General features: G+C 43.1%; 12 protein-coding genes and 1 pseudogene across 31 annotated transcripts; 9 read left to right on the forward strand and 4 right to left on the reverse strand.

The window, feature by feature from the left end:
* Positions 1-1,765: 1,765 nt before the first annotated feature.
* On the forward strand, positions 1,766-14,099 carry dusp27 (dual specificity phosphatase 27). Of its 2 annotated transcripts, none has more exons than XM_031792919.1 (6): positions 1,766-1,885; positions 2,848-3,014; positions 6,078-6,196; positions 8,651-8,882; positions 9,465-9,682; positions 10,793-14,099. In XM_031792919.1, the coding sequence occupies exons 2-6, from the start codon at positions 2,902-2,904 to the stop codon at positions 13,540-13,542; spliced, it is 3,432 nt and encodes a 1,143-aa protein (XP_031648779.1). In that variant the 5' UTR covers positions 1,766-1,885; positions 2,848-2,901; the 3' UTR covers positions 13,543-14,099. The 2 variants fall into 2 exon arrangements, with proteins under 2 accessions (XP_031648779.1, XP_031648780.1); XM_031792920.1 differs by having other exon boundaries at positions 1,773-1,885; positions 2,877-3,014.
* Positions 14,100-14,446: 347 nt separating this feature from the next.
* LOC116354028 (POU domain, class 2, transcription factor 1) lies at positions 14,447-26,827 on the forward strand. 8 transcript variants are annotated; one of them, XM_031792928.1, is made up of 13 exons: positions 14,447-14,585; positions 17,904-17,966; positions 18,246-18,328; positions 18,958-19,149; positions 19,236-19,344; positions 19,435-19,523; positions 19,646-19,822; positions 20,123-20,264; positions 20,404-20,558; positions 20,736-20,982; positions 21,993-22,227; positions 22,326-22,384; positions 22,615-24,884. In XM_031792928.1, the coding sequence occupies exons 1-13, from the start codon at positions 14,579-14,581 to the stop codon at positions 22,881-22,883; spliced, it is 1,827 nt and encodes a 608-aa protein (XP_031648788.1). In that variant the 5' UTR covers positions 14,447-14,578; the 3' UTR covers positions 22,884-24,884. The 8 variants fall into 8 exon arrangements, with proteins under 8 accessions (XP_031648788.1, XP_031648786.1, XP_031648781.1 ...); XM_031792926.1 differs by having other exon boundaries at positions 14,531-14,585; positions 19,236-19,362; positions 22,326-22,396; positions 22,615-26,827; XM_031792921.1 differs by lacking the exon at positions 14,447-14,585 and adding an exon at positions 14,728-14,878 and having other exon boundaries at positions 19,236-19,362; positions 22,326-22,396; positions 22,615-26,827.
* A 45-nt stretch (positions 26,828-26,872) lies between these two features.
* On the reverse strand, positions 26,873-40,974 carry LOC109883459 (T-cell surface glycoprotein CD3 zeta chain). Its single transcript, XM_031792929.1, has 7 exons — positions 40,623-40,974; positions 28,479-28,579; positions 28,308-28,355; positions 28,147-28,221; positions 28,013-28,042; positions 27,827-27,916; positions 26,873-27,516 (listed from the first exon to the last, which is right to left on the reverse strand). Exons 1-7 carry the CDS (start codon positions 40,681-40,683, stop codon positions 27,451-27,453), a joined length of 471 nt encoding a protein of 156 aa, XP_031648789.1. The 5' UTR covers positions 40,684-40,974; the 3' UTR covers positions 26,873-27,450.
* Positions 40,975-41,291: 317 nt separating this feature from the next.
* On the reverse strand, positions 41,292-47,076 carry LOC109883456 (protein CREG1). The gene is made up of 4 exons (XM_020475496.2): positions 46,487-47,076; positions 43,060-43,179; positions 42,746-42,946; positions 41,292-42,417 (listed from the first exon to the last, which is right to left on the reverse strand). Exons 1-3 carry the CDS (start codon positions 46,778-46,780, stop codon positions 42,746-42,748), a joined length of 615 nt encoding a protein of 204 aa, XP_020331085.2. The 5' UTR covers positions 46,781-47,076; the 3' UTR covers positions 41,292-42,417.
* Positions 47,077-53,234: 6,158 nt separating this feature from the next.
* On the reverse strand, positions 53,235-58,467 carry LOC109883463 (histone-lysine N-methyltransferase SETDB2). 5 transcript variants are annotated; one of them, XM_031792931.1, is made up of 10 exons: positions 58,389-58,463; positions 58,018-58,094; positions 57,767-57,880; positions 57,542-57,694; positions 56,542-57,391; positions 56,240-56,409; positions 54,279-54,554; positions 53,868-54,067; positions 53,700-53,788; positions 53,235-53,584 (listed from the first exon to the last, which is right to left on the reverse strand). In XM_031792931.1, exons 2-10 carry the CDS (start codon positions 58,043-58,045, stop codon positions 53,467-53,469), a joined length of 1,998 nt encoding a protein of 665 aa, XP_031648791.1. In that variant the 5' UTR covers positions 58,046-58,094; positions 58,389-58,463; the 3' UTR covers positions 53,235-53,466. The 5 variants fall into 5 exon arrangements, with proteins under 5 accessions (XP_031648791.1, XP_031648790.1, XP_031648794.1 ...); XM_031792930.1 differs by having other exon boundaries at positions 58,018-58,467; XM_031792934.1 differs by having other exon boundaries at positions 53,240-53,584; positions 53,700-53,783; positions 58,018-58,467.
* A 470-nt stretch (positions 58,468-58,937) lies between these two features.
* On the forward strand, positions 58,938-63,428 carry LOC109883462 (uncharacterized). 3 transcript variants are annotated; one of them, XM_031792938.1, is made up of 9 exons: positions 58,938-59,098; positions 59,302-59,512; positions 59,679-59,801; positions 59,979-60,211; positions 60,878-61,015; positions 61,262-61,535; positions 61,645-61,728; positions 61,813-61,940; positions 62,636-63,428. In XM_031792938.1, exons 2-9 carry the CDS (start codon positions 59,326-59,328, stop codon positions 62,648-62,650), a joined length of 1,182 nt encoding a protein of 393 aa, XP_031648798.1. In that variant the 5' UTR covers positions 58,938-59,098; positions 59,302-59,325; the 3' UTR covers positions 62,651-63,428. The 3 variants fall into 3 exon arrangements, with proteins under 3 accessions (XP_031648798.1, XP_031648796.1, XP_031648797.1); XM_031792936.1 differs by having other exon boundaries at positions 61,813-63,428; XM_031792937.1 differs by having other exon boundaries at positions 58,938-59,065; positions 61,813-63,428.
* A 4,450-nt stretch (positions 63,429-67,878) lies between these two features.
* LOC116354029 (coagulation factor VII-like) lies at positions 67,879-70,858 on the forward strand. 2 transcript variants are annotated; one of them, XM_031792939.1, is made up of 8 exons: positions 67,879-68,061; positions 68,381-68,553; positions 68,661-68,685; positions 69,086-69,199; positions 69,322-69,465; positions 69,643-69,737; positions 69,832-69,952; positions 70,081-70,858. In XM_031792939.1, exons 1-8 carry the CDS (start codon positions 67,965-67,967, stop codon positions 70,623-70,625), a joined length of 1,314 nt encoding a protein of 437 aa, XP_031648799.1. In that variant the 5' UTR covers positions 67,879-67,964; the 3' UTR covers positions 70,626-70,858. The 2 variants fall into 2 exon arrangements, with proteins under 2 accessions (XP_031648799.1, XP_031648800.1); XM_031792940.1 differs by having other exon boundaries at positions 67,886-68,061; positions 68,387-68,553.
* Positions 70,859-71,094: 236 nt separating this feature from the next.
* On the forward strand, positions 71,095-75,902 carry LOC116354030 (coagulation factor VII-like). The gene is made up of 7 exons (XM_031792941.1): positions 71,095-71,174; positions 71,398-71,720; positions 71,852-71,968; positions 72,060-72,200; positions 74,228-74,355; positions 74,440-74,560; positions 74,649-75,902. Exons 5-7 carry the CDS (start codon positions 74,233-74,235, stop codon positions 75,284-75,286), a joined length of 882 nt encoding a protein of 293 aa, XP_031648801.1. The 5' UTR covers positions 71,095-71,174; positions 71,398-71,720; positions 71,852-71,968; positions 72,060-72,200; positions 74,228-74,232; the 3' UTR covers positions 75,287-75,902.
* A 4,318-nt stretch (positions 75,903-80,220) lies between these two features.
* On the forward strand, positions 80,221-84,065 carry LOC109887404 (coagulation factor VII). The gene is made up of 8 exons (XM_031792942.1): positions 80,221-80,457; positions 80,597-80,760; positions 80,919-80,943; positions 81,185-81,298; positions 81,823-81,960; positions 82,131-82,237; positions 82,676-82,796; positions 82,924-84,065. The coding sequence occupies exons 1-8, from the start codon at positions 80,400-80,402 to the stop codon at positions 83,631-83,633; spliced, it is 1,437 nt and encodes a 478-aa protein (XP_031648802.1). The 5' UTR covers positions 80,221-80,399; the 3' UTR covers positions 83,634-84,065.
* A 4,382-nt stretch (positions 84,066-88,447) lies between these two features.
* Positions 88,448-91,902, forward strand: LOC116354031 (coagulation factor VII-like; annotated as a pseudogene).
* A 1,054-nt stretch (positions 91,903-92,956) lies between these two features.
* LOC109887402 (coagulation factor X) lies at positions 92,957-96,978 on the forward strand. The gene is made up of 10 exons (XM_020478788.2): positions 92,957-93,065; positions 93,252-93,403; positions 93,842-94,002; positions 94,240-94,264; positions 94,523-94,636; positions 94,815-94,946; positions 95,106-95,383; positions 95,616-95,733; positions 96,004-96,191; positions 96,358-96,978. The coding sequence occupies exons 2-10, from the start codon at positions 93,343-93,345 to the stop codon at positions 96,778-96,780; spliced, it is 1,500 nt and encodes a 499-aa protein (XP_020334377.1). The 5' UTR covers positions 92,957-93,065; positions 93,252-93,342; the 3' UTR covers positions 96,781-96,978.
* Positions 96,979-97,086: 108 nt separating this feature from the next.
* LOC109887405 (vitamin K-dependent protein Z) lies at positions 97,087-100,619 on the forward strand. Its single transcript, XM_020478789.2, has 8 exons — positions 97,087-97,716; positions 98,365-98,528; positions 98,710-98,734; positions 98,827-98,940; positions 99,047-99,178; positions 99,266-99,351; positions 99,496-99,616; positions 99,727-100,619. Exons 1-8 carry the CDS (start codon positions 97,626-97,628, stop codon positions 100,350-100,352), a joined length of 1,359 nt encoding a protein of 452 aa, XP_020334378.1. The 5' UTR covers positions 97,087-97,625; the 3' UTR covers positions 100,353-100,619.
* LOC109887406 (PCI domain-containing protein 2) lies at positions 100,549-115,895 on the reverse strand. Of its 5 annotated transcripts, none has more exons than XM_031792943.1 (13): positions 115,799-115,895; positions 115,179-115,233; positions 114,927-115,016; positions 114,658-114,797; positions 114,436-114,477; positions 114,277-114,331; positions 113,293-113,396; positions 102,140-102,215; positions 101,808-102,050; positions 101,602-101,675; positions 101,366-101,491; positions 100,867-100,990; positions 100,549-100,759 (listed from the first exon to the last, which is right to left on the reverse strand). In XM_031792943.1, exons 2-13 carry the CDS (start codon positions 115,212-115,214, stop codon positions 100,670-100,672), a joined length of 1,200 nt encoding a protein of 399 aa, XP_031648803.1. In that variant the 5' UTR covers positions 115,215-115,233; positions 115,799-115,895; the 3' UTR covers positions 100,549-100,669. The 5 variants fall into 5 exon arrangements, with proteins under 5 accessions (XP_031648803.1, XP_031648804.1, XP_031648805.1 ...); XM_031792944.1 differs by having other exon boundaries at positions 115,762-115,877; XM_031792945.1 differs by having other exon boundaries at positions 115,732-115,855.
* Between the last annotated feature and the right edge of the window lie 23,943 nt (positions 115,896-139,838).

Here is a 139,838-nt window from a genome sequence, read left to right on the forward strand (position 1 = left end):
GACCTAAGTAAAAAACATGGCTCGGATAAACAAGATTTTTACAGATACCTACACGTTCGACACTATTTCTTAAGGGAGATAAAAGTGACTGACCCTCGAGCACTTCCAAAATTAATCCAAGTATTCACTAACGCATACAACTTGGGGAGTAACAAAAAAACTCTAAAATCTCTACTTTGGTATTCAATCCTCAAAGAAACATTCTACAAACTATATTAAAAAGAAATGGGAGGAAATTAACATTGAAATAACTGATGAAACATGGTTGAACATATTAGAGACTCAACAAAGCTCCACCAACTCAAGGCCATGGAGAGAATTCTGTTGGAAGAATGTTATACGTTTCTTCATAACACCTAAACTGAAATCAAAACAGACTGGTTCCCTACATCCTTGTTGGAGAGAATGCGGCCTATCGAGGGTGGATCACTCTCAGATCTTTTGGACTTGCCCCGCAATCGAAGCCTAAACCTACTGGGGAGAAATAAGATCTATCATTGGAAAAAATAATGGGATTTGACATAGAACAAACATTCATTTCTTTGTACATGGGTGAAATACCTGATAATTTACACAATAGAGAAAAGTACCTCTTGAAGGTCCAACTGGCAGCCAGTAAAAAGCCTATCACTAGGAAATGGCTACAAAAAGACCCTCCCACAGTGACACAATGGATAGACATTGTAAAAGAAAGACACCGCATGGAGCATAAGACCTTTGAACACAAGAGGAGAGAGGTCAGGAATACTGGGAAAATGCGTTTCGTACCTGAAAAAGGTCAAAACATTCAAAGATGTAACTAATATGATGAAGGTATGACGTGCACTGTAACTGACAGATCTTTTTTGTTCTTCTTTTATTTTACTTTATTTGTACTTCCGTTGTGTTCCTGCAAGTATACCTGCAAGTATATAAAACATTTTTTAAGACTGTTGGAAAATCATTCCAGGTGAAGCTGGTTGAGAGAATGCCAAGAGTGTGCAAAGCTGTCATCAAGGCAAAGGGTGGCTACTTTGAAGAATCTAAAATATATTCTTATTAGTTTAGTATGCACAGCTGTCATCAAGGCAAAGGGTGGCTATTTTGAAGAATCTCAAATATAGAATATATTTTGGTTCATTTAACACTTGTTTTGGTTACTACATGATTCCATAAGTGTTATTTCATAGTTTTGATGTCTTCACTATCATTCTACAATATAGAAATTAGCAAAAATAAAGAAAAACCCTTGAAAACCCTTGTTAGTGTCTCTGTGTGTGTGTTTCTGTGTGTATCTCTGTGTGTGTGTGTGTGTGTGTGTGTGTGTGTGTGTGTGTGTGTGTGTGTGTGTGTGTGTGTGTGTGCGTGTCCTTGTGTGTCTCAGTGTGTGTGTGTCTATGTGTGTGTCTCAGTGTGTGTCTCTGTGTGTCCTTAGGTAGGTGCATTCTCTCTCTCTATATATATATATTTAGAGCCAGACACATTGTCAGCTGGAGATAACACAGACTGCAGACCCCCTAAATAGAATGACAATCAAACATGCACACACACACACACACAAATAATAACAGATTTATAAGACGAATCAGACGTGCATCCATTGTCCATCTAAATAAACAGATATTTGTGTGTGTTTAACCAATTGCTGCACCTTTGTATCTGGACTTGGCTGGACCCCAGGCTCACAGGATTAATAATGTTCCTCTGAGAGAAGCTGTGGTGATGTCACAGAGGTGTAAGGTGTCAGGGGGAGTGTCCACAAAGGGGTAAGGGTGGGGGAGGGGGCGGCAGATAGGGTTGGGGACTCTCTTATAAGTTTGGTTTAGGTCTCTCTCTCGGCCCCCTACAATCCCACAGTCCCAACGTCCCGACAGTGAAAGGCAGACCACAGCTAAAACCAGCTCAGGTAAGAGACAACGTCTGAGGTTAGGGGTCGAGGTTAGGTTCACCTTTGTGGGGGGAGGGGAGGTTACGGGACAGAACTGTGGTATCTTCACCCTCTTTTCACTGCTCTGTCACACCACTGGGCCTGAAGGCTCTGTGCAGCTGTCCTTGTTGCTAAAAATAAATACTCAGGCTGACATACACACACACACACACACACACACAAAACACATACACATATTCATGCTTTCAGTATAATCTCAGATGATTGCAGTTTTTCAGTTGTGACAGTAAGTGACTGCCTGTTGACTATCAGTAGGGTTAAGAGTGATGAAGCATACGTACCTCATCATGTTTATTGGGTTTATGTGATGAACAGTTGATACAGCCCTTTTCATCTCTCTAGTCTGTCATGATCCACAAATGGAGGCTGTGTGTCTTAGATGTTTATGTGGCTGTGAAGAAATAGCAATATGTTAGAATGATGCACTTCTTATGATGCAAGGTTAGCACTTAATGTTATGGTAATGACAGAGACATTCAGGTTTCCTTAATGTTATGGTAATGATAGAGACATTCAGGCTTTAATGTTATGGTAATGACAGAGACATTCAGGTTTTAATGTTATGGTAATGACAGCGACATTCAGGTTTCCTTAATGTTATGGTAATGATAGAGACATTCAGGCTTTAATGTTATGGTAATGACAGCGACATTCAGGTTTCCTTAATGTTATAGTAATGACAGAGACATTCAGGTTTCCTGGAACATCTTTCCAGGATCAAGAACTAGATTTTTTTTGAAAGAGTAATGTCTGCTTTCATAACACACATAATTGTGTTTGGGAATCCAGTGAAAACACAGTAACTATCAACCATATTCTGTGTGTATTTGTGTCTGCAATAGTTTGTGTTTTGTCCATTAGTACATTCCTTGAATTCTAATCTGAGCTTGTTTCACCAATGAATTTCCTCTGTGAATCAGAGGAATTTCTGTTTCCCACATCCTTGAAGACAAGAAAGGAAGGATTGCGTTGCCATGGCGTCACCGAGCGAGGGCGATCAGACGGTGCCTGATGGAGAGAGAGAAAAGGAGGCGACTAAGGTCAAATCTATTCAGTCCCACTATCTCCGCTGTCCCTCCCCCAGCAGGTAAGCATACGTGGAGACCCACTGTTCTTGTAGTTCTGTAATGGGAAATGACCCACCCAGGGCTGTCACGGCTGTTGAAGGAACTGGACCAAGGTGCAGTGTGGTGGGCGTACATTTTCTCTTTTATTCGAAATGACACCGGAAAAAAAATAAACAATACAAAACAAACCGTGAAGCTTCAGGCTATGTGCCATTAACAAAGTTAACTTCCCACAAACACAGGTGGGTAAAAGAGTACCTAAGTATGGTTCCCAATCAGAGACAACGATAGACAGCTGTCCCTGATTGAAAACCATACCCGGCCAAAACATAGAAATAGAAAATCATAGAAACACAAAACATAGAATGCCTCGACAGTGCGCATCACCCCATAGCACGGGGCCTGACCAGTCACATGCTTTCCACGGTAAGCAAGGGGAGTTGGCTCAGGTCTTCAACCTGACTCAGCCACACTCCCGGTGTGCCCCCTCAAATATTTTTGGGGGGGCTGCCTCTCGGGCTTCCTTGCCAGCCGTGTTCCCTCATAATGTTGCCGCTCCACCTTAGCTGTATCCAGTTCCTCCCGTGGATGGCGATACTCCCCAGCCTGCCTCCAGGGTCCCTTACCATCCAGGAGCTCCTCCCATGTCCAGGAGTCCTCTTTACCACGCTGCTTGGTCCTTTGGTGGTGAGAAGTTCTGTCACGGCTGTTGAAGGAACTGGACCAAGGTGCAGCGTGGTGATCGTACATTTTCTCTTTTATTCGAAATGACGCCAACAAAATAATAAACAATACAAAACAAACCGTGAAGCTTCAGGCTATGTGCCATTAACAAAGTTAACTTCCCACAAACACAGGTGGGAAAAAGGGTACCTAAGTATGGTTCCCAATCAGAGACAAAGATAGACAGTTGTCCCTGATTGAGAACCATACCCGGCCAAAACATAGAAATAGAAAATCATAGAAACACAAAACATAGAATGCCCACTCCAACTCAACTCACGCCCTGACCAAACCAAAATAGAAACATAAAAAGGATCTCTAAGGTCAGGGCGTGACAAGGGCTCTAATAGTGTGTTAAATAAATGTATTGTCCAGCTTCCAAGCACAATTTGGTCAATTTGTAGAGAGTATAGCCATGTCAATTTTATAGCATATAGAACATCTTTCATCAGAAGTGCTCACAAGAACTGATTACTACTGTCACACACTATGATGCACACTAGACCTGGATCAAATACATACAGTTGAAGTCGGAAGTTTACATACACCTTAACCAAAAACATTTAAACTCAGTTTTCCACAATTCCTGACATTTAATCCTAGTAAAATTCCCTGTCTTAGGTCAGTTAGGATCACCACTTTATTTGAAGAATGTGAAATGTCAGAAAAATAGTAGAGAGAATGACTTATATCAGCTTTTATTTCTTTCATCACATTCCCAGTGGGTCAGAAGTTTACATACACTCAATTAGTATTTGGTAGCATTGCCTTTAAATTGTTTAACTTGGGTCAAACATTTTGGGTAGCCTTCCACAAGCGTCCCACAATAAGTTGGGTGAATTTTGGCCCATTCCTCCTGACAGAGCTGGTGTAACAGAGTCAGGTTTGTAGGCCTCCTTGCTCGCACACTCTTTTTCAGTTCTGCCCACAAATTTTCTATAGGATTGAGGTCAGGGCTTTGTGATGGCTACTCCAATACCTTGACTTTGTTGTCCCTAAGCCATTTTGCCACAACTTTGGAAGTATGCTTGGGGTCATTGTCCATTTGGAAGTGTCACGACTTCCGCCAATGTCGGTTCCTCTCCTTGTTCGGGCGGCATTCGGCGGTCAACATCACCGGTCTTCTAGCCATCGCCAATCCACCTTTTATTTTCCATTTGTTTTGTCTTGTTTTCCCACACACCTGGTTCCCCCATGTCTGTGTGTGAAATTGTTTGATGTTTAGTGCTTGTGCACTCTGACTGGTTCAACACAGGATATTTTGTACCCATATTTTGTTGTTCTGGGTACCGTTGGTTTTGCTTATTAAACTGCTCCGGTTATTACCCAGTTCTGCTCTCCTGCGCCTGACTTCCCTGCAGCCAGTCACGCGCCCCTTACAGGAAGACCCATTTGCGACCAAGCTTTAACTTCCTGACTGATGTCTTGAGATGTTGCTTCAATATATCCACAGAAATGTCCTCCCTCATGATGCCATCTATTTTGTGAAGTGCGCCAGGCCCTCCTGCAGCAAAGCACCTCCACAACATGATGCTGCCGCCCCCATGCTTCACGGTTGGGATGGTGTTCTTTGGCTTGCAAGCCTCCCCCTTTTTCTTCCAAACATAACGATGGTCATTATGGCCAAACAGTTCTATTTTTGTTTCATCAGACCAGAGGACATTTCTCCAAAAAGTACGATCTTTGTCCCCATGTGCTGTTGCAAACCGTAGTCTGGCTTTTTTATGATGGTTTTGGCAGGTGGTTTCTTCCTTGCTGAGCGGCCTTTCAGGTTATGTCGATATAGGACTCGTTTTACTGTGGATATAGATTTATGTACCTGTTTCCTCCAGCATCTTCACAAGGTCCTTTGCTGTTGTTCTGGGATTGATTTGCACTTTTCGCACCAAAGTACGTTCATCTCTAGGAGACAGAACGCGTCTCCTTCCTGAGCGGTATGGCGGCTGTGTGGTCCAATGGTGTTTATACTTGCATACTATTGTTTGTAGAGATGAATGTGGTACCTTCAGGCGTTTGGAAATTGCTCTCAAGGGTGAACGAGACATGTGGAGGTCTACAATTTTTTTCTGAGGTCTTGGCTGATTCCTTTTGATTTTCCCATGATGTCAAGCGAAGAGGCACTGAGTTTGAAGGTAGGCCTTGAAATATATCCACAAGTACACCTCCCAATGACTCAAATGAATTTTCAAAGCTGTTTAAATGTCCCAAAAGTGCCAACTCCGCCCACCCTGCATGTCAGGCTAAATCAATCACACCTCCAGTATTTGACATTACATATATTTGCCCCCCCCCCCCCCCCCCCTCGGTCTGCTTAGTAATTATATTTATATGGTTATGACTATGTCTCTATACTTTTGCAGTTTCTCCGTGATCTCGGAGTCCAGATTCTCCATGATATCAGGGTCGGATGCCGAGAGCATCTATATGGAGCCCATTCACCTGTCCTCAGCTATAGCTGCCAAACAAATCATCAACGAGGGTGAGATACAGATTCATTCCACCAACCACACATAACTCACATGCAGTTTTTTTGGTGAGTGGATCTGAACATTATGATTTAAAACATCTAAATGAAAGCTTTCATATTGGCAGAATACAATTTTATAAATGCTGTTCACCTAGAGAAGCATGGCTGTTGACAAAGTGAGTGCTTGTGACTATAAGGTTCTATCTAGAAAAAGATGATTCTGAGATAATTGGCTTTGAAGTTCTGAACCCTCATTGGTTTGAATGAGTAGTTTGAACTACTTTTATCTTGTATTCTTTTGAACTTAACATGAACTGAGGTATTTAGACTACTGTAAAGGTAGAGAACATTGAACAGAACAAGGCTGTCAATAACTACATGTTGACTAAAATACAGATAGAACCTTATAGTCCCAAGCTCTCGAAAGGTTAAAGAAAGTTGAAGGGTGGAACCACAAAGAAAGCCGGGAAAAAACAGCCACCACTAGTCCTGTTTGCAGGTTCACCTTACACAGATCAGCTTGGGGCAGCAGGTAGCCTAGTGGTTAGAGTGTTGGGCCAGTAACCGAAAGGTTGCTGGATCAAATCCCAAAGCTGACAAGGTAAAAATAACCCCCTGTTCCCTGATAGGCTGTCATTGTAAATAAGAATTTGCTCTTAACTGACTTGCCTAGTTAAAAAATACTGTACTGGTGCCAAGCACATTGCGTGTGCCTGGCTCCACATACATATTGTATTTGTCCCATAGAGATAAAGCTGTGGTTTAATTTTGGCCATTCGGTTGGTTACACAATGTCTCGGACAAAGCTACTTCTCTTCGGCCTGACAAAGATACTTATATTACAAACAAGGGTTAATTGTATTTTGCTTAAAAAGCAGTTCAATAATTAATCCAAGACAGTCCAGAGAGACCTTGAATACATACAGCGTGCACTGCAATGCTCTATTATCCAGGACCTATATAATAGGCGGTGTCAGAGGAAAGCCCATACAAAGCCCATCAGACTCCAGTCACCCAAGTCATAGACTTACAGCACGGCAAGCGGTACCGGAGCACCAAGTCTTAACAGCTTCTACCCCCAAGCCATAAGACTGCTGAACAATTAATCAAATGGCCACCGGACTATTTACATTGACACCCCCCACCATCCATTTGTTTTTTACACTGCTGCTACTCACTGTTTATTATCTATGCATAGTCACTTCACCCCTACCTACATGTACAAATTACGTCAACTAACCTGTACCCCTGCACACTGACTCGGTACCCCCTGTATATGGCCTCGTTATTGTTATTTTATTGTGTTACTTTAAAAAACATTTTTACTTTAGTTTATTTGGTAAATATTTTCTTAACTCTTCTTGAACTGCCCTTTTGGATCAGTGGGTCCCACATGGGACGTTTGAGCTAACGTAGGCTAATGCGATTAGCATGAGGTTGGAAGTAACAAGAAAGTTTCTCAGGACATAGACATATCTGATATTGGCAGAAAGCTTAAATTCTTGTTAATCTAACTGCACTGTCCAATTTACAGTAGCAATTACAGTGAAAGAATACCATGCTATTGTTTGAGGAGAGTGCACAGTTTTGAACTTGAAAAGTTATTAATAAACAAATTAGGCACATTTGGGCAGTTTTCATTCAACATTTTGAACAGAAATTCAATGGTTCATTGGATCAGTCTAAAACTTTGCACATACACTGCTGTCATCTAGTGGCCAAAATCTAAATGGAACCTGTGCTGGAATAATACATTATGGCCTTTCTCTTGCATTACCAGATCTAATGTGTTATATTCTCCTACATTCCTTTCACATTTCCACAAACTTCAAAGTGTTTCCTTTCAAATGATATCAAGAATAGCCCTATCCTTGCTTCAGGGCCTCAGCTACAGGCATTTAGATTTGGTTATGTCATTTTAGACAAAAATGTTTTTTTTAAAGGGGCGGATCCTTATGAGGTTTTAAGGGCTTGTAAGTAAGCATTTCATGGTAAAGTCTACACTTGTTGTATTTGGTGCATGTGACAAATAAAGTTTGATTTGATTATACTGTAGCGTTAGAGTAATCACCTCTATCTCTTACCTGAGAATACAATGTGTTCATTATGGCAATATCCAGCTAGAGACGTCCAAGCCATTATCCATAGCTAGACTGTCTGATTGGGGTAATGCGTTCGCCAACACACCACAATTATGCTCCTAACTAACTTTGAATAGGTTACTTTGCTTTCTAACAGTGTGTCCCTGCAGCAGCTGTCTATCCTTAACGGATGCTGTCTGCAAATGTGACATACTCCTGGTATGGTTTGTAAAGACTGACACAGAGGGTGGGGAGTTTTGCAGCCCAGTAATTTCCTTCAATCTAGCCACTGTCTGTAGCCTACTTACACGTTTAGATGCAATGAATTATGTGTGTGTGTGTGTGTGTGTGTGTATCTGAATAGTCTGCTCTTTCCTTTCCTCAGAGCTCCCACAACGGGGTATCAGGGCAGAGAGTACCCCAGACAGCATGTTGGAGACAGCGGAACAGCTGATGGTGGAGGACCTGTACAACCGGGTGAAGGACATGATCGATGACCGCAGCCCCTATAACACCCCCTGTGTGATGGACATCCAGCGGGCCATGGTACAGGACCGCCTGGAGGCCCCCAACAACCCCGTGGACGAGGTGTGGAACAACATATTCATCGCTGAGAAGTGAGTCACTCACTGTGCCGTGGAAGTTACTGTATACATTACATATCCCCATACACCCATCACACACAAGCACACACACACACACACACTCCGCCCTTCAAAATACAGTGTTATATGCATAGCTCATGGAACATCATTAAAGCTAGATTTATCCCCACCTCACTTTCACCATAGACAACTTCACTGAGTGTCAATAGAATGACAGATAGATAGCTGTTCACCTCCTATGGTATAATTAAGCAACAAGGCCCGAGTGGGTGTGGTATATGGTCAATATACCATGGTTAGGGGCTGTTCTTATGCACGACACAACGCAGAGTGCCTGGATACAGCCCTTAGCCGTGGTATATTGGCTATATACCACAAATCCCAGAGGTGCCTTAATGCTATTATAAACTGGTTATCAATGTAATTAGAGCAGTAAAAATACATGTTTTGTCATACCCGTGTTATACGGTCTGATATACCACGGCTGTCAGCCAGCCAGCATTCATCCCTCGAACCACCCAGTTTATAATACTTTGTAAAAGTGCCCTGACCACAACAACAACAGCGTTGCTTGTTCCTTCCTCTGTTTTGCAGATCCGTGGCTGTCAATAAAGCTCGTCTGAAGCGCATGGGTATCACCCACATCCTGAACGCTGCCCACGGTACCGGGGTCTACACAGGGGAGGCCTTCTACGCTGGCATGAACATCGGCTACATGGGTATCGAGGTAGATGACTTTGCAGAGTCTGACATCTCCCCTCACTTCAGAACCTGCGCTGAGTTCCTGGATGAGGCCCTGTTGACACACAAGGGTGAGTCAGTGTTCTTTTGTGTGTTCTTATTGGTGGATCAAGGCCCAATTCTCAATGGACCCACCTCAGACCCTACACCCTATGCATTTGTAGATCTACCTGGATTTGATTGATGAAAGTAATATGGTGAAACTTCCACCTATTCTACCAGACAGCGAGGGAGAGCTATTACCAGGATATTTAATGGATACGATATGAACGTCTTCTTGTGTGATCTCATGTTTTTCTCCCATTTCCATTGACCTTGAGTCTGGGCTGACCTGGACATAGTAGAACCAATCTCTGGATTGTTTGCTTTGGCTTAACTGGACCCAGTGATGATGAGGCTTGGAATTCCATCTCTAGACCAATCCAGAGACTACTTGGAGTTCCATCTAGATTCTAGACTAATCTATAGACTACTCCTAATTACTCATCATAACCAGGGGTGGCCGTCAGTCTTATTTTAGGGGGTTCACTCAGAGCCAATGGACAGGGATAGCCTAGCTATATCTGGACTCTGTTTAGGCGGGTGAATCATCTTCTAAAGCTTTTCAACCCCCCCACCGCCCCAACTCTAATTAAACCCCAAATAGATTAGATCCACTGACCACTTGAGTTAAATAAACACATATTTGTTAAGAATCAGGTTAAATGTCAGGCAGTAGTAACTAGTATTCATGTCATAGGTTTGGGTCTGCGGGGCCTCGCTGTCCTTTCCGCTACAGGGAGGGAGTAGGCAACGTATCACATTTCAAACCTGGCACCTTGGGGGTTATCATATCATGGGTTATGATGTCAGAGTTTATAAATGGGGGGTACAGTGTTTAGGAGTGATACAGTCACAACTGGAAGGGAATACAGCCCTCTGCTGGTTATAGAGTGTCCTTGCAGAGCAGACGTCATGCTGGCTCTACCTGCACATAAAATGTATTAGCCTCCTACAGCTACAGCTGTTATTATCAAACTGGTACCTAATACTTTCAGATTCATGAAATCAGTATTGTCATTTGCTTATCCCTTACGTTGCAAATGTATCTTTAATTAACTACATATAAACCCTGGAAAATAGTTATTTCTTATGTCAAGTGTAACCAATGGGAAGTGTGTTTTTGTCTTCTTCTCCTGCAGGTAAGGTCCTGGTGTCCTCTATGATGGGCGAGAGCCGCTCCGCTGTGCTGGTGGCTGCCTACCTCATGATTTTCCAACACATGACCATCATGGAGGCACTGACCACTCTGAGGAAGAAGCGACCCATCAACCCCAACGAGGGCTTCCTAAAACAGCTGCGTCAGCTCAACGAGACGCTACTAGAGGAGCGTGATGACGATGATGACGACACCCTCAGCCAATGCTCCGTCATCGACGCTCACACTCGCGCCCACCTGTTTGACGACGAAGAGAGCATGATGGGCGTGAAGGCCCACTCCATCATGATGGAGGAGGAGGAGGACAGCCAAAGCGTGATGAGTAGCGTGGCCTCGTCTGCCGCAGCCGCCGCCCTCAGAGACGGTGTTTTTGGAGGGCTGCGGATGGGCCTGGAACGGGCAGAGACGACAGAGGGCCTGGCCCTGCCTGGAAAAGACGCTGGCGACGGTGGGGAGGATACAGAGGATGGGGATGAAGATGGCATGAGCATGATCCGCGAGTGGCAGAGGAGGAACGAGAAGTACCAGAGCGAGGAGTGGTGGGAGCAACAGCTGATGAGTGAGGCTGGGGACGAGGAGTCTCTCCTGGGGGGCATGAGGGGTCCTGGGGCAACAGAAGACCTGGAGAGCGTGACCAGTGAGGACGTCCAGGCCATGAAAGAGCGCCTGAAGCGGCGCCCGCGGCACTCCCCCTCAGAGTCAGTGTCCACGGCCAGTTGTAGCAGCTACTCTGACCTGTGGAAGCAGCGTCTGAAGGAGATCGAGGAGCAGGCGGCAGCGCGCTACCGCAAGAAGGACGACGACAACAACAGTGAGAGCACAGCGATGGAGGGGATACAAAATAAGACAATCAAGGACGACGTGGAGAGCGTGCTCTCGGACACCAGCTCCATGTACAACTTCTGCAAGAGGAACAAGGAGAACCTAACTCCCCTGGAGCGCTGGAGGGTGAAGAGGATCCAGTTTGGCTGGAATAAAAATGACGAAGGGAGGGATGGGGAGAAAAGAGCCGGGGGTGTATGGGGCAGTGGGGAGCAGGGAGATGGCGATGCTGAGGCCCGCACTCCGGCACTGGAGGACATCAACCTGACAGCCTACCAGACCTGGAAGATGAAACAGGCGAAGCGGCTTGGAGAGGACAACAAGGCAACAAAAGATGACATTGTGGAGATGAGCCGTGGCGAGGACTCGGCCACAGCCAAGAGGAGACAGAGGCGGGAGGAGCTCCTGGAGCGCTCGCGGAAGACACTGGAGGAGAGTCAGTCCATGTGTGGCTGGGAGACAGAGAGCTCCATGAGCGGAAGCACCCTGCCGCTCTCTGCCTTCTTCGCCCAGCCTGACGGCTCACAAGCCGGACGTGTTGCCAATGATGACAACATGTCCATGCTGAGTGGCAGGTCTTCTGTATCCCAAGCCCGCAGCACCAGATCTCTGGCCTCTATGGGCTCAGGAATTCCACAGGGCATTCCCCAAGTCCCCATGATCCCTGTGCCCACAATGCAGGGACCTGGTGGGGAGCCCATGGTCGACCTGTCCAGCATTCAGAACTGGATCGCCAATGTGGTGTCCGAGACCCTCATCCAGAAGGAGCGTGAGATGAGCCTCCCCCCGTCCCAGGCTGGATCGGTGCTAAGTTTCGGTGGGTCATCTAGTGTGGTAGGGCCAGCAAGACGTGGCTTGGACGATGACAAGGCTTCTATGCTGAGTGGAGCATCCTATTCGAGCTCGCTGGCTCATCACGGTGTCAGTGCTGGCAGGGCCGAGTCTGTGCTCTCTGGTAGAAGTGCTGCTTCTTCTACCAGTAATCTCTCCAGCATCTCCGGTCTGGGCTCCCGCAGGAGCAAGATCACCACCACCAGCGTGCCCCTCTACAGCCTTTTTGCCGACCAGGTCAACCTACAGAAGCTGGACTCCATGGACAAGCAGATGCAGTCGGAGATGAGGAACAAGATGGCCTGCTACGGGGTGAAGAAGATCGTCGAAGATAACAAGCGCAGCACACTCTACAAGAAGAAGAAGCCCAAGGACGAGGGCGAAGAGGAGGAAGAGAAGGAGGATGACTATTTAACGGGAAAGATAAAGACGTCTCTCCCACCTGCACCAGAGAAAAAGAAAGCACCTACGCGAAGCTATGGCCTTTCGGGCTGCCTAAATCTCTCCACCGCTCTGGAGAAAGAAAAGAACACCAGTGTTGATGATTGGCTAACCAACGTCATGCCTCCTTCAAGGAAACCAGCGTCCTATAGTGCAGAAGACGAGACTGATCCAGGGCCATCTGCCTCCGTGTATAACTTCGGAGGTCGGAGGGACTCGTCTGAGGAGGAAGAAGAAGAGGAGGAGTATGAAGTCGCATCCAGATATCGCTCCAGATTCCAGGCAGACACAGAGTCACGTGTACTTGGCAAATTCTCTTCCAACAGCGTGGATTCCAGCAGCTACAGGACTAGAAGATCCTACACAGCCACTGAGGAAGAGGAGGAAGAAGAGGAGAGTTATACATCGAAGAGGAAGTTTACTCATCACTCACAATATGAGAGTGGAGGGGAGGCGGAGGGGAGGATAGAAAGGAAGGAAGAAAAGGAAGAGGAAGAAGATGTCGACAGATTCCTCAGCGAGCTTAGGCAGAGGTCTCGGGCTCGGGCTGAGGCAGAAATGCAGGACGATGACATCGTTGCAGCTTGGAGGGCACAACAAGAATCAAAGTCAAATGGTTACAGAAGCAGTGACTCTTAACCAATCAAAGACAGTGTCACACTTATAGTATGAAAGAAACTCAATCCAATGTTAATATGTTTCTTCAGCTAATAAATTAAAATTGCACACTTGCCTACACAAGCCACCTTTCTTAGAACATCGCTTGTGGTCTTTTTATTTTCAGAAGTGGGGTGACCTTTATAATTCTATAGGTAGTTGTTATAGATCATTCTGACATGTAAATACTCATCTAAATCAAATATCTAAGCTTTATTATAATGGAAAAGGGAAAATGGGCAATTTGCTTTCTAAACTCAAACGAGTTTATTTCTCATAGTCAATTCTATAATCAAATGGACGCAAAATATGAATATTTAAATATTGCCTCAGCCTAACTGCATTGCTTGTGCAGTGCAAGTAGAGTAACACACGTCTGCTGTTTGTTGCATTGATTGTAAAATGCAACAACTAACCTACAAAACAATCTAAACTAGATTACTGTTCAAGACAAAAAATATTTATGCTGTACAATTTTTGGAGCACAAACGCAATCCATTTCTAAGCATTTATAATTGCAATAAATGTTCAAGCAATTATCTGGTTGTTTTATTTTTTATCTCATTCCTCATGCCTAAGGACACTGACCTGGATTCTTGTTGATCACATCTTTAACGAAAACATGAGACAGAGTAGAAGAATAGAAAACAGAATACAAGGAATTATGATAATCAAATCGCATAGCACTTAACATTGTAAGGGGAACTCAACATATTCATCTCTACTGAACTGGGTGCTTTTTATCACAATATTTTACCTCATACATACTATCTACTTGTTATATTATGGATAGAAGACTACAGCAAGACACACTTTGACAAGGTAGTCAATATCCTATTGAGCGTCTGTCTAGCCCTACAAGTATGGGCATGTACTGTATGCACTCGCACAGTTCAAGCCAGAAGACATACACGCGCGCAAATAACATAGTCAATGCTACTATTCCACTTTGCGAAAGAAAAACGTCATTACTACTCTCTGCCATGGTTTATTTTTAGTGGTGTTATTGTCTCAATTGATGCCAGGTGAGTGTTAGGTTAGTGACTAGATGAACATGCAGAACTGAGCTAGAACAGACGATATCTGTTCTAAAACGAATTGTAGGATTATGTTAGGGTTGGTGGTTAGTCGGGTCTAAGTGTTTAAAATCGTGTTTGAGGTTTTTGAAGCGCTGTAGGCCTACTTCCGTCGGTTCTAGCGTGGTCAAATAGTGACGACCTGGGTGGGAGGGCTTCTATAGTTGACTGAATGCATTTGTTTTAAATATTCAATATGGCTGACGGAGGAGTAATGAGCCAATATGAAAGTTCAGGACCAGGTAATCATTACTACATTTTACATATTCATTTGAAGATTATATTTGATTAGGTCTGACTCCGTGACAAATAAACGAAAAGACCAGCACCATATGGTTGCTCTAGTTTACAATCTTACCCGGCGCGTGTAGGAGGAAAAAATCTGACCAGGATTGTTGTTGTCGTTCGAGGAGAAGACATTCCCTCCTTTGTGTGGTGCGCGTTCCATATTCATAGCCAAAAGTCACAGCGATTTAACATATTTTATCTGTAATCCGCAACGCTGTTGAGTTGTTTGCTCTAGCTATTTAACTCCTTTAAAAAAAATTGTAATGGAACATAGCTACAGAAAAAAAGGCAATAGTTAACGAGCTAGCTTCGCTTGCATGGACACTAGCTAGCAAATAGCTAGTGTTACTTCGTGCTAACTAGCAGCTAGCTACATTTTGCATATTCATTTATCTCAGAAGTATGTTTAGAATTATTTTGAAAGAATCTAGCGAGGATTTGATACAACAATTGCAGTAAATCTAATAATAGTAAATCTATTATTTGCAATGCAGTTGGGGGGGGGGGGTTACCGCTAGGAGGAGATCACTTATTTTCATTATTAGCTGGCTACAGTAACTTGACTGTAGCAATGAACACAGTCAACGTTATGGGTACTGTATCAATGAGATCGCTCCAACGAAAAACTCCATGGAAACGTTGACCTCTTTTATAGCGTAGTTCTCCTAACTTCTCTTCGACATTTGAACGAAAACTTTTTGATAGAATGTTAAAGTGTGGAGTGGCGTTTGCCACCACGTTTGTAACTGGTTACAGGCAAGTACCTGTTCCAGGCCAAGGTCACAGACTAGCTATCAGGTTGAATACGTTTTGTGCAAAGAGGGCTACTGTTCCCAACTGGTTTGCTAGTGAAGGCAGACTGAAATTGAAATGACCAAGTTTGTCATTGTTTGTGTCTTCCCCGCTAGGCCTACAGGCATGCCAGTGGAATAACTTTTATAGTTGTACTAGCTCAGCCTATGTTTTCTGAAGAGTAAATGTGACACCGTTGGGTAAAGAGACCCCTCCCTAGCCACCCCACGGTGTACTAGAGGTTGATGGAAGAACAAGGTCTTCTGTGGATCTCATGTAGACTACTCATCACATAGGCTATCCATCAGTTAGTCTCTTTGAAAACAATCACATTTTTGACTTAGCCTATTCCTTTAACATTTTTCCTTTTGCTACCGTCTAGTCCTGTAGTTGTCTACCTGAAGGTAAATGACTTCTTATAGAATGTTACGGAGTGTCGTAAAGCCCTGCGTCAAGGCCTCCAATGGTCAGGAGGAATCTTATGCAGTGTTTTTCAGCTCCAATTTGACAGAATATGATCGATGTTTTGCATATTTTGGATGTCTGTTATTTGAATACGCTGAATTTTCATTTTCTCTGCCATCTCCTCTCTCTGCCATCTCTTCTCTGCCCCCTCTCTCCTGTGCGCTCTCTCTCCTGTGCGCTCTCTCTCCCTTATCTACTTTGCATTATGCATTTGGGCTTTCAATAACATGAAAGCATAATTCATTGCTAATCTGAAATTCTATTAATTGAATGATTTGCATAATGCATTGTGTGCCAATTAGGTTTATGGAACTCAAGGCTCTTATCCACAACTGTCTGCTGAAGCTCAAACATTTTCAGTGTAGGCCTACAGCCATCAGTCTCGTATACAAATTCAATGTCCTATATGTTTTGTTTTGGAGATTTGCCATTGAAGAGAAGGCCATGATAAGGGTTTGCGTAGTCCTACACTCACTCACGCCTTCATGTCTTGGATTTGGAAACAAAGTTTACTATCAGTTTGCTATCAAATGGCAAAGTGGGGCCTACACCTTGGAAGTAATTTATCCCCCTCGCCCTCAAATTATAAGAGTTGCGAGGGAGAGAGTGCGCACAAGAGTGAACTTATTTGGCACATGCCACGTACTCCTTAAAAGCTATCCAATTAATATGCAAATTAGCTAATAAATATTTATAGAGATTTTTTGAATTATGCAGAAAGCTTTCGGAGCTCTGTGTGAAATGAATTGCTCTCCGCAACTTCAAAGCAGGCGCCTTGGCTTAATGAGAAACGGGGGGCTGGATTTGCATACGGCTCTAATCAGCTGAATACTGATTACGCTGCTTCGTTATGGGCGCTACGCTGCCAGCTGCACTCTTTGTTTCTGTTCCATTCCACCGGGAGGGAGGGAGAGAGCGAGAGAGAAAATGAGGAGAAAAAGACAGGACTGTTTTGCCACACTCTTGTTGATTTGTTTCAGTGAGAGAGGCGGTGTGCTGAGCAGCTAGTTGTTACAGTGAGAGAGGCGGTGTGCTGAGCAGCTAGTTGTTACAGTGAGAGAGGCGGTGTGCTGAGCAGCTAGTTGTTACAGTGAGAGAGGCGGTGTGCTGAGCAGCTAGTTGTTACAGTGAGAGAGGCGGTGTGCCGAGCAGCTAGTTGTTACAGTGAGAGAGGCAGTGTGCTGAGCAGCTAGTTGTTTCAGTGAGAGAGGCGGTGTGCTGAGCGGCTAGTTGTTACAGTGAGCGAGAGAGAACACTAGACGGATCTCCTGTTGTGTTCTGTTTAACACACCTGGCTGTTCCAGTCTTCTGGGTTCTGATTGCTCCTGGTCAGTGGGCCCAACTGAGCGGGGTCAGTGCCAGCTGGCCTGGATGGCACGCCAGTGATGCCACAGACTGTGGACTCTGCAATAGCCGGTGAGCAGAGCAGTGTGAGAGATCTGTTCCAATATCCACACTAACATACCACATACCACTTGAATGAAGCAATGTTTTGGGTTTGGATACAGTGCTATTCAATTGGTATGCTAGTAGTATGGGTATTGGACCGCGTGTCATGACAATAGAGTATTCCAGAACACCTGTGATGGTTTGTGGAATTCTACACTTCTTGATCCTTTGAATTTGCCATTTTCTTTTGTCTTCTGAAGGAATAAATTGAATTGTCATGTGCTGTTTCCGAGCCGTCTGGTTTACAAGCTTCTATTTTCCTCTCTGTTTCAGACTCGATAATCAACCTGTCAGTGTCCAGTAAAAGCACCATGGAGAACGGGGACATAGTCAAAGGTGAGTTTCTACAGCCTTTCTTTGACTACAGCTAGAGCCTTTAGTATGTCATGGAATATGTGTTTCTTGGAATGAGCATAGCCGTCTTTATATATTATGGCCTGTTTCATTTCACAGAAAATGTAGTCCTGAACTGACTTGAGGTTTGATGCTGTTGTCCTCGGTGCTGTACTGTGGTAACAGAGTAGTAACAACTTTGAGTCTGTATATTTGGTCCAATGTAAAGATGTGTGTTGGAGGATTTTGACTGTGTTGTTCTGACTGACCTCCCGTCTCTAGGCGTGCTGACCAATGGCCGGGACTCTCAGAAGCAGACTGTCATGTCCCTCACCAACGCACAGTCACAGGCTCTGCTGCAACAGGTAACACACACACTCCCACGCATTACTCATATTCTTCTTATTATTTTTTAACAAAAGCCAGAAATGCTAATTTGCATACTTTTAGTCTCTAATACTCTACAAGCCATCAGTCAGTTAGCTCCATAGCCAACATGATGCTAACACCAAGGCAAGACGGATAAGATCCCGTCCCCTTGGTCCATTCATTGCGTCCAGCGTTGCCATGGTGACGCCTTTAGCCCGCTACCCTGGCGCCAGCTTGGAACTAGCCGTTAAAATGGAAGTACAGCAGCCTGCTGCCTGGCATGCCTCCTCTCGCTGAAACAAAAAACCAGCGCGCTGTCTGCTGCATGCTAATTAGCCCACTCCAACTGTCGCTTAGAAACAGGTGGGGGTGGATATGCAAATGTATGCCAATTTACATGTGCCTCATAACCAGTCTTTGATTATAATACTCCCACCTTCTCTCTGCAGTCATATCCCCATAGGTTGCACTGGCTTTTTATAATTTAAAAGTAGTAGGGTTTAAGCCACAGATTAAATCTCTGATACACACCTACACGCCCCCTTTTATCTCTCTTAGTCACACACACACTCTCTCCTTCAATCTCTTCTCTTGTCTCTCTCCCTGTTTGTGTTTGTTTGTGTAGTTGACCTTGTCTCCAGCGCAGCAGCAGCTGTTTCTCCAGCAGGCTCAGGCCCAGCTCCTTGCAGCAGCCGTTCAGCAGCACTCCGCCAGCCAGGCCCAGAACAGCAGCACCACGGGGGCTGCCATCTCTGCCTCCGCAGCCACCCCCATCACCACCCAACTACCACTGTCCCAGCCTATACACATCACTCCTGTAAGAGATCTACTGTAGTGTTATATACTCACTCACACACAGTGACTCATACTTGTCTAACACTGGCTCCTCTCTCTCTCTCTCAGCTCCAGCAGCAGGGCCTGCAGCAGTTTGTGTTGGTCCAGCCAGGTCATTCCATGGCCACCCAGCTACAGCCTCAGTTCTTCATCTCCCAGACTCCACAGGGACAGCCCAGTATGTTTCAGTATCATAGTAAGCTATACACCAGCACTGAAGTAGTTTCATGTTTCAGGACCTTTCACTAAACCATCTCTCATTTGACAGATCTTTTGCAAGCCCAAAATCTTCTCACTCAACTACCTCAGAGCCAAGCCAACCTCCTACAGACTCCAACTATCACAATTGCCCCACAGGTCAGGGGAAACACACTTTTTCACAATAGCCTAATTGTTAGTGGCTGTGGGTTGTTTCAGGACAGGAACACAGACCATGCACATCTCTTCCTCCCTCTATCTTTCTCTCCTATCGCACACAGCCGGCCGCTCCCACGCGGACCGTAACTGCCACCCCTGGCCAGCTCCTCATCCACAGCCAGACCCCGCCCCCTAAGGGTCTGGGCACGCCCACTCTGGAGGATGCCAATGATCTGGAGGAGCTGGAGATTTTCTCCAAGGCCTTCAAACAGAGGAGGATCAGACTGGGCTTCACACAGGTATGGCCCAGGGACTCTGGACTGGTTTCCGCTGTAATACGCTCATAATAGATTCAATTTTATTTTTTGTGTTTTTGATAAATGATTTAATCCAAAACTGATTTTCTTCCCTCCATTATTTTGCCATAGAAACAATATATGAAAGAGTTCCAGGGATTGCATTTATATTGTACTTGAGCTTTTTTTCCTAAATAATCATTGCTTCAAACAAAATTTTTAAAGGAAGGGAACTCACCCTATATACTACCAACCTGGTTGATGTCAGTCTTACTTTCCCTGCCCCCTCTCTTCTCCCTCCAGGGTGACGTGGGGCTGGCCATGGGGAAGCTGTATGGTAATGACTTCAGCCAGACCACCATCTCCCGCTTTGAAGCACTCAACCTGAGCTTCAAGAACATGTGTAAGCTGAAACCGCTGCTGGAGAAGTGGCTCAACGACGCAGGTAGGTCCTCATAAGGGAGGTGTGTGTGCTATTTTTTTAAATGCTGTCATTGTGTAAATTTTTATATTTGGGTAGTGTATCTGAGAGTTTTTCTCCCTCTGGGTTTTCTGACCCACTCTCCTTGTCCCCCTGGCTGCAGAGAATGTGAGCTCAGAGTCCAGCCCCAGCCTCAGTCCCCTGGGCTCTGGTCACGGGTCACCCAGCCTGGCGTCTGACCTCAATAGCCGGCGCCGCAAGAAGAGGACCAGCATCGACACCAACATCCGTGTGGCCCTGGAGAAGAGCTTCCTCCAGGTAAGACCTGGTTCTAACAAAGAAGATTGTACCTGTTCAGACGAGATTTAGATGCCTTTTAGAAGAGCTCGACCCAAATAAGGGATGTTTGACTGTAGTCGGGGTGTCTACAGACCACTGCCAGCACTAGGTGTCTACTTTCCCTCACTGAGTCTGGTGCTCTTTGTCCCCTTGCAGCAAAACCAGAAGCCGTCGTCAGACGAGATCTCCCTGATAGCAGACCAGCTGAACATGGAAAAGGAGGTGATCCGGGTGTGGTTCTGTAACCGCCGGCAGAAGGAGAAGAGGATCAACCCTCCCAGCAGCTCAGCTTTCCAGAAGTCCATCTTCTCGTCCCCTACTACTGCCAGCCTGGTGAACACTGTACCCCAGACCACTGTGACTGTCACCCCCTCTCTGCCTGTCACCAGCTTCAGCCTCACAGGTACGTGTGTGTTTTTCTAGTCTTGGGTGTACTCGTCTGATCTTTCCATTGATAGTTTCTGTGATGGCAAAGCCCAAAGAGGGCTTCACCGTCTAGTGGAAGTGTGTCCTCTGCATCTCTATGGGTCCATATACATGCAGGCTATAACCACAACTGATAGCTGATGTTTGGCTTACATTATATATGGCTAATTAAGCAGCCCATATAATGTATAGTGCAGCACTTGTAGACTGACACAGGAAGGCAGCGCCACGGATGAAAGGAGAAACTAGTGATCAAAGCCGAGGTAGTAAGTAGAGCGAGCTGCTCGCCTTCCTCTCTCCCACAGTCAAACTGAGCTTTTGAGATATTTTTCATGAAAGTAATGCAAAGTAATATAAACCGTTAATTTTGTTAAATGTAATGAGTAATATTACTCTTTCAAGTAACTAATCCCAACACTGATGGGTAGTAGCAGTTCCGGATTAGTTTATCCAGACTAAGATCGTGGGAATTGCCAGGGACCTCACGATACCATATTATCACCATACTTAGGTGCCGATAGCATATGTATTGCGTTTCTCAATGCATTGCGATTTGATACTATGATTTGTATTGCGATTTCGATGTTCCAAACATGTTGCTCACCATATGTCTGCTGCAGAGGGACGAGGGAGAACTGCTTTTGATCAGTCAGGGAAATAAAAGTGCTGAAAACAAATTGGCTTCCTATTTAAATAGAAGATGGAGAACAAGCATTTCACAACATCTATTAAACACGTGTATGTGACAAACAAAATTTGATTTGAAGCTATGAAGGAAAAATAGTGCTGGTACAGCAAACTAGCGCAAAAAATATATTATCAAAACGATACAATATGCCGTCAAAAATAATATCCAGACTAACTATTGCTAGTTTTTTCCCCTCATCGCTGAAGGTGAGGCAGACTTGTCTTTTGTCCTGTAGCTATTTATTTGATGCTGATAGTATATTATTTATATGGCGTAATGTTGACCATCCTGTGTTCTAGACAGGACCCTGGTGCCAGCCACCGGCAACACAGCATCCGTCATCTCCAGCACCCCTACAGTCCCCTCTATGTCCCTCACACCCTCCTCCTCCGTGACAACCATGTCACAGCCAGCCGTTACCATGACGCAGGCGGGGCAAATGCTCTACAGCAACGGCGGGGGTCTGGCTGCAATGGCAGCTGCAGCGGCGGGAATCAGCCCGGGTCTCATGCCTTCATCGCAGTTCAACACAGGGTGAGGCTCACACAGACACAAAGTGCTGTTTCCACTCGGTATCTAAGTGAAAAAGATGTGTTGTCCATTATCACATAAGTGACTCATTGCTCCTCCAGGGGGGCCTTACTGAACCTAACTACTGCAGGTTTTGGAGGAGCGCTAGCCACCATCCAAGGTGTGTTGAGTGGCAAGTACACCCTGCTACTATGCACCTTTATATACATACTTAAATATGCATTTAATGTGTTCTTTTCTGGCTTGTTTAAAAGTCACTAGAGCTCTGAAATGCGGTTGTTTTGGTTACAAGAAGGGATGTGGAACCCTTGCTTTCTCTTGTCTTATCAGGGAGAAATGATCCCCAGTCACTATGCTAGTCTAACCTTCCCTCTTCCTCCTTCCTCACAGCTCTGGCCTCCAGCGGGTCCTTCCCCATCACCACCCTGGACGGGAACGGGAACCTGCTATTTGCCAACACCAGCATGTCTGGCTCCGCCCCCAGCATGGTGAACACGCCACTCTTCCTGAACCCCCAGAGCCTGTCCTTATTGGGTAGTAACCCTGTCAGCTTCATCCCTGCCAGTGCCCTCAGCCTGCAACTCACTGCTGGCACCAACACCATCACCACGGCAACCACACCAGTCAACACCATCGTCAGAGCCTCTAAGGCCCAATGAATGAACTCGCGGGGCGGGTCGCTCCCCATTTCTTCCTCTTCATTGGTCGTTATTTAATCTTTGTTCTTTTTGCTACCACCAAAAAGTTGTTGTTGGAAAAATATTCTTAAGATGTTTTCCTCCCTATCTCTGCCACAAGGGGTCCCAACGGTCCTTTCAAAGATTGATTGAGATTTGGCAATAGAATCTCTTTTTCCTCAGAACCGCTTCTAAAACCAAAAATGTGCGTTTGATTTTATTTTGCTGAGTATTGAATGAAACTGACATGGTTTAACTTTCTAGAGAGATTTCATGATGATCTGTGTGTTAGGTTCTCTAATTTTAAGTTTTACTTGAGGGCGTGTTGTACAGGCCTGGACCGTTGACATCAGATTTACAACTAAAGATTAGATTTCTCTGCTTGTTTCTCCATTTTACCTAAAATGTTCTTTGTGCGGTTAGTTGTGTGCTCTGATATTTGCCGTTTGTACATTTTTCAAAACTTTTATTAAAAGTTTTGTTGCTTTAACATGTTTTTCAACATAGTTCCAACTCTTTAAAAAGGATCACTAGGCTGTGAGAGAGCCTGGGTGCAGACTTGCTATGGAAGAGCTTTACTGCAGTCTCTGGGAAGAGTTACAAACAGCGGACTTCATGAGAACTTGGAATGTCCTTTAGCCAACCAACCAAAAAATATTTGTGTACTAGACTTAGCTCTATATTATCATCACCCTAGTGTAATGTAGCATAGGGATTTATCTAATGGACCTCTCCAGAGCGGGAGAGATTAATGCAATATTTTGAAGGGGACTTTCCAAAGACTAACAAAGATGTTTCTCTCTGATATTCTCCTCCCTTATGCCGAGGTCTATAAAAGACAGAGGTAGGATACCAAAAATAGCGTCTGGAGAAGGTAGGGTAAAGTGTCAGTAGTATAGTGGAGTTGCATGGCCCATACTGAATCTGCCTTGGATTACATGAGTTCAAGAAGGTATTTACAAGAGTAATGATCTTTAAGTAATTCTCAGGACAGCCATTTCCCAGTGAGTCACTGCATGTACAAGTTAAAGGAGATTGTCCAGGTCTGGCCTTCTCTTGAGCTTATTCTTTCTCGTAAGACCAATATGCTGCCACTAGAGCCCTGGGTACTGCAATCAGTACTGACTCAACATAATATATTGAAATACCTCAGCAGCAAGAAAACAATTTTATATATAGTCAAGCAAAACTGAAACCATAAATTCTAAGAATGTAGAAATGTTTACCAGTTTTTTTTTGTAGCTTTGCTGTACGTTTGAAACGGTGACGACAGCAGAGAATCATATCTTGATACACAACATGAGCTGACTCCACATGCACTGTAACTGTAGTGTCCAGTACTACTGCTATTATTATGTCATATTCACCCAAATGGTACTTTATTCTTGTCTGATCCTACATACCAAAGCATTAGCGTTTTCATTTTGTAGCTGGTTTGATGGGTAGATTTCTTGGTGTGTGTTTGTTCTGGGGGTTTCCTGCAAAGCCTTATGGGAGATGTAGTTGTATCTCTGCTTGAGTCTTTTTGTTGTGTGTTTGCTCTGCTATATTGAGAAGTTTTTGAAATATGTATCCGAGGGCCATTTTTACTTTACGTCTAGCGCTCGATATTCACATGCAAGTAATATATATACATGAAATATTCCTGTTTTCTATCTGAACTAGTAGGTTCTTGTAATTGAATGTAGTGCATTATCTTTAACATCCTCTGTAGGATAGAAATGTTTAAGTGTGACTCTGGACCAAAGTAAACCACAGGGTGTGGACTGATCTGTTTCTGGCCTGTTGACTTGCAGTTTAATGATTTGATTTGACAATTTAAAATCCATTATTTTTTTGTTTGACCTGGCAACAGATAAAGTCCAAATGCTTGTTTCCATTATGGTCCTCTTGTAACTAAGGAAATGTACTGCGTTCTGTTTTTTACTTTTGTGTTGTGTGCTGTTTTATCAAAAACATGTAAAGCCAGAAGTTTTCACAATGTGTACTTTTCATGCCTGTATGTTTACATCACAAGGGAGAAAATGTTTTATTTTGTGGCCTTAATGGATGGGATATATGGTATCTGCAGACGACTACTTAATGCAGGTTAGAAAACGACCTGTTTGTAAAACTTTACTGACATCCTAACTGATGGTTCCAGTCTTGGGGGGGGGGGGGGGGGGACAGGCTGTCTAGTGCTGGGGACAGGCTGTCTAGTGCTGGGGACAGGCTGTCTAGTGCTGGGTTCATCTGGGACTGTTGGGCCTATTCAACACCAGGAGGCAGCATCTCAAAAGAAACCAAAGACATAACGCTCTACCACACACACACTTAGATCAGTGGTGCTGCTGTCCTTTGTAGTCGCTTTACCTGAATGTTGTGCAGTTAGTCATCACATCTCTTACACATTGTCTTAGTTTTATTTGTACGCCAAGTAATGCAGGGGTCGGCAACATATGGTCAGAGGAAAAACACTCCAGGAAACTTTTCAACGTTTAAAACTTAAAATTATAATGGACCTTTTACGTTTTAAAATAACTGCCCTTTTTCTGGCCCCCAAAAAAGTGCAGCCCTCCGCTGAATTTTGAAATCCCGATGTGGCCCTGGAGTCTAAATGATTGCCCTTAACGTCTGCTTGTTTTGTTTCTACGGCAAGTAGAGGGCAGATATTTTCCTCCAGCTGTATTCCAAAGCAAAAATCCTGCTAAATGTTTCATCTACACAAATACCAAAGAATATTCTGGCCGGGATTCAATCGGATCGCAGGGTTATAGGCGTTGTGGCTTTTAAAGGCCATTTCTGATTGAGCTGAACATATGCAGAATTGATCGTGAATGGGACCTCTTTAAAATACGTAATACCTTTATAACCTAGGACCGGGTTGAATCCCGGCCTCTGACGGTCTTTCCCACTCTCTTCACGCTTCCCTTTCTACTCCCCTCCCTACAGCGTATTTATACTCTAGTAGACCGATACAGAATACATGTATATTATGGTAACTTTCAGGGAAGATATCGTCAAGCAGAAAATGTGTTTTGAAAAGAGCTTAATAGTTTTTTTTCTCATTCAGTATGGATGTCAATGCAGAATGATCTTACGGTTGGTCAAATGTAAGGTATTTCTGTATGTTTTAGGATTCAGTGCCTGTGTATTGTGATTTAATACTTAACAAAAAATAAAACTTGCCTGCATATCTTTTCCTAACACCCACACAGAGTTAGGTAGGTTACTTTCTAAATGTAATCCGTTACTAGTTATCTGAAATTGTAAACAGTTAACTAACTTAGATTACTCAGTAACAATCGGATTACTTTCCCCTTAAGAGGCATTAGAAGTTGACAAAAATGATCCATCAAACACATTTGTTGTGTCATAGTGGTCTCTGACTTGTGGTCAGACTCGCTCAGGGGAAATAAACGTAAATGCTTTTCAATGCCTAATTTAATGTAATTGATAAAACAGAAAAGGTGTCAATGTAACATTTTTGTAAACCAAGAAGTAATCTAGTTTTTCAAAAGTATAATCTGATTACACAATTTTTTCTGATAACGTAACAGATTACAGTACACCACTCCAAATCTGGTCCCTACTTCCTCCGGTCTCGTTTAGTGAGGTAGGAGTTGTCACACTAACACTAGGTGGTGACACCCATGGTTGTGGCAATGCAAGGTGTGATGTCACTCCTTGGCAGACTACATAGATGATGAACACACCCACTCACCAGTATACTAGCTTACTACTGCTATATCAACTACCATCACGCCACACTGTTGTCAGGGGAACAACGTAGGGAGACTGTAGTGTTTAACTGTAGTGTCCCATCTTGTCGACCTGTTTGTCTGCTGTATTTGGGGGATTACGGTGTTTTTTTACTTACAAAATGTATATGGAAAATCTCTTACTGTAACTTTGTTATAAACATCATTAAAAGTAGTAACATTGTTGCCATTGTGTCTCTCCTTTGCAGAAGAAAAGGACAAACCTGATAATCAGATCTTTGTAATGGCTTTATTATAGTGCTGAGGCACATTATTTCTTATAAACATGAGGGGAACGTTTACACTGTACACTGTATGCAAAATAACAACCTACATATTTATTCTTTAATTACATTACTCCAGGTATAAACTAGAAAAGCAGTAGCCAGTGAGGAAGGGTTGGTAGAATGAGTGTCAGGGTCAAAGGTTACAGACTGGGGGTGTATGGGGAGAAGAGACGAGCTAAAGTGATAAAATAGTGATAAAATATAATCAAGTTCATATATTAAGACAGTTATGAAATTGTTACTGGCGCAAAAGTCTACAGATTTTCCAACAAAAGCCTGAACGATAAAAAGGGAGTAACACAACTGCAAACATACTTTTTACACAACAAGGACTGTTGTAGATATCAGTGATTATTGGTGGGTTGGTGGGTAAATAACTAACTATTCACCAATTTAAAATGATTTGAGAAGAAGGATATGTAACTGTTGCATACAACAACACTGTAGCAGTATACTGGACGCAGATAGAAAGGCAAACAGGACAGACCGCTGGACGAGGCGTGATCCTCCAGGATGTTTCGGTTAGCGAGGAGGGAGAGGCTGCATCTGGAGAGAGTCATAGGTATCCTTGGTGGCGGCACTCAAACCCTGATAGAGAGATGGAGGGGGACACAGTCAACTAGGATTCATCCCAAATCTCTCACTAAACCCTTGCCTCGTCCACTTTGTTCCAAACCTCTCACTGCACACTTCCTTCCCTCTCATCTACTTCCCTACCACTGTCCCCTCAGAGAGAAACTAATAGTGAAAGGGCTGTTGTTTGTGTATTCGGGCCTTGTTAATTGGTTGGTTTCAGCGGTGGGGCGTGGTCAATAGGGAACGTGCAAGTAAGTGTTTCGTTGGACTGTGTGAACCATGTGTATCCTGTGCATCCCACAAATAAACTTCCACTACACACCTGGTACACCTGGTCGTTCTTGTTCCTGCGGCGCTGCTTGTCCTTCACAGCGATCTCCCTGTACGTGTCGTCTGTTGGTTTTTTAAGGGACTGCGGAGGGAAACAGTGAGTTATGAGAAACATCCATATCTATTATAATATCTAAAATAACATGAAATGATACTGTATGTTGGGTAATACACTTACCGTGTAAGTGTCGTCATTATTCCTGCGATTCTGTGAATAATATAACAAGGTACACAGAATCAGGCTTTTGATGCATGATTGGGGTAATACGAATCTCATTCTTCTACATGACATATAGATCCACACACACTTACATCGCGTGCCGTTGCACTCTCTGGATCTTTTCTGTTTATTCGTCCATAACCGCCCCCGTCCGTAGGTTTCAGATCCTACAAAACACAGGGACAGTGTTCCAGGATCATCAACACAACCCCCCCCCTCTGCCACCCACACACACACACACACGACTACTCACTGTGTAGATATCGTCATCCTCCAATATCTTGCCCTTGGACTTGAAGAACTACAAGACAGAGAGATCAGCCAAATATGTTGAGACAGTAACTGGTCCTAAAAAAACCTATATGGTACCCGTATATCCAGTCAGAGGTTAATCTGCATCTGTGGTGTGTAAACTTGGACTCACTTTCTCTCTGAGCAACAGTCCAGTGATGACGAGACCGTAGAGCAGGAGGAAGCCGTCCAGAATGTAGCAGAGTTTAGGGTCGTACAGTGGAGTCATCGCCTCTGCAGGGGAGAGGTTGACATTAATGAGAACACACACACAAACACCCCCGGTAAAACCCACCCCTCACTGGTAGAAGGATTATGTCAGGAAGGTGAATGGAAGTAGGTGTGTGTGTGTGTGTGTGTGTGTGTGTGTGTGTGTGTGTGTGTGTGTATGTGTCTATGTGCACTCACTTTCTCACACACACACGTATAGAACAGAAACAGTTTGTTAACTTTTTCACTTCTCTCTCTCTCTCTGCATCTCAGGAAGACAGTCATATGACAGTCAGGCTCAGTGTGGTTGCTGTGACTCTAAGCCTTTTTGTGGTGGGGGTGAGTGGAGCTGTATCTAGCTCAGTGGTTTCCTCAGCTGCAACACGTTCTGCGTCTGAGGTGGTATAACTGCCTATGTGAGCCCCAGGTGTGTGTTTCTGTTACTTATATGGCATCAGCAAAGACCTATTTCCAACTTACTTTGTACCAGGACTGACTAAAGCTTAGAGACCAAATCAGCCACATCCAAACGATAGGTATCGGTCCATGGACTGCAAAATACACCCTCCCCCCTCCTTATCTTTCATTTCCACTAGGACATATCTGATCTAGAAACAGTTTGGCCTCCAAGAGAGAGACTGACGATAAGGACGCAGTCAGGATTACAGAAGCCAATGAAACCCTGTGGTCAGGCCTCAGGATGGCTGAGACACTGAAACCCTGTGGTCAGGCCTCAGGATGGCTGAGACACTGAAACCCTGTGGTCAGGCCTCAGGATGGCTGAGACACTGAAACCCTGTGGTCAGGCCTCAGGATGGCTGAGACACTGAAACACTGTGGTCAGGCCTCAGGATGGCTGAGACACTGAAACACTGTGGTCAGGCCTCAGGATGGCTGAGACACTGAAACACTGTGGTCAGGCCTCAGGATGGCTGAGACACTGAAACACTGTGGTCAGGCCTCAGGATGGCTGAGACACTGAAACACTGTGGTCAGGCCTCAGGATGGCTGAGACACTGAAACACTGTGGTAAGGCCTCAGGATGGCTGAGACACTGAAACACTGTGGTCAGGCCTCAGGATGGCTGAGACACTGAAACACTGTGGTCAGGCCTCAGGATGGCTGAGACACTGAAACACTGTGGTCAGTAAGCTCTTAAGAAGTGTATAGAGTATACCAAACATTAGGAACACCTGGCCTTGAACTGAGTTTACCTTCAGAGGGACAATAGGAGGAGACCTTCAGCACGGTGAATACAGAGGCAAGTGTGTGTATGTGTGTGTGTGTGTGTGTGTGTGTGTGTGTGTGTGTGTGTGTGTGTGTGTGTGTGTGTATGTGTGTGTGTGTTTCCAGATTCAGAAAAGTTCACAATTGTCCTTTTGTCCTGATCTGTGTGTCTGGATGATCATGTGACCTCCAGGTAACTGTCTGCATGCCCAGAGCCCTTGCTGTTTAGTAATAATACATGTATTTGTAGATGTGGAGATGTTTTCTACTGCAATCTGCTGTCCGCTTGCACCTGCAGTGAATGAGAGAGGAGGCTGAGCAGTAGTCTACATGTGTCAGTCAGTGAATGAGAGAGGAGGCTGAGCAGTAGTCTACATGTGTCAGTCAGTGAATGAGAGGGAGGATATGCAGTAATCTACATGTGTCAGTCAGTGAATGAGAGAGGGAGGCTGTGCAGTAGTCTACATGTGTCAGTCAGGAATGAGAGGGAGGCTGAGCAGTAGTCTACATGTGTCAGTCAGTGAATGAGAGGGAGGATATGCAGTAATCTACATGTGTCAGTCAGTGAATGAGAGAGGGAGGCTGTGCAGTAGTCTACATGTGTCAGTCAGTGAATGAGAGGGAGGATATGCAGTAGTCTACATGCGTCAGTCAGTGAATGAGAGGGAGGATATGCAGTAGTCTACATGTGTCAGTCAGTGAATGAGAGAGGGAGGATATGCAGTAGTCTACATGTGTCAGTCAGTGAATGAGAGGGAGGATATGCAGTAGTCTACATGCGTCAGTCAGTGAATGAGAGGGAGGATATGCAGTAGTCTACATGTGTCAGTCAGTGAATGAGAGAGGGAAGATATGCAGTAGTCTACATGTGTCAGTCAGTGAATGAGAGGGAGGATATGCAGTAGTCTACATGTGTCAGTCAGTGAATGAGAGAGGGAGGCTGTGCAGTAGTCTACATGTGTCAGTCAGTGAATGAGAGGGAGGATATGCAGTAGTCTACATGCGTCAGTCAGTGAATGAGAGGGAGGATATGCAGTAGTCTACATGCGTCAGTCAGTGAATGAGAGAGGGAGGATATGCAGTAGTCTACATGCGTCAGTCAGTGAATGAGAGAGGGAGGATATGCAGTAGTCTACATGTGTCAGTCAGTGAATGAGAGAGGGAGGATATGCCGTAGTCTACATGTGTCAGTCAGTGAATGAGAGAGGGAGGATATGCAGTAGTCTACATGTGTCAGTCAGTGAATGAGAGCGGAGGCTGAGCAGTAGTCTACATGTGTCAGTCAGTGAATGAGAGAGGAGGCTGAGCAGTAGTCTACATGCGTCAGTCAGTGAATGAGAGAGGAGGCTGAGCAGTAGTCTACATGCGTCAGTCAGTGAATGAGAGGGAGGATATGCAGTAGTCTACATGTGTCAGTCAGTGAATGAGAGAGGGAGGATATGCAGTAGTCTACATGTGTCAGTCAGTGAATGAGAGGGAGGATATGCAGTAGTCTACATGCGTCAGTCATTGAAAGAGAGGGAGGATATGCAGTAGTCTACATGTGTCAGTCAGTGAATGAGAGGGAGGATATGCAGTAGTCTACATGTGTCAGTCAGTGAATGAGAGAGGGAGGCTGTGCAGTAGTCTACATGTGTCAGTCAGTGAATGAGAGGGAGGATATGCAGTAGTCTACATGCGTCAGTCAGTGAATGAGAGGGAGGATATGCAGTAGTCTACATGCGTCAGTCAGTGAATGAGAGAGGGAGGATATGCAGTAGTCTACATGCGTCAGTCAGTGAATGAGAGAGGGAGGATATGCAGTAGTCTACATGTGTCAGTCAGTGAATGAGAGAGGGAGGATATGCCGTAGTCTACATGTGTCAGTCAGTGAATGAGAGAGGGAGGATATGCAGTAGTCTACATGTGTCAGTCAGTGAATGAGAGCGGAGGCTGAGCAGTAGTCTACATGTGTCAGTCAGTGAATGAGAGAGGAGGCTGAGCAGTAGTCTACATGCGTCAGTCAGTGAATGAGAGAGGAGGCTGAGCAGTAGTCTACATGCGTCAGTCAGTGAATGAGAGGGAGGATATGCAGTAGTCTACATGTGTCAGTCAGTGAATGAGAGAGGGAGGATATGCAGTAGTCTACATGTGTCAGTCAGTGAATGAGAGGGAGGATATGCAGTAGTCTACATGCGTCAGTCATTGAAAGAGAGGGAGGATATGCAGTAGTCTACATGTGTCAGTCAGTGAATGAGAGGGAGGATATGCAGTAGTCTACATGTGTCAGTCAGTGAATGAGAGAGGGAGGCTGTGCAGTAGTCTACATGTGTCAGTCAGTGAATGAGAGGGAGGATATGCAGTAGTCTACATGCGTCAGTCAGTGAATGAGAGGGAGGATATGCAGTAGTCTACATGCGTCAGTCAGTGAATGAGAGAGGGAGGATATGCAGTAGTCTACATGCGTCAGTCAGTGAATGAGAGAGGGAGGATATGCAGTAGTCTACATGTGTCAGTCAGTGAATGAGAGAGGGAGGATATGCAGTAGTCTACATGCGTCAGTCAGTGAATGAGAGGGAGGATATGCAGTAGTCTACATGTGTCAGTCAGTGAATGAGAGAGGGAAGATATGCAGTAGTCTACATGTGTCAGTCAGTGAATGAGAGGGAGGATATGCAGTAGTCTACATGCGTCAGTCAGTGAATGAGAGGGAGGATATGCAGTAGTCTACATGCGTCAGTCAGTGAATGAGAGAGGGAGGATATGCAGTAGTCTACATGCGTCAGTCAGTGAATGAGAGAGGGAGGATATGCAGTAGTCTACATGTGTCAGTCAGTGAATGAGAGAGGGAGGATATGCCGTAGTCTACATGTGTCAGTCAGTGAATGAGAGAGGGAGGATATGCAGTAGTCTACATGTGTCAGTCAGTGAATGAGAGAGGAGGCTGAGCAGTAGTCTACATGCGTCAGTCAGTGAATGAGAGAGGAGGCTGAGCAGTAGTCTACATGCGTCAGTCAGTGAATGAGAGAGGAGGCTGAGCAGTAGTCTACATGCGTCAGTCAGTGAATGAGAGAGGAGGCTGAGCAGTAGTCTACATGCGTCAGTCAGTGAATGAGAGAGGATGCTGAGCAGTAGTCTACATGCGTCAGTCAGTGAATGAGAGAGGGAGGATATGCAGTAGTCTACATGTGTCAGTCAGTGAATGAGAGAGGGAGGATATGCAGTAGTCTACATGTGTCAGTCAGTGAATGAGAGGAGGCTGAGCAGTAGTCTACATGCGTCAGTCAGTGAATGAGAGAGGAGGCTGAGCAGTAGTCTACATGCGTCAGTCAGTGAATGAGAGAGGGAGGATACAGTAGTCTACATGTGTCAGTCAGTGAATGAGAGAGGAGGCTGTGCAGTAGTCTACAAATGTCAGCCAGTGAATGAGAGATGAGGCTGTGCAGTAGTCTACATGTGTCAGTCAGGAATGAGAGAGGAGGCTGTGCAGTAGTCTACATGTGTCAGTCAGTAATGAGAGAGGGAGGATATGCAGTAGTCTACATGTGTCAGTCAGTGAATGAGAGAGGGAGGATATGCAGTAGTCTACATATGCCAGTCAGTGAATGAGAGAGGATGCTGTGCAGTAGTCTACATGTGTCAGTCAGGAATGAGAGAGGAGGCTGTGCAGTAGTCTACATGTGTCAGTCAGTGAATGAGAGAGGGAGGATATGTAGTCTACATGTGTCAGTCAGTGAATGAGAGAGGGAGGATATGCAGTAGTCTACATGTGTCAGTCAGGAATGAGAGAGGAGGACGTGCAGTACACTACATGTGTCAGTCAGTGAATGAGAGAGGAGGCTGTGCAGTAGTCTACATGCCAGTCAGTGAATGAGAGAGGGAGGATATGTGGTCTGATGAACTTGTCCGGCTGCATTAGCAGCACTGTACCACCAGGGTTGTTGAACCAGCCTAAAAGAAAATGGTCCTTCGCCTCATGTCACCTGCACTAAAAGCCATGGCAGAACACAGGATGTGACTCATAGAAGACAGGGTCAGGGCTCCAGTAGCAGACTGGTGCTGGGTCGCATTCATTAGGTACCTGGACGGAAGATGACAGACAAACACGGAGGGGCCACCTGAAATTGTCCAATAATAAACTTTTGTTTTCGTTTCCTGTTGCAAAATGTTTTGCTAAGGTGTGGGCTAATGAAGACGACCCTGTTAGGACCTTGTAAGAGGGGCCTCATCGAAACTCTACAACAGGAAATGCTTTCTTAGTCTAATCAAGTAATAATGTAGTCATTTGGTGAATGCATTTATCCAAGGAGACTAAAAGATACTCAATTCAAAATGTTTGCAGCTTGATGATTAAGTTCAGAATTGAACATTCCGCTGGTTTTCCTTGCCTTTCAGAATCTAAATAATTGATTTAATTAATTGTGCAAATAATAAAACCTACAGCAACAGCTATAGAACACAGCTAGATTGTATGGTCATTTGTGAATTGTTTCATTGAGGTCTGCTCTGTGTAAAGACTACAGCATCACAATGTCCAAGTATTTCCTTCATCCTCCCTGACCCTTTGTCTGTTCTGTCGTTTACCCTCAGAAAGTGTGACGGAGGCAGAGCTGTTGAAAGTGTGACGGAGGCAGAGCTGTTGAAAGTGTGACGGAGGCAGAGCTGTTGAAAGTGTGACGGAGGCAGAGCTGTTGAAAGTGTGACGGAGGCAGAGCTGTTGAAAGTGTGACGGAGGCAGAGCTATTGAAAGTGTGACGGAGGCAGAGCTATTGAAAGTGGGACGGAGGCAGAGCTATTGAAAGTGGGACGGAGGCAGAGCTATTGAAAGTGGGACGGAGGCAGAGCTATTGAAAGTGGGACGGAGGCAGAGCTATTGAAAGTGGGACGGAGGCAGAGCTATTGAAAGTGGGACGGAGGCAGAGCTATTGAAAGTGGGACGGAGGCAGAGCTATTGAAAGTGGGACGGAGGCAGAGCTATTGAAAGTGGGACGGAGGCAGAGCTATTGAAAGTGGGACGGAGGCAGAGCTATTGAAAGTGGGACGGAGGCAGAGCTATTGAATGTCTGGAATCAGAAGCATAAAGTTGCACCCTGACCCTTAAAGAAAAGTCCTACAGATCCCGTGTGGGATTTTTCCTGCAGTCTTAGGTCAACATAATATACACTGAGTGTACACATATTAGGAACACCTTCCCAATATTGAGTTGCACCACCTTTTGCTTTCAGAACAGCCTCAAATCGTTGGGGCATATCGAAAGCGTTCCACAGGGGTGCTGGCCCATGTTGACTCCATTCTTGATACACATAGTAAACTGTTGAGCGTGAAAAACCCAGCAGCGTTGAAGTTCTTGACACAAACCGGTGTGCCTGGCACCTACTACCCTACTCTGTTCAAAGCCACTTAAATGTTTTGTCTTGCCCATTCACCTTCTGAATGGCACACACACAATCTGTGTCTCAATTGTCTCAAGGCTTAAAAATCCTTCTTTAACCCGTCTCCTTCCCTTCATCTACACTGATTGAAGTGGATTTAACAAGTGACATCAATAAGGGATCCCAGCTTCACCTGGTCAGTCTGTCATGGAAAGAGCAGGTGTTCCTAATGTTTTGTACACTAAACGGTAGAGACTGAGGCACGGTGCACAGTGTTGCACACCGCATCAACTGTATTCACTTGACTTTTTTGTATAATGTATGTAAACTCTGGCTTCAATCAGATCACGGGTTAACCGGCGATAGCAGACACCCGCATAGCAGATGTTTCGCCGTTGTCGAAGGAGGTGGAACTGCGTTGGAGCTGTCAAAATCGGCGAGCGGCTGCTCTTGCGATCATGGTCACGAAGCCACACTGTCCCACTGGCGTTAGAAGTTCAGAAGGAGAAAGTGGAGGCTCTATAGAAATAATGACGCTCACATTGAAAAACATTCAACCAAATAGTTTCTATCATCATAATGGAGGTGTAGATCACATCTCACATTCCACTGTTCTGACTTAGAAACAAGGCTGCATGGGATTTCTGTTCATGCCACTCCGTGCAGCCAATGGCAATGTCCGCTTTAGGTATAATGCCAGGAGCTGCTTGTGGATTTGACAGCTTCTAACGCAGTCCTACCTCCGGCACCTCCGAAACGACCACTGTGCGGATGTTGGACAAAGTGGATCTGAATGAATAGAGCAGTTTGTGTACATTCTGTTTCTCTCACTATATTGTTAAATTGCTAGCAGCACCAAGTCATATTCTGGGCATGTGTAGGAATGAAAGATGATTCTGATGTTTAACGACAGATGGCCCACAGTTTACTGAGCAGAATTGGACATTGAGTGAGTGATTGACTAAATGAACAGTCTTTGTTCTGTGTTTGTAGCACCTTTTAATGTGTACATACTACAAAACATTTACAATGAGGTCATACTGAAAACTAATCAATTGTTTACTGAAACTTTTTGTCTTTTGACCTAGGAGGGAGACGTTTCCACTATCACTAGCACTGCCATGATCGTGGCTGTGGTCGCCTCACAGACTGTCTCTCCCTTCCCACCACAGGTAAGCCTTAGTGTGGTTAAAGCCTCCTCAGGGGCCTCAGCAGCAAGGGCCAAGCACATGTGGCAGGAACAGCAATACTTTGTCTCCACTTCAAAGTACTTGCTCCAGATAGTTCATCACGTTAAGGTTGACATTATTTATTTTTTATCTGTGTTCTTCATCACTTCATACTCAAATGAGATGCTTTATAGCACCATATTGTGCAATACTTCCACTGTGCAACACATTTACATGTGAACAAGTTCTAGTGAAGGTTAACCCTGATTACATGTTGTGCACCTTAAGTTAGGGTCAACTACACCCACACTCTGAACTACAGGGCTATGGAGAAACCACATGTCCTGTAAGAGGCCTACTGACAGGACATTAAATGTAATGTGATTAACCCCAGCACCATGAAACGTGAGGTATGATTACGGTCAAGTACTAGATCGCAGATCATCGTGAAGTGACATTATCTGACACAGGAAGCTTTGAGTGTGAAGCTGTCAGTGAGAGGCTGGGGGGGGGGGGTATATCAGACCTGACATGATGGGCTCCGCAGGTTGTTTCCTAATAACTATTTTTAAGAAACAGCTGCATCGCTACAAGACCATATCTCGGTCTCTCTCTGCATTGTGGTCAGAGTTCGTATCTCAAACCCTGAAACGCTACAGAGTCCAGTTGTATAATATATTGCACAATTTTGTGTGTGTGAATGTATGCCTGTGAATTTGCAAGAAAAAATATTTTTAACAGAAATATTGGAATTTGTCTACGTTGTGTGGAAACCTAGCCTGTTTTTCACTGAGTATGTGAATCCAACATTGATTATTACATTAAGGGGAGAGATAATTTTGAAATAGCCCACCCATAAAACAAGGATTGTGTGTTTGATTGAATAGTAGCCTCAGTCTAGTCCATCTCAGGCCTGACCAGTGCAGTGCCACAGGTAAACGGTGACAATTTGAAAGGTTACAAGCTTTTTAATTGTTGTTAAAGAGTTTGCTGCTGAGGTCTTTTATTGCCAACTTTAGCACCATGTACTGCCAGTGACCGTGTTGATGGAACATACCATATATCTACTGGTCTCCTAAAAAGGAAACTGACTGAAATCTTTGTTTTGATAGATTATTTTGCAGTGTGGTGACATCAACATCTGTCATTTCTCGGTAGAAGTTTGTTGGAAAGAGAGAATCAAGTAGGTGTGTTAAAATCCGTGTTTAAAAAGTGACACTCAGCAACTTTGATGTACCGTCATTGAGTGATGTGATTTCACCTACGGAAAACTTTTGGAAGACGTGAATACATTTCCATTCAGCTTTTGCCTCTGAAGACAGACTGTTTATGTTTCAATTACATAATCAGATGATTTGAGTAGTAAAAAACATTGTTTTTCATCAGAGATTGTTGATCAGTCTTTGGAGCCTGTTGAGCAATGACAGCATAGTTTAACACGCAGGCCAATATTAAGGGTGCAATTTAGCTGGATGAATTGCATTAAAACATTTTGAATAGACTATCGCGTTTAGTAATTAGTAATTTTACATAAACTGCATCTTAAACCCCAAAAGTTGCTCACTGTGATGAAATAAATATCACTACATGTCATTTCAGATTTTATGGACCTGCCTTTGTCATTGGGATTTAATTTGTTAATAGTGTAACTGGTAGTATCAAATTTCAAACTCTTGTGTTGTTGAGAGTGGAAACAGAAGGCCCTCCTACATGGTTCTCCGTCTCAGTGGGATATGAGTGAGAGACAACCCCAACCCTGTCATGGTTACAGTAATGTATCTCACACCAAACACTGTGTTCTATGACAGGTTCAAAAACAAAGCTTCCCCAAAATGGCACAGCCAACTGGCAGAAAGGAGAGAACCGCTGACTGAACATTAAATGGAGAGGTTGAAATACATTGATTGTTTCTCTAATGCAAACACAATGAGCAAATCATAAAGCGCAAAGTGGAGAAGCTATTGACAACACTGACACGTTCTCTAATAAGTGTGTAAGAGGACCTGTCCAGTTAGGCAGTATATCGTAATATATACATCTTTACGTCCGAATAGGAAACTTGTATATTGTCCAAAAGAACCCACCATTATTTAAACGCATAGTACAGTAACCAGAAAAGCTATTTAAAAAGCTGGAAGGTTATCTAAATAAAGAGTTGACCATTGACCGTCATTCACACGCATACGAACGCACACGCACTCTACACACACACTGTTGTACGGTGGTATTATACATTTTGTATTGTAAATATGTAGTGGTGTAATAATGTTATATGATGTACTGTTTTATCTTTTGTTTTATGTAATGTAAGTGTCTTAATGTGTTTGGACCCCAGGAAGAGTAGCTAATGGCAGCAGCGAATGGGGGATCTCTAATAAATACAAATTGGTTGACAACGGGGCCTGAGCGCTCACACATACTGTAGACTAGCCTACGTCGCCGACACTGCCTCTGCAAAATCAGAAAGTTACAATTATGAAATAAATATTTTTTAATTAAGTAATCATTAGCAATTTCGTTGTTAGCGTGAACCAATCCAAAATGTATTTCTGCATTAGATATTCAAGTGACCCCTCATTCTGTCTTTGAGAGAGAAAAAAAAAGTTGAAAGTCAAATCATGATGCTCTCTCTCCTCCTTTTCTAAACCTTACCATAACCTTTATTTCACTGGTTGTGTTCTATGATTACATTACCCTTTCTGGTAGAACATTACATTACGGCACAGTGCTAAGTGATAATGACAAGGTAATGGTAAGGTATATTGCTACTCACAATGAAAACAGTCTTTGTCCAGATAGGGATAGTCTAACTTCAATATAATAATATTATTATTATTATTATTATTGATTGAGAGTAATGCACCATATACTTTGCACTATATTATAAACTGGGTGGTTCGAGCCCTGAATACGGATTGGCTAAAAGCCGTGGTATGAGACCGTATAACAAAACATTTATTTTGACTGTTCCAATTACATGTTTAGAAGAAAAAGAAACGCACACCTATTAAGACGAGGTGCTGGCTAGCGGAGTAGAACACCTATTAAGACGAGGTGCTGGCTAGCGGAGTAGAACACCTATTAAGACGAGGTGCTGGCTAGCGGAGTAGAAACTAGAAAATAAAAGAGCCGCACACTCTAGGAGCTCAGATGCAAACATTTAATTACCAACGTTTCGACAGCCAAGCTGTCTTCATCAGGGTATAATCCATCAGGGTATAATCCATCAGGGTATAATCCATCAGGGTATAATGTTTGCATCTGAGCTCCTCGAGTGTGCGGCTCTCTTTTATTTTCAAACTAATTACATGTCTAACCAGTTTATACCAGCAATAAGGTACCTCATGGGTTTGTGGTATATGGCCAATATACCACGGATAAGGGCTTTATCCAGGCACTCTGCGTTGCATCGTACATACGAACAACCCTTAACCATGGTATATTGGCCATACACTACACCCTCTTCAGGCCTTATTTCTTAAACATAACAATACAACAACAATACCGTAACTTACACTGACAGTGAGGGTTTGAGAATGACTGTTGGAACAGGAAACAAGAATATGATAGTTTTACTGGAATTAACAAATCTAGGTAGATGTTTTAAATTGGCTTGTTTAAAAAAAAAAATATTCAACCTGTCCCCTTTGATGAGAGAACACAACAATCAGAGTGGAAGGAGACAGCAGACACCTCTGTATTCTCCACATGATCAAAACCCAACTCAAAGTCTTGTGTACAATACAGATCACACACACTTCACAGTAACGTAACATTTGAAAGCCAATCCAAACCAACGTGAGGGCATTGACACGATGGAGAGAGTAGTAAATGTGGTAGTAAAAAGTCCCTTCATTCAGGGCCAAGAAGTTAAATATGGGTCAAGTTAGTATTTCCTCTAACAATATGCCCTGGTTCTAAACACCTGTGTGAGAATCTGGAACTCGTGTTTATTAAACCCTCTAAATGACTACAGCGCTGTGTTTTGCTCTCCCTCATTTGTCTTTTCCTGCTTCATCAAAGATGGCCGACTCTTGTTGAGAAACGGAGGACACCACCGTGAGTGAGCGGTGTTTAACCCAGCGGGATTCAAAGCACCGTGCAGGCATCATAGGTAGTATGACTCCATTTGAGTGGGTGCCTGTACAGCTGTATAATGGTCTATAATGAGTAAACTAGACTTTCAGCTAAATACTACAGAGTTACACCAGCTCTTTGATGATACCAGGTTGTTGGAGGCTTCAGATGGTTGAGCACCGATTGACAGGGGTCAGGGATGAGCCCAGGTGCAAAGAGAAACAGGGTTTGGAGGGGTCTTACCGACATAGGGTAGTGTAGTAGACAGGACCAGCAGGCCTCCTGTCCACTTCCGAGGGTCCATCGCTCCTCTCTGGATGGGTGCGGTCGAGCCCCTTCTCTTAGAAACCGTCCCGCACTCCTCTCTGCTGTCTTTCTGGGCCTTGGGGGATGATGGCCCTCCAAAGCTGGGTTTTGTGGGCAACCTCTCGTTCTCCTGTCTCTCTCTCTGTGTTGGGGTGGTGTTGTCCTCCTACAGCAGCTGCTTGAGGCCGAGTGATGCCTCAACTCGCTGGCGGCTCCTCGCCTTAGTGTACAGGAAGTGGCTTAGTGTTGCTCCACCTGGTTACACAAGACAGACACACACGCCTCTCTCAGCCTGGCCTACACTTCCCTTATCCTCAACTATAAAGACATGGCTCCTTCTCATTACTCAGAGGCACTTCCTGTCAATGTTGAGAGGAATATGTTTTTGACTGAAGGGCTGTGTGTTATACAATTGTATTGGACTCATCTACTTAGTAGCCCAGTGACTGAAGAGCTGTGTGCTATAAGTTCTATTGGACTCATCTACTTAGTAGCCCAGTGACTGAAGAGCTGTGTGCTATAAGTTCTATTGGACTCATCTACATGGGAAAACCAACCTGATTATTTAATGAGAGAAATATTACATTTAAGAAGAACAAAGGAAAGTACATACAAAATAAAGCTTTATTTATACAAATCATCCATCATTTTGTTTACAAAAATATGTATCGTGTCAGCATCAATAGAGAATACAGGAACATATATATATAATACTTATTTCACATAGAAAATATACAAAGAATGTATTTAAATTCCAGCAAAAATCAGAAGTGATGTTGTAAAACTGAATATATTTTGTTTTAAATGCATGTCATATTTAGTTATATTTTGGCATGAAATTGAATTTAAATGAATTAGACCCAAACTGATTAAATGAAGACTAGACTAAAAAAGGTTTACTTGTAAAATGAGAAATGGATTTGTAGATGACAAGTGCAATGCTTCATAATCAACACATACCACTAACTATAAACACAATTTAAATCAACAAGTCATGTTTTTCCTCTGCTTTAAAGAAATGGTTCACCCAAATTACAACTTATTCTAATTGATGGATACCTACATTAAAAAGGTATTCTATGGAGCCAGCATCTGCCACCCAGAATGTGGGTTTGTTTACCTTGCTACAGCTTATTGGTGGCATTGTCCAAAAACAAGAGTGGTGGTACCCTTGTTGGCATACCCCAAATGGCATTAAACAAAAATCACCTCCATACTACTACAACAAATGTCATTTGGTCAAACTACCCTTCAAGCCAGTTGCTTCTGTCTGTACCAAGCATCACACCTCCCCCTCTTGTGGTAAAAATACAACACTGCATATGACTGCTCACATGGGAGAGATGCCATCAATTCTTTCTTATAACTACAAAAGCCAAATGAACTCCCTAACGACGAAGGCAGTCCTTAAAATAATTATATTGTACAACAATAGAGCTTCCTAAAGGGTATAACCCACAATTACACACAGATCCATCCCTATAGCCATACATTTCAATTGGAAGCATATGAGAGAAACGCTGAATTCCAAACCATCCCCTTCCCACAGACACCCCAGTAGATATTACATTATTTGGAAGTCAGCAAATGGCCATTATTGAGCAAATTTAGTTGGGGGAAGAAAAGAAAACAAGTCTTCATTGTTCCAAATATTGGGTCCATCCTCCCCTGCCCTCTAGATCACTATGAAACACTTAGGATTCCTCCTCATCAAACTGGCTATGGTGTCCTCCTAAAAGAATCACAAGACAGAAATACAACGGTCAGCTGTTCTGAAGTCACTCTAAACTAAAACAGTGACTCAGTACATTTGTCACGTGCACCTAGTGCTATTCATTACTTTCATTCCTGACAATAAACCATAATCGATGACACATTGATCAAACTCCATGACATCTGACCAATCAGGCTCTGTTTCAAAGGTGCACTCCACAAAAGTGCATCCTAAGATTATTTGCACGAGGCAGTGAAACCCCTAGTCACTGATCCAGTGTCAGAGGCTAGGGGTTGTTTCTGGACAGGGCCTCAAAGGCAAGAGAAAAGCATCAATAGCTACTCACTCAGTGGTGTCTCTTGTAGGGTGTAGCCTTGAAGTAGTCTTCTGGGGTGACTGTCTTTACCCCTCCAAAGTAGTCCAGAACCCACACCTTGGTGATGTTCATCTTGGCAAAGAACCAGTTGTGGTCGGTGGGCCAGTCGACCATCTCAGGGTGGCGACTGAACAGGGCTTTCTTGGCAAAGGTGGCCTCTGTACCGTTGATCTGTCAGAAACATACAGGTAAACAGAACAGTGAGGATTCATGAAGATAAACACTGTGCAAGTGAGTGAGACTGATTGTGTGTGTGAGTGTGTGTGTGTGTCATTAACACTCACCTCCAGCACAGAGCCAGAGAAGATGATGTGGGCACAAAGGGGATCCTGAGGGTCGTATCCTTGGTTCTTACAGAAGTCTGTCTGGGCCAGGGACATGGACAAGGAAGCCTGGGGGTTCACCTGAAACACACAGTCAGTATCTCCTTACTCTTCAGCAGATACAGTACATCTCATCCCGTCAGTAGAGGATGCCTGGATATTTTTTTTAAATGCCTTCCTAACCATCTTAAATAAACATGCCCCATTCAAGAAATTTAGAACCAGGAACAGATATAGCCCTTGGTTCTCCCCAGACCTGACTGCCCTTAACCAACACAAAAACATCCTATGGCGTTCTGCATTAGCATCGAACAGCCCCCGTGATATGCAGCTGTTCAGGGAAGCTAGAAATCATTATACACAGGCAGTTAGAAAAGCCAAGGCTAGCTTTTTCAAGCAGAAATTTGCTTCCTGCAACACTAACTCAAAAAAGTTCTGGGACACTGTAAAGTCCATGGAGAATAAGAACACCTCCTCCCAGCTGCCCACTGCACTGAAGATAGGAAACACTGTCACCACTGATAAATCCACCATAATTGAGAATTTCAATAAGCATTTTTCTACGGCTGGCCATGCTTTCCACCTGGCTACTCCTACCCCGGACAACAGCACTGCACCCCCAACAGCAACTCGCCCAAGCCTTCCCCATTTCTCCTTCTCCCAAATCCATTCAGCTGATGTTCTGAAAGAGCTGCAAAATCTGGACCCCTACAAATCAGCCGGGCTAGACAATCTGGACCCTTTCTTTCTAAAATTATCTGCCGAAATTGTTGCCACCCCTATTACTAGCCTGTTCAACCTCTCTTTCGTGTCGTCTGAGATTCCCAAAGATTGGAAAGCAGCTGCGGTCATCCCCCTCTTCAAAGGGGGGGACACTCTTGACCCAAACTGCTACAGACCTATATCTATCCTACCGTGCCTTTCTAAGGTCTTCGAAAGCCAAGTCAACAAACAGATTACCGACCATTTCGAATCTCACCATACCTTCTCTGCTATGCAATCTGGTTTCAGAGCTGGTCATGGGTGCGCCTCAGCCACGCTCAAGGTCCTAAACGATATCTTAACCGCCATCGATAAGAAACATTACTGTGCAGCCGTATTCATTGATCTGGCCAAGGCTTTCGACTCTGTCAATCACCATATCCTCATCGGCAGACTCGACAGCCTTGGTTTCTCAAATGATTGCCTCGCCTGGTTCACCAACTACTTCTCTGATAGAGTTCAGTGTGTCAAGTCGGAGGGTCTGCTGTCCGGACCTCTGGCAGTCTCTATGGGGGTGCCACAGGGTTCAATTCTTGGACCGACTCTCTTCTCTGTATACATCAATGAGGTCGCTCTTGCTGCTGGTGAGTCCCTGATCCACCTCTACGCAGACGACACCATTCTGTATACTTCCGGCCCTTCTTTGGACACTGTGTTAACAACCCTCCAGGCAAGCTTCAATGCCATACAACTCTCCTTCCGTGGCCTCCAATTGCTCTTAAATACAAGTAAAACTAAATGCATGCTCTTCAACCGATCGCTACCTGCACCTACCCGCCTGTCCAACATCACTACTCTGGACGGCTCTGACTTAGAATACGTGGACAACTACAAATACTTAGGTGTCTGGTTAGACTGTAAACTCTCCTTCCAGACCCATATCAAACATCTCCAATCCAAAGTTAAATCTAGAATTGGCTTCCTATTTCGCAACAAAGCATCCTTCACTCATGCTGCCAAACATACCCTTGTAAAACTGACCATCCTACCAATCCTCGACTTTGGCGATGTCATTTACAAAATAGCCTCCAATACCCTACTCAACAAATTGGATGCAGTCTATCACAGTGCAATCCGTTTTATCACCAAAGCCCCATATACTACCCACCATTGCGACCTGTACGCTCTCGTTGGCTGGCCCTCGCTTCATACTCGTCGCCAAACCCACTGGCTCCATGTCATCTACAAGACCCTGCTAGGTAAAGTCCCCCCTTATCTCAGCTCGCTGGTCACCATAGCATCTCCCACCTGTAGCACACGCTCCAGCAGGTATATCTCTCTAGTCACCCCCAAGACCAATTCTTTCTTTGGCCGCCTCTCCTTCCAGTTCTCTGCTGCCAATGACTGGAACGAACTACAAAAATCTCTGAAACTGGAAACACTTATCTCCCTCACTAGCTTTAAGCACCAACTGTCAGAGCAGCTCACAGATTACTGCACCTGTACATAGCCCACCTAAAATTTAGCCCAAACAACTACCTCTTTCCCAACTGTATTTAATTTTTATTTATTTATTTATTTTGCTCCTTTGCACCCCATTATTTTTTTATTTCTACTTTGCACATTCTTCCATTGCAAAACTACCATTCCAGTATTTTACTTGCTATATTGTATTTACTTTGCCATCATGGCCTTTTTTTGCCTTTACCTCCCTTCTCACCTCATTTGCTCACATTGTATATAGACTTGTTTATACTGCATTATTGACTGTATGTTTGTTTTTACTCCATGTGTAACTCTGTGTCGTTTTATCTGTCGAACTGCTTTGCTTTATCTTGGCCAGGTCGCAATTGTAAATGAGAACTTGTTCTCAACTTGCCTACCTGGTTAAATAAAGGTAAAATAAAAAAAATAAAATAAAAGATCCCTTTTGAATGGCGGCACACATGTAGGTTATTTATTAGAGAAAACGTCAAAAGTTTAGCCTATGGCTTTAGGTATATGCCAGGAGCCGCTTGTGAATTTGACAGCTCTAACAAAGTTCATGCGGATGTTGGCTAATGGTGATCTGACTGAATTGAGCCCAAAAGAGTGTGTCAAACTGGTGTAACAGTATAACTTTAGACCGTCCCCTCGCCCATACCCGGGCACGAACCAGGGACCCTCTGCACCATCGTTACCCATCGCTCCACAAAAGCCACGGCCCTTGCAGAGCAAGGGGAAGTACTACTTCAAGGTGTGTGTATACTGTCAGAGCAAGTGACGTCACCGATTGAAACACTTTAGCGCGCACCACCGCTAACTTAAGCTAGCGTTTCACATACGTTACACTGGCATACATGGTGCTGGCTGGGTCAGACTAGGAGCTGTCAATTCATTGCCACAGTCAACATAAGACTGAAATATGAGGTCATCACAAAAAAAATGCTGTGTCACGCCCCAAAAGCAGCTGACTCATGATGGGCCAATGAGTTGCATAATTTAACAACTTTCAGTCATGGCTCTAAATGGAAATAAAGTGTCAACTACAAATGGAACAAGGACTTTTTCTTGCAGTAGGCGACATCATGCAAATAATAACCTTATCTTTCATCGACTTTACGTTATTGTATTGTCTTGACATTGTTGGCACCAGTGATCCATACCTTTCCTACGTTGCAATTGATATAAATATTGTCCTACCCACCTTTAAATCCTGGACAGAGATCTCCATAGTGGTGAGGTACATGTAGGGCACCCCAGTCCCAGACCCAACTGGTCCGTCACTGGTAGAGAACGCATTGGAGAAGGGTTGTCCTTGCACTGGCTCATGGGTCGATATTGTGGCCATGGAAGCCCAGTTGCACTTGTTGGCGACGAATCTAGCCATCCTGGCGACTTCCTCGTGCGGAGGGATTTTGTAAAGTTCTCCGGGCATCGCGAAAAGCAGTAGAAGCCCTGCTGCCAGCAATGTGTTCATGTTGACTTCCATCTCCTCCATAAACCACTGAGGTATAAGAACGTCGAAAGAAAGGAACGAGGAGTGTTTTGTACGCTGCGGTCACGTGATCAGGGACGTGTGTCATGTGACTTTACAACTGGGCGCAGTGATGCCAATTTAGCAATTTTGTTGCTAGATTTAGCAACTTTTCAGAGTACCCTGGCAACTTTTTTTCAACCAGCACCTAGCCACAAGTTTAGCTACTTTTAAAAATGTATTTGGAACTTTTAGCAACTGTTGAAAAGTGACTCAAACGCTAAAATGCATTTTCCCTCTAAATGACACAAATACGATTTCCTCTGTCACACAATCAGTCACAACACATGCGCCTGGCTGCAAAAGTGAATTGTGAGTGTCGTCACCAGCAGGCGCTCAGCTCGTGCACAAGGCAGCAACAGGCCAGCAGTAATTTCAGCAAATTGCAAGTCATTGTTGGCTGACTGCAGCAGCAGTAGTATGCTTTTGACGAGACAAACCCAATGAATATAGTTGGTCACAAATGTTTGATCTTGAACAGAACTTACAACATCAATCAACATGGCTCAATCAAAATTGTATAGCCAGAAGTACAGAAAAGAGTGGGAGTCTGTACCTGAATTTAATTAAAAGGTGGCTGAAGCCAGTAATTGGGGATGATTGTCAGGCATACTGTGCGTAGTGCAAATCAGACATGCTTGCAAAAGTGTATGACATCAAAAACATTGTGCTACAGCAAAGCATGTAAATAAAGCAGAACCGTACAACCCCACAACGCAGTCTACATTACCACAGTTGGTTAAGAAAGTGGATAACTACAAAAGGGCAGAAGCTACTATGGCAATGGCCATTGCGGAGCATTGTTAGATGCTAGCATGCAACCATTTAGGTATGGCTTGCAAAGCTGCCCAGATTCTGTGGCAGCAACAAACTTCCAAATGCACTGCACCAAGTGCACAGAAATTATTAGGGGAGTACTGGCTCCTTGTTTTCTCCAAAGGGTAACATCAGAAGTTAGGGATGAGAAGTTCAGTCTCCTTTTGGATGAGTCCACTGATGTCAGAGTCTCGAAATACCTGCATGTGGTGATTCAGTATTTCAGTGCTAAAAAAATAACCGTTGTGTCCACATTTCTCAGGCTGGTTGAATTGGAGGGGGGTGATGCAGGATCAATAGTAAAGGTGGTAGTTGAGTTTCTTGAGAAGTGTAACCTTAAAAAAGGGAATATTCAGGGAATTGGCACTGATAATGCGTCCGTAATGACTGGGGTGTACAAGATTTTAAAGGAAGAATGTGCATTGCCCAATTCGGTACTCATCCGCTGTGTGTGCCATTATTTACAATTGGCTGTCAGTGCAGCATCCAAAGAAACCATCCCTAGGAGTGTTGAGTACTTAATCAGGGAAACCTACAACTGGTTTTCCATTTCCCCAAAACGGCACGAGGCGTACAAAGCAGTGTATCATTAATTGTGGCCAGAAAGCCCTACAGAACACCAAAGTGTGTGCCACACGTTGGCTATCGATTGAGCCTGCGGTAACTCATATTGAGCCAGTGGGAAGAACTGAAACTCCACTTTGAGGTGACCAAGGCCAGTGAACATTACTACATGGCGGATGTGCTCCACGCCACATACATGGACAAGACCAACTATGTCTACCTGACGTTCTTGAAATCAATCCTGTCTGACGTACAAGTTGCAGTGAAGTCATTTGAGGGAGAGCAAACAGATCCTGTCAAGCTTTAGGACAATCTGGTATACCTCTTAACATCAATTTGCAGCAGAGTAGTCAACCCTATGGCAAAAATGGATGTCCTGAAGGATGCCATTGATGGACATCTCAGTCCATTACCATACCTTGGGTACCTTTTAGAGAGCACGGTGTACCAACTCAGTCTTGCGCCAGAGGACAAAAAGGTAATTCGGAGACAGTGCATCAACTACATTGTTGCTTTAAGCAAGGAGCTGCAAGCAAGGCTCCCAAACAACCTTGAAGCCTTGTGACACATGGCCTTGTTCAGTGTTAAGGAAACACTAAAGCACAATAAAGGCACCACTGAAATGATTAAAGTAGCTGAGCTACTGGGATACCAGCCCCAAACAAGATTAAATTGTTTCCCAATGGAGAAACATCCATCTGTTTAGGTGGGACTCAACGGAAAATACAGTCGAGTTTTGGAGTGAAGTCAATAACTACACGGACTCTTCCGGGTCAAATCCATTTGAAGCTGCACTCTCTGTTCTCTCCACACTCAAATGCGGAGGTTGAACGGCTGTTCAGCCAAATGAGTGTGGTCAAGTCAAAGTTAAGAAATAGTGTCACTGCACACTCTCAACTCCATACTCCTGGTGCGGTATGGACTGAAGCTGGCTGGTGATACCTGTTACCAGCATATAAACTACCAAGTAAAGTTCTGCAGCAGTTTGGCACCACAGCAGCATACAGCTTTAAGGCCACTCCATCCTCTACTGCTGGTTCCAGCTCCGTGACAATGCAGTTGGACAGTGAAGATGAAGAGGATTTCCTTGCCAATCTAAGATTCGTCATATTTTCAGTACGTATGCAAGGAGTGGACTTTCTGGATCTGGCGGAGACACACAGCTGATGGTGGCAGTGTGTACTGCAGTGTGTGCAAAAACAGTGGCAATATCTGGAGGAAACCATTGAGCAGCTAGCCAGCCAAGCAGCACAAAAACCTGGAGAGAGCTGGAGAGAGATGCCTAGCACACACATCATTATTTTTTATTTATTTATTTTATTTTATTTTACCTTTATTTAACCAGGTAGGCAAGTTGAGAACAAGTTCTCATTTACAATTGCGACCTGGCCAAGATAAAGCAAAGCAGTTCGACAGATACAACGACACAGAGTTACACATGGAGTAAAACAGACATACAGTCAATAATACAGTATAAACAAGTCTATATACAATGTGAGCAAATGAGGTGGGAAGGGAGGTAAATGCAAAAAGGCCATGGTGGCAAAGTAAATACAATATAGCAAGTAAAACACTGGAATGGTAGTTTTGCAATGGAAGAATGTGCAAAATAGAAATAAAAATAATGGGGTGCAAAGGAGCAAAATAAATAAATAAATACAATTAAATACAGTTGGGAAAGAGGTAGTTGTTTGGGCTAAATTATAGGTGGGCTATGTACAGGTGCAGTAATCTGTGAGCTGCTCTGACAGTTGGTGCTTAAAGCTAGGGAGGGAGATAAGTGTTTCCAGTTTCAGAGATTTTTGTAGTTCGTTCCAGTCATTGGCAGCAGAGAACTGGAAGGAGAGGCGGCCAAAGAAAGAATTGGTTCTGGGGGTGACTAGAGAGATATACCTGCTGGAGCGTGTGCCACAGGTGGGAGATGCTATGGTGACCAGCGAGCTGAGATAAGGGGGGACTTTGCCTAGCAGGGTTTGAGTTAAGTTGCTTGTTCAATAAGATAGCATATATACCTAGTTATTAGCTTGTACCTATAATTGTTGATCAGTTAGGTAGCATGTTAGCATGTACACTGCTTAAAACTATAATTGTTCAGAATGTGTAAGTTTACTAGTTAAAAAGAAAATAAATAAAATGTAATTGTTCAATCATGTGTAATTGTTTAATAATTCAGTGTGTTGTTTAAAAATAAAAATATCTGATGATATACAATGTGTTGTTTATATTACTTTTACAAATAAAAATATATGATAAACAAACAAATCTAAACTAACAAATGTCCAATCATATTTTTCGCCAAGATGGACAGTCAATTTGAGTAACGTTATTGTGTATTCTACGTAACGATGCAGTTGTACGTTAATACGTAATGACGTCTTCACGCAATGACGTCACAACGTCATTTAGCAACAAATCGACCCGCCTCTAGCAACTTCGCCTGAAAATTTGTTGGCAACACTGACTGGGCGCGAGCGTAACTTTTTTTTCTCAAATCCAGGCGCATCAGTTACCAGTAATTGTTCCCATTATAAAAAACACGTTTCTTTCTACGAAAACGCTAAGAATAGGGCTAGCCAAAGACCATTTCAACATTTGACAAATTCAATATTTGGGGAGATTTGTTTCCCTCCTGTTGGTGGTAAACCAGACCATGTAATACACCTTGATTTGGAAAACATTTCCTTTAGAATTTCCAATTGGGTAAACTCCTAGACCGTTGAACCCCTTCAATTGCTTTACATTTCTACTGGTCTTAGTTGACAACGCAGTCAACTGAATTGGTCCACTAAAATCATTCAGTGACTATTTAATCAACACAACTTGATTTGGCTCAATGGTGGACCTCATACAATGAAGGTTTCATTTTAAACTATGCCATCTTGCAGATGCTTCTAGCCTAAGAGACTTAGTCATGAATGAGCACATTTTACATATGGCTGGTCCTGGGAATCGAACCCTCTACCCTGGCGTCACAAGCCCCATGCTCTACAAACTGCTACACTGAACAAAAATGCAACATGTAAAGTGTTGGTCCCATGTTTCAAGAGCTGAAATGAAAGATTCCATGAATGTTCCATACACACCAAGCGTTTGTCATTTTCTGCACAGATTTGTTAATGAGCATTTCTCCTTTGCCAAAATAATCCATCCACTTGACAGGTGTGGCATATTAAGAAGTTGATTAAACAGCACAATCATTATACCGGTGCACCTTGTGCTGGGGACAAAGGGCCTCTCAAATGTGCAGTTTTGTCACAACACAACGCCACATCTCAAATTTTGAGGGAGCATGCAAACTGCATTAATAATTTTTTTGTCAATTTGTAGATGCTCTTATCCAGAGAAACTTACAGGAGCAATTAGGGTTATGTGCTTTGCACAAAGGGATATTGACAGATTTTTTTTTTACCTAGTTGGCTTGGGATTTGAACCAGCAACCTTTCAATTACTAGCCCAACATGCTTAAGTGCTAGGCTACCTGCCAACAAAACTGTTGCCAGATAAATGTTCATTGCTCTACCATAAGCTGCCTCCAACATCATTTACTGTACTCCCAGTCATGTAAAATCCATAGTTTAGGGCCTAATACATTTATTTCAATTGACTGATTTCCTCATATGAACTGTAACTCAGTCAAATCAATGAAAATGTTACATGTTGCATTTATAAAAAGAAACATCCCTTTTTCGGGACCCTGTATTTCAAAGAGAATTCATAAAAATCCAAATAACTTAACAGACCTTCATTGTAAAGTGTTTACATATTGTTTCCCATGCTTGTTCAATGAACCATAAACAATTAACGAACATGCACCTCTGGAACGGTTGTTAAGACACTAACAGCTTAAGACGGTAGGCAATTAGGGTCACAGTTATGAAAACCTAGGACCCTAAAAGAGGCCTTTCTACTGACTCTGAAAAACACCAAAAGAAGATGCACAGGGTCCCTACTCATGTGTGAATGTGCCTTAGGCATGCTGCAAGGAGGCATGAGGACTGCAGATGTGGCCAGGGCAATAAACTGAGACGCCTAAGACAGCGCTACAGGGAGAAAGGACAGCACAGGATCGGAACATCCGAACATCACACCTGCGGGACAGGTACAGGATGGCAACAACAACTGCCAGTTACACCAGGAACGCACAATCCCTCCATCAGTGCTCAGACTGTCCGCAATAGGCTGAGAGAGGCTGGACTGAGGGCTTGTAGGCCTGTTGTAAGGCAGGTCCTCACCAGACATCACTGGCAACAACGTAGTCTATGGGCACAAACCCACCGTCGCTGGACCTGACAGGACTGGGAAAAAGTGCACTTCAATGACGAGGCCAGTTTTGTGATGGTGGGATTTGCATTTATCGTCGAAGGAATGAGCCTTACACCGAGACCTGTACTCTGGCGCGGGATCGATTTGGAGGTGGAGGGTCCGTCATGGTCTGGGGCGGTGTGTCACAGCATCATCGGACTGAGCTTGTTGTCATTGAAGGCAATCTCAACGCTGTGCGTTACAGGGAAGACATCCTCCTCCCTCGTGTGGTGTGGTACCCTTCCTGCAGGCTCATCCTGACATGACCCTCCAGCATGACAATGCCACCAGATATTTTGCTCGGTCTGTGCACGATTTCCTGCAAGACAGGAATGTCAGTGTTCTGCCATGGCCAGCGAAGAGCCTGGATCTCAATCCCATTGAGCACGTCTGGGACCTGTTGGATCGGAGGGTGAGGGCTAAGACCATTCCCCCTAGAAATGTCTGGGAACTTGCAGGTGCCTTGGTGGAAGAGTGGGGTAACATCTCACAGCAAGAACTGGCAAATCTGGTGCAGTCCATTAGGAGATGCACTGCAGTACCTAATACAGCTGGTGGCCACACCAGATACTGACTGTTGATTTTGACCCCCCTTTGTTCAGGGACACTTTATTTAATTTCTGTTAGTCACATCTGTGGAACTCGTTCAGTTTATGTCTCAATTGTTGAATCTTATGTTCGTACAAATATTTATACATGTTAAGTTTGCTGAAAATAAATGCAGTTGACAGTGAGAGGATGTTTATTTTTTTGCTGAGTTTATTTTTATGAAGTATACAAAGGCCCATTTACAGGTTAATAGACAAAGGTGATGAGGGCAAAGCATAACTGGTTGTCCACCATCATACACATCTTGGGGTCATTGTGGCCTGGTCTGAAGGCAGATTTGTTTACAGCACAAACTGACTATGTAATTGGTCTAGAAGCAGGCTATAAAGGAGTATTTTGTTTTGTGTTCATCTCAAGGTTCAGGCCAGCAGTCCCTGACAGCCTTCACAGCCACACTGACATGTCACTTTCTGTTCCAGGTCACTGTCAGGGCTGTGGGAGTAGTTCCAGGTCAACTCAGTCCCCGCCTTCACCACTCTGCAAGAAAATATAGAAAAAGCTACATCTGCTATTGGTACTGATATATCAACCCATCGCGTAGTTTTATCACAAAATCATTACCCATTAAAAAGGGACTATTCAGGACACTTACTTGCTGGTGAAGAATGCAATGACGGGGAAGTTTGGATCATGAGAGTCAGTGAAGACGTTCTGCACAAATAGGTTGGGGTCGCAGCTGTGCTGTAGAGACAAGTTGTCAGAGGTTATGTGTGGGTCGGTTAAAGAATGGGAGTAGATAGTCACACCATCATACACCTACATTTATGAACCTTCCCACGTTACCCTCCTTCGTGGCATCTAGGTAATACAGGTGCTCCATAGGGTTCTGCTTTGGGCCAAGTTTTTGGGGGCTTGTGGACACAGACAGCTTCACATCCACTTCTTTCATGTGTGGTTGGGAATTCAGCTGTGGCTTCTGTACCCCATTCTCTTGCTCCACAGCCTCCTCAACCTCCATGCCTGAAGAAGGAAAAGTGTAACAGGAAAGAAAATAAGTTATACTGCATACTATCTAGGCACCCATAATGCCTCGTTTCTCAATGTTCATCATTGGGAACCATAGCCTGGTTAAACCAGTGGAACAATGGTGAGTGCAGCTGTCAGTCTGGTGTAACCAGGCTAATGGAACCATGAAGCCCCTTGAAGCATCCGTTGGCCCAGTTTCCAGTACCTGTTAGAGGTTGGACTGGCAGGGAGTTTCCCACCAACACGGCTTGTATCTGTGGAGAAAGCTCCACCCCGGGCCTCTGGATAACGGGCACATGAAGCCCGTCAGGAGGTGAGGAGGGGGGCGAGGGCTCCACGGTCTCTGCAGGCGCTCGTCCCTCCCCTGCCGGCGCCAGCCACTCATCTACCACCTCCACCTCGTCGTCGGAGGGAAGGTCCGCCTTCTGGCGCTTGGGTGGGAGGGGCTCGTCGGAGTCCAGTCCTGCCCTGAGAACTACACCTGAAAGGAAGGGAAGTTAATACAGTTTCAGATCCTTGATTTGAATCCACAGTTGAGCCTTTATTAAAGGGATGGTTCTTATGCAAATACAGTGTATTCATCCCCCTTGGTGTTTTTCTTATTTTGTTGCATTACAACCTGTACTTTAAATTGATTTTTATTTAGATTTCATGTAATGGACATACACAAAATAGTCCAAATTGGTGAAGTGAAATGTTTTTGTTTTTTTTCGAAAATAAACAAATTCAAAACAGAAAAGTGGTGCGTGAATATGTATTCACCCTCTTTGCTATGAAGCCCCTAAATAAGATCTGGTGCAACCAATTACCTTCAGAAGTCACATAATTAGTTAAATAAAGTCCACCTGTGTGCAATCTAAGTGTCACATGATCTGTCACATGATCTCAGTATATATACACCTGTTCTGACAGGCCCCAGAGTCTGCAACACCACTAAGCATGGGGCACTACCAAGCAAGTGGCACCATGAACACTAAGGAGCTTCCACAGCAGAGATTGGAGTATCTGTGTTTAGGACCACGTTAAGCAGTACACTCCACAGAGCTGGGCTTTATGGAGAAGTTGCCAGAAAAAAGCTATTGCTTAAATAGAAAAATTAAGCAAACACGTTTGGTGTTTGCCAAAAGGCATGTGGGAGACTCCCCAAACATATGGAATAAGGTACTCTGGTCAGATGAGACTAAAATTGGGGTGGGTATAATTTGTGGAATGTTCCAACAGGAATCTGTTCCAAAGACTTCATTAATAACAAGGTTGCCAACAAACAACACATACAATGTTGTATAGTGGCAGAATAAGATACCGGTGTAAATAGTGGACTATTTAATCAAGTTTTTCACTCACAACGTTTATTCCGAAAAAATTTGTTCTTGCTACTCTGTATGCGTTGTTTGTTGGCAACCTTGTGCTTCAAAGTTTTTGGAACAGATTCCTGTTGGAACGTTCCACAAATGATACCCACCCTAAAATTGAGCTTTATGGCCATCAAGGAAAACGCTGTGTCTGGCACAAACCCATCCCCACATTGAAGCATGGTGGTGGTAGCATTATGCTGTGGGGATATTTTTAATCGGCAAGTACTGGGAAATTGGTCAGAATTGAAGGTTGGTGCTAAATATGGGGAAATTCTTGAGGGAGACCTGTTTCAGTCTCCCAGAGATTTGAGACTGGGGCGAGTGGTGTAAGGGGAAATTGAAATGTCTTGGAATGGCCTAGTCAAAGCCCAGACCTCAATCCAATTGAGAATTTGTGGTATGACTAAGACTGCTGTACTCCAGTGGAATCCATCCGACTTGAAGGAGCTGGAGCAGTTTAGCCTTGAGGAATGGACAAAAATGTCAGTGGCTAGATGTGCCAAGCTTATAGTGACATACCCCAAGAGACTTGCAGCTATAATTGCTGCAAAAGGTGGCTCTACAAAGTATTGACTTTGGGGGGGGTGAATAGTTATGCACGCTCAAGTTCTTGTGTGTTTCACCAAAAAATATATTTAGCATCTTCAAAGTGTTGTGTAAATCAAATGATACAATCCCCCAAAAAATACATTTTAATTCCAGGTTGTAAGGCAATGCCAAGGGGGTGAAATATTTTCGGAAGCCACTATATGTACATTTTCACTGAACAATAATTTTAAGCTTACAGGACCAAACTGTCAGTTTCCCCTACCTGCGTATGTGCACACGAACGTGCCCCTGTCCAGGTCGTCACGGCAACGCACCCCCCATCCTTTGTTTCCGGTGGGGAAGACCTGCAGCCGGACACGCAGACCCCGCTGAACCACACGGTTCTGGCACATACCACGGTCACACCCACACCAAGGACCGCATTCGTACAGCCTAGCAGACACACACAGATACATATCTCATGAGTAGTTGGTAATGGCATGCACTCACCAGGCACAATGGATACACAAAGGACATGAACACAACAGGATTGCTGACAAGGACCAGACGCCCAGCCCAACTCACCCTTTGGGCACATGCTCAGACAGCCTCTGGTGGGAGTAGTGTTTGCCGCCTGGGGTCAGACAAGCGCAGGCGCAGCTCTCCGCATCACCACAGCCGTCAGTGCAGTCGCAGCAGGTGGTGAACAGCGGGCCCGAACTGAGGAAACAGCCGTGAGGCCAACGCTCCTTCCTGTAGCGGAAGTCCTCCGGCCGCACTCCTTCCTCCTGCAGGCACAACTCCACCGGCGTTGGCTCTGACCCCCGGCTCAGGTCCCTCTCAGCCAGCCCGGGTGGGCGCCACTGCGGTGGCCGCAGACACTCCAACTGCACCAGGGGGTCAAAGGTGAAGTCGTCCACCTGCAGAACGCCGTGACTCTCTGTGGCAACCAGAAAACATAGCACCTCCCCTGGGGTGCAGAGACTCAGCCCACAGGGAGCCTTGTAAACAACACCCCGCGCCGTGACCTCAGAGTCCAACTCTGCACCCTCAGAATTCTCAGAGCCCTCCCCCTTAGAGTCTGGTTCAGTCCCATCACAATCGCTCTCAATCCCAGTAGTGAGAGGTGGGGTGGGAGCACACTGCCGCTGGAAGGAGCAGAGTAGTGGGATCCTGAGAGGGTTGTGGCCCCGGAAGTGGTGTGCGGATGGGGGCAGGTGGGGCACACAGGCCTGGCTGCAGGTATGGAACTGGTAGGGGAGCTGTAGGGGCAGCAGGGGAGTCATGAGGTCCTCTCTGTTGGGGTAGGGGGGCGACAGGGGGATGATGGAGCCATCGTAACGGAGGGGTGAGGGAGGGGATATGGGCTCTGTCTGTTGGGGGGGCAGTGGAGTCTGAGGGTCGTCAATGTCAGGGACTGAAACTGTGAGGATTTCTGTGTGGTGGACAGATATTGGGAAGATGTTAGGCTAGCAGCAAACTGAGATATTGGGATAGCTCACAGACCACGTTTGGATCCAATCAATCCAAACCTCACAGTCAGAGATAGTATAATGATATACTGGGTGTGAAGTAGGCTATGTACCTGCACCAATAACCACCTCCACAAAAGACTCATTCCCAGTGGCAGGGGCTGTAGTTGTAGCTGGGGCTGTAGTTGTAGCTGGGCCTGTAGTTGCCGGTGTCACAATCAGCCCGGAATCCAATAAGGTAATCATATTCATCCCCTGGACATATTCTAAAACAAAAACAGAACAATTATTGCATCAATGGCCAGTATGTGTATGTGTGTGTACTGTATATATGGTACCTCTGTCTGTAGCAGTGCAGGTCTTGATGGCATGCTTCAGGTGTGTCAGATATTCATACAGCTCATCAAATGTTTCTTCCACGTCCACCTGCACCCAGAATGACTTTGCCCTCGCTGAAATCAGAGCAAAAAATGTCAGGAACAAATTATTTGCATGATGATCTCCAACAACAACCGGGTCCATCTTTCAAACTGGATTAAATGTATGTGAAACTATAAACAATATAACGGTATAAGTGAAAATTCCTCACCAACTTCTGTTTTCTCTGACCCATCCATTTTCAATATTGATGGATGTTCAGCTGGTTATGAATTCCTCTGATACCTGCTAAGAAAATGTGCAATTGGCTAAGCACATAGTCAATATTATGCCGGATATATAGCCTACCAAAGACCAACCTAGTTACATATATATTGTTGGTATCCAACGTCGATGGCCTAGCTAGTACTACCAGCTAACGTACACCAGTAAGGATGTTGTAAGTAACAACGTTAGCTAGATCTCTAGCTATCTTTGCTATGCTGCATGCATTGATTTCAGGAAGTTGCTTGCAAAAAGCATTATTATACAAGTGTCGACACCAATTTACAGTTCGTTCAAAACATAAGCTAATGTACCTACTGCCTTATCTATTTAAACCTGATAGTATCGATACATTTGACTTTGTCTACTTCCATTGATGAAATTCGAATACCCATAATGCACTTCACTATTTTGTTCATATAGAAGACAAATCCAACATATTACCGATCTGCAAATCCACAGTTTCGTAACAAAGGAATGGGAATCAGATGAATTTACCAATTTTACATTCGCTTGAGACAAACGTTTCAATATTTAATGTCTCCTTTTTAAAACTGAATATATATCTATTCTCCATTAGTTTTTCATGAATTGACCCAGTTGAAAAGTGAAACAGTTATCAAACATTCTTCAACTTTAATGTTCGTCATCTTGCAAGTTGAGGGACTTATGTACAGTTGGCGAGAGTTGATTGTCTGACGGTTACAATATGTAAATTGGTAGTTATGTCAAACTCTGGTTATGTAGCCGGCTATTTTCTAGGTCTATTCATTCGAGCAAAACGTTTTGCAACGGAAACGTTTTGCAACGAAAACGAATTTCTTATTGGACAAGTTTAGGTAGTCCCTCCCCGTTTTGATCCGTTTGGTGTCAAGTGAATACGACCCTGTGTAGTTTTGTAACACAGCAATAATGCATTTACGCAAGTTCTATATCGACATTATTATGCGCATTCTGGTGTTCATACGTGCAGCAGAAACTACACCTTCAATAGGGTGAGGATCATTCTACAATTTGACATTTATACGGTAGGACCGCATATGTTTCTTAAACCACTAAACAATGTCAAGGAATTCTGTCCTATCTATGTCCACGTTTGAACTCTTTATTACAGCTCGCATAACGTTACATATATAGCCTCCTCGAGCACCAGTAGCCACAGGGTAACCCATCTGAACATAGACTACTATTATTATTTAAATATACATGTTTTTGTGTTTGATTTCTGAAGTAACGACACCAGTCAGTAGCCGAGATGACCCAGGTGCGAAGGTCGGTGGGAGAGGCGCTGTGGGGAATGTGTGCCGCTGACGCCATGTCCATGCCTGCGCACTGGTACTACAACATCGATGACATCAAGAGAGATTTTGGAGGATGGATCACCGGCTTCAACGCTCCCAACAAAAGACACCCGTCCAGCATCCTCACCCTCTCCAACTCAGGTATGTTAACATCACCCTTTACTGAATTTGAAAATTAGTTGTTTATTGGTCATGAATTATGACATGACATGAGTGATTGATATATGCAAGAGCATTCATTCTTTACCTGATGTTCATCAAACTGAGTGTATCCTTAATCTGTTCTCTCTTTCCCTCCGGTCCATAGCGGGGAGCGGTCGCACTGCATGGTCCTCTGGTGGGAACAGACCCCATGTTGTGGGTAGCGTAATCCTCCATAACAAGCTCAAGTTCTGGAAGGCATCAGGTGGATCAGTCCACTATCACCAAGGTGCTCAGTACTCACTTAATTTCAGTTAATCTCACAAATGAATGTAACTAAATGAAAAAAGTAACTGTCTCTGACCTTGGTCTGTATATATCTTTAAAAGCAGTTCTGTAAGGAAAATAATTATTGATAATACATATTATCAATTATTCAGTTAAGTATACCTCTATCTCTGTGCAGGTCTCCAAGCAGGTGAGAATACCCTGAATGCCATCTGCTCCCTGAGGGTGGCACAGGCCCTGACAGGGGGGAAGTTTGCCAGCGTGGCAGAACCAGTGGCGAGGGGGGCGGTGCTGGCTGATTACGTACACTTCATGACCACGCCAGGAACACATGGAGACACCTACGCAGAGTCCTTCCACAGAGCATTCTTCTCCGACTGGCAAGACCCCAGACCCACTTCCTCCAGCAAGGTAATGCACACGCACATGCATGCATACATGCAAGATTATACACCTAACCAGACAGTGTCTCAGTTTGTCTTGTCTATGTGTTCCAGGTGTTAGTCATGTCTTGTCTATGTGTTCCAGGTGTTACGTTTGTGTCTTGTCTTTGTGTTCCAGGTGTTACGTTTGTGTGTCTTGTCTATGTGTTCCAGATGTTACGTTTGTGTGTCTTCTCTATGTGTTCCAGCTGTTACGTTTGTGTGTCTTGTCTATGTGTTCCAGGTGTTACGTTTGTGTGTCTTGTCTATGTGTTCCAGGTGTTACGTTTGTGTGTCTTGTCTATGTGTTCCAGGTGTTACATTTGTGTGTCTTGTCTATGTGTTCCAGGTGTTATGTTTGTGTGTCTTGTCTATGTGTTCCAGGTGTTATGTTTGTGTGTCTTGTCTATGTGTTCCAGGTGTTACATTTGTGTCTTGTCCATGTGTTCCAGGTGTTATGTTTGTGTGTCTTGTCTATGTGTTCCAGGTGTTATGTTTGTGTGTCTTGTCTATGTGTTCCAGGTGTTACGTTTGTGTCTTGTCCATGTGTTCCAGGTGTTACGTTTGTGTCTTGTCCATGTGTTCCAGGTATTACGTTTGTGTCTTGTCTTTTGTGTTCCAGGTGTTACGTTTGTGTCTTGTCTTTGTGTTCCAGGTGTTGAAGTTTGCAGAGCAGCGCTACCAGCAGAAGATGAACATGTCAGTCCCTGACAGCCAGCTAGACGCTATTAGCTGCCTCCCCATGGCCATCCCCTTTGTGCTTCTCTCTGCCACAGCCAATGAGGACCAAGCTGCAAGTGTTGCACCCACCCCTTTTTGGAATATTTGAATAGGAGAATCTCAATTGCATTTCCTTGATCCTTCTCTCCTTGCCTTATCTCAAAACCCATTGGATGAGAAGGTCAGAGGGGAGGGACCATTGAACTTCTCCTCCAATGGGTTTTAAGAATGAGACGAGAACACAATAAATTAATATTTTCCCAATGAAACTCACTCTCTCTCCCCCTCTTTTACTGTGCTTTCTCTCTTCCTCTCCCAGGTGTCTGCAGCGGTAGAGTTTGTCCGGCTCACCCACCCCCACCCCAAGGTGGAGAAATATGTGACGCTGTACGCCCGAGCCCTCCATGCCACTCTGAATGGGGCGTGTCTGAAGCAGCAAGCGGAGGCCGCCCTCAAGTCACCCGACCTGGACGCATGGGACACTTGCAAGCCCTACATACAGAAAGCAGCCAGGTTTCCAACCTCTTCTGCAGAGGGGCTCACGGTTCACCAGAGTGCAGTGGAAATGCTTGGCATGGCCTGCTACACCCGAGGTGTCTATCACTCTCTGTCTTCCTATCCACAGCAGTGTGATTTAGTTCCATTTACGTGTGTGATGCAAGTGTCCACTGAGTCTAATAGAAGTTTGTGTGTCCTTTATAGGTGCCCTCAGTAGTATGTTCTACCTAGCACATGAGTTTCACAACGACCCTCATGGAGGGATCCTGGCAAACACCAATTGTGGCGGTAAGTTTGTGGTGCCAATTCATCTGTTTTAAGTGTGTGTGTGTTTTGAGAATTGTCAGTCTAAAGTGTCTGTGTCTTTTTCAGGAGAGAACTGCAACAGGGGTTCTGCTTTGGGGGCTCTGCTGGGGGCGAGGGCAGGGTACACGGGTGGATCTGTACCCCAGGAGTGGAAGGATGGATTGAGGAACACACAGGAACCCATCCATGAAATAGTAAAGATGCTCCGAGACTGCCCCCTATAGGACTTAAAGCCAGCATCAGAGCACTGACACACATACCTTACCTCCGTTTGGTTGGTGTAACTCATAACAACATCTGTGTACATATGTTTGTTGATTTTGAGCCTTTTATTGGCCTTGGTATTCACATGCTGCCCGTTGTATGCACAAAAAGATACCTTACAATGAAAAAGATTACTATGCACAGATAATTACCTTTTACCTAATTTGACTCTTAAGGCCTTCCAGGTTTACTCCCCAGCCGAAAGCTCAGCTATCTCTCTCGACCATACATCAAGTAACTATTCTCAGCTGTGTCTCCATTAAATATATTTTAGAGATCAGTTGGAGTTTACACACTAAAGGCGTCCGCATACATAGGTTCGGTTTGCTCCTAGCAGAACTCGCCAGGCGAAGTGAACGTCTGTGCTCACATACTCCCTTAAAATTACCTCATTTGAAAAATTAGAAAGAAGTGGAAATATTACTGTTTGTACCTCTTGAGACGCCATAGTCCGTACACTCACTTCCTCAAAATACTCTCAATTAATCTGTAAATAATTTAGCGTTTTTTCTGAGGAGGTCTTAGTTGCGCAAATTTACATCTAAGATTTTTGGTGCAGTATTTCTAAACATCTGCATGAAAACTAGTAATCTCTCGTTGAATGACAACAAGCACTTCATTGCAGATCCCCTATTGTTGACCAATCACCGAAGATGGGGCGTAGACTTTGGCTACGGAACTTTGACAATCCTCAAGAAAAACATGTGTGATGAACAGCCCGGGGGGAAGACCCTGCCGAACGCTGCCGAACACCTAAAACGTCACAGAATTTCATCCTAAAATATGCGGGATCTTTTTCGACTTTGAATCATACCGTAAGCTTTAAACTCATATCGAGTTTGAGTGGAAGAAGAAAAAGTTAACCTAGTTTAAAGTACATTTGATCATATACATTGATTGCAGAAGCAGGCAGACAGTAGCCTGCAACATTTCTACATTCCTTGTTTCCAAGTTATGCGAAGGGAAACATTGTGAATTAATTATGGCAGTTCAATGGTAACTTATTTTATCAGTCTTATTTTCATTTGGATATAACCTAGTGAAGTTATTTGAAAGGTAATATGCCCTGCAGAATTGTGTTTTAAAGTTGAATAAAAGCATTTATGCTGGTCGATTATGCGCACAAACAATAGTATACACTGTTACAATCTTATGTACTGTAATTAAGGTGTGAAAACATTAATTATCTAACATCTACAGTACATGCTGCTTTTCATATGGATCTTGTTTATTATCTATATATTTTTATATCCTTCAGGCCCAATAAATGGTGTCTCATTACCAAATCTAACCACTGTCAACAACTGTCCTTCAGGCCCAATAAATGGTGTCTCATTACAAAATCTAACCACTGTCAACAACTGTCCTTCAGGCCCAATAAATGGTGTCTCATTACCAAATCTAACCACTGTCAACAACTGTTATTGTCCTGTCTTCTTCATCATTACAGTGCCTTCAGAAAGTATTCACACCCCTTGACACCCCTTGTTTTTTTTTGTCACTGGCCTATTTTATATATATATATATATATATATATATATATATTTCACCTTTATTTAATTAACCAAGTAGGCTAGTTGAGAACAAGTTCTCATTTACATCTGTGACCTGGCCAAGATAAAGCAAAGCAGTTCGACACATACAACAACACAGAGTTACACATGGAATAAACAAACATACAGTCAATAATACAGTAGAAAAGGTCTATATACAGTGTGTGCAGATGAGGTAAGGCAATAAATAGGTCATGGAGGTGAAGTAATTACAATATACCAATTAAACACTGGAGTGATAGATCTGCAGAAGAAGAATGTGAAAATAGAGATACTGGGGTGCAAAGGAGCAAGATAAATATATACAGTATGGGGATGAGGTATTTACGTATGGGCTAAGTACAGGTGCAGTGATCTGTCAGCTGGTGCTTAAAGCTAGTGAGGGAGATATGAGTCTCCAGTTTCAGTGATTTTTGCAGTTCATTCCAGCCATTGGCAGCAGGGAACTGGAAGGAGGAATTGGCTTTGGGGTTGACCAGTGAGATATACCTGCTGGAGCGCGTGCTACGGGTGAGTGCTGCTATGGTGACCAGTGAGCTGAGATAAGGCAGGGCTTTACCTAGCAAAGACTTGTAGATGACCTGGAGCCAGTTGGTTTGGCGACGAGTATGAAGCGAGGGCCAGCCAACGAGAGCGTACAGGTCGCAGTGGTGGGTAGTATATGGGGCTTTGATGACATAACGGATGGCACTATGGTAAACTGCATCCAATTTGTTGAGTAGAGTGTTGGAGGCTATTTTGTAAATGACATCGCCGAAGTCGAGGATCGGTAGGATGGTCAGAGGGTATGTTTGGCAGCATGAGTGAAGGATGCTTTGTTGCAAAATAGGAAGCCAATTCTAGATTTAATTTTGGATTGGAGATGCTTAATGTGAGTCTGGAAGGAGAGTTTACAGTCCAGCCAGACAACTAGGTATTTCTAGTTGTCCACATATTCTAAGTCAGAACCGTCCAGACTAGTGATGCTGGACGGGCGGGCAGGTGTGGGCAGCCATTGGTTGAAGAGCATGCATTTAGTTTTACTTGCATTTAAGAGCAGTTGGAGGCCACGGAAGGAGAGTTGTATGGCATTGAAGCTCGTCTGGAGGTTAGTTAACACAGTGTCCAAAGAAGGCGTTGTTCCTAACTCAGTTGCCGGAGAGGAACGAAGCCACTTAGGTATTTCACTATGAGGTCAATGTAGGTAGCCTAGTGGTTTGAGCGTTGGATCAATAACTGAAAGGTGTTCAGATCGAATCCCTGAGCTAACAAGATAAAAATCTGTTGTTCTGAACAAGGCAGTTAACCCACTGTTCCTAGGCTGTAATTGTAAATAAGAATTTGTTCATAACTGACTTCCCTAGTTAAATAAAGGTAAAACATGTTGACTTTAAAACAGTTACAATGTTTAATGGCTGTGATAAGAGAAAACTGAGGATGGATCAACAACATTGTGGTTACTCCACAATACTAACCTAAATGACAATGGAAAAAAGGGAGCATCTACAGAATACAAATATTTCAAAACATGCATCCTGTTTGCAGCAAGGCACTAAAGTAATACTGCAAAACATGCATCCTGTTTGCAGCAAGGCACTAAAGTAATACTGCAAAACATGCATCCTGTTTGCAGCAAGGCACTAAAGTAATACTGCAAAACATGCATCCTGTTTGCAGCAAGGCACTAAAGTAATACTGCAAAACATGCATCCTGTTTGCAGCAAGGCACTAAAGTAATACTGCAAAACATGCATCCTGTTTGCAGCAAGGCACTAAAGTAATACTGCAAAACATGCATCCTGTTTGCAGCAAGGCACTAAAGTAATATTGCAAAACATGCATCCTGTTTGCAGCAAGGCACTAAAGTAATACTGCAAAACATGCATCCTGTTTGCAGCAAGGCACTAAAGTAATACTGCAAAACATGCATCCTGTTTGCAGCAAGGCACTAAAGTAATACTGCAAAACATGCATCCTGTTTGCAGCAAGGCACTAAAGTAATACTGCAAAACATGCATCCTGTTTGCAGCAAGGCACTAAAGTAATACTGCAAAACATGTGGGAAAAGAATTCACTTTTTGTCCTGAATACAAAGTATGGTTGGGCCAAATCTAATACAACACATTACTGAGTACCACTCTCCATTATTTTCAAGCATATTGGTGGCTGTATCATGTTATGGGTATGCTTGTAATCGTTAATGACTGGGGAGTTTTTTTAGCATAGAAATAAATGGAATGGAGCTAAGCACAGGCAACACCATAGAGGAAAACCTGATTCAGTCTGCTTTCCACCAGACACTGGGAGATGAATTCACCTTTCAACAGGACAATAACCTAAAACACAAGGACAAATCTAGAGTTGCTTACCAAGAAGACAGTGAATGTTCCTGAGTGGGCGAGTAACAGTTTTGAATTAAATCTACTTGAAAATCTATGGAAAATGGTTGTCTAGCAATGATCAACAACCAATTTGACAGAACTTAATTTTTTTTTAAAATAATTATGGGCAAATGTTGCACAATCCCTGTGTGTGAAGCTTTTAGAGACTTACCCAAAGGTGTTCTACAAAGTATTGACTCTGGTGTGAATACTTATGTAAATTATATATTTATGTATTTAATTTTCAATACATTTGCAAACATTTCTAATAGCATGTTTTCCCTTTGTCATTATGGGGTATTGTGTGTAGACGGGTGAATTTGATCCATTTTGAAATCAGGCTGTAATACAACGAACTGTGGAATAAGTCAAAGGGTACAAATACTTTCTGAAGGCCCTGTATCTTCCTCAGTGACAGTTCTGTCTTCCCTCCCTCAATGTGAAGTTCTATGGTAGCAATAGACCTGTATCTTCCTCAGTGACAGTTCTGTCTTCCCTCCCTCAATGTGAAGTTCTATAGTGGCAATAGACCTGTATCTTCCTCAGTGACAGTTCTGTCTTCCCTCCCTCAATGTGAAGTTCTATAGTGGCAATAGACCTGTATCTTCCTCAGTGACAGTTCTGTCTTCCCTCCCTCAATGTGAAGTTCTATAGTGGCAATAGACCTGTATCTTCCTCAGTGACAGTTCTGTCTTCCCGCCCTCAATGTGAAGTTCTATAGTGGCAATAGACCTGTATCTTCCTCAGTGACAGTTCTGTCTTCCCTCCCTCAATGTGAAGTTCTATAGTGGCAATAGACCTGTATCTTCCTCAGTGACAGTTCTGTCTTCCCTCCCTCAATGTGAAGTTCTATAGTGGCAATAGACCTGTATCGTCCTCAGTGACAGTTCTGTCTTCCCTCCCTCAATGTGAAGTTCTATAGTGGCAATAGACCTGTATCTTCCTCAGTGACAGTTCTGTCTTCCCTCCCTCAATGTGAAGTTCTATAGTGGCAATAGACCTGTATCTTCCTCAGTGACAGTTCTGTCTTCCCTCCCTCAATGTGAAGTTCTATAGTGGCAATAGACCTGTATCTTCCTCGGTGACAGTTCTGTCTTCCCTCCCTCAATGTGAAGTTCTATAGTGGCAATAGACCTGTATCTTCCTCAGTGACAGTTCTGTCTTCCCTCCCTCAATGTGAAGTTCTATAGTGGCAATAGACCTGTATCTTCCTCAGTGACAGTTCTGTCTTCCCTCCCTCAATGTGAAGTTCTATAGTGGCAATAGACCTGTATCTTCCTCAGTGACAGTTCTGTCTTCCCTCCCTCAATGTGAAGTTCTATAGTGGCAATAGACCTGTATCGTCCTCAGTGACAGTTCTGTCTTCCCTCCCTCAATGTGAAGTTCTATAGTGGCAATAGACCTGTATCTTCCTCAGTGACAGTTCTGTCTTCCCTCCCTCAATGTGAAGTTCTATAGTGGCAATAGACCTGTATCTTCCTCAGTGACAGTTCTGTCTTCCCTCCCTCAATGTGAAGTTCTATAGTGGCAATAGACCTGTATCTTCCTCAGTGACAGTTCTGTCTTCCCGCCCTCAATTGGAAGTTCTATAGTGGCAATAGACTACATTAATATTGATGTGGGCAGTTATTTTAGGAAGCTGCATTGAGGATGTGTTGACTCAGAGCCATTATAGCTTTCTGCACTGTAAACGATACTGCCTTACAAAGCAAAAGAGCAGTAACTGCACATTTGATCAAAAATGAGTTATTTACAGTTTTGATACATTGAATACATGCTTTATCATGTGGACAAATATCCTGCCTCCACTGTGTTGTTATACAACAGCACCTCCTGTTGGTGTGATACTAGTAATGCCTCCATGGCTCCAGTCCAGTCATTGTATTTCACAATGTTAGTCTCCCAGTCAACTGCCCTGTGGGTTTACCCTGATACATGTTCTGTCAGGGAGGGGAGAGAGAGACTGATTTGCTGTGCGTGTGTTTGTGGAGTATGTGTTTGTGGGAGGACTGAACTTGGATTGAGCCCTGAGAGCTCAGTAATGGAGTCGTCTACGACCATGGACGCTCTGAAAGTGAAGCTCAGACACCTTATCCTGCTGGCCCTCTATATCCCAGCCTGTACCGGACTCCCTGGAGGTGAGTCTGAGATCTTAGGATGTGAATTACTTTGGTGGTTCTTGGTTCAGCCCTGTAACTTTCAAATACAGCACCACACGCTGCTGGCTATTCAATGCCCTGCTTGACTTCCTGTCTGTCTATCTGTCTTTCTGTCAGTCTGACTGTACAGAGACTGTTTACAGCCTTGTGTGTGCAGTAATAGCAACTTTTCAACCACCCATGGTCTTCATTGGGATTCTTCTTCCTTTTCCTACTATTGGTACTCTGTTCCTGTGGAAGTTTGTTGGATGTCTATCAATTTAAAGTCTATGTAGTGTGAGCAGTCATGTCCTGGCAGCTCCAGTGTTCCTGAGCACACAGGAGGCCAATGAGGTGCTCCATCATCAGCGGTCGCGGCGTGCTAACAGCCTGCTGGAGGAGCTGAGACTGGGAGACCTGGAGAGAGAGTGTCTGGAGGAGCAATGTGGCTACGAGGAGGCACGGGAGATCTTCACCCTCCCCGAACAATTGGTGAGTTTAAACTGAATGATCAGATGTAATCTGAGGAGGTAGGTTCTCCATATTTGTCCCAGAACATTAGAGTCTTTTTAAATAGCCCTCTCTCTTGTTTTATGCAGGAGGAGTTCTGGAAGAGCTACTCAGGTAGGCTATCTTCAGGGGACTCACCTACTTATTCCAGGGGTTTTCTTTATTTTGACTATTTTCTACATTGTAGAATAATAGTGAAGACATCAAAGCTATGAAATAACACATATGGAATCATTTAGTAACCCAAAAAAGTTTTAAAAGCTGTCATCAAGGCAAAGGGTGGCTACTTTGAAGAATCAAAAATATATTTTGATTTGTTTAACAATTCCATATGTGATATTTCATAGTTTTGACATCTTCACTATTTTTCTACCATGTAGAAAATAGTAAAAAATAAATGAGTAGGTGTGTCTAAACCTTCGACTAGTACTGTACATTTAGCCAAATCTACATATATTTCTCGTTTCTCATTATAATGGTTCTAATAATAATCTAATATTGTCTCTGTCTGTAGTGGTGGATCAGTGTGAGTCTGGCCCCTGCTTGAATGGGGCTACCTGTGTAGGTCAGGTGAACACCTACATCTGCATATGTCTCCCTGGGTTTGATGGACGAAACTGTGGCCAAAGTAGGTAACACACCTGTATCTCTCTGTCGAATCACTGAAATTGGCTCTTGGATTTTCTTCAATAATGGTCTCCATTTCTCTTGTCTCTTGGTTCCTGTCTGTCTCTATCGCCACCTCCACAGCCTTGATGAACTCTTATGATGGTTGTCTGTACAGAAATGGGGGATGTGAGCACTTCTGTACAGAGATTCCAGACCTGTCTCACCATTGTCACTGTGCCCCTGGGTACAGCCTGGACAATGACAGCAGTAGCTGCATACCCCAAGGTCTGTATCACACTGGGCCAAACCCTAACAACTACAACTCCCAACAGCCCTGTGCTTCTTGAGGCCATCTCCACACAAGCACTTAATCTTCTCCTTTTTTAGTCCTTCTCTTGGCTGTATTCTCTCTTTATCCTCAACTCCTAACCTCTCTCTCTCTCTCGCTCTCTCTCCTCTTAGTTCCGTTTCCCTGTGGAAGAATTGTGAAAACGTTCAGGCCCGGGCCCCGAATTGTGAAAGGCACAATTTGTCCTAAGGGAGAGTGCCCATGGCAGGTATAGCATTGCACTGTAGTTATTGACTGACCAACACGTGGTTAGATCCAGATCTATTTCTGTCTCACACTCTCCTCTCCCTCTGTAACTGCAGGTTATGCTGGAGTACATGAATGAATATAAATGTGGGGGGATCCTCTTGGCTCCACATTGGATTCTTACTGCTGCCCACTGTATGTGGCACACGACTGCCTCCCATTGGCAAGTCACAGTGGGTGAGTGGGCAAATGGTATTACAGTGTTCTCTCAACGCTCCCAGTATCTCAGCTGCCACAAAACACAATTCTAACTATCACCTCTGAGTGTTCACTGTCCACTGATCCTGAGTTCCTCCCCCTTCAAGGTGAACACAACCGTGCGAAGAAGGAGGGCACAGAGCAGGTTCGCCGGGTGACGAGGATGCTGATCCACCCCCAATACAACCACACCTCCACAGACCGGGACCTGTCTCTGCTCTACCTCAAGAGGGAAGTAGTGCTTGGACCCTTCGTGGTGCCTGTGTGCTTGCCCGCCTTGGACGGCTCTTTCGGGCGCACGCTGGGGGCCATGCGCACCTCCGTGGTGAGTGGCTGGGGCCGCCTGGCTCAGTCGGGACCCCCGTCCACTCTGCTCCAGAGGCTGGAGGTTCCTCGGGTCCCCCTACAGGAGTGTCGCACCACAGGCCTCAATGTGACCATGAACATGCTGTGTGCTGGGTTCAGGGATGGGAAAAAGGATGCGTGCCAGGGGGACAGCGGAGGGCCCCTGGTCACCCGCTACAAGAACACCTGGTTTCTGACGGGAGTGGTGAGCTGGGGTAAAGGGTGCGCCCAAGAGGACGTCTATGGAATCTATACCCGCGTCTCTAACTTCCTGGACTGGATCAATCAGACCATGGCGACCGGCTGAGTGGGCGTGTCCATTTAAAAACACCCCTCCAAAAAACACTGACAGATCTCCTCAAGGATGATGCTGGATAATAGCCAAGACACAATCCTGCTCCAAACTAGAATCTGGATTAAGATATAAACTCTAAATATAATGATGACATTAATCTTTATAGTTTCTTAGACAACCCTAAGATATATATTTTCTTTGATCCAATTATTAGCAGAATAAATAAATAGTTATTTGAAAATAAAGTTGGATTGTTTTCCTAACTGATAAGAAACATAACACAGCTTAGCGTGCATGTAGCCCTGAGATCAGTGATGTAACTGAAAGAGTGGGAGGGGCTGTGAAAGGGAGGGAAGAGCCTGCATAGGGTCAATGACAGAGGAAGGTAAGCACGAGTTAGGGGAGGGTCAGGGCCCAAATCAGGATTTTGTCCAGACTTTGGACCTGTGGACTGAGAGGAACAGAGAGCGACAGTGTGCTTAGATATTCTGAGGGCAGTCATCATGTGGCTTCATGTTCTCTGTCTTACATTAAGTATTCGCTGCTGTCATCCCGCCTCAGGTAAGTTAACTTACCCCTACGTATGTGTTTTTGTGTGTGTGTGTGTTTCTAACTTTAGTTTGTAAATATGCATTAATTTATGTACAATACATATCTACCTGTTTGCTTGTGTGCAGTTTGTGCATGTGTGTGTGTGTGTGTGTGTGTGTTTATGTGTGTGTGTGTTTGTGCATATGTGTCTATGTGTCTGTGTGTACAACTCCCCTCTCCTCCGGTCTTGCAGTGTTCTTGACGCGGGACCAGGCCCATGGCCTCCTCATCCGGCCTAAGCGTGCCAACAGTGGCTGGTTCGAGGAGCTCAAAAGGGGGGACCTGGAGCGAGAATGCCTTGAGGAGAAGTGTTCCAAAGAGGAGGCGCGGGAAGTGTTTGAGCATGAACAGGCTACGGTCAGTGCCTGGTTGAACCACAATCTGATCATGAACAGAGCATAGTCTGCATGATAGGCAAAAAAACAATAATGACTCTGAACATGATTCCTACCTGATATCCTCAGTGAATTGTCCCCATTCTCTTCCCTTAGGAGGAGTTCTGGAGAAACTACAATGGTGAGCTTCTGTGCAGTGTGTCATTTTTACAGTCACAAATACCCAGACACCACCACCACTATATTTGAATCTTTTAACATCTTTGTTGATCATGAGATCCCAAATGTACACAAATGTATTCATCCTTACAGTTCAAGACAGCTGCCAATCTGACCCCTGCCAGAACAAAGGAAGCTGCTCTAGCATATCAGGATCTTCTTACACCTGCCTGTGCCTGCCAGGCTTCAGTGGACGGAACTGCGAGCTAGGTAAGAGTTGATGGGAGACGTTTCTGTGGAAACTTTAGTTTCCAACGTTTCTTTTTCTCATTTACTTACATAAACACATTCTTTATGTCAGCATTCAAGGCCATTCCTGACTCCTGCTTGCATGAGAACGGGGGCTGTGAGCACTTCTGCGAGGAGGAGGGGGGGCGACGCAACTGTTCATGTGCAGACGGCTATTTCCTGGGGACTGATGGACAGCGTTGCCTGACACAAGGTTAGCAGTCACAGCCACAGGCCATGTGCCATGTCAACGTTGTATGATCAGTTGTATTGTCATCATGTATGATGTTATCTGTGTATGCATCCCAAATGGCATCCTATGTCCTATACACTGAGTGTACAAAACATTAGGAACACTTTCTTATTATTGAGTTGCATCCCCCTTTACCCTCATAACAGCCTCAATTCGTCAGGCCATGGATTCTACAAGGTATCTAAAACGTTCCACAGGGTTGCTGGCCCTTGTTGATTCCAATGCTTCCCACGGTTGTGTCAAGTTGGCTGGATGTCCTTTGGGTGGTGGACCATTCTTGATACATACAGGAAATTGTTGAGCGTGGAAAACCCAGCAGCGCTGCAGTTCTTGAGACACTCAAACCGGTGCGCCTGGCACCTACTACCATACCTCGTTCAAAGACATCTAAATCTTTTGTCTTGCCCATTCACCCTCTGAATGGCATACAAACACAATCCATGTCTCAATTGTCTCAAGGCTTAAAAATCCTTCTTTAACCTGTCTCCTCCCCTTCATCTACACGGAATAAATAAGGGATCATAACTTTCACCTGGTCAGTCTACAGTATGTCGTGGAAAGAGCAAGTGTTCCTAATGTTTTGTACACTCAGTGTAGTACGTTAACAAAAGTAGTGCACTATATAGGGAAATAGGGCGTCATTTGGGACGTACCCTCTGGTTGTAGTATATACACCCTCTGTGCATTCAGAAAGTCGTCAGACCCCTTTACTTTTTCCTCACATGTAAATGTGTTACTTTACAGCCTTTTTCCTCATCAATCTACACACAATACCCCATAATGACAAAGCAGAAACAGGTCTTTAGAAATGTTTGCTAATATATATTTTTAAATGATATCACATTTACAAGTATTCAGACCCTTTACTCAGTATTTTGTTGAAGCACCTTTGGTAGCGATTACAGCCTTGAGTCTTCTTGAGTATGACGCTACAAGCTAGGCACATCAAAGATCTCTCTGTACTTTGCTCTGTTCATATTTGCCTCGATCCTGACTATTCTCCCAGTCCCTGTTACTGAAAAACATCCCCACAGCATGATGCTGCCACCACCATGCTTCACCTTAGGGATGGTGCCAGGTTTCCTCCAGATGTGACTCTTGGCATTCAGGACAAAGAGTTCATTCTTGGTTTCATCATACCAGAGAATCTTGTTTCTCATGGTCTGAGAGTCTTTAGGTGCCTTTTGGCAAACTCAAAGTGGGCTGTCATGTGCCTTTTACTGAGGTGTGGCTTCCATCTGGCCACGCTATCATTAAGGCCTGATTGGTGGAGTGCTGCAGAGGTGGTTTTCCATCTGGAAGGTTCTCCCATCTCCGCAGAGGAACTCTAGAGCTCAGTCAGAGTTACGATCAGGTTCTTGTTCACCTCCCTGACCAAGGCCATTCTCCCCCAATTGCTCAGTTTGCCTGGGTGGCCAGCTCTAGTCTTGGTGGTTCCAAACTTCTTCCAGTTAAGAATAATGTGGGCCACTTTGTTCTTGGGGACCTTCAATGCTGCAGACATTTTTTGGTACCCTTCCTCAGATATATGTCCGCACTCTACGGACAATTCCTTCGACCTCATGGCTTGGTTTTTGCTCTGACGTGCACTGGCAACTCTGGGACCTTATATAGACAGGTGTGTGCCTTTCCCAAATCATGTCCAATCAATTGAAGTCACCCTAGGTGGACTCTAATCAAGCTGTAGAAACATCTGAAGGATGATCAATGGAAACAGGATGCACCTGAGTTCAATTTTGAGTCTCATAGTAAAGGGACTAAATACTTATGTAAATAGGTATCTGTTTTTTATTTGTAATAAATGTGCAAACATTTTAAAACCTGTTTTCGCTTTGTGATTATGGGGTATTGTGTGTAGATTGCTATGGATTTGTATTCATTGAATCAATTTTAGAATAAGGCTGTAACGTCACAAAATGTGGGAATAGTCAAGGGGTCTGAATACTATCTGAAGGCACTGTATGACCTCTGGTCTCTCGTGGCTCCAGAAACAATGGCCTGTGGGAAGGTTCCTGTCCTGCACGGCAGCGCCTCCGAGAAGGGAGACATACCGTTGGACCCCCGTTCACGCATCGTGGGGGGAACAGAGTGCCCTAAGGGTCACTGCCCCTGGCAGGTACAGTATGAACCAGTGGCGGCGGACAAGTTGATGTATCTGACGTAGAGGTGAAGTCTCTTTCCCCACGGTGTGTTTCTACAGGTGTTGTTAGTGAGAAATGAGAAGGGCTTTTGTGGAGGAGTCATCTACAAACCCACCTGGATCCTCACTGCCTCTCACTGCTTGGAGAATATCAAGGCCCAGCACCTGAAGGTGGTGGCAGGTATGGACTGTTTTTCTTTAGAAAAGAGTCAATACAGCGGTTGTGTGTTGAAGTCTGAGTTGTTTCAACCTTTTCTGCATGTGCCCAGGTGAACATGACACAGAGAAAGACGAGGGTACGGAACAGACCATAGATGTGGCAGAGATCATCATGCACAACAGCTACGTGTCAGACACGGCGGACAGTGACATCGCCCTGCTACGTCTGAAGACTGCCATCACTATGACGCCTTTCGCCGTGCCCGTCTGCCTGCCCACCCGCTCGATGGCGGAGCGTGAGCTCTGGGCCATCAACCTCCACACGGTAAGTGGCTGGGGCCGGCGCAGCGAGAACGGCCCTACGTCACGTGTCCTCCGGCGGCTGGAGGTGCCACGTATACGTACCCAGGACTGCGTTGACATGAGCGGTGTCACGCTAACGGCTAACATGTTCTGCGCCGGCTACATTGAGGGCAAGCAGGACTCCTGTAAGGGGGACAGCGGCGGACCACTGGTCACCCGCTACAGAGACACCACGTTCCTTTTGGGTATCGTCAGCTGGGGAAAGGGGTGCGCCCGGCCGGGGAACTACGGGATTTACACCCGCGTGTCCAACTACCTGGACTGGATCCACAACTACACGGCAGAGCAGCCGACAGTGCAGCCGACAACGCAGCCGACAGCGCAGCCACAGAACACCACGACCACACTGCAAAACACCACGGCCAATCCAAATGCAGTCTTATAAGTGTCACAGAACAGGAGCAGTGCTGAGCCCAGTACCTTATTGGGTTCAACTTGTAGTACATCTCTGAAACCATATTTGGCTTTCAGATTATAGTATTTATATATATCATGTTTTGTTTCTTGTGCTTCAACTACACTTTCTAAAGTTTTTCTGTATGTTTGTTGATTTTATGGTTTGATTTCCCTCAGATTTTTTTTTTTTAATAAACGCTTGATTGATGCCAAAGTAAACTGACCCTTCTCCTGTGTCATGATAACCATTAAAGCAAACTGACTCTTACATAAGTTGGTGTTCAATTACAATGCATTTGCCATCTTAAAACAAAGCTGCTTGCATTCTGCTCAGACCCCGCAGGCTCTTTGTGTATGTTATAAGAAAGAGGACAGTCACTGTCATTATATGTTATGACCCCTGTGCAGTTAGTTGGGCCAACAGGATTGAGGGTATAAAATGTAATTTTGTATTATCAGGGAACAATCTTCTCAAACTAAGGCAATTGTATATGTATTTAGCAAAATACGACCAGAATAGTGGTAAACATATGAACACAAAGGCTGTCAGAGTGTTGTAGCCGTTTCAAATATATTACAATAAAACACTGTTCTAGAAGCATTCACTGATGTCTATTAATTAACATGATATGCAATATGATTCTGTAAATTGTGTTAAAATGAAGACGTGATGTGAAACCTTCCCCGTATATATTGCACCCTACTTGAAATCCCATTGGAATGTATTACGTCCAGCAAAGAGGTACAGGTTACCCATTTTGGCAAGATGTCTTCATAATGAGTGTGTTGCACATGGGTATGTGTGAAACTTACTCCTCAGCCTGAAGTGTCCCCACAAGCACCAACGAATAGCTGGCTTTTCACGTGGCGCTGACTGGTAAGACGCTTAATGAGGGTGGTCCCAAGTTTGTGCCAGGTGTGGGCAGAATCGGGAGAAAGTGGTACTCACTAGGCAAGCAGCATGACATCCTTTACAGGTGTACCAGCAAACTTTACATACAGCAAGTCAAATTCTAAACAATGATGCCTAGCTATTAGTAATTTACCATAGGGTACACATTTTCCCAAATGGTCGACAACCAGCTCCAGTTAGCTTTAATTGGATTGGTGTCACGACTTCCACCGAAGTTGTTCCCTCTCCTTGTTCGGGCAGCTTTCGACGTCACCGGCTTTCTAGCCGCCACCGATCCATGTTTCATTTTTCCTTTTGTTTTGTCTGTTTACACACCTGGTTCCCATCTCATAATTATGTTCCTTATTTAACCCTCTGATTTCTCTTTCTGTTTTGAACGTGATTGTCTTTCGTGTATTCCGGTGTGTTGTATTTTGAGTCCTGTTTTGTCCTTGTTTGGAACAGGATTTTGTTACGTTTTGGATTGAGTAAATCAGTGATTGTTACTCTTATCTGTGAATCTATCTAAAAGATAGCGAAGGAGTCAGGTGCAGGACACATATACGAGTAACAATCACTGATTTACTCAATCCAAAACGTAACAAAATCCTGTTCCAAACAAGGACAAAACAGGACTCAAAATACAACACACCAGAATACACGAAAGACAATCACGCACAAAACAGAAAGAGAAATCAGAGGGTTAAATAAGGAACATAATTATGAGATGGGAACCAAATGTCTAAACAGACAAAACAAAAGGAAAAATTAAACATGGATCGGTGGCGGCTAGAAAGCCGGTGACGTCAACCGCCGAACGCCGCCCGAACAAGGAGAGGGAACAACTTCGGTGGAAGTCGTGACAATTGGTCTGTCATTGCCACAACAATAATAGGTGTAATATGCCTAATCCTAATAAAAAAAATATGATAGATATGTAGATAACACAACCAAATTAGGCAGGTTTGCAAAATGAATCATCTTTGTAAAATATTAGCAAAATGTTTCTAAAAATTTACAAAAAACTCTATTCATATAACTGACTTTGGTTAGCATTTGGAGCCTTAATTTCTGTATTTTATTTTCAAACAATAAATTATAATATTCCTAAAGGGTTCTTTCACTGGTTTGTGGTGATTATAATGATATACAATATTATGCCATATTGTTAAATGTCAAATCTAAGTATTGAATCCTGACATTCCAACATAACATTCTAACAAACCGCCTGCTGATGAGGGGAGTCAACTTACATAGCTGGCGAAGTACTAAAGTCTTAGGTTCACCGCCTTTATAGATAGTGTCTAGTTACACAATGAATGGAAAAATAGTATATTATAGTATACAGCCTACTGAAATATGTATTGGTTGGTGCTAAAAGGCCGGATTTTTTTCTAATCACTAAATTAATTGTTTCTATTAAATTTGTCAACCAGCAACTTAACTAATGGCTACAAAATGATAAGGCAACATATTTCATTAAATAACTTTTAAGGTTAGAGAGCATTATTTTAAGATCATGATGGTCAGGGACAGAAGAGATGTTAATTTTTTAGATAATTTGTGTTTACCTAAATATTCATGTTAACTTGCTGGGACAACTCAACAAATAGCAGATCACACCTTTCATCTTAGCATGCTGAGTATTGCTATACAACAGACTATTACAGATGGCAATGATAAAACCAATATACTACCAGATATGGATCTCTTGGACTGGTATTACTTCCCAGTATGACCGATTTCCCTAAAACAAATATGTAGTTCGGCTATTTGTAACATTGTACTTTCAATCATGACTCAGTCTAGGTAAATCATTAGATCAGATGGCAAACATTAACCAAATCCTATGGTTTTTAAGATGAGATCCACACAATAGAATGTTCCATTGTTGCATGTGAACATTCCAACTTGTCTCAACATTCCTTTATCAGCCTGTGAACATTGTATTGCTTAGACTCCCATACAACAAGATATATAAAGGTGTGAAAAACATAGTAATCTACTGTTTAGGAGATAGGCTGTCATATTTCAATTTGATCAGGGGCTTGTGGGGAACAATTTAATACCATCAAACCTTTGCCACCCAAAAGTAGATTTTTGTTCCGCTGGCCCATGGACTAGAACAGGCATTGAAACAAGCAAGCAATTCTATACAGTTGTTTAAATACTTTGTAGCCTAGCTACTTTCTCCTGTTGTGCATCAGTGGGTCTATTTACACTGGGGGTACCTTTGGACCCTCCAAACAAGAGATAGGCCCTAGCTGTCTCTGCCTGGCCGGTTCCCCTCTCTCCACTGGGATTCTCTGCCTCTAACCCTATTACAGGGGCTGAGTCACTGGCTTACTTACTGGTGCTCTTCCATGCCGTCCCTAGGAGGGGTGCGTCACTTGAGTGGGTTGAGTCACTGATGTGATCTTCCTGTCTGGGTTGGCACCCCCCCTTGGGTTGTGCCATGGCGGAGATCTTTGTGGGCTATACTCGGCCTTGTCTCAGGATGGTAAATTGGTGGTTGAAGATATCCCTCTAGTGGTGTGGGGGCTGTGTTTTTGCAAGGTGGGTGGGCTTATATCCTGCCTGTTTGGCCCTGTCCGGGAGTGTCGTTTGATGGGGCCACAGTGTCTCCCGACCCCTCCTGTCTCAGCCTCCAGTATTTATGCTGCAGTAGTTTATGTGTCGGGGGGCTAGGGCCAGTCTGTTATATCTGGAGTATTCCTCCTGTCTTATCAGGTGTCTTGTGTGAATTTAAGTATGTTCTCTCTAATTCTCTCTCTCTCTTTCTCTTTTTCTTTCTTTCTTTCTCTCGGAGGACCTGAGCCCTAGGACTATGCCTCAGGACTACCTGGCCTGATGACTCCTTGCTGTCCCCAGTCCACCTGGCCGTGCTGCTGCTCCAGTTTCAACTGTTCTGCCTGCGGCTATGGAACCCTGTCCTGTTCACCGGACATGCTACCTGGTTTTACGCTGGGTTTCTGTACAGCACTTTGAGATATCAGCTGATGTAAGAAGGGCTTTATCAATACATTTGATTTGATTTGAGCTACATACATTCAATGATGCATATCATGAAATCAAATATTTGAATGATTGTGAACGATTATGATATTACAAAGGATAGTGAAAAATGTATTATAACAGGTAAATATAGGGATCAAAGGTCATATTTAAGATACACTACATGGCCAAAAGTATTTGGACAGCTGCTTGTCGAAGATCTCATTCCAAAACTGTTGCCACAAAGTTGGAAGCACAGAATTTTCTAGAATGTCATTGTATGTTGTAGCGTTAAGATTTCCCTTCACTGGAACTAAGGGCCCTAGCCTGAACCATGAAAAAGAACCCCAGAACATTATTCCTCCTCCACCAAACTTTACATTTGGCAACATGTATTGGGGCAGGTAGTGTTTTCCTGGCATCTGCCAAACCCAGATTCGTCCAGATGGTGAAGCGTGATTCATCACTCAAGAGAATGCATTTCCACTGCTCCAGAGTGCAATGGCGACAAGCTTTACACCACTCCAGCCGACGCTTGGCATTGTGCATGATGATCTTAGGCTTTTGTGCATCTGCTCGGCCATGGAAACCCATTTCATGAAGCTCTCGACTAACAGTTCTTGCGCTGATTTTGCTCCCAGGGGCAGTTTGGAACTCGGTAGTGAGTGTTGCAGCCGAGGACAGAATTTGTTTAAGCGCCAAGGACTTGGCGGTCCAGTTCTGTGAGCTCGTGTGGCCTACCACTTACCGGCTGAGACATTCTTATTCCTAGAAGTTTCCACTTCACAATAACAGCACTTACAGTTGCCCAGCTCTAACAGAGCAGAAATTTGAGGAACTGACTGAGCTCACTGAGCTCAGTACGGGCCATTCTACTGACATTGTTTGTCTATGGAGATTGCATGGCTGTGTGCTCAATTGTATACAAGTCAGCAACTGGTGTGACTGAAATAGCCGAATCCACTCATTTGAAGGTGTGTCCACATTCTTTTGTCCCGTGTAGTGTAAGACATAGGCCTAATCCTCTGGTTCAGGTCTGGTCACCATCACCCAGATGTGGCAACTGTTTGCAGAGCAGTGGGAGTGAGCTATTGGAGTGAGTGGGAGTGAGCTATTGGAGTGAGTGGGAGTGAGCTGTTGGAGTGAGTGGGAGTCATATGAGCTGGCATTGTTTACCTCAAACCGCTCCAGTTCTGGGTGATTCAGGTCCGCCACGATGCTGCTGAAAACATTTTGTGCACTTTGGGCCATTTCAACTGTCATTTCTGCCGCTGGTAAGTTTGTTTCGAAAACATGTATTTTGAATCTAGAGTTACAGTTAGTTAAAATATAAAGTCTTTTTTTTTTAAAGATGGAGAGGTGCCAAAGGTCAGTTGTTGTCTTTCTTTTATGGTTTGTCATTCGATATTTAAGTCTTCTTGAAGAAGGATGATGCGCACCTGGTGCTTGACAGAGCAAGGCGCGCCAACAGTGGCTACTTCGAGGAGTTGAAACAGGGCAATCTCGAGCGCGAGTGTGTCGAGGAAATTTGTAACTATGAAGAGGCTCGGGAAGTTTTCGAGGACGACGCCCAAACGGTGCAATTTTGTAGTAATTTCACTTGGTGAAATATTTGCTATTACTTTAATTGAAGCACTATTTTTATTTAATTTAATGAAATATTTAGCAATGCATAGGAACATGTGAGAATTGCAGAGAACTCTTAAAACTGACTATGTATGGTTTGTTTCCACAGAAAAAGTTTTGGTTGACATACACGGGTAAATCAGATTTTTCTATGTGGACTGTACACAAAAAATTCCAACCAGCCTAAAATATATGATAGAGTATTGCTTTCAAATGTGCTTTCATTCATTTTCATAAAATGCTAATTATATTGTTGTATAAAATCCAATATGGTACTACCATGTATGTTATCACATTCCTAATTTATTTGCACAAGAAATGTCCAGCATGTCAAATAGCAAATGTCATATCCTTTACCCTATTGATCCCTCTAAGGTCAGGATCCCTGCCTGGTCAACCCATGCAAAAACAATGGAACTTGTGTTTACATGGATGACTCTTACACATGTCAGTGTCTGGGAGGCTATGAAGGAAAATACTGTCAGACAGGTAGGAAGAGAATTCCTAGCTGCCATTTTTATACCAATAGTTTACACCAGTGTTTCTTAATCCTGGTCCTGGGGTCCCAAAGGGGTGCACATTTCTGGTTTTGCCCTAGCACTGCACACCTGATTCCACTAATCAAATGTTAGATAATGAGTTGATTAGTTGTATCAAATCTAATGTTTGTCACATGCTCAGAATACAACAGACCTTACAGTAAAATGCTTACAGACAAGCCCTTAACCAACAATGCAGTTTTAAGAAAAATAAGTGTTAAGAAAGTATGTGTGCTCAGATGTGTAGTGCTAGGGCAAAAACCAAAATGTGCACCCCCTTTGGGTTTCCAGGACCAGGATTAAGCAACACCGGTTTTCACAATAGTTTCATACCAATAGTTTATTGTAATTCCGCAGTAGTAAGAGCACCCTAATGTGAAGTGTTGCCCACATTTGCTAGTGGGCTGATATTATATGTTGACCGCATTCTGCTCATGCCACATTGCCTTTCCCCTTTCTCCCAACATACTGTAGTGTTTGAGGACACCCTGAAATGCCTCTCCCTTAACGGGGAGTGCGAGCACTTCTGTAACAGTTCTGGGTCAAGACGCAAGTGTTCCTGCGCTCCTGGTTATGCCCTGGGAGAGGACGGAAGAGAGTGTGTTGCCCAAGGTACTAACTGTAACGGACAGTAGATGAGCCCAGATGTTTTGTTAAAGACGGGAAATCCCTGTTTGTTACGAACAGACTGTAATATTAACAGAACCAAAAGGAGCCAACATGCATTTCTTGATGTATGAATAGAGTTAGAAACAACAACTCGTCTGTCTGTCTATTATCAGTTCAGTATCCGTGTGGTAAAATCCCAGGCTTGGAAGCTCCGATGAGCCAGGCACGAGTCAAACTAGTCGGTGGGAACCACTGTCCCAAAGGAGCCTGTCCATGGCAGGTAACACATCAACGCCTGGCTGGAGAGCACAATGGATCCATCTACCTCTTTCACATTTGATTGGCCAATACTACCCTTCTACATTTTCGTAATTTAGCAGACACTCTTATCCAGAGTGATTTAGAGTAGTGAGTGCATTTTTTGTGCTTGTCCCCCATGGGAATTAAACCCACCATGCTGGAATTGCAAGCACCATGATCTACCAACTAAGCCACACAGGGCATTATGTGGCATAGTTGGTAGAATAACTAAACCACAGTCATTCCCATACAACCACTACCCTTGAAGTCAAAGGGTGTAATATTAACTAGGTTAGTATCTATTACCACCTCTTCCATTAGGTATTATATAATTCCACAGTATTATTTTGGTTTATGTACAATGAGATGTGATGGATGAGTGGCCAATTTGTCTTTGTGATGGGACTGGTGGTTGCAGGTCCTATTGGAGCATAAAGGCACTAGTCTGTGTGGTGGGGTCATAGTTCATCCTGACTGGGTCATCACTGCTGCCCACTGTGTCGTGGATAGAGACACCAAGGACCTGATGGTGGTCGCAGGTAGGTTACGGTGTGGGTGTGGGTTGTGTGCCTTTCATAGAGCATCTAGAAACATATAGTGAGAACATTATTTGTGTCCCTATGTCACATAACAAAACACTGTCCTAATGAACAACACTGTTTCCAGGGGAACACAACATTGACGTAGAAGAGGGCAGCGAGCAGAGGATCCCCGTGGCCAGAGCCATACCCTACAACCTGTACGACCCAGCAACAGGTGACAGTGACATCGCCCTGCTGCGTCTGAGAGGGCCTGTAACTCTGGGCCCTGACGCTGTACCCATCTGCCTGCCTCAGCAACACTTCGCCAAGAGCGAGCTGGCGGCCGTCCACTTTCACACCCTTAGCGGCTGGGGGAAGCGCACCAACGGGGGCAACGATCCCAAACCTGGCACCCCGCCAGCCCCCTCCTCGCCCTTCCTCCGCAGGCTAGCCGTGCCCATCCTGCCCAACTCTGAGTGCACCCTCAAGAGCGGCTTCAACTTCACCCAGAACATGCTGTGTGCCGGCTACATGGAGGGGAACCAGGAGGCCTGTAGGGGGGACGACGGGAGCCCCCTGGTCACTTACTACGGGACCACCCACTTCCTGATGGGCGTGGTGGGCTGGGGGAAGGGCTGCCCCAAACAGGGTTACTATGGCGTCTACACTACCGTAGCCAACTACCTGGACTGGGCTGAGGAGGTGATGAATACTCCTTCAGTCAGTGCCCCAGTGCCTTCAGTCAGTGCCCCGGTGATGCCATTCCTGCTAGAGATGGCATTAGATGAGGTTCAGATTCAGCAGGCTACGGAGAAGTTATTGCCACCACCTCCCAATGTGCAGAGCATTGGCTAACTCCCATTACATTTGTCACCAGTCACCACACAACACCAATTGTCATTACAGTGAATCTATTGTCACATAACATTAATAGATATTTTTATAGTACATGGAAGCTACAGTGTATCATGCTAATGGTGTAGCATATCGTCCTGTTTCATCACTTTGTAATCAGACATCTTTTCACTCTGCTATTCTTTTCATTTGACTCTTAATGTGAACTGTATATTTCAAGTGGTGATTTGGATGACCTGATGCCATACAGAATGTTTGACCTGATGCCATACAGAATGTTTGACCTGATGCCATACAGAATGTTTGACCTGATGCCATACAGAATGTTTGACCTGATGCCAAACAGAATGTTTGCTTCCCAATACGTACATTTACTTCCAAAGTTCCCTCTCTGATAGCTGAAGAATAAATATTACTAGCTGACAAACTAAATCTTTGCCTCATTTGTGTTTTATTTGTGTGTGTGTGTGTGAGTGAATGAAAAGTCCAAATGTATCCATAGCCACACTTCAGCAGTAGCTTATCTACATGGTATTTTCTCTGAAATGCATATTATTTGAATCATACGCATTTCTTTAGATTTGCTGTTTAAGGCACCACAACACAGCAGGCTAAACCATTGGAATAATAAGAATTTGTGTTTACCTAAATATTCATGTTAACTTGCTGGGACAACTCAACAAATAGCAGATCACACCTTTCATCTTAGCATGCTGAGTATTGCTATACAACAGACTATTACAGATGGCAATGATAAAACCAATATACTACCAGATATGGATCTCTTAGACTGGTATTACTTCCCAGTATGACCGATTTCCCTAAAACAAATATGTAGTTCGGCTATTTGTAACATTGTACTTTCAATCATGACTCAGTCTAGGTAAATCATTAGATCAGATGGCAAACATTAACCAAATCCTATGGTTTTTAAGATGAGATCCACACAATAGAATGTTGCATGTGAACATTCCAACTTGTCTCAACATTCCTTTATCAGCCGGTGAACATTGTATTGCTTAGACTCCCATACAACAAGATACACTGCTCAAAAAAATAAAGGGAACACTAAAATAACACATCCTAGATCTGAATGAATGAAATATTCTTATTAAATACTTTTTTATTTACATAGTTGAATGTGCTGACAACAAAATCACACAAAAATTATCAATGGAAATCAAATTGATCAACCCATGGAGGTCTGGATTTGGAGTCACAGTCCTGATGAGGTGGCGGATGGTCTCCTGAGGGATCTCCTCCCAGACCTGGACTAAAGCATCCGCCAACTCCTGGACAGTCTGTGGTGCTAGCATTGTCTATGCTGGTGCGGTTGGCCCTGGGTTCCTCCTAATGCAAGACCATGCTAGACCTCATGTGGCTGGAGTGTGTCAGCAGTTAATTACAAATAATTTATTACAAATAAAATGGAAATATATTTACATAAGTATTTTATTTGTCAATACTTATGTAAATATATTTCCATTTTATTTGCAATAAATTAGCAGTGTCTACACCTGTTTTGCTTTCATTATGGTTGTGTGTAGATTTTCAATACTTATGTAAATATATTTTCCATTACTCAATACTTATGTAAATATATTTCCATTTTATTTGTAATAAATTAGCAGTGTCTACACCTGTTTTGCTTTCATTATGGTTGTGTGTAGATTGAGGGACATTTAAAAAATACATTGTTCAGATGGAGCGAGACATGATGTCCCAGATGTGCTCAATTGGATTCAGGTCTGGGAAACGGGCGGGCCAGTCCATAGCATCAATGCCTTCCTCTTGCAGGAACTGCTGACACACTCCAGCCACATGAGGTCTAGCATTGTCTTGCATTAGGAGGAACCCAGGGCCAACCGCACCAGCATATGGTCTCACAAGGGGTCTGAGGATCTCATCTCGGTACCTAATGGCAGTCAGGCTACCTCTGGCGAGCACATGGAGGGCTGTGCGGCCACCCCAAAGAAATGCCACCCCACACCATGACTGACCCACCGCCAAACCGGTCATGCTGGAGGATGTTGCAGGCAGCAGAACGTTCTCCACAGCGTCTCCAGACTGTCACGTCTGTCACATGTGCTCAGTGTGAACCTGCTTTCATCTGTGAAGAGCATAGGGCGCCAGTGGCGAATTTGCCAATCTTGGTGTTCTCTGGCAAATGCCAAACGTCCTGTACGGTGTTGGGCTGAAAGCACAACCCCCACCTGTGGATGCCGGGCCTTCATACCACCCCCAAGGAGTCTGTTTCTGACCGTTTGAGTAGACACATGCACATTTGTGGCCTACTGGAGGTCATTTTGCAGGGCTCTGGCAGTGCTCCTCCTGCTCCTCCTTGCACAAAGGTAGCGGTCCTGCTGCTGGGTTGTTGCCCTCCTACGGCCTCCTCCACGTCTCCTGATGTACTGGCCTGTCTCCTGGTAGCGCCTCCATGCTCTGGACACTACGCTGAGAGACACAGCAAACCTTCTTGCCACAGCTCGCATTGATGTGCCATCCTGGATGAACTGCACTACCTGAGCCACTTGTGTGGGTTGTAGACTCCGTCTCATGCTACCACTAGAGTGAAAGCACCGCCAGCATTCAAAAGTGACCAAAACATCAGCCAGGAAGCATAGGTACTGAGAAGTGGTCTGTGGTCACCACCTGCAGAACCACTCCTTTATTGGGGGTGTCTTGCTAATTGCCTTCCATTTGCACAACAGCATGTGAAATTTATTGTCAATCAGTGTTGCTTCCTAAGTGGACAGTTTGATTTCACAGAAGTGCGATTGACTTGGAGTTACATTGTGTTGTTTAAGTGTTCCCTTTATTTTTTTGAGCAGTGTATATAAAGGTGTGAAAAACATAGTAATCTACTGTTAGGAGATAGGCTATCATATATCAATTTGATCAGGGGCTTGTGGGGAACAATTTAATACCATCAAACCTTTGCCACCCCGAAGTGGATTTTTCTTCCGCTGGCCCATGGACTAGAACAGGCATTGAAACAAGCAAGCAAATCTATAAAGTTGGTTAAATCCTTTGTAGCCTAGCTACTTTCTCCTTTTGTGCATCAGTGGGTCTATTTACACTGGGGGTCCCTCTGGACCGTCCAAAAAAAGAGATAGGCCCTAGCTGTCTCTGCCTGGCCGGTTCCCCTCTCTCCACTGGGATTCTCTGCCTCTAACCCTATTACAGGGGCTGAGTCACTGGCTTACTTACTGGTGCTCTTCCATGCCGTCCCTAGGAGGGGTGCGTCACTTGAGTGGGTTGAGTCACTGATGTGATCTTGCTGTCTGGGTTGGCACCCCCCCTTGGGTTGTGCCATGGCGGAGATCTTTTTGGGATAAACTCAGCCTTGTCTCAGGATGGTATGTTGGTGGTTGAATATATCCCTCTAGTGGTGTGGGGGCTGTGCTTTTGCAAAGTGGGTGGGGTTATATTCTGCCTGTTTGGCCCTGTCCGGGGGTATTGTTGGATGGGGCCACAGTGTCTCCCGACCCCTCCTGTCTCCAGTATTTATGCTGCAGTAGTTTATGTGTCTGGGGGCTAGGGCCAGTCTGTTATATCTGGAGTATTTCTCCTGTCTTATCAGGTGTCTTGTGTGAATTTAAGTATGTTCTCTCTAATTCTCTATCTCTCTCTCTTTCTCTCAGAGGACCTGAGCCCTACGACCATGCCTCAGGACGACCTGGCCTGATGACTCCTTGCTGTCCCCAGTCCACCTGGCCATGCTGCTGCTACAGTTCCAACTGTTCTGCCTGCGGCTATGGAACCCTGACCTGTTCACCGGACATGCTACCTGTCACAGACTTGCTGTTTTCAACTCTCTAGAGACAGCAGGAGCGGTAGAGATACTCTGAATGATCAGATATGAAAAGCCAACTGACATTTACTCCTGAGGTGCTGACCTGTTGCACCCTCGATAACAACTGTGATTATTATTATTTGACCCTGCTGGTCATCTATGAACATTTGAACATGTTGGCCATGTTCTGTCAAAATCTCCACCCGGCACAGCCAGAAGAGGCCTGACCACCCCTCATAGCCTGGTTCCTCTCCTGGTTTCTTCCTAGGTTCTGGCCTTTCTAGGGAGTTTTTCCTAGCCACCGTGCTTCTACACCTGCATTGCTTGCTGTTTGGGGTTTTAGGCTGGGTTTCTAAACAGCACCTTGAGATATCAGCTGATGTAAGAAGGGCTTTATCAATAAATTTGATTTGATTTGAGCTACATACATTCAATGATGCATATCATGAAATCAAATATGTGAACGATTGTGAACGATTCTGATTTTACAAAGGATAGTGAAAAATGTATTATAACAGGTAAATATAGGGATCAAATGTCATATTTAAGATACAATACATGGCCAAAAGTATTTGGACAGCTGCTTGTCGAAGATCTCATTCCATAACTGTTGCCACAAAGTTGGAAGCACAGAATTTTCTAGAATGTCATTGTATGTTGTAGCGTTAAGATTTCCCTTAATTGGAACTAAGGGCCCTAGCCTGAACCATGAAAAAGAACCCCAGAACATTATTCCTCCTCCACCAAACTTTACATTTGGCACTATGCATTGGGGCAGGTAGTGTTTTCCTGGCATCTGCCAAACCCAGATTCGTCCAGATGGTGAAGCGTGATTCATCACTCAAGAGAATGCATTTCCACTGCTCCAGAGTGCAATGGCGACGAGCTTTACACCACTCCAGCCGACGCTTGGCATTGTGCATGATGATCTTAGGCTTTTGTGCATCTGCTCGGCCATGGAAACCCATTTCATGAAGCTCCCGACTAACAGTTCATGCGCTGATTCTACTCCCAGAGGCAGTTTAGTGAGTGTTGCGCTAAAGACTTGGCGGTCCAGTTCTGTGAGCTAGTGTGGCCTACCACTTACCGGCTGAGACATTCTTATTCCTAGAAGTTACCACTTCACAATAACAGCACTTACAGTTGCCCAGCTCTAACAGAGCAGAAATTTGAGCATTGTTTACCTCAAACCGCTTCAGTTTTGGGTGATTCAGGTCAGCCACGATGCTGCTGAAAACATTTTGTGCACTTTGGGCCATTTCAACTGTCATTTCTGCCGCTGGTAAGTTTGTTTCGAAAACATATATTTTGAATCTAGTGTTACAGTTAGTTAAAAGATAAAGTCATATTTTTTTTTAAAGATGGAGAGGTGCCAAATGTCAGTTGTTGTCTTTCTTTTATGGTTTGTCATTCGATATTTAAGTCTTCTTGAAGAAGGATGATGCGCACCTGGTGCTTGACAGAGCAAGGCGCGCCAACAGTGGCTACTTCGAGGAGTTGAAACAGGGCAATCTCGAGCGCGAGTGTGTCGAGGAAATTTGTAACTATGAAGAGGCTCGGGAAGTTATCGAGGACGACGCCCAAACGGTGCAATTTTGTAGTAATTTCACTTTAAATATTTGCTATTACTTTGATTTAAGCAGTATTTTAATTTAATTGAATGAAATATTTAGAAATGCATAGGAAACTGAGAATTGCAGAGAACTCTTAAAACTGACTATGTATGGTTTGTTTCCACAGAAAAAGTTTTGGTTGACATACACGGGTAAATCAGATTTTTCAATGTGGACTGTACACAAAAAATTCCAACCAGCCTAAAATATATGATAGAGTATTGCTTTCATTCATTTTCATAAAATGCTAATTATATTGTTGTATAAAATCCAATATGGTACTACCATGTATGTTATCACATTCCTAATTTATTTGCACAAGAAATGTCCAGCATGTCAAATAGCAAATGTCATATCCTTTACCCTATTGATCCCTCTAAGATCAGGATCCCTGCCTGGTCAACCCATGCAAAAACAATGGAACTTGTGTTTACATGGATGACTCTTACACATGTCAGTGTCTGGGAGGCTATGAAGGAAAATACTGTCAGACCGGTAGGAAGAGAATTCCTAGCTGCCATTTTTATACCAATAGTTTACGCCAGTGTTTCTTAATCCTGGTCCTGGGGTCCCAAAGGGGTGCACATTTCTGGTTTTGCCCTAGCACTGCACACCTGATTCCACTAATCAAATGTTAGATAATGAGTTGATTAGTTGTATCAAATCTAATGTTTGTCACATGCTCAGAATACAACAGACCTTACAGTAAAATGCTTACAGACAAGCCCTTAACCAACAATGCAGTTTTAAGAAAAATAAGTGTTAAGAAAGTATGTGTGCTCAGATGTGTAGTGCTAGGGCAAAAACCAAAATGTGCACCCCCTTTGGGTTTCCAGGACCAGGATTAAGCAACACCGGTTTTCACAATAGTTTCATACCAATAGTTTATTGTAATTCCGCAGTAGTAAGAGCACCCTAATGTGAAGTGTTGCCCACATTTGCTAGTGGGCTGATATTATATGTTGACCCCATTCTGCTCATCCTACTTGCCTTTCCCCTTTCTCCCAACATACTGTAGTGTTTGAGGACACCCTGAAATGCCTCTCCCTTAACGGGGAGTGCAAGCACTTCTGTAACAGTTCTGGGTCAAGACGCAAGTGTTCCTGCGCTCCTGGTTATGCCCTGGGAGAGGACGGAAGAGAGTGTGTTGCCCAAGGTACTAACTGTAACGGACAGTAGATGAGCCCAGATGTTTTGTTAAAGACGGGAAATCCCTGTTTGTTACGAACAGACTGTAATATTAACAGAACCAAAAGGAGCCAACATGCATTTGTTGATGTATGAGTTGATGTAGAAACAACAACTCGTCTGTCTGTCTATTATCAGTTCAGTATCCGTGTGGTAAAATCCCAGGCTTGGAAGCTCCGATGAGCCAGGCACGAGTCAAACTAGTCGGTGGGAACCACTGTCCCAAAGGAGCCTGTCCATGGCAGGTAACACATCAACGCCTGGCTGGAGAGCACAATGGATCCATCTACCTCTTTCACATTTGATTGGCCAATACTACCCTTCTACATTTTCGTAATTTAGCAGACACTCTTATCCAGAGGGATTTAGAGTAGTGGGTGCATGTTTTGTGCTTGTCCCCCATGGGAATTAAACCCACCATGCTGGAATTGCAAGCACCATGATCTACCAACTAAGCCACACAGGGCATTATGTGGCATAGTTGGTAGAATAACTAAACCACAGTCATTCCCATACAACCACTACACTTGAAGTCAAAGGGTGTAATATTAACTAGGTTAGTATCTATTACCACCTCTTCCATTAGGTATTATATAATTCCACAGTATTATTTTGGTTTATGTACAATGAGATGTGATGGATGAGTGGCCAATTTGTCTTTGTGATGGGACTGGTGGTTGCAGGTCCTATTGGAGCATAAAGGCACTAGTCTGTGTGGTGGGGTCATAGTTCATCCTGACTGGGTCATCACTGCTGCCCACTGTGTCGTGGATAGAGACACCAAGGACCTGATGGTGGTCGCAGGTAGGTTACGGTGTGGGTGTGGGTTGTGTGCCTTTCATAGAGCATCTAGAAACATATAGTGAGAACATTATTTGTGTCCCTATGTCACATAACAAAACACTGTCCTAATGAACAACACTGTTTCCAGGGGAACACAACATTGACGTAGAAGAGGGCAGCGAGCAGAGGATCCCCGTGGCCAGAGCCATACCCTACAACCTGTACGACCCAGCAACAGGTGACAGTGACATCGCCCTGCTGCGTCTGAGAGGGCCTGTAACTCTGGGCCCTGACGCTGTACCCATCTGTCTGCCTCAGCAACACTTCGCCAAGAGCGAGCTGGCGGCCGTCCGCTTTCACACCCTTAGCGGCTGGGGGAAGCGCACCAACGGGGGCAACGATCCCCAACTTGGCATCCCGCCACCCCCTTCCTCACGCTTCCTCCACAGGCTAGCCGTGCCCATCCTGCCCAACTCTGAGTGCACCCTCAAGAGCGGCTTCAACTTCACCCAGAACATGCTGTGTGCCGGCTACATGGAGGGGAACCAGGAGGCCTGTAGGGGGTACGACGGGAGCCCCCTGGTCACTTACTACTGGGACCACCCACTTCCTGATGGGCGTGGTGGGCTGGGGGAAGGGCTGCCCCAAACAGGGTTTCTATGGCGTCTACACTACCGTAGCCAACTACCTGGACTGGGCTGACGAGGTGATGAATACTCCTTCAGTCAGTGCCCCGGTGCCTTCAGTCAGTGCCCCGGTGATGCCATTCCTGCTAGAGATGGCATTAGATGAGGTTCAGATTCAGCAGGCTACGGAGAAGTTATTGCCACCACCTCCCAATGTGCAGAGCATTGGCTAACTCCCATTACATTTGTCACCAGTCACCACACAACACCAATTGTCATTACAGTGAATCTATTGTCACATAACATTAATATATATTTTTATAGTACATGGAAGCTACAGTGTATCATGCTAATGGTGTAGCATATCGTCCTGTTTCATCACTTTGTAATCAGACATCTTTACACTCTGCTATTCTTTTCATTTGACTCTTAATGTGAACTGAATATATTTCAAGTGGTGATTTGGATGACCTGATGCCATACAGAATGTTTGATGTGATGCCGTACAGAATGTTTGACCTGATGCCGTACAGAATGTTTGACCTGATGCCGTACAGAATGTTTGACCTGATGCCGTACAGAATGTTTGACCTGATGCCGTACAGAATGTTTGACCTGATGCCGTACAGAATGTTTGACCTGAGGCCGTACAGAATGTTTGACCTGACGCCATACAGAATGTTTGACCTGGTGCCATACAGAATGTTTGACCTGGTGCCATACAGAATGTTTGACCTGATGCCATACAGAATGTTTGACCTGATGCCATACAGAATGTTTGACCTGATGCCGTACAGAATGTTTGACCTGATGCCGTACAGAATGTTTGACCTGACGCCATACAGAATGTTTGACCTGATGCCAAACAGAATGTTTGACCTGACGCCGTACAGAATGTTTGACCTGATGCCGTACAGAATGTTTGAACTGACACCATACAGAATGTTTGACCTGATGCCAAACAGAATGTTTGCTTCCCAATACGTGCATTTACTTCCAAAGTGTCCTCTCTTATAGCTGAAGAATAAATATTACTCGCTGACAAACTAAATCTTTGCCTCATTTGTGTGTGTGAGTGAATGAAAAGTCCAAATGTATCCATAGCCACACTTCCGCAGTAGCTTATCTACATGGTATTTTCTCTGAAATGCATATTATCTGAGTCATACGCATTTCTTTCGATTAGCCGTTTAAGGCACCACAGCACAGCAGGCTAAACCATTGGAATAGATCCTTTAGTGTCAATATTAGCTCAGTGATTGGACCTCAGAACACTGATCACATGATCACTGAGGATTTTGTGCCCCTTCCTGAGAGCTGTTCTGATTGGCTCAAATAAGGTCTGTCTGTCATGCTGAAGAGTGCAGAGCTAAATGGTGGTCTGGACAAGGCCTTGCCTCTCTGAATGGTGAAGACTGGATTTGAAGTGAGTCCTCTCTCTCTCTCGCTCGCTCTCTCTCTTCCCTTCTCTCTCTATTCTTTCTCTCTCAAACATCCCTAATCCCTCTTTTTTTACCCTCTATTGTCCCCCCCCCCCCCACACACACAAACACACACACATTCCTTCCTCTCCCTCTCTCTTCAGCATGTTCTCTCTCTTCCTGTCTCTCAGGTCATTGCCCTCCCTCTCCGCCTGCTCTCTCCAGAGTTGTGCTCCACAGAGCAGCCAGGAGTAGAGAGGTGCCTCACCCAGAGATCAGGCCATGTTTCGGCTGTCCCAAACTTGTTTCCTTCTCCTGCTGCTGCACGTCGTGGCCTCCGAGGGTACGTTCAAACACCCCACCGTCTCAAACGGTTGACAAATAGTTATGTAGAGAGAAAGTGAGGGAGACTCTGGGGTTTAGTCAGTGTCAGTGATTGCGGTCAGTGTGTGAGTACGGGTGAGGGCGGGTGACTGGGATGTGTGTGTTGATATATTTTATGGTGTGTCTGTATCTCTGATTGCTTTGATGATTGTGATGACTGTGCTAGACAAGCATGCTGTGATGATGACAGCCTAATTGATGGAAAAGATGGAAAAGATGATAATGATGACGATGATAGTCATTAATATGGTGATGATTATGGTAATGATAGTGATGATGATGACGATGATGGTGATGTTGATAGTGATGAAGATGGTGATGATGATGATGACAATGGTGATGACGATGATGATGGTGCCCTGCTGCCACTGATACCGATTTTTCCCTGTGTCCCCAGTCTTCCTGAACAGTGACGATGCTAACCAGGTTCTGAACCGGCGGCGGCGGGCCAACAGCCCATTTGAGGAGTGGCGGCAGGGAGACATGGAGAGAGAGTGTATCGAGGAACGCTGTGACAGAGAGGAGGCTAGGGAGATCTTTGAGGACGACAAACTGACTGTAAATTGACATTCTCCATCTTTGTTTCTATCTATCTCTCTTTAAACCGGAAACACATGTCTGTTTGCGTTCCAGTCACATAAATCACATTCCTGTTTAGTCACTCCTCACTTTGCACTCATTCACACCACCTTTACACGCTCATGATTTCAACCAGAAATTCCTTTGTTTTTGGAATCTTGACCTTTCTGGTTTGAATTTGTGATGTTTGTGTCTCTTTTTACCTCTTTCCCTCAGACTGAATTCTGGAACACATATTACGGTAAGGCCCAGGAGTCTGTTGAGGCTAAGGGTTGGCGCAAGAGGCTAGGGATTGGATCGCATGGACTTTTCTGATTAGAGCTGGGTTGGAGTCAGGTTGGGGTCAGATTGGGGTCAACCTAGTCAGATCAGGAAGTAAAGGACTCACGACCACACACCAAAACAATGGCTATTTTCAATTGATGAATTGATTGTTTGCAGTGTGTTTGGTGTTGCTGTGCTGGTAGGTCCATGGCAAGAAATAAACTGTGTTTCACAGATGGAGATGCCTGTGTTTCTAAGCCATGTGTCCACAATGGCGTCTGCAAGGACGGGATTGGGATGTACACCTGCTTCTGTCTCGCTGGATTCCAGGGGTACAACTGTGAGATTGGTATGTCTTCTTCTCCCTTTGCTCTTGAAATTTGACAAGCAGTCTCATTCCCGACTCCCACATAGACGCTAGAAATATCTTGACTCCAAGTTACTCCATAGTCAGAAACAACACCTGGCTCTAATCATGACTGTGATCTGTGTCTAATCTGGATCCTTGATGTGATGCTGTTCTGCAGCCATTCCTGAGCTGTGTGAGAATAAGAATGGAGACTGTGATCACTTCTGCCAAGTGAAGAAGGACAGTGTGCAATGCTCCTGTGCTGATGGCTACTATCTGGACACAGACGACAAGTCCTGCCTTTCCAACGGTGAGAGGAGAGGAGAGAAAGAAAGAGAGAAAGAGAGAAAGAGAGAGAGAGAGAGAGAGAGAAATTATCTATGATCCATTCTCCAACATGGACTGGTAGTAGGTTGGAGGTTGGGATTAGTTAGTACCTAATAACATTGCTGCCCTTTTGTCATTGAAGAGGCCTTTAAGTGTGGCTTTGTGGTATCCAAGAACACCCGCAGCATCTTCATCTACCAGCCTAACACCACTGCCACCAACACCACTGAAAAGACCAACATGATGGAGGACCCTATCAGGGAAACGGCCTGGAACGTAACCCAACAGAGAGAAATCCAATTTGCATTTGAGGATGACGTTATCGAAATGGTGAAGGAGAAGCCAGTCTTTGCCGAGGCGAGAGGCAACACCCGTATTGTCAATGGGGAGGAGTGTCCTCCTGGAGAATGTCCCTGGCAGGTAGAGTAGAGTAGAGAAACCTCTAGTGGGGTTCCCTCTAAATAGCGTTCAGGGTTGTTTGTTTCTGCAACTCTGTCTTTCTCTTTCTCTCTCATATATATATATATATGTCTTTCTCTCTCTCTCATATATATATATATCTTTTTCTCTCTTTCTTTCTCTCTCTCTCGCTTTCATTCTTTCTCTCTTTTTCTCTGTCTATCTTTCTTTCTCTCTCTCCTTCTCTCCACAGGCTTTCCTGGTAAACCACGAGGACAGGGGCTTCTGTGGAGGAACCATCCTGAATAAGTACTTCATCTTAACGGCAGCACATTGCATGAACCAGACACGCTCCTTTTACGTTGTCCTCGGTAGGTACCGTTAGCCAATCACCTTTAACAGTGGTCTCTACATCTGGGAATTGTTTTTAAGTTAATCATATCCTATATAATATAATTGTGCCATAATCACAAAACTTCATTATCAGAAAAGTATATTGCTGTGTACAGCATAGTTGCTAACTGGGTGAAATAACAACAGTCAATAACCATACCACCCATACATAGCCTAAGTTGTAGCAGCCTATCAAACGAATTGAATTGATTGAAATCAAACCTCCCCATTGGTCCATCTGCCTTCAGGAGAGTTTGACACGGAGGTGAAGGATGGGCGGGAGGCCATCCACCAGGTGGAACAGGTGTTCATCCACAGGTCCTACATCTCCACCACCTATCACAACGACATCTCCCTCGTCATGCTGAAGGACCCTATCAAGTTCACCCAGTTCATCCTCCCTGCCTGCCTGCCCGAACGAGACTTTGCAGAGAAGGTCTGTAGCATGATGTACTACACATAATTCTCTGTGTGACACATCTGGTTTTATCCAGTGATGCATATAAACATACAGTATATAATGAATCTGTCTATGGTTTATATCTTAGTAAAGATGTTCCTGAACCTAACATAATGGTGTCCTGTCTACTTATCAATACAAGGTGTTGATGAAACAGCACGACGGGCTGGTGAGTGGGTTCGGCCGTGTGGGGGAGGCCAAGCAGCCGTCCACCATCCTGCTGCGTCTGACCGTGCCCTACGTACCTCGGGCCACCTGCCTTCAGTCCAGCCAGCACAAGATCTCCAACCGCATGTTCTGCGCTGGCTACGATAAGGAGAAGAAGGACGCGTGCCAGGGGGACAGCGGAGGACCCCACGTCACCCATTACAGAGACACTTGGTTCGTGACGGGCGTGGTGAGCTGGGGCGAGGGGTGCGCCCGTGAGGGCAAGTACGGCATCTACACGCAGGTGTCCAAGTACATCGACTGGATCCGGGCGGTCATGGGGAAGTTTCTCCCCAAGGAGGGAGGGAAGAGGAAGACGAGGGGGGCAGGTAGAATGCACTCAATGATGTGGGTTTGAGGGAGACAAAGGAGAGAGGAGAACCAATCATTAAAGAGGCTTGGGGAATTATGGGCAATAAACATTGTTGTGTGGTTTATCATTGTTTTTCACAAAATGTATCCAAGACCAAGTAACTTAAGGTCAAGAAAAAAAACATGTTTTGTTTGAATGTCCAGTCATCACATACCAACATTAAACTACATTACACAATATGAAGTTGAGTCAGCAGTGCCATTAGACAGAAATGTTCCTACTGTTCCTGTTTTTTTAAAGTACAAACTGAATCGATCGTATCAGAAAAACAGCAGGGTTCAAAGGTCACCATTGACTTGAATCATTGCTGGTGTAAGTACCGAGCACACAAGGATAGGTGGATTTGCTGTTTGCTCTACTGTGTGTACAGTCTAGAGTCCATCTGTGGGACATTGTGTTTGTGAAGACCTCATGTGATACAATGAGTTTTACTGAACGTTTCATCTCAATTCATCTTCATAACATTAACATATTAGTAGCATATTTGGTAGATATTATATTACATACAATTGCTAATGAGGCACCATCTTTCAACTATCTAGAGCTGGCACCAGCTACATTTATTACGTCAGGTGACAGGGAGATCCACATAAATTACGCTATCCTGGAGACATTCACACCACATAACTTTGTTGGCGTATACAGCAATGACTAAAAACGGACATTTGGGCTGGCAAGCGGGTGGGGGTTTACTTGGCAATGTTAACCCGCCAGCATGGTTGTGTGTGTAGGACAGAAAGATAGAGAGAGAGAGCGCAAGAGAGAGAGAGATAGACAGGGCTACAGACAGGACCTTGGCACAGGCAGAGAGGCTTGTGGGTACGGTGTGGATGTGGATTGCAATGGGCTCGTGGAGGCAATGGTGGTTTCTGTCTCTCTCTCTTCTGAGCAGTGTCCTCCTGGTCTGCAGCTATGGGAGAGGTAAGCCACTGCACTGTGAAAGCTACAGGACCAAGTAGACATTTTGTTAATCATACCTTCAGGCTGACAATGACTTTGCTAGCATAGTTTTCCAGTCTACATATGACCAGCATAGTGTTGTGTATACAGTAGTGGAGGCTGCTGAGGAGAGAACGGCTCATAATAATGTCTGGAATGGAGTTTAATAGATGGAATGGAGTAAATGGAACGGTATGAAAACCATGTTTTGTCCCCTTAGCAGCCTCCACAGGTATACATTAAACAAACTGTTCCGTATGTAATTAAATGGCATGAAACTCAATGATGGGACCACTTAAAGTGAAAACTCTTCATGTTTAACTTTCCACCATTTAACATATTATCCTCAACCTGGAAGGAGAAAAATGAATACTGAGTCACTTCTGGTTTGTCTCACTTTTCAGTTGTTGTTGTTCCCTATGTCTTCTCCCTCCTCCTCCCCTTCCTCCTCTCCTCCCGTTCATCCACCTCCCCCTCCTCCTTCCCTTCCTCTCCTCCTCTTCGTCCACCTCCTCCTCCTTCCCATCCTCTTCATCAACCTGCCCCTCCTCCCCCTCTTCATCCACTTCCCCTCCTATCCCTTCTCCTTTCCCTCCTCCTCCTCTCCTGCTCTTCCTCCCTGACCCTCAGTGTTCAGACCCCCTGCGCATGCCAGTACGGTCTTCCTACGGTCGAGGAGAGCGAATGCATTCTTCTTGGAGGAGATGCTTCAGGGGAACCTGGAGAGAGAGTGTTATGAGGAGACCTGCAACTACGAGGAGGCCAGGGAGTACTTTGAAGACACACCCAAAACTGTGAGCAGTTTAGGCCTACAGGGTGCATCTCAATAGTCTAAAATGAATTCCTTTCCTTGACTCCTTTCCTTCAACTGCACTGATCTGACAACATAGGCAATCCCCTTATCCATAACTAATGCAGTAGTTTTCTGATTTAAACCCTGTGTCCATTGTCTCTCTCTCTCTCATACCTCAATAGGACACTTTCTGGAATGTCTACGTAGGTATGTCTCATTCTTTTGAATCGCGGCAGAGGGGTGTTGGGTTTTCTCCCGACTCCAGATATTGAATCCCCTCCCTTCTTCTTCCTCCTCAGATGGGGACCAGTGCAAACCCAATCCCTGTCTCCATGGCGGCAGCTGCAAGGACGGCATTGGAGGTTTCACCTGTAGCTGCACAGAGCTGTACCACGGGAAGAACTGTGAAATAGGTCAAAAGAACACCTACATTAGAACTCTTTATGAGTGTGTGTGAATGTGTGTGTGAGTTCATAGTTATGCGAGTAGTCTAAGAGATATGTTTGTGTGTCGTGACAGATAGCTCTCAGTGCCCCACCAAGGGGCCCTTCTCCTGTGACCACTTCTGCAGTCCCAACTTTGGAGCATACCAGTGCTCCTGCACCACAGGGTACAAGATTCACAGTGATAAGAGGAGCTGCATACCTGCAGGTTAACATCTACCTATTATTTTTAATTAGACATCTGTAACACTCTCTCTCTCACACACTTTAAATAGAGACGTCTCTGTTTCCTTAGTTAAGCACCCCTGTGGAAGACTCCAGCATACAAACCAAATCAACATAGCCCATCACGTCTGTCCACACAACCGCTGTCCATGGCAAGTAAGTTCCTCCCCTACCAACACAACGTAGAGCAAGGTGAGGGGGAGTCTGTTTCTCCTAGCCTATAGACTACTTTCAAGGTGAGGAACAATAAGTTGTGAAATACTGAACTTCCCCTTTAACCTGTGGCTTTGTGCTTGGCAGGTGGTGTTTGTGGATGAGGCTGGTGCAGAGCTGTGTAGCGGGGTGATCCTGGGGCCTCAGGCAGTCCTGACCTCAGCTAGCTGCCTGTACATGGGAAAGAAAGTCCACAGCATGCAGACAGGTGAGTCCCACAGCGATAAAAACACTGACGTTTGATTTGTTAGTGTATAGACCTCCAGCTCAGGCAGATTCAAATCTTTCTGAAATCTAAGTTTCCCTTCATCCTCTAAGGTGCCTCAAATAATAGTGTGAGGATCCCTCTATCGACCCAACTGTACATTCACAACCGCCACGAGAGAGGCAGTCTGGAGGACGACCTGGCCTTGGTGAGACTGAATGAGCCCCTTCCCTTCGGCACCTCTGTCTCCCACCTGTGCCTGCCCACTAAGGATTTCAGTGAGAACGTGTTGATGAGTCCAGGAAGGGAGGGGGTGGCCAGGGGTCCGGATAAGTTCCGGGGGCAATCCCACGGCCCCCCTGTTCTCTCCTACCTGCATGCGGAGGGCTGTCGGAACCAGGTGAACGTCTCCCAGCCCCTCACCAACAAGATCTTCTGTATGGGGAGCCAGATGGGCTTCTGTGGGACTAAGTTGACTAGGTTTAATGAGACAGACCTCAAACCAGGACTAATGAGGAACTGCAGCCTTTTGTCCGGGACCCCCGTTGTGACTGTGGAGAGGGGTACAGCGTTCCTAACAGGCTTGCACCTTTCGCCACCCACGTCACATGGCTGTGGACAAACCCTGTTGTTCACCAAGTTGTCTCGCTACTTGCAATGGATCCAGCAGCGCCTGGAGATGACAGAGATGAGGATGACACCACAAATGACCCATGACCCACCTGAACCTTATGTGTAACCCCAACTAAGGGTTAGCCTGATCCCTACCTACACTGGACTTACAGCCAACAAGGTTGCGTTCATGATTTAAGTTGTTTTTCTCCAAGGTTAACAATGTAAATGAAAGCGAGTGGTTATATTTTAACATGTACTATAATTATATAAATCAGTCCTCTTCCACACTTCCTTAATAAACACAAATGTGGTACAAGGAGTAAAACAACAAAACTTTTATTCAAAATGTAAAAATATGACAAAATAAAATGCAACCTAAATAATAAGGAAATATATTTCTGGGAACAGTTCCTGGGTGAAGGGGATTCTGGGATACGTAGATTAGGAAGATGATGACAGCAGGGGGAATGGATTGGCCTTGCTGACGACCAGTTTCTGGTGCTGGTGAGAGATGTAGCCCTTGATGTGACCCTAGAAGAGAGGAAGAGAGTTCATCTGCTGCTTCATGTTTTAAGACTGTCTGAAATATCAGTGGAAGCACATGGTCAGAGGAAAAGGTGTGTGTGGTGGGATCTCACCTCACAGATTAGGTTGGCCAGGATACACTGCACCTCGTCAATGTCCACCTCTTCCACCTGCATCATTTTCAGAGCTACCAGGAAGGCATCTAGGGGCAACTGGTGAGTCTTCAGCAGCTGGTACCTAACCCACATACCACAAGCATGTTAACAGAAAGTCAATATCGGTCATAGGTTCACACACACACACACACTATGCCAATTCACACTATAGGGCTGACCTGAATCGTACTGTGCTGCCTCAGATAATTTATTTTCACATTGTCCTTTCAGTGCGGTTCCAGCAACTATGATGGATGTGTAACCAGACCAGCCCATTCCAGCTGGATTTGGCTCAGTAGTGTGAAAAGTGTAACCAGGCCAGCCTAGTCCAGCTGGACTTGGCTCAGTAGTGTTAAAAGTGTAACCAGGCCAGCACAGTCCAGCTGGACTTGGCTCAGTAGGGTTAAAAGTGTAACCAGGCCAGCACAGTACCATTGGACTTGGTGAGTAGACTCACACTTTCTTGAAGAGGTTCCGGTAGGTGATGATCTTGAGCTTCTCGAGGATGAGGAAGATGCCACAGCGGATGAAGAAGGTCTCGTGCTTGGCCAAGGCCTCGTTCAACAGCAGCAGGTTGCCCTCACTGTTACAGAGACAGAGAGACAGAAATCAGAAAAAGAGGGGGAAGGAGGGAGTAGGGGGAGAGAGAGGAGAAAGAGAGATGGCAAGGAGCGGGCGGGTGGTGACACTCACCTCACAGCTTTCGTGACGTCGGCAAACTGCATGAGGTCGTACTTCCTGAGCAGCTGGTGATTAGGCATGTGACCCTGAATCAACATGAGCAACACCAGTCTTAGTCTCTGATTGACAGTCAAGCTTTTTAAATTTGATTTGAATTGAGACGTGTGTGGCTAGATGAGTGTATGTTTGAGCTCGCTCAGTGAGGCACTCTGTCTCACCAGCAACATCTTGACAGGCAGTAGGTAGATGAGGATCATGCGTTTGTTCCTCTGGCTGGAGCGGTGGCAGTGCTGGAAGGAGAAGGACAGGTACTCCTCGGCTGGTTTGTAGTCGCTGTCGAACATGGCCTTGCGGCCTACGTAGTATTTGTAGGTGACTCTCTGGGCCATACTGTAATCATCCTTCAGGTTGGAGCTGTCGATGGCCCGGATCAGTGGCTTACACAGGTGTAGCTTGTTGATCTGGACACACACACAACCGTTTAGACACACACACAAAGTAGGGCCTATTCATGTAAACAAAACTTCACCCAATCACACTACTGCCTTACCTTGAAGTAGATCTTGAAGAGCTGATTGATGAGAAACAACATTCCCCACTTCTTGGAGTCGTCAATCCCAGCCCGACTGTATACGATAACAGTCAAGACATAATGAGCAAGGGGATATGGTTGCTACAGTAAAGGTTGTAAGATATATATAGTTTAATATGCTGCAAGATATATAGTTTAATATGCTGTTAGATATATAGTTCAATATGCTGTTAGATATATAGTTCAATATGCTGTTAGATATATAGTTCAATATGCTGTTAGATATATAGTTTAATATGCTGTTAGATATATAGTTCAATATGCTGTCTACTGTTAGATATATAGTTCAATATGCTGTTAGATATATAGTTCAATATGCTGTTAGATATATAGTTCAATATGCTGTTAGATATATAGTTTAATATGCTGTCTACTGTTAGATATATAGTTTAATATGCTGTTAGATATATAGTTCAATATGCTGTCTGCTGTTAGATATATAGTTCAATATGCTGTCTGCTGTTAGATATATAGTTCAATATGCTGTCTGCTGTTAGATATATAGTTTAATATGCTGTTAGATATATAGTTTAATATGCTGTTAGATATATAGTTTAATATGCTGTTAGATATATAGTTTAATATGCTCTAAGATATATAGTTTAATATGCTGTTAGATATATAGTTCAATATGCTGTCTGCTGTTAGATATATAGTTCAATATGCTGTCTACTGTTAGATATATAGTTCAATATGCTGTCTGCTGTTAGATATATAGTTTAATATGCTGTTAGATATATAGTTCAATATGCTGTCTGCTGTTAGATATATAGTTCAATATGCTGTCTACTGTTAGATATATAGTTCAATATGCTGTCTACTGTTAGATATATAGTTCAATATGCTGTTAGATATATAGTTTAATATGCTGTTAGATATATAGTTTAATATGCTGTTAGATATATAGTTCAATATGCTGTTAGATATATAGTTCAATATGCTGTCTGCTGTTAGATATATAGTTTAATATGCTGTTAGATATATAGTTTAATATGCTGTTAGATATATAGTTTAATATGCTCTAAGATATATAGTTTAATATGCTGTTAGATATATAGTTCAATATGCTGTCTGCTGTTAGATATATAGTTCAATATGCTGTCTACTGTTAGATATATAGTTCAATATGCTGTCTGCTGTTAGATATATAGTTTAATATGCTGTTAGATATATAGTTTAATATGCTGTTAGATATATAGTTTAATATGCTGTTAGATATATAGTTTAATATGCTGTTAGATATATAGTTCAATATGCTGTCTGCTGTTAGATATATAGTTTAATATGCTGTCTACTGTTAGATATATAGTTCAATATGCTGTTAGATATATAGTTTAATATGCTGTCTACTGTTAGATATATAGTTCAATATGCTGTTAGATATATAGTTTAATATGCTGTTAGATATATAGTTCAATATGCTGTTAGATATATAGTTTAATATGCTGTTAGATATATAGTTCAATATGCTGCAAGATATATAGTTCAATATGCTGTTAGATATATAGTTTAATATGCTGTCTACTGTTAGATATATAGTTTAATATGCTGTTAGATATATAGTTTAATATGCTCTAAGATATATAGTTTAATATGCTGTTAGATATATAGTTCAATATGCTGTCTGCTGTTAGATATATAGTTCAATATGCTGTCTACTGTTAGATATATAGTTCAATATGCTGTCTGCTGTTAGATATATAGTTTAATATGCTGTTAGATATATAGTTCAATATGCTCTAAGATATATAGTTTAATATGCTGTCTGCTGTTAGATATATAGTTTAATATGCTCTAAGATATATAGTTTAATATGCTGTCTACTGTTAGATATATAGTTCAATATGCTGTTAGATATATAGTTTAATATGCTGTCTACTGTTAGATATATAGTTCAATATGCTGTTAGATATATAGTTCAATATGCTGTTAGATATATAGTTTAATATGCTGTTAGATATATAGTTTAATATGCTGTTAGATATATAGTTTAATATGCTGTTAGATATATAGTTTAATATGCTGTTAGATATATAGTTCAATATGCTGTCTGCTGTTAGATATATAGTTCAATATGCTGTTAGATATATAGTTTAATATGCTGTCTACTGTTAGATATATAGTTCAATATGCTGTTAGATATATAGTTCAATATGCTGTTAGATATATAGTTCAATATGCTGTTAGATATATAGTTTAATATGCTGTTAGATATATAGTTCAATATGCTGTCTGCTGTTAGATATATAGTTCAATATGCTGTCTACTGTTAGATATATAGTTCAATATGCTGTCTGCTGTTAGATATATAGTTTAATATGCTGTTAGATATATAGTTCAATATGCTCTAAGATATATAGTTTAATATGCTGTCTGCTGTTAGATATATAGTTTAATATGCTCTAAGATATATAGTTTAATATGCTGTCTGCTGTTAGATATATAGTTTAATATGCTGTCTACTGTTAGATATATAGTTTAATATGCTCTAAGATATATAGTTTAATATGCTGTTAGATATATAGTTTAATATGCTGTTAGATATATAGTTCAATATGCTGTCTACTGTTAGATATATAGTTTAATATGCTCTAAGATATATAGTTTAATATGCTGCAAGATATATAGTTTAATATGCTGTTAGATATATAGTTTAATATGCTGTTAGATATATAGTTTAATATGCTGCAAGATATATAGTTCAATATGCTGTCTACTGTTAGATATATAGTTCAATATGCTGTTAGATATATAGTTCAATATGCTGTTAGATATATAGTTTAATATGCTGTCTACTGTTAGATATATAGTTCAATATGCTGTTAGATATATAGTTCAATATGCTGTTAGATATATAGTTTAATATGCTGTTAGATATATAGTTTAATATGCTGTCTACTGTTAGATATATAGTTTAATATGCTGTTAGATATATAGTTCAATATGCTGTCTACTGTTAGATATATAGTTCAATATGCTGTCTACTGTTAGATATATAGTTTAATATGCTGTTAGATATATAGTTCAATATGCTGCAAGATATATAGTTCAATATGCTGTTAGATATATAGTTCAATATGCTGTTAGATATATAGTTCAATATGCTGCAAGATATATAGTTCAATATGCTGTTAGATATATAGTTCAATATGCTGTCAATAGTGTTCAATGCTGTAAGATATATAGTTCAATATGCTGCAAGATATATAGTTCAATATGCTGTTAGATATATAGTTCAATATGCTGTCAATAGTGTTCAATGCTGTAAGATATATAGTTCAATATGCTGCAAGATATATAGTTCAATATGCTGTTAGATATATAGTTCAATATGCTGTCAATAGTGTTCAATGCTGTAAGATATATAGTTCAATATGCTGCAAGATATATAGTTCAATATGCTGTTAGATATATAGTTCAATATGCTGTCAATAGTGTTCAATGCTGTAAGATATATAGTTCAATATGCTGCAAGATATATAGTTCAATATGCTGTTAGATATATAGTTCAATATGCTGTCAATAGTGTTCAATGCTGTAAGATATATAGTTCAATATGCTGCAAGATATATAGTTCAATATGCTGTTAGATATATAGTTCAATATGCTGTCAATAGTGTTCAATGCTGTAAGATATATAGTTCAATATGCTGCAAGATATATAGTTTAATATGCTGTAAGATATATAGTTTAATATGCTGTAAGATATATAGTTTAATATGCTGTTAGATATATAGTTCAATATGCTGTTAGATATATAGTTCAATATGCTCTAAGATATATAGTTTAATATGCTGTCTGCTGTTAGATATATAGTTTAATATGCTCTAAGATATATAGTTTAATATGCTGTCTACTGTTAGATATATAGTTTAATATGCTGTCTGCTGTTAGATATATAGTTTAATATGCTGTTAGATATATAGTTTAATATGCTGTTAGATATATAGTTCAATATGCTGTTAGATATATAGTTTAATATGCTGTCTACTGTTAGATATATAGTTTAATATGCTGTTAGATATATAGTTCAATATGCTGTTAGATATATAGTTCAATATGCTGTCTACTGTTAGATATATAGTTCAATATGCTGTCTGCTGTTAGATATATAGTTCAATATGCTGTTAGATATATAGTTCAATATGCTGTTAGATATATAGTTCAATATGCTGTTAGATATATAGTTTAATATGCTGTTAGATATATAGTTCAATATGCTGTTAGATATATAGTTTAATATGCTGTTAGATATATAGTTCAATATGCTGTTAGATATATAGTTCAATATGCTGTCTACTGTTAGATATATAGTTCAATATGCTGTTAGATATATAGTTCAGTATGCTGTCTACTGTTAGATATATAGTTTAATATGCTGTCTACTGTTAGATATATAGTTCAGTATGCTGTCTACTGTTAGATATATAGTTTAATATGCTGTCTGCTGTTAGATATATAGTTTAATATGCTGTCTACTGTTAGATATATAGTTTAATATGCTGTTAGATATATAGTTCAATATGCTGTTAGATATATAGTTCAATATGCTGTCTACTGTTAGATATATAGTTTAATATGCTGTTAGATATATAGTTTAATATGCTGTCTACTGTTAGATATATAGTTCAGTATGCTGTCTACTGTTAGATATATAGTTTAATATGCTGTCTGCTGTTAGATATATAGTTCAATATGCTGTCTACTGTTAGATATATAGTTCAATATGCTGTTAGATATATAGTTTAATATGCTGTCTACTGTTAGATATATAGTTCAATATGCTGTTAGATATATAGTTCAATATGCTGTTAGATATATAGTTTAATATGCTGTTAGATATATAGTTTAATATGCTGTTAGATATATAGTTCAATATGCTGTCTACTGTTAGATATATAGTTCAATATGCTGTTAGATATATAGTTCAATATGCTGTTAGATATATAGTTTAATATGCTGTTAGATATATAGTTCAATATGCTGTTAGATATATAGTTTAATATGCTGTTAGATATATAGTTCAATATGCTGTTAGATATATAGTTTAATATGCTGTTAGATATATAGTTCAATATGCTGTTAGATATATAGTTCAATATGCTGTTAGATATATAGTTCAATATGCTGTTAGATATATAGTTTAATATGCTGTCTGCTGTTAGATATATAGTTCAATATGCTGTCTACTGTTAGATATATAGTTCAATATGCTGTCTACTGTTAGATATATAGTTCAATATGCTGTCTACTGTTAGATATATAGTTTAATATGCTGTTAGATATATAGTTCAATATGCTGTTAGATATATAGTTCAATATGCTGTCTACTGTTAGATATATAGTTTAATATGCTGTTAGATATATAGTTTAATATGCTGTTAGATATATAGTTTAATATGCTGTCTACTGTTAGATATATAGTTCAATATGCTGTTAGATATATAGTTCAATATGCTGTTAGATATATAGTTCAATATGCTGTTAGATATATAGTTCAATATGCTGTTAGATATATAGTTCAATATGCTGTTAGATATATAGTTTAATATGCTGTTAGATATATAGTTTAATATGCTGTCTACTGTTAGATATATAGTTCAATATGCTGTTAGATATATAGTTTAATATGCTGTTAGATATATAGTTCAATATGCTGTTAGATATATAGTTTAATATGCTGTCTACTGTTAGATATATAGTTTAATATGCTGTTAGATATATAGTTTAATATGCTCTAAGATATATAGTTCAATATGCTCTAAGATATATAGTTCAATATGCTCTAAGATATATAGTTTAATATGCTGTTAGATATATAGTTTAATATGCTGTTAGATATATAGTTTAATATGCTGTTAGATATATAGTTTAATATGCTGTAAGATATATAGTTTAATATGCTGTTAGATATATAGTTTAATATGCTGTCAATAGTGTTCAATGCTGTAAGATATATACACTGCTCAAAAAAATAAAGGGAACACTTAAACAACACAATGTAACTCCAAGTCAATCACACTTCTGTGAAATCAAACTGTCCACTTAGGAAGCAACACTGATTGACAATAAATGTCACATGCTGTTGTGCAAATGGAATAGACAACAGGTGGAAATTATAGGCATTTAGCAAGACACCCCCAATAAAGGAGTGGTTCTGCAGGTGGTGTCCAGGCCACTTCTCAGTTCCTATGCTTCCTGGCTGATGTTTTGGTCACTTTTGAATGCCGGCGGTGCTTTCACTCTAGTGGTAGCATGAGACAGAGTCTACAACCCACACAAGTGGCTCAGGTAGTGCAGCTCGTCCAGGATGGCACATCAATGCGAGCTGTGGCAAGAAGGTTTGCTGTGTCTGTCAGCATAGTGTCCAGAGCATGGAGGCGCTACCAGGAGACAGGCCAGTACATCAGGAGACGTGGAGGAGGCCGTAGGAGGGCAACAACCCAGCAGCAGGACCGCTACCTCCGCCTTTGTGCAAGGAGCAGGAGGAGCACTGCCAGAGCCCTGCAAAATGACCTCCAGTAGGCCACAAATGTGCATGTGTCTGCTCAAACGGTCAGAAACAGACTCCATGAGGGTGGTATGAGGGCCCGACGTCCACAGGTGGGGGTTGTGCTTACAGCCCAGCACCGTGCAGGACGTTTGGCATTTGCCAGAGAACACCAAGATTGGCAAATTCGGCACTGGCGCCCTGTGCTCTTCACAGATGAAAGCAGGTTCACACTGAGCACGTGACATAGTCTGGAGACGCCATGGAGAACGTTCTGCCGCCTGCAACATCCTCCAGCATGACCGGTTTGGCGGTGGGTCAGTCATGGTGTGGGGTGGCATTTATTTAGGGCGCCGCACAGCCCTCCATGTGCTCGTCAGAGGTAGCCTGACTGCCATTAGGTACCGAGATGAGATCCTCAGACCCCTTGTGAGACCATATGCTGGTGTGGTTGGCCCTGGGTTCCTCCTAATACAAGACAATGCTAGACCTTGTGGCTGGAGTGTGTCAGCAGTTCCTGCCAGAGGAAGGCATTGATGCTATGGACTGGCCCGCCCGTTCCCCAGACCTGAATCCAATTGAGCACATCTGGGACATCATGTCTCGCTCCATCCACCAACGCCACATTGCACCACAGACTGTACAGGAGTTGGCGTATGCTTTAGTCCAGGTCTGGGAGGAGATCCCTCAGGAGACCATCCGCCACCTCATCAGGAGCATGCCCAGGCGTTGTAGGGAGGTCATACAGGCACGTGGAGGCCACACACACTACTGAGCCTCATTTTGACTGCAACTCCCGTACGGACTCGGGAGAGGCAAAGGTCGAGAGCCGTGCGTCTTTCTAAACACAACCCAAACAAGCCGCACTGCTTCTTGACACAATGCCCACTTAACCCGGAAGCATCGTACACCTGGCGACCGTGTCAGTGTGCACTGCGCCCGGCCCGCCACAGGAGTCGCTAGTGCGCGATGGGACAAGACACCCCTGCTGGCCAAACCATCCCCTAACCCTGACGATGCTGGGCCTAATGGGTCACCCGGTCGCGGCCGGCTGCGACAGAGCCTGGAATCGAACCCAGAAACTCTAGTGGCACAGCTAGCACTGCCTTAGACCACTGTGCCACTCTGGAGGCCCCCCAGAAAGCTTTTGACTATGATATTCTCCTGATTAAACTGAAATGCATGGGTCTAAATGATGTAGCAATGAATTGGTTTTATCTGACCAACGGAACACATGTAATGTTGGTGATGTTCTGTCAGAAACCAAAGAAATATCCTGTGGGGTACCGCGGGGATCCATTTTAGGGCCCCTCTTATTTCTTATATACGTTAATGATATGCCAGATAAAGCAGGAGTTTGCACTTTACTGTATGCTGATGATTCAGCCATACTGGTATCAGGGAAGGATACAGTTTACATAGAGACTCTGAGTAAGGAATTGCATTTAGTTAGAGATTGGTTGACTGACAACAAATCGTCACTACATTTGGGAAAAACTGAATCGATTTTGTTTGGAACAAAATGTAGATTTCTTAGGGCTGACAAGATAAAGGTAAACTGTGCAGGCAAGGAGATTGAATCTAAAACAAGTATCTTATCTTAGTGTGTCCCTAGATCAATCCCTTTCTGGAGACCTGATTGCTGCTAAAATACTTTGGCACACAAATTTACATTTTTATATCGTGTCTCAACCTTGATTCAGTGTCATTTTGATTATGCCTGCTCTGCTTGGTATAGTGGGCTATCAAAAAAGCTGAAAGAGAGAATGCAGGTCATGCAAGATAATGTTATCGGGTATATGCTGAATGTCCACCCTAGGACCGCCCTTGTGGTACAGGAGTCCCGGGCGGTGGGCTTGTTGCCTTAGGAGTCCAGAGTGGACCAACTTAAACGTAATCATATGTTTGACATCTTAAATAATCACGCCCCAGGTTATAAGAAAAACCACATTGATATGGTCTATACCCAACACAGTTACAATACCAGAGCTAGTGTTATGTCTTGTAAAATCCCATGAGTAAACAGTACTGCTAGGAGCATGTTTTTCTATACAGGCATTTTGTCAACGGAATAGCCTCCCCTTGGAGACCAAGCAAAGAAAAAGTAAAAATAGCTTTAAAAAGCAGACAAAGGTTTAATTTGAACAATGTTGTCTAAGGAAGAGAAACCACCCCACTGCCCCTTGTGCCCCCTACTGCTGGGCAGGTGTATTATTTGAAGGATCGTGTGATGTGCAATTAATAGATTTTTTTATAATATGGTTGATTTTTAAGGTTAAGGAAAAGTGCAATGAATAGTGCCACTTTTAAGGATGTCATTATAAATGAATGTATTTATGGTTGTTTGTCATTTTGTTTCCTTTTAATCATAATATGCGTTATTGTTTTTACCATCGAGGACCACTTTGGAAACAAGCGTTTTAATGAATACTTTCAAGTGATGTCCTCTGGGTCCACATCGTACATTTTGTTGTATTTGTCTGTTACCCAAAATAAATTCAATTCAATATATAGTTCAATATGCTGTCAATAGTGTCCAATGCTGCAAGATATATAGTTTAATATGCTGTAAGATATAGTTTAATATGCTGTAAGATATAGTTTAATATGCTGTAAGATATAGTTTAATATGCTGTTAGAAATATAGTTTAATATGCTGTAAGATATAGTTTAATATGCTGTAAGATATAGTTTAATATGCTGTTAGAAATATAGTTTAATATGCTGTAAGATATAGTTTAATATGCTGTTAGATATATAGTTCAATATGCTGTAAGATATAGTTTAATATGCTGTTAGAAATATAGTTCAATATGCTGTCTACTGTTAGATATATAGTTCAATATGCTGTAAGATATAGTTTAATATGCTGTTAGAAATATAGTTTAATATGCTGTTAGATATATAGTTTAATATGCTGTTAGATATATAGTTCAATATGCTGTTAGATATATAGTTCAATATGCTGTCTACTGTTAGATATATAGTTTAATATGCTGTCTACTGTTAGATATATAGTTTAATATGCTGTTAGATATATAGTTCAATATGCTGTTAGATATATAGTTCAATATGCTGTCTACTGTTAGATATATAGTTCAATATGCTGTTAGATATATAGTTTAATATGCTGTCTACTGTTAGATATATAGTTTAATATGCTGTCTACTGTTAGATATATAGTTCAATATGCTGTCTACTGTTAGATATATAGTTCAATATGCTGTCTACTGTTAGATATATAGTTTAATATGCTGTTAGATATATAGTTTAATATGCTGTCTACTGTTAGATATATAGTTTAATATGCTGTTAGATATATAGTTTAATATGCTGTCTGCTGTTAGATATATAGTTTAATATGCTGTCTACTGTTAGATATATAGTTCAATATGCTGTCTGCTGTTAGATATATAGTTTAATATGCTGTTAGATATATAGTTTAATATGCTGTCTGCTGTTAGATATATAGTTTAATATGCTGTTAGATATATAGTTCAATATGCTGTTAGATATATAGTTTAATATGCTGTCTGCTGTTAGATATATAGTTTAATATGCTGTCTGCTGTTAGATATATAGTTTAATATGCTGTAAGATATATAGTTTAATATGCTGTCTACTGTTAGATATATAGTTTAATATGCTGTCTACTGTTAGATATATAGTTTAATATGCTGTTAGATATATAGTTTAATATGCTGTCTGCTGTTAGATATATAGTTTAATATGCTGTAAGATATATAGTTTAATATGCTGTCTGCTGTTAGATATATAGTTTAATATGCTGTCTGCTGTTAGATATATAGTTTAATATGCTGTCTGCTGTTAGATATATAGTTCAATATGCTGTCTACTGTTAGATATATAGTTCAATATGCTGTTAGATATATAGTTTAATATGCTGTCTACTGTTAGATATATAGTTCAATATGCTGTTAGATATATAGTTTAATATGCTGCAAGATATATAGTTTAATATGCTGTCTGCTGTTAGATATATAGTTCAATATGCTGTCTGCTGTTAGATATATAGTTTAATATGCTGTCTGCTGTTAGATATATAGTTCAATATGCTGTTAGATATATAGTTCAATATGCTGTTAGATATATAGTTCAATATGCTGTTAGATATATAGTTTAATATGCTGTAAGATATATAGTTTAATATGCTCTAAGATATATAGTTTAATATGCTGTTAGATATATAGTTTAATATGCTGTAAGATATATAGTTTAATATGCTGTCTACTGTTAGATATATAGTTTAATATGCTGTTAGATATATAGTTTAATATGCTGTTAGATATATAGTTTAATATGCTGTTAGATATATAGTTTAATATGCTGTCTACTGTTAGATATATAGTTCAATATGCTGTCTACTGTTAGATATATAGTTCAATATGCTGTCTACTGTTAGATATATAGTTCAATATGCTGTCTACTGTTAGATATATAGTTCAATATGCTGTCTACTGTTAGATATATAGTTTAATATGCTGTCTGCTGTTAGATATATAGTTCAATATGCTGTTAGATATATAGTTTAATATGCTGTCTGCTGTTAGATGTATAGTGTAATATGCTGTCAATAGTGTCCATGTCCTGTGAGACTCACTTGTCGCTGGCACACACTCTGAAACAGCCCATCAGTTGCTCAGCAGCTTTCTCCAGCATGTCTCCCAGTTTGCCTTTTCCCTTCCTCAGGAGCTGCTGCTCTGCCTGGAAAATCATTCTACAATCATCAAACCCCTCCTATAGGACAATACTACAACAATCATCAAACCCCTCCTATAGGACAATACTACAACAATCATCAAACCCCTCCTATAGGACAATACTACAACAATCATCAAACCCCTCCTATAGGACAATACTACAACAATCATCAAACCCCTCCTATAGGACAATACTACAACAATCATCAAACCCCTCATATAGGACAATACTACAACAATCATCAAACCCCTCCTATAGGTCAATAATACTATAATGATCAAGCCCCTCCTATAGGACAATACTACTACAATCATCAAACCCCTCCTATAGGTCAATAATACTACAATGATCAAGCCCCTCCTATAGGACAATACTACTACAATCATCAAACCCCTCCTATAGGACAATACTACTACAATCATCAAACCCCTCCTATAGGACAATACTACTACAATCATCAAACCCCTCCTATAGGTCAATAATACTACAATCATCAAACCACTCCTATTGGACAATACTACTACAATCATCAAACCCCTCCTATTGGACAATAATACTACAATCATCACACCTCTCCTATTGGACAATAATACTACAATCATCAAACCCCTCCTATTGGACAATAATACTACAATCATCAAACCCCTCCTATTGGACAATAATACTACAATCATCAAACCCCTCCTATAGGACAATAATACTACAATCATCAAACCCCTCCTATAGGACAATAATACTACAATCATCAAACCCCTCCTTTAGGACAATAATACTACAATCATCAAACCTCTCCTATTGGACAATAATACTACAATCATCAAACCCCTCCTTTAGGACATGACTTTTCCATCACTGGATCACACAAGGGTTTATGTTCACTTACATTGTTGGCAAATATCCGCAGGTCCAGCGTAACAGCGAACATCACTGGCAAGGCCCTAAACAGCACATAGAGCAGTCATCCTACAGGCGTGTATATGTAGAATAGAAAAACACTAATACCAAATTGATCAAAAATGTAATTTTACATGCTTATCCTTACCAGTTCTCCTCTTTGTGAGATTGGAAGGCCCTCAAGAATGACGTAGAAAGTCAAGGACGAACCGCAGAGAAACCATGACAGAACAGTTTGGAAATGGACCAGTCTATAGCACAATATGTGCTTTCGCATATATCTTGTGTGTATGTATATATTTGTCAGGCAGGGATGGGGAGTGATGAGAATATGTATCCAAAGTAATCTCCAGAAATGCCAAAAGGATATTGGACCACCAACGTCTGACATTTGTACGCCTCAACAAAGTCGTGGTTGGACACTGCATAGGTGCACCTCAAGTGTGCTGCAACCATCTCATCGTACGGGACTTCCAGCACCTGTTGGCACTTCTCCTCTGGACTGGCGAGCTGCAGGCATACATACAGTCATGTTTCTAGAGCAAAACATAGAGGGTGTTATCTGAAGAGATACAAGTGTAACAACAGGTCAGCAGGACTTGAAGGCATGGAAGGTTCAGGCAGCCTGAATAGCCTCACCTGGAGACGTGGGTTAGCCACATGTGGGTGTTTGAATGACAGCAGTTCTGCACAAAAACTCCCCTCATGATTATCAATGGCCTCATACACCTGGGAACAGGTAAGCAACATGGTGTGAACTGAGCATGCGTGACTAGTGGTGAACATTGTGAACACAAAGAATAGCTAAATGAAAGTTTGTGCTAAGGAAGAAGACTGCTAGCTATATGGGTTCACTTGATAACCGGTAAGATAAAATAGAAAAATGGCTACCTGTTGGAGATACTGGTTGATTGTTATGTGCGCCATTGCAGCCGGGGATGTGAACCTACGAAAAAGTTAAAATAATAACAGATATTTAAGCAAATCCGCTAAGCGGCAAAAGCTCTGAATCTGACATCATAACTACTGTGCTATGGCTATTGGCAATTTATCTAGCTAATTAACGTTACTAGTAGATTAGCTAAGAACTTAATTCAGTATCACAACGAGTGTGATGATTAAATTGGGATCAATATAATGTAACTTTTTTGTATCGTTTTAACTAACGCTAGCTAGGTAGCATGCATTCATTCATTCATTAACTGTCAAGGACCGCTAGATTGTAGCTGATAATGATACATCAACGTGTAACTAACGTTAGCTAGCTAGTTTACAAAGCCAGTGGTCCCCAATTCTTTTCGGTTATTGTACCACGAACAAAATGTTATGTTGCTCTGCCCAGAGTACTGTACCCCCTCATGCGCATTTTACCAGTAAAAGCCTATGGTCTCATGAGTCTTCTCAAGTATCCCCTGTAGGTAAGCCAGGGCTCCCTAGTACCTACCCCTGGTTGGTTGGGAACCACTGTACTAACCTAATGGCATAATTCCAATGTATCCGTCTATAGCTACCTGTTGTGGTTAAATTTCTGTTTAAAATGTATTCGCGTTGTTGAGCTGTAGCTACACGAATCACTTCCGGGTCAATGTATTCCTTCAGCCTTCAAAATAAAAGTCCCCCACGTACTACAATAGTCTAGCTATAACTTTGTCGCCTCCCTGTGCTTATTAGAAGCTATGCACAATGAAATCTCTCGCTCTCATACACACACACACACACACACACACACAGCGCCTCCGTGATCTATGATGTGTCTGGCCCTGTTGGAGGGAGTGTTTCACGCTACACTGTGTGATTAATGGAGGAGTGAGAATGGGCTCTTAAAATAGAACCTGCAGAGTGCCGCTATCCTTGTGTGTCTGTGTGTGTGTGTTCCTGTGTGTCCTGCAAACCTGTTCACAATGTTATGATATCACAGTGATTCTACCTTCCTCAGCTCAGCACGTGGCCCAGTCCCTCCCCCTCCACTCCCTCTAACCCCATCCACTCCCTCTAACCCCATCCACTCCCTCTAACCCCATCCACTCCCTCTAACCCCATCCACTGTCTCTAACCCCCTCCACTGTCTCTAACCCCATCCACTGTCTCTAACCCCATCCACTGTCTCTAACCCCATCCACTGTCTCTAACCCCATCCACTGTCTCTAACCCCATCCACTGTCTCTAACCCCCCCTCTCTCCATTCTCTATCATTCTGCAGCTCCTCTTCTCAGGTTGCTGAGGTATCACAGCAACATATTGGATCCCAGCCGGGGTATGGATTGCCGGCATGCCCTCTAAAGTGACTTTGGTATAGGCCATGAAGCCCTGTGTGTGTGTGTGTGTGTGTGTGTGTGACGGAGGGAGAGAGGCTTCCCAATGGGAGCCTTGCAACATCCAGAGATGCTGACATAGCACAGCTAGAACAAGGACACTGTAGGTGACACTGCAGTAACTTCAGTTCTCTGAAAGACCTGTCAAAATCATACATTTTAAATCTCTTTTCCCTCATAAAACAACAGTGCTGTCATTACATCCAAGAACATCTGCTTACTGTAGATTTTGCAGCTGTCCCCTCTGTTGCCTAGCAACCTGCTACCCCTGTTTTGATGATGTCAAACTCAGGAGTCACATCAGTAATAGCCAGGCGTCTATTTGAGGTCGCTGCTGGGCACAATTGTGACAAGGTTTCAGAAGATTTTCAATTTCGGCACACCAAAAGCTCTTCATCCCTCCTTCATCCCACTCCGTGTCTTTGTACAGACGCAACGGAAATGCCACCAATGTACGTACACTGACTGCAAATGACTCTCCTTACTAGGACTCTTTCGAATTGCTGTCTCATTCCGTGTTCAGGGGAGCTGTATGAGAAAGCTCTCTTTTTGTCCCCACAATACCTCAGAGAGCATCTTTTTTTCCGGGTACCTCTGATGGGAAAGACAGGGTAAAGTATCACATTGAACTCTGCTACCCAGAGCCCAAAATGAGTACAAACTGTACTCTGTACTCTGTACTGTAAAACCTGTTTGGCATAGCAACATATAAGGAGCCTATAAACTCTTAATATAGCTTTGTGTTTACAGGGAGCCATACAGTCTGTATACTGTAAATAAACCCCTATTTGATCTTCCTCTACATTTTGCTGTGCTGGCATCAGTGTCATTGTGCTAGAGCTCGCCTGATGGGCGTTTCATATCGTGGCTGACACTAGTTGACTCTCGTGTGAAATCCTAATCCACTCAGTTTGAATAACCTTCCAAAATTACCTTCTCTTTTTTAAAGGGCAATTCCGCCACTTTTCAACCTCATAATCATTATCTCCAGCACCATACCAGTGTCTACATACTGAATGTGAAAATGTCATGTTTAACCTGTGGTTAAAAAAGATCCTTTAAAAAATGCTTCTCTGTGACATCACAGGGTTGGATTCAAATGAAGGAAAAACTGTGATTTTCAAAACCTGTGATTTTCAAAGGTTTCTAGCCAGAGGGGAAGTATTTTCTTGCTCCCCACACAACCGCACATTTAATTGTGTTTTAAAATCACTGTTTAAAATGTTTTTACTTTTGATGATGTCATCGGGTAGAACTTTTGAACTTTATATATTTTTACAAAACGAAAAGAAATGGTCGGTTTTCAAAATGCATACACTGGTATTGTGCTGGAGATAATAAATATGAGGTTGAAAAGTGGTGGAATTACCCTTTAAGTGGTGCTTAATAGAGTCTGAGTGCTCTTCATAAGGACATTTTGCCTGCTAAAAAAAAAACTTCTGTGCCTTAGTTATACTATCTGTGCCCTTCTTTAGTGTTGAAGCGTTGAAGCTTTGTCCTTGGCCTCGGCATAGAAAGTAGAAATCTTTACGAGTGCCCCATCACTATTGTGTGACAGCATATCAGTCGGTGATGTGAATGGAGCAAACCACAGTACAGCAAATCCCCAAGCCCTGTTACTGTTGAGCTGCCCCCTGCTGGCAGGGCCAATCCCCGGCCGTAAGCCAAGGTTGTGCTAGCCCCTCTGCTGATGGGGCCAGCCACTGGTCATGGACCAGGGTTGAGCTGAACCACCATTGTGTAGGAAGCCTAGGGGGTGAGTTGATGGGGAGGCCAGACCCTGGTCGTGGACTGAGGCTGGCAGGTGGCCTCCCGGCAGGGTGTTTGTAAGGGGCTGAATGCAGGTGAGCAATTGGCATGGTCACGGCTCTATGTCCATATTTGTTCTTTGCTAATAGGCTGCATTCCAATTTGGGTGTCTGGGCCCATACATGGAGTTCCTCCTCCGGGCAACTTCCAATATGAAAGTCTGTACCCATATATGGAGTTCCTGCTCTAAGGCTGAATTTCAATACCCGAGACAATGCCCATATATGGAAGTTCCTGGATTAGCTGTGTTGTCTGAAGCTTAAAGCTCTCACGAAACTGCGTTATAAACTAGACTCATGAGGTCGCCTGTCAGATTAGTTTGTGTGATGATGAGACATACAGTAACTGCACACATGCATAATTTACAATAGGCCCTGTCCAGCCGTTGAGGGCAGAGGAACCTTATGTTGACCTCAGTCTGACCTTCCTGTCACATAACTTGTAATTACTAATGAGTTAAATCGATAGAAAAGTAGATTAAATACTTATTTTTGTGAATTGACATGAATCAAGGTTTTCTGCTGGTGTCCCTCTGACAGATGCACTATAATACTGCATACTACTCACATTAGTGTTGACCTTAGTTAATTGCCCTGTAACGTCAGCTTTAGCTGACTCATTTAGTTTTGCTATTCTACTTTCCCTACCTCTTTTAATTAGGTAAATTTGAATAAAACAATCCCAGGAAGCTAATAAGCAAAAAATAGTTAGATAAATGTCTTAGAATATATGACAACAGGTATTAAATACATTTGCTCTCACAGGTGACAATGCTGCTTTGCATTGCATATTCTGTGGATATTGGGTTAACAAAGCCACCTGAAAAAGTGGCAGCCAGTAAGAAATATCATAGAATTACAAATTAGAATACTAGAATGGAGATGAACCTTCTTATGATGGTCCAAAGGTCAGCCATGTTGGTTGACCATGGTTTGCCAGCCAATTTTAGAAGAATGATTCCATACATTTTTCAAATGAATTCAGTGATAATGCCCGAGAAGCCGGTGTTTGGAGGATATATTGGCATGGGTGTATATAGGCCCGAGACGAAGTCAATATATTCTCCAAACACCGTCTTCGAGGGTATTATCACTTTTATACAACTGGTTACCAACATATTCAAATAATGATTGACATATTTGCATTAAAAACTTTATTTTAATGAATTTATTCATACTATTTCATCCTTCCACAAGATGTAGTCCTGACACAAATCTAGGGTTGCTACCCAAGCAGGCTGGTTGCTCGTTCTATTGGTTCGGTTGCTAGAGACGCGACCCAGTCGTTCAGTCTTTTTCTTCTGTATCTATAGACGCAATCCTGTTGTCGTGTCTTTGGCTATGCCGGATTAAGTGATATGACATGCTATTCTATAAAATAATTTCTCTGTAATTAATATTACCTGATTGAGCTAATCAATCGGGCACCACGAAAGAATATTTATCTTCCGAATAAACTCCTAAAGACCTAGTAATATTTTACATCAATAGCAGTCAATATTAATCGTCATCTTAATTCAGTCTCATCTGAAAGTTGTAAATTCTTGGTTATCTGCATGAACAAGTTGAATCAGCAATACAAAATTGGGTGTCATTATTTATTTACTAAATACCTAATGAATCACACAGAATTACACATACACATATTTAAATCATAACTTGATTACAAATCACGTCATAAAGGAAAACGTCCCTAGCGGGCGGAACAAATATGACAGCTGGATACACAAAAGAAAAGGGCTGGGTTTGAGTGAAAGAGCGGGAAGACTGAGGAACAAAGGGCGAAGCTGTGCTATCGTAAATATAGTATCTTATGCATTCTAAATTACCGCCCATTTGGAAAAGGAAAATGCAATAAATATTTACTCTGAACTGCGTTTCGGTAGGTTGGTGGTAGATGGAAGGCCGTGTTGCCCAACCGAGTCCTTTGTCCTTTGAAGAATGTCTCTGCTGTTAAATACGTTGTAGTAACGTCATTGTGTGGTAGACGGGATACTCTGTAGGTTCCTTCCTAACCCTAGTTTGCAGCGGCTGTTGCTAACTCAACGGCTAGGAGGTATCAGTTCTGTAGTGAATAAGAGTTAAAAGTTCATACCATTCGCAACCAAAGCTCACGCTGATGTTCTTCGTTCTGTATTTATTATCTGAACTATTCTGACATCGGACCGTCGTCCCCACATCCTCGAAACAGGAGGTTATATTGTCGTCAAGGCTTTATATAGGAAGGGAGAGGAGGGTGTGTTTGAAAAGTTTTATAACCCATGTCCCTTCACAGGGGCGGGCCACTGATTGAGCAGAGCCATACCTTATGAACACCCAAATCTCACATTTTAGAAGCTAAAATCACATTTCATCCCATCACGAATAATTTAATATTCAAACATTTAAATTGAACAACAATTCCATGTGAATCCGATAACTCTGATGTGTAGACTTTCCACTGTAGAGTTTATGTCATCTTATCATTGATGAGAATGTCTCAGATGACAACTGAACTGACATCATATTAATTAAGTACCACTGCATATGATCAATTGGTTGGATTTCCAGAATATAGTTCATTTCCCCCCACCTTCTGATGTTCCTAGAATCTCTATGTTAACCAAGGGTTTTGCAAATGTAACATCAGTAGGGTAGAGAGAGAAAAAAGGGGGGAAGAGGTATTTATGACTGTCATAAACCCAGACCAACGTCATGACACTGTCGTTCATTCTAAATGTTCCATTGCCATACTGGCTGGAAACCTTCTTATCCCTTGCTTGCTAGCTAGTCAACTACGGCCAACTGTTGTTCAGAGGAGCTAGCCAACAACACAGCTAACACAATCACTTCAAGCTGTAAAGATTGCTAACTAGCTGCATGTTTTACCTTTTTTCAATTGACAGTTCTTTGTATATATCCATAAAAATGATGCCAGCTGATTCATGATTATGACTGGCAGAGAAACGCTGCCTGTCTGCTTCGTCCCGACTCCCGACACGATCATTACTATGGGACAGCTGGAGATCTAATTTGAATATTGAAACAATGTTGCATATGTCAAAGAGACAGACAGGAAGATGTATACAAATCTCCACAGTTGAAAACTAAATGTTGGTCTACAGTAGATATTCCCTAACTGGGGCACCACCAGGGGTACGCACAATGCCATTGGGGGTACACCAAATAAAAATGTGATAAACAAATTCCAACCGGGCTATACCTTTAGGTGAGGTTCTTTTCTCGCCTGAGTAGACTTGCTTCACTGCCAAAAATCGAATTAAACCATCTAGTGTTCAGCAAAATAGCAACACAATGTCAAATACAGGTAGCCTAGTCAAATAATTAACATCCAATCACATTAACTGTTACTCTCTCACGGGAATTCCACTAACAGTCTGTATGTAGCCAAACGTAGCTGCTGCTCATGTTGGTATCTGTACTGATGGCGCAAAAGCCATGACAGGGAGACATAGTGGAGTGGTAACGTGCATGCAAGCAGTTGCTTCCGACGCCACTTGGGTACACTGCAGCATCCACCTAGAGGCTCTTGCTGCCAAGGGAATGTCTGACAGCTTGAAAAACATTTTGGACTCTACAGTGAAAATGGTTAACTTTGTTAAAGCAAAGCGCCTGAACCCTGGTGTATTTTCTGCACTATGCAATGATATGGGCAGCGACTATGTAACTCTTTTACAACATACCGAAGTGTGCTGGTTATCAAAGGGCAAAGTATTTTTTATTTTTTATTTTGACGAGCTTAAAGTTTTCTTTACTGACCATAATTTTCACTTGTCTGACTGCTTGCATGATGATGGGTTTCTCACACGACTGGCCTATCTGGGTGAGGCTATGATTAAGAAGTTGGAGCTCTTCTCTGTCTGCATTAACAAGGACAACACCAGGTCTTTCCATCATTGTATGATTTTTTGTGTGCAAATGAACTCAAGCTTACGGACAATGTCAAATGTGATATAGCGAAACGGATGACACAAACAACTGGATTGGTTATTCCTTTCATGCCCTGCCTCCACTTAATGATATCTGTACAAGAGAGCCTCATCGAAATTGCAACAAGCTGTTCTGTGAAAATGGAATTGAATCAGAAGCCACCACCAGATTTCTGGATTGGGCTGTGCTCAGAGTATCCTGCCTTGGCAAATCGCACTGTTAAGACTCTGATGCCCTTTGCAACCACGTACCTATGTGAGAGTGGATTCTCATCCCACACTAGCATAAAAACTACATACAGGCACAGATGGTGTGTGGAAAATAATCTCCAATACAACCCAACATTGCAGAGTTATGTGCATCCTTTCAAGCACACCATTCTCATGAACCTGTGGTGAATTATTCACAATGAATAAAAGGTTTAGTAATTTAATAGGATCTCTGAGAGTCATCAGCAATAACAAAAACTAGTACACTCTTAGATAAAAGGCTTCCAAAAGGGTTCTTCGGTTGCCCACATAGAAGAACCCTTTTGGGTTCCATATAGAACCCTCTGTGAAAAGGGTTTTTACATGGAACCCAAAAGGGTTCTACCTTTTGTTATTGAGCTCCAGAGCCTGAGCATTCTGCAGCTGAGGTCTACTGTTTCAGCCTGTGATGTGTACTTTCTGCATATAGTGGCACATTCTATAGGGCCGCAGAGTCCTGAGAATAAGTCTAGTCAGCAGTAAGGACCAATACACACTCATCTTCCTATACTGTGGATTGTTTTCCCTGTAAGAGAGAAAGCTAAGATTTCAGACAACTTGTGCTGCAGTGAAAGTGGCAGATATGGAAACTCATGTTGTTTCTGATTAGTAGTTCTTTAGCTGTTGAAAGTGGTTAATTTCTCAGGTGTGAGTGATCTCCATTGTGACTGAAGGCGGTGTCTAGTAACCTTGATGTGAGTCACTTTCTCATTGGATGGAGTGTCGCAGAGTTCACCTACTGCATGGCAGTAATATGGAGAGGCACGGTGCAGGTTTTGTCTCTATTTATCATCCTGCCATGACGCAGAGCAGGTGAGGTGAGATGCAGCAGGAAGAGGGAAGGAGGGAGGGAGGGAGATAAAGGATGATAAGTCATAGGAATCTAAAACCGTCCATAGTTTGCAGAGAAATGAAACTCTTACAGTTTGCATAATAGATCAAATATGGATAAAATAGAAATATACTCCTAGACACAATGGGTACAGTAATACATTATGAGGAGTTATGGGTGTGGTGGTTGCTAGGTGCTTATTTCCCAGTTGTGTTCTTGTGTGTGTTTAGTGTGTACTGTAAGCACTATCTGCAGGGCAGTGCACTATTCTCACATCCTCTGTTGACAGTCAGCAGTGTTCAGGATCTAGTGTTCAGGAACAGTGTTCAGGATCTAGTGCACTAGACCAGTGTTTCCCAACTCCAGTCATCAAGTACCCCCAACAGTAAACATTTTATTGTTACTCTGGACCTAAAGCTAATTCAGTTTTAATACTGTAATTTTCACCTGACTTTGTTTCACTTGGTGGTCTTTTGTCATTGTCAGAGCTTAGAGGAGTCTCTGTGGTGCTACAGGTGTAGGATGTTAATTTGATCACTCTTTTGTTGGTGAGAATTTTTCTGCAGCTTCGTGATTTGCATAAATTCACTGAAAACCCACACTAACACACAGTTCTATTAACAGTATGGCACTTTTCATGTTGCTTACTTTTGACCAGTTTTAGCCTTACCAAAGATCAAGCAATTAAACGTTCAAATCCTGTTGCTGCTGGATTATTTTGTGTGCCAATATAGGTCAAATTAAGATCCAACATCTGTACTGTATTAAGGTAAATATAGCTTGCAGAACAAGGGAATTACTATTTCTAACTGGGGCAAAGCGCACAGAAGTTTTACACTACACCAAAGCCTTTGCTCAATTAGATACAGTGAACATCCCGAGGGAACCAGAAAGAGGCAAATTGTTGTTTTGATTTGGAAGAAAAGCTTATGTCAGCCATAATGACAACCCTGACTTGCCCTGGTAATCAAACCATTCAGCAGGACAATGACACCATTGAGATGGGTTTCAAGTGATCTGGCTCTGGTTACGAGCTCCGCAAAGACCATGTTTATCTAATACGGTGTTGGTGTGTCTCTGCTTTCACCATGGGGAAAAACGACACTGTACACACACACACACGCACATTTTTCTCTCATGCTGGCATCTTTTGTTACCGACTGATTGGCATGGGTTTCGTTCTGCCCGATGCCACTGACGTGCTTAGTGCGGGGTAATCCAAACATAAGCCGCAAAGTTAGATGAGTTTTTTGAGCTCTGGGTTCATTTATTTCTCTCTCTTCTTAGCCTAGTCCCTATAGAGTCTGGGTAGCTAGGGAGCACAGAGTCTGGAGATAAAGGACAGTCAAGGACAGGTTCCCTGCCTCCAGCATATTCGGGCCTTTGATTAGGCCTAGTGTTTGGGTAGTGGGCGCGGATGGGCTAACACCATACCTGGAGTGGCAGTAAGTAGCTAGAAGTTAACTCTAATAACCACTGGCACTGTTATAATTGTTTTATTTTTTTATTTATTTTACCTTTATTTAACCAGGTAGGCAAGTTGAGAACAAGTTCTCATTTACAACTGCGACCTGGCCAAGATAAAGCAAAGCAGTTCGACAGATAAAACGACACAGAGTTACACATGGAGTAAAAACAAACATACAGTCAATAATGCAGTATAAACAAGTCTATATACAATGTGAGCAAATGAGGTGAGAAGGGAGGTAAAGGCAAAAAAGGCCATGATGGCAAAGTAAGTACAATATAGCAAGTAAAATACTGGAATGGTAGTTTTGCAATGGAAGAATGTGCAAAGTAGAAATAAAAAATTATGGGGTGCAAAGGAGCAAAATAAATAAATAAATTAAAATTAAATACAGTTGGGAAAGAGGTAGTTGTTTGGGCTAAATTATAGGTGGGCTATGTACAGGTGCAGTAATCTGTGAGCTGCTCTGACAGTTGGTGCTTAAAGCTAGTGAGGGAGATAAGTGTTTCCAGTTTCAGAGATTTTTGTAGTTCGTTCCAGTCATTGGCAGCAGAGAACTGGAAGGAGAGGCGGCCAAAGAAAGAATTGGTTTTGGGGGTGACTAGAGAGATATACGACCGTGGCTATACGATAATGAGTTATAATGGCTCTGAAAACGTAATGAGCTTAAAGAGATTCTTCACCCTAAAATCAAAGTTTCCATACTTCAAAAGAGGTTCAGTGGATTCATATGCCATGTTATCTGATGTTTCTGACCCGACAGCTTTACAGGAACATCTGCCAGCCTCCTAAATCCTAAATGAAGGGAAATGATTGGCACCGTTTAATAGGACGATTAGCCATGTAATCTTAGTTAACCCAAATCGTGCGTAACTTGGTCAGATGCTCAATGTCCACTAGAGATGACGAGCCATGTAAAACTCTTCTATAATTGTGTCCCATGGACCTTGTTTGACTTTGTTCAGCCTGCAATGGAGGCTGTCTGTCAGTAGGGGGCCACCTCCAATATCTGTGACATCAAACTAGAACTCAAATCAAATTGTGTTGCTCACATACACATGTTTAGCAGATGTTATTGCGGGTGTAGTGAAATGCTTGTGTTTCTAGCTCCAAGAGTGCAGTAATAGCTAACAATTTCACAACAATACACACAATTCACATACATCTAAAGGAATGGAATTAAGAATATATAAAGATTTGGATGAGCAATGTCTGAGCGGCATAGACTAAAATACAGTAGAATAGAATACAGTATATAAATATGAGATGAGTAATGAGAAATATGTCAACATTATTAAAGTGACTACGTGGTAGTCTACATTGTGAGAAAAGGCTAATATCGGTGCATACCTCTAGTCTTTAATCAGTCAAAGGAACTGAACCTAATCATTTCAAGTAAAATGGAATGACCTTTTAGAGTTTCTCTTTATGCTTTAAAACCACACATTCCTATAAGTGTTCATATTCTGCTTCATTCTAATAAAACATGCTCAGATGTTGATCTAAACTGAAGCCAGAACATGCTATTCACACTGAGATGCATGTTGACACTTTACAATGGTGTTGACTAACTTACTCATGTTGTACAACCCAATTTACAGCATATGGAAGATGAAGGTGATAGTAGTGACAAGTAAAGGAATGCTTCTTTCACAGAAAGACACAGCTCCCTGTCTGCTGGGCTCTGAGAGGGGAGATTGATGATCTCTTAATCCCAATGTGCTCCTGAGGGGTGCAGACGGAGAGAAGCAGCGCTCGGTCTGTCAGTCAACTGTGGTCAACTGTGGTACTTTGCCGTCCGAGTGACGTCTGTGGAGGACACAACCTCGATTTAGAAACACTGCAGCTATAGGACGACTTCCTGCAATCTGACTCTCTCTTCCTCTCTCTACTATCTCTCTCACTCTCTTTCTCTGAGCTCCAAATGCATTGTTGCTATTAATAACACAGCTTCCCGGGCTGAGCAAAGGGCTCTTTCCCTCCTGGCTGAGTGTGTGTGTGTGTGTGTGTGGGAGCATGTCGGAGTAGGACACACACTGAAGGCTCCTCTCAATTAAAATTGCTGTAACAAGACTGTTACCTGTGTGGGGCTTCATGGGTATCTCTCTCCCAATGTTACTTAGAATAGGACTGACAGGACAGTAATCTATTAAATACATGGAGCAGTATTCCTCACAATACATTTCACATACTGTATATTTCAGTTGTAAAAAATGTCTCCATATACTCTGCTGCATTATGGGCATTATCTGATGAGGGAACAGTGCATCTATGATGGGAATAGGAGCAGGCAGTAGGCTATAGGTTTGGTGTGGGAGTGAGAGCCTGGGAAGTTGAAGGTTAGCATGCAGGAAGGACACTCCAGTCCACAGTAACTGCAGCAGTCTTCACTTTCTTCCTGTTCCTGTTCCCCTAGCCCATGTGATCTGCTGGGGGCGGGGCCTCTTCTCCCAGCCCTCCACTCACAGGAGGAGGATTCAGAAGGAGGAGTAGCCTGCTGCAAGGAAAGGGGCCCCTGTGAGTCAGTGCAGGTGATTGATTTGCTTTTCACGCACGTAGAATAGTTCTCGTGCCAATAATCTAGAGATCAGCACGGTCGGCCACTACAGCCACGGTCCTCTACTCTCACTCCTGCAGGAGTCCTCATACACCTACCTGCAGGACGGGTTTGCCCACATTGTCTGTCACTAACCAGCATGGAGGAGATGCAGTCATCCATCCCTGTAAACTGGGTGGCTCACCTTACTAAACCACTACTGTCGGCGCTCAGGAGGAACTTAAACCTATGCAGGTAGCATGAACCTAATGGGACTCTGTGATTACAGATAGAGGTAGAGGAGAAAGTAGCCAGGGTTGGCTAGGTTACTTTCTACTTGTAAATCCGTTAGAGTTACTAGCTACCTGTCCAAAATTGTAATCATTAATGTAACTTTTGGGTTACCCAAACTCAGTCATGTAATCGGATTACTTTCCCCTGAAGAAGACAAAAAGGATCCAACAAACAAATTTGTTGTGTCATCATAGTGGTCTCTGACATCATAGTGGTCTCTGACTTGTGGTCAGACTCGCTCAGGTGGAACCAACCTGAACCAACTTTTTTTCAATGCTGAATTGAATGTCATTGAGAAAACAGAATGGTGTCAATGTATTTATTTTTGAAAAGTAATCCAAGAAGTAATCATCTAGTATTTTTTCAAAAGTATCTGTAATTTGATTGCAATATTTTTTCTGGTAATGTACCTGATTACGCCGTTTTTTTGGTAATCAGATTACATGTAATCAGTTTCTGCCCAACAGAGAGGAGGGGGGAGAGAGAGAGTAGCTGGGGGCCTTCTCTGCAGTGTGCTGCTGCTACTGCAGGGACAAGGTGACTTTAGAGCAGAACAATTGTTTTAATGGGTGAAATATGAGACTGTCTTTGTCCTTCAGGAGAGGTCATGCATGCGGACAGAAGACCATGTTCACATGCGGTGTAAAGACAGACATTTGTTCAGATCAATTGTTCACATTGTTCACATTTGTAATACATCCAGAGTCAGCCAAGCAGCAGAACATATCGATCTAGCTAAATACACAGTACTAACCGCTGTGAGGAATGGTACATTATTGCATTAGTGTATGCTTGTGTAACAGGTATTTACCCAGATATTTCATGGAGACACGTAAAACAAAAGGAAATGTAATCTAAAACAAAACGTTTCAGCAACCATGTTGTTATGTCATCTTGGCTTCACTCAGCTCCGCAGCAGATGACAGTCCTCCTGTCAGGTCAATTTCCTGTTTCCCATCATGCTTTTGGCTCTCCACCAGGAAGTTGGGGATAATCCCGCTGCCCACATGGTCACTGGCATGGTGCTAGTGCAAATGGCACGCTGTTGGACCAAGCGGTGTGGAGGAGGGTTAGTGACTAATTATACTACATTATGAAACAGCAGCACATTACTGTCAGGGACAGATGCTGGAGACAGGTGTAGTGGTGTCTGCTAAGAAGGAGAGGGGGAAAGGACCATGCTATTTCACCATTTCACTTAGCTTAAGAGTTTCTTCATCTGGTCCTTGGGGACCTACAGGGGTGCACATTTTTGTTCTTGCCCTGCACTAACATACCTGATCTGATTCAATGAATCAACAGTCCCTTGATTAGCTCACACATCTGCCTCAAGTATGCTATTTAGGTGTGTCTCCCTCAGTGGGAGGCCTATCTTTTGAGGATTCTTTCATTGAAGTCAATGAAAGCCAAAGCTAATATGACTGAGAAAACTAATCTTTAACTTGTCCAAGCCTATCAGGAATGTCACCAATCCATCTCCACAATCCCACACAGTGTGAAGGGCAGGGCCGTGCACAGGCCTTTGGCGGGGCAGGTGCTCCAAGTTACACACACAAGTTTACTTACATTTCTTACATTCATAGCTAATTATCTAATGCTCAACATATATTATTAAGCAGAGGCCTCATTGACTTTCTGCAAAATCATGCCACTTATCCCACTGTAAGCAAGATTACAGCCTACTGCTCAAAGAGAGGGCAAAGAGGGGTCGGCTATCAGCTGATCATAATGAAAATATATGATGTAAATCAGCTAGTTAGCTAGCTAGCTAGCTAGTTAGCTGTGCTGTTGAAACAATCTAACTAGTCTTTAAGTGTGATTGGAGTTTGTTCGGGTGCTGACATCTGCCTCTTAGGCCTCCTAACAAACAGTCAAATTGAAATCTTCCCTGTTCCTGACCGTGAGATCACACATGCAACTCAAAAGGGAGCCCTTCGACACTACCGTTCAGTGCCGGTAGCGCAGTGCACATGCTCATGTGGGAAATTTTTCCAATATCCAAAAAAGGAGAATGTACCTAGTTTGATGGGCAATTAATTTAAAATTAAATTAGATTAAATTCTAATGTAATAATTGAAAACCACCACCAATCTGAAAGGGCACTTTTGTCATAGGAGGGAAAAGGTCAGGTGCTCAGGCACCCTTAGACCTCTATCTGTGCCCGGTGAAGGGTCAGCGTTGTGGGTACAATTTACCCAGGTTTACTGTATACACATTACCAGTGTTCCAAGTCTTTGCTTTGTTTTGAAAGCAGAGGGATAATTACTTAGGCTTTACGGTAGAACAAGTTGGGAGACGTTTACCAGTGTGGGTTTAAGTCCATAAAATAAGTAGGTAGATTTACGCCCCAAAACGTTTGTGAGGTGTGAAGGCGAGTTGCTGTCTAACGGAAAGTGAACTTCCTCACCCCTAAAAAGGCATATACTGTAGTGTATACGTCTACTGTCATCACGAACAGTTGCTACATGGTGGACATGGAATAGTGGAATAGTTAAAATTTTCCAGGGAAAGCAGTGAAAGATCCTGGAAGCTTTCTGAATAACATGCGTGGTTGTCTCTGTGTGTGCATGTGTGTGTGACCCTCTGGGTGGTCTGAGGTATGTGTTCTCTGTGGGGGTATCAGGGGCCATTCTGGCCACTGTTGAGTTTTCTCAGCTGTCTGGATCAATGGGATCAAGTTATTCTGCCTACCAGACCCACCACCAGCCTCGGGCCTAGTTCTTCATCCTTCGTTGATCAGGTTGAATTTGAAGACACAAGTCATGTTCTTGCTTCATGTATATACTTCAAGTAGTAGCCAATCATCAAACTAAGACAAACTGTCTTCAAATTATTTTGATTATGAGGTAGACACTTCTTTTGGTGGAATGGAACACAGTGTTTCTCTCAAATACTATACCCCTACTTTTTATTTATGATTTTTTTTAACCTTATTTAACTAGGCAAGTTAGTTAAGAACAAATTATTATTTACAATGACGGCCTAGGAACAGTGGGTTAACTGCCTTGTTCAGGGGCAGAACGGGCAGCTCGGGGATTTGATCTTACAACCTTTCGGTTACAAGCCCCTAATTCTGGTAATTAGGGAGCAGTGCTGACGTGAAGGTAATGGCGGACTGAAGTTATGTGGAGCACCTCAAGATAAAACCTAATATTCAATATTGGCAAGTTAGACTAAAATATTAGCACTACATAATCTGGTGGGTGATAACCTTCAATCTGGATAATAACACAAAACAAATCTTAAGACTAGAGACATTTATCGACAAATATTACGAAAACAAGCAACCTTTCGGTTACAAGTCCAACACTCTAACCACTAGGCTACCTGCCGCCCCTACCCCTATCTCTACCTCTACCCCCACCTCAAACCCTACTTCTACCTCTACCCTATCTCTACCTTTAACCCTACCTCTACCTCTATTTATACCTCTAACCCTACCTCTATTTATACCTCTAACCCTACCTCTACCTCTAACCCTAACCCTACCTCTATTTATACCTCTAACCCTACCTCTATTTATACCTCTAACCCTACCTCTATTTATACCTCTACCTCTAACCCTACCTCTATTTATACCTCTAACCCTACCTCTATTTATACCTCTAACCCTACCTCTAACCCTACCTCTAACCCTCACCTCTACCTCTAACCCTACCTCTAACCCTTACCTCTACCTCTAACCCTACCTCTAACCCTACCTCTAACCCTACCTCTAACTCTACCTCTAACCCTACCTCTAACCCTACCTCTAACCCTCACCTCTAACCCTCACCTCTAACCCTCACCTCTAACCCTACCTCTAACCTTACCTCTATTTATACCTCTAACCTTACCTCTATGTATACCTCTAACCCTACCTCTAACCCTACCTCTACCTCTAACCCTACCTCTACCTCTACCCCTACCTCTAACCCTACCTGTACCCCTACCTCTACCTCTAACCCTACCTCTAACCCTACCTCTAACCCTACCTCTAAACCTACCTCTACCTCTAACCCTACCTCTAACCCTACCTCTACCTCTAACCCTACCTCTATTTATACCTCTAACCCTACCTCTAACCCCAACTCTGACCCTACCTCTACCTCTAACACTACCTCTAACCCTACCTCTAACCCCACCTCTAACCCTAACACTACCTCTACCTCTAACACTACCTCTAACCCTACCTCTACCTCTAACACTACCTCTAACCCCACCTCTACCTCTAACCCTACCTCTAACCTTACCTCTATTTATACCTCTAACCTTACCTCTATGTATACCTCTAACCCTACCTCTAACCCTACCTCTACCTCTAACCCTACCTCTACCTCTACCCCTACCTCTAACCCTACCTCTAACCCTACCTGTACCCCTACCTCTACCTTTAACCCTACCTCTAACCCTACCTCTAACCCTACCTCTACCTCTAACCCTACCTCTAACCCTACCTCTAACCCTACCTCTACCTCTAACCCTACCTCTATTTATACCTCTGACCCTACCTCTACCTCTAACACTACCTCTAACCCTACCTCTAACCCCACCTCTAACCCTAACACTACCTCTAACCCTACCTCTACCTCTAACACTACCTCTAACCCTACCTCTACCTCTAACACTACCTCTACCTCTAACACTACCTCTAACCCCACCCCTACCTCTAACCCTACCTCTACCCCTACCTCTACCTCTACGTCTACCTGGAACCCCATCTCTACCCCTACCTCTACACCTACCTCTACCTACTGTATACGCTATCTGGTAGCATCAAGCATGATGTTTTTCTCCCTACCAGAGACAGCTGTTTAATTGAATGTCACGAATGTCTCAAACACAATCCGCATTGCTCCGTATCCCATCTTCCCTCACAAAGAAGTCGTGACTTGGTCCTGCTCCAGTTTCATCATCCATGCAGTGTCCTGCCTCCCGGAGCTGCTCGGTAGTGAAATTAATTCCCAGCCGGTACTTTCGCAGTACAGACAGATGGACGCCCCCATGCTACAGTACTACCAGCCGTTACCATGGTAACGTAGGCAGATGACTCAGCAGAGAATGCAGCTGTGTGTGAAAGGATGAAAGGTGTAATCCTCTCCACTGACCGACTGACTGTCCCTTGCTGTCAGTCCCAGACATGGGGACACAAGCACGCACACACATGCACATGTGCATGAATACAGACACATTAAGGGACATTTGTTACCCAGAATCCACCAGGTTTTCTTGCCAGCTGCAGTTTTTCCTACTGCAGAGTTATACATAGTACATAGACATCTGATAACCCTTTACATGAGCCAGCTGTATATAACACCTTATAAATGAATGGATTTATGTATTGATATTAGCTGCTATAAGAAGCCATGAACTGTTATGAATGCTTATACCCACTGGGTAAAAACTGGTTCAATCAACATTATTTCCACCACATTTTTTGTTGATTTTACGTTGATTTCACGTTAGTTGACAACTCAACCAAATGTAAATCAAAACTAACGTCTGTGCCCAGTGGGTATGGTCTTATAATATACTGTTGGTTGATAGAGGGCACTATGAATGCATTAGATTAGGGACTATGAATAGATCTGCCTAACTCCAGGCTGACACTAAGACACTTGTGTTGTGCCTCATCACAAGCAGGCCTGACTCAGTGTTACAGTGTTGACAGCTAGACCCATGGGAACAGATAGTTACCATTGTGACGTTTGGCCAAGTAGTCGCCATGAATAGATAGAAAGTGTAATGCTGAGAGCCACCAAGCTTATGGGCCAGATGACACACACACACAAATACCACCCCCACTCACCGCCACCTAACACACAGACGGACGGACGGACGGACGAGCAGAAGTCGGGGTGCTGAGGGTGCTGCATCATCTATATATATATTGTAATAATAGTATTTTTCTCAAAGTGTGTAGTATTTAAAACAATCGTCAGCACCCCAAATCCAAAACATCTTCCTGCAGCCGTGGACTAGACTAGTCAAACAGAACCTGGTAGTAAGTGGCGTGTACAGTGTTGCACTCTAGCAAGGAAAGAATCCAGAGATTACTATGTTCATCTAGACAGGGACCGATGGGATTTTCCAGTGGGATGATGACTATGTTCATCTAGACAGGGACCGATGGGATTTTCCAGTGAGATGATGACTATGTTCATCTAGACAGGGACCGATGGGATTTTCCAGTGAGATGATGACTATGTTCATCTAGACAGGGACCGATGGGATTTTCCAGTGAGATGATGACTATGTTCATCTAGACAGGGACCGATGGGATTTTCCAGTGAGATGATGACTATGTTCATCTAGACAGGGACCGATGGGATTTTCCAGTGAGATGATGACTATGTTCATCTAGACAGGGACCGATGGGATTTTCCAGTGGGATGTTGACTATGTTCATCTAGACAGGGACCGATGGGATTTTCCAGTAATATATTGACTATGGCATCTTTCCATATATGTCATTGTTTTCCACAGTGTTCAGAGTGTCACTACTGATAATGCCACTGTGAGACCGTTGTCATGGAAATGTGTTTCTGACTCGCTGCAGTGGAAGACAAATGATATGTTTGACTTTTTATCCTAGAAACCTGGTGACAGGGCTTGATGGAATGGTGCCCTAGATATTCCTGAGGGCTAACGCAATTAATTTTAAAACATCAAAAGAATTGTAGGCAGAATAAACAGGACTTTATGGCAGAATGATATTATAAAATAATAATTCATTATGATCCAGATATAGCTTAGCATTATTGTACAAACATTTCAAATTTAAATGCCTATAGGGATGCTGAGTAATATGTTGAAACAGCCCCTGCAGTGGCACCATGACACCATCTTCTAAAGGCCAGGGAGTCATAATGATCATGACTCCTCTAAAGGCCAGGAAGTCATAATGATCACGACTCCTCTAAAGGCCAGGGAGTCATAATGATCATGACTCTTCTAAAGGCCAGGGAGTCATAATGATCATGACTCCTCTAAAGGCCAGGGAGTTATAATGTTATAATAACATCAGAGATAGGGTGGGAGGGAGGGAGAATATAAAGGCCCTAATATCAGAGATAGGGTGGGAGGGAGAATATAAAGGCCCTAACATCAGAGATAGTGTGGGTGGGAGGGAGAATATAAAGGCCCTAACATCAGAGATAGGGTGGGAGGGAGAATATAAAGGCCCTAACATCAGAGATAGGGTGGGTGGGAGGGAGAATATAAAGGCCCTAACATCAGAGATAGTGTGGGTGGGAGGGAGAATATAAAGGCCCTAACATCAGAGATAGGGTGGGTGGGAGGGAGAATATAAAGGCCCTAACATCAGAGATAGGGTGGGAGGGAGGGAGAATATAAAGGCCCTATTATTCAGAGATAGGGTGGGAGGGAGGGAGAATATAAAGGCCCTAACATCAGAGATAGGGTGGGAGGGAGGGAGAATATAAAGGCCCTAACATCAGAGATAGGGTGGGAGGGAGAATATAAAGGCCCTAACATCAGAGATAGGGTGGGAGGGAGGGAGAATATAAAGGCCCTAACATCAGAGATAGGGTGGGAGGGAGAATATAAAGGCCCTAACATCAGAGATAGGGTGGGAGGGAGGGAGAATATAAAGGCCCTAACATCAGAGATAGGGTGGGAGGGAGGGAGAATATAAAGGCCTAACATCAGAGATAGGGTGGGAGGGAGGGAGAATATAAAGGCCTAACATCAGAGATAGGGTGGAGGTGCATTAGAAACCTATTAGCCCCCTGTAGCTCAGCAGCAGGGTTCACTAAACACTCCACTGTCCCAGTAACGAAGATTCTGAGTTCGCTGCTCCCATACCAAAGGATTTTAGAACAAAATTGCAATGTACAATATTTAGAAACGTAATTAATTTGAGTTCATTTTCTGTTCATATTGTATGGTTTGATTCATATGACTAATAACACAGCACATGTGAATGGCTGATGTGAAGATACTCTCTGACCTGCAGTGCCAACATTATAGTCCAGTCTTCCTGTTTGCACCACGGTAATGACCTAGGATTCTCTTTTGTCCCAGGGTTTGTTCAATGTCAATGTCTAGGTGCTCCTTAGCCAGCCTGTTAGTGGGCCATGTGATGATGCAGTTCCCTATTGTTCTACTGTGTTCTCTCGTCCTGTAGAGAGACTGGCCGTCCGGCCGGCTCTTAGATTTGCTGAGTCGTTACATGAACACTGCTTCCTGACTGATATTTCCTGTTTGTCTTGGCACGGACCTCCAATGAATGTCAACCTCCTTTCCTTGTTTCCTGAGCCTTTCAGAGATCTTTTCATGTTTTACCCCACTCTCCTCTTTTGCAACAGTGGCTTTTCCTATTGTTGACATTGATGAGTTTTCTCAAAGAGTACTGGAGTTGGTGTTTAGTCTCTTTTTCTCTGCACAGTCTCAGGCCCCCGGACAGGGATAGGTAGACGCAAGTATAACACAATGTTCCAAAACAAATAGCATATGTATTGCTAATGTGTACTGGCTGAGGTTGTCAGCACCACATGTAGCCACATTCATAGTGAACACATTAATATCCAGAGTTGTATTAGTTTATGGGTTTATGGAGCTGGTTCAGGGCAGAGAGCCACTGTGTGTAGAATCAGAGGAAGCTCCCATAAAACCAATGGTGGAAAAAGTAGCCAATTGTCATACTTCAGTAAAAGTATAGATACCTTCATAGAAAGTTACTCAAGTAAAAGGGAAAGTCACCCAGTAAAATACTACTTGAGTAAAAGTCTAAAAGTATTTGGTTTTAAGTATCAAAAGTAAATGTAATTGCTAAAATATACTTCACATGTAAAAGTATAAATCATTTCAAATGTCTTATATTCAGTAAAGCAGACGGCACCATTTTCTTGTTTAAACAATGTTTGGACAGCCACACTCCAACACTCAGACTTTATTAATAAAACATGCATTTGTGTTTAGTGAGTCCACCAGAATTTCGGCAGTAGGGATGACCACGTGTTCTCCTGATTAGTGCATGAATTTCACAATTTTCCTGTTCTGCTAAGCATTCAAAATGTAACTTTGGGTTGTCAGAGAAAATGCAATATTTTCTTTAGGAATATAGTGAAGTAAAAGTTGTCAAAAATATAAATAGTAAAGTACAGATACCCCCAAAAACTACTTGTAGCACTTTAAAGTATTTTTACTTAAGTACTTTACACCGCAGCATAAAACCCAGTGATTTAGTCCATTGTCTTCTGTCTGTGGTTGGGACTTCTCCATTCCAATCGTGAGATTTTTCATAGGGTAAATGAAGCTCCCTTGTAGACTTCCCCTATATTGAGATGAACATCCTTCCCTCAATGCGCTGTTTCCCTGAACCATCCCATCTACCCTGACTACGTCCCAAATGGCTCGCTAGTTCCTATAGTGTCCTGGTCAAAAGTAGTGCACTAAATAGGGAATAGGGTTCGGGATGCAGAACCACCCTTATTCTCTTCTCTGTGTTTGACCATGAACCCCTTGAACCGTGAACTTCTTAGACTCTTCGGATCGCTGTTTGAGATCTCTGTGCTACATACTTGTCCCTGCTCAGAGGTGCCCTCTACATATCCCTTACTGAGTCACTCTCGGATAGAGAAATGCAAAGTACCAAGGTCTGAGCCAGAATTAGCAAGTGTTGAAAGGTAAAACAAAGACTCCGGACAACGTTTACCCTCAACACGCCAGTGCAGAAAGGACACCTGAAAATGGGACTGACTGTACAGTTTACAGCTCGTCCTTGACATGGCACAAGGTGAAGGGAAACAATGGCATTAGTACTTTATCTACATAAATCAGGACAAAGTCTCCTTCATGGCAAGAATATCCAATATCCTCTGGTCAAAAGAAATGATCAGGATCCTGTCATCAATGTCACGAGCTTCTTACATTATAACTGATGCTAATGATGGACCTGGAGTAGTTGTTAGGGATTCTGTCTAGACACTGTTACCATGACAGAGGGTTGTAGATGGCAAGAGGTTGATTACACCCCGACCGGACGTTGCTAGGTCTATTGTGACGACAACCGCCTTTACGGATCACAACCCAGAGAGCTACACCGTCAACAAACATGGTGTCACTCTGAGCTGAAAGAACAGGGGCGTTTCTAGGAAGGATTTAATGGCAGGGCAAAGGGGGGACCAAGACCCAGTCAGGGGTGGCCATAAGAAATCAGCAAAATTATATCACAAATAGCGTTGAAAATTGGCTTAAACTACGATGCATTGTATTGAATAACCGTTTCAAATGTTAATTTGTATATGCTCCTAATCTATTCAAATAAATATATTTGAAAATGAACATAGGGAAAATATTCAAGTTAGATACAATGGTAACTCACTGGCATTGAATAATGATCAACTATCAAGGGAGGGGGGTGCCACCCCTCTGACAACTCCCCAGTGATGGAGAGGAGGGGAGAGTGTTACACGTTCGAGTGCTGCTTCTTGATGGGCATGTTGTTCACAGACTGTAATTGAATCTGCAACGGCTGAAATGTCAGAGCTTCATCTAATGTAACGGCTTGAATCAATCTCCCCACCATTTAATTATCTGGGAATATTGAACAGAATAAACAAGGTCATCAATTGAGCTGAACCTCCCATGAGTCTGACAGCTGAGAGAGTGAATGCAAGGAGAAAGCTGCATGTAAGGCCAATGGATGGTGTCCCCCCCAAATCACACCATATTCTCTATATAGTGCTCAACAACACCATATTCCCTTTATACTGCACAACAACAACATATTCCCTTTATAGTGCACTACAACAACATATTCCCTATATAGTGCACAACAACACCATATTCCCTTTATAGTGCACAACAACAACATATTCCCTTTATAGTGCACAACAACACCATATTCCCTTTATAGTGCACTACAACAACATATTCCCTTTATAGTGCACAACAACACCATATTCCCTTTACAGTGCACTACATAGGGAATGCCACTTGGGACACAGACACAGTGATAGGGAATAATGAAATAGCCTAAGGTCTCAGACTAGCTGGATGGGTTGGAGGTTACTGGTGTCTGGCACACCCCCACACACATTACCTCTGAACAGGTTAGTGGTTCATCAGAAGACTAGTGTGGATATTGGAACATGAGTCTCTGGGATGAGTCTCTATTATACATTAATTCCATTGCTAGCTATCTGGCTTAAATATGAATTAACTACATATACACTGTAAAGGGGGTTCTGTGAATTTGACATTAACTTAGTGGCATTCATAAATTCATAAAATAAAACTGCAAGGGCACTTTCTTCATAGGAGGGCAAAGGGGCAGGTTATCAGGCACCCCTAGACTAGGTCCCTATCTGGCACGGCTAGACTAGACCCCTATCTGGCACCCCTAGACTAGGCCCCTATCTGGCACCCCTAAAGCCTTATCTGGCACGGTTAGACTAGGCCCCTGTCTGGCAACCCTAGACCCCTGTCTGGCACCCCTAGAGCCTTATCTGGCACCCTAGACCCCCATCTGGCACCCCTAGAACCTTATCTGGCACCCCTAGACTAGGCCCACTATCAGGCACCCCTAGACCCCCATCTGGCCCCCTTAGACCCCTGTCTGGCACCCCTGGACTAGACAGCCTAAAGCTTACTACTGATTTATTAAATGCAGAATCAATATTGTTTCGTCTGAGGCAGTGGTCGTCTGAGGCTTTTTATAGTCCCGTGCCCCTTCAAACATTCAACCTCCAGCTGCGTACCCCCTCTAGCACCAGGGTCAGTGCACTCTCAAATGTTGTTTTTTGCCATCATTGTAAACCTGCCACACACACACTATACGATACATTTATTACACATAAGAATGAGTTTTGTCACAACCCGGCTCATGGGAAGTGACAAAGAGCTCTTATAGAACATGGGTACAAATAATAATATAATAATAATCAATCATTTTGCTCTTTGTTTAGTCATCTTACATATAACACCTTATTTGTTCATCAAAAATTGTGAATAACTCACCACAGGTTAATGAGAAGGGTGTGCTTGAAAGGATGCACATAACTATGCAATGTTGGGTTGTATTGGAGAGAGTCTCAGTCTTAAATAATTTTCCACACACAGTCTGTGCCTGTATTTAGTTTTCCTGCGAGTGATTGCCGAGAATCCACTCTCACATAG

The sequence above is a fragment of the Oncorhynchus kisutch genome, linkage group LG16 (genome assembly GCF_002021735.2).
Source record: "Oncorhynchus kisutch isolate 150728-3 linkage group LG16, Okis_V2, whole genome shotgun sequence".
Classification (NCBI taxonomy): Eukaryota; Metazoa; Chordata; class Actinopteri; order Salmoniformes; family Salmonidae; genus Oncorhynchus; species Oncorhynchus kisutch.

What these genes read in the sequence shown, in the direction of transcription:
- dusp27 (XM_031792919.1), top strand. Translation starts at nt 2,902, where the DNA reads ATGGCGTCACCGAGCGAGGGCGATCAGACGGTGCCTGATGGAGAGAGA. An exon ending in CGCTGTCCCTCCCCCAGCAG is followed by an intron (nt 3,015 to 6,077) that starts GTAAGCATACGT and finishes ATACTTTTGCAG; the next exon opens with TTTCTCCGTGATCTCGGAGT. An exon ending in AACATATTCATCGCTGAGAA is followed by an intron (nt 8,883 to 9,464) that starts GTGAGTCACTCA and finishes TCTGTTTTGCAG; the next exon opens with ATCCGTGGCTGTCAATAAAG.
- LOC116354028 (XM_031792921.1), top strand. Translation starts at nt 14,833, where the DNA reads ATGGCTGACGGAGGAGTAATGAGCCAATATGAAAGTTCAGGACCAG. An exon ending in AGCCTATACACATCACTCCT is followed by an intron (nt 19,150 to 19,235) that starts GTAAGAGATCTA and finishes TCTCTCTCTCAG; the next exon opens with CTCCAGCAGCAGGGCCTGCA. An exon ending in TCAGACTGGGCTTCACACAG is followed by an intron (nt 19,823 to 20,122) that starts GTATGGCCCAGG and finishes TTCTCCCTCCAG; the next exon opens with GGTGACGTGGGGCTGGCCAT.
- LOC109883459 (XM_031792929.1), bottom strand. Translation starts at nt 40,683, where the DNA reads ATGGACCCTCGGAAGTGGACAGGAGGCCTGCTGGTCCTGTCTACTACA. An exon ending in AGGATGACGATATCTACACA is followed by an intron (nt 28,222 to 28,307) that starts GTGAGTAGTCGT and finishes TGTGTTTTGTAG; the next exon opens with GATCTGAAACCTACGGACGG. An exon ending in ATAATGACGACACTTACACG is followed by an intron (nt 27,917 to 28,012) that starts GTAAGTGTATTA and finishes TTCCCTCCGCAG; the next exon opens with TCCCTTAAAAAACCAACAGA.
- LOC109883456 (XM_020475496.2), bottom strand. Translation starts at nt 46,780, where the DNA reads ATGGAGGAGATGGAAGTCAACATGAACACATTGCTGGCAGCAGGGCTT. An exon ending in TCTCTGTCCAGGATTTAAAG is followed by an intron (nt 43,180 to 46,486) that starts GTGGGTAGGACA and finishes TGTGTGTTTCAG; the next exon opens with GTGAACCCCCAGGCTTCCTT. An exon ending in TCTCTGGCTCTGTGCTGGAG is followed by an intron (nt 42,947 to 43,059) that starts GTGAGTGTTAAT and finishes TGTTTCTGACAG; the next exon opens with ATCAACGGTACAGAGGCCAC.
- LOC109883463 (XM_031792930.1), bottom strand. Translation starts at nt 58,045, where the DNA reads ATGGATGGGTCAGAGAAAACAGAAGTTG. An exon ending in GTCAGAGAAAACAGAAGTTG is followed by an intron (nt 57,881 to 58,017) that starts GTGAGGAATTTT and finishes CTCTGATTTCAG; the next exon opens with CGAGGGCAAAGTCATTCTGG. An exon ending in ACGTGGGAAGGTTCATAAAT is followed by an intron (nt 53,789 to 53,867) that starts GTAGGTGTATGA and finishes TTGTCTCTACAG; the next exon opens with CACAGCTGCGACCCCAACCT.
- LOC109883462 (XM_031792936.1), top strand. Translation starts at nt 59,326, where the DNA reads ATGACCCAGGTGCGAAGGTCGGTGGGAGAGGCGCTGTGGGGAATGTGT. An exon ending in ATCAGTCCACTATCACCAAG is followed by an intron (nt 59,802 to 59,978) that starts GTGCTCAGTACT and finishes ATCTCTGTGCAG; the next exon opens with GTCTCCAAGCAGGTGAGAAT. An exon ending in GACCCACTTCCTCCAGCAAG is followed by an intron (nt 60,212 to 60,877) that starts GTAATGCACACG and finishes TTTGTGTTCCAG; the next exon opens with GTGTTGAAGTTTGCAGAGCA.
- LOC116354029 (XM_031792939.1), top strand. Translation starts at nt 67,965, where the DNA reads ATGGAGTCGTCTACGACCATGGACGCTCTGAAAGTGAAGCTCAGACAC. An exon ending in TCACCCTCCCCGAACAATTG is followed by an intron (nt 68,554 to 68,660) that starts GTGAGTTTAAAC and finishes TGTTTTATGCAG; the next exon opens with GAGGAGTTCTGGAAGAGCTA. An exon ending in AGGGAGAGTGCCCATGGCAG is followed by an intron (nt 69,738 to 69,831) that starts GTATAGCATTGC and finishes CTGTAACTGCAG; the next exon opens with GTTATGCTGGAGTACATGAA.
- LOC116354030 (XM_031792941.1), top strand. Translation starts at nt 74,233, where the DNA reads ATGGCCTGTGGGAAGGTTCCTGTCCTGCACGGCAGCGCCTCCGAGAAG. An exon ending in AGGGTCACTGCCCCTGGCAG is followed by an intron (nt 74,356 to 74,439) that starts GTACAGTATGAA and finishes GTGTTTCTACAG; the next exon opens with GTGTTGTTAGTGAGAAATGA. An exon ending in GCACCTGAAGGTGGTGGCAG is followed by an intron (nt 74,561 to 74,648) that starts GTATGGACTGTT and finishes GCATGTGCCCAG; the next exon opens with GTGAACATGACACAGAGAAA.
- LOC109887404 (XM_031792942.1), top strand. Translation starts at nt 80,400, where the DNA reads ATGCTGCTGAAAACATTTTGTGCACTTTGGGCCATTTCAACTGTCATT. An exon ending in AGGAAAATACTGTCAGACAG is followed by an intron (nt 81,299 to 81,822) that starts GTAGGAAGAGAA and finishes AACATACTGTAG; the next exon opens with TGTTTGAGGACACCCTGAAA. An exon ending in AAGGAGCCTGTCCATGGCAG is followed by an intron (nt 82,238 to 82,675) that starts GTAACACATCAA and finishes TGGTGGTTGCAG; the next exon opens with GTCCTATTGGAGCATAAAGG.
- LOC109887402 (XM_020478788.2), top strand. Translation starts at nt 93,343, where the DNA reads ATGTTTCGGCTGTCCCAAACTTGTTTCCTTCTCCTGCTGCTGCACGTC. An exon ending in CAAGTCCTGCCTTTCCAACG is followed by an intron (nt 94,947 to 95,105) that starts GTGAGAGGAGAG and finishes TTGTCATTGAAG; the next exon opens with AGGCCTTTAAGTGTGGCTTT. An exon ending in CTGGAGAATGTCCCTGGCAG is followed by an intron (nt 95,384 to 95,615) that starts GTAGAGTAGAGT and finishes TTCTCTCCACAG; the next exon opens with GCTTTCCTGGTAAACCACGA.
- LOC109887405 (XM_020478789.2), top strand. Translation starts at nt 97,626, where the DNA reads ATGTGGATTGCAATGGGCTCGTGGAGGCAATGGTGGTTTCTGTCTCTC. An exon ending in GAGGAGCTGCATACCTGCAG is followed by an intron (nt 99,179 to 99,265) that starts GTTAACATCTAC and finishes CTGTTTCCTTAG; the next exon opens with TTAAGCACCCCTGTGGAAGA. An exon ending in ACAACCGCTGTCCATGGCAA is followed by an intron (nt 99,352 to 99,495) that starts GTAAGTTCCTCC and finishes TGTGCTTGGCAG; the next exon opens with GTGGTGTTTGTGGATGAGGC.
- LOC109887406 (XM_031792943.1), bottom strand. Translation starts at nt 115,214, where the DNA reads ATGGCGCACATAACAATCAACCAGTATCTCCAACAG. An exon ending in GACGTCACGAAAGCTGTGAG is followed by an intron (nt 101,492 to 101,601) that starts GTGAGTGTCACC and finishes TCTCTGTAACAG; the next exon opens with TGAGGGCAACCTGCTGCTGT. An exon ending in CGGAACCTCTTCAAGAAAGT is followed by an intron (nt 100,991 to 101,365) that starts GTGAGTCTACTC and finishes TATGTGGGTTAG; the next exon opens with GTACCAGCTGCTGAAGACTC.